This window comes from Sphaeramia orbicularis, chromosome 2 (genome assembly GCF_902148855.1).
Source record: "Sphaeramia orbicularis chromosome 2, fSphaOr1.1, whole genome shotgun sequence".
Classification (NCBI taxonomy): Eukaryota; Metazoa; Chordata; class Actinopteri; order Kurtiformes; family Apogonidae; genus Sphaeramia; species Sphaeramia orbicularis.
In genome coordinates, this window is record NC_043958.1 from 12,989,263 (window position 1) to 13,133,441 (window position 144,179).

General features: G+C 38.1%; 4 protein-coding genes across 6 annotated transcripts; 3 read left to right on the forward strand and 1 right to left on the reverse strand.

Moving 5' to 3' along the window:
- Positions 1 to 21,334: 21,334 nt before the first annotated feature.
- On the forward strand, positions 21,335 to 24,303 carry ccdc28a (coiled-coil domain containing 28A). 2 transcript variants are annotated; one of them, XM_030158415.1, is made up of 6 exons: positions 21,338 to 21,480; positions 21,682 to 21,874; positions 21,954 to 22,135; positions 22,300 to 22,454; positions 22,716 to 22,738; positions 22,885 to 24,303. In XM_030158415.1, the coding sequence occupies exons 2-6, from the start codon at positions 21,711 to 21,713 to the stop codon at positions 22,937 to 22,939; spliced, it is 579 nt and encodes a 192-aa protein (XP_030014275.1). In that variant the 5' UTR covers positions 21,338 to 21,480; positions 21,682 to 21,710; the 3' UTR covers positions 22,940 to 24,303. The 2 variants fall into 2 exon arrangements, with proteins under 2 accessions (XP_030014268.1, XP_030014275.1); XM_030158408.1 differs by having other exon boundaries at positions 21,335 to 21,874.
- A 324-nt stretch (positions 24,304 to 24,627) lies between these two features.
- ect2l (epithelial cell transforming 2 like) lies at positions 24,628 to 37,856 on the forward strand. The gene is given in 24 exon segments (XM_030159276.1): positions 24,628 to 24,826; positions 26,110 to 26,222; positions 27,468 to 27,630; positions 27,753 to 28,008; positions 28,681 to 28,915; positions 29,273 to 29,288; positions 29,385 to 29,550; positions 30,071 to 30,129; positions 30,131 to 30,176; positions 30,178 to 30,198; positions 30,299 to 30,358; positions 30,361 to 30,390; positions 30,499 to 30,717; positions 30,818 to 30,921; positions 31,016 to 31,183; positions 31,269 to 31,355; positions 32,250 to 32,359; positions 32,526 to 32,673; positions 33,169 to 33,242; positions 34,233 to 34,389; positions 35,642 to 35,707; positions 35,792 to 35,880; positions 36,006 to 36,178; positions 37,480 to 37,856. Coding segments are annotated over 24 exon segments (2,844 nt in total). The 5' UTR covers positions 24,628 to 24,676; the 3' UTR covers positions 37,614 to 37,856.
- Positions 37,857 to 39,185: 1,329 nt separating this feature from the next.
- Positions 39,186 to 117,079, reverse strand: filip1l (filamin A interacting protein 1-like). Of its 2 annotated transcripts, none has more exons than XM_030158427.1 (7): positions 116,709 to 117,079; positions 84,724 to 85,071; positions 84,183 to 84,356; positions 83,843 to 84,021; positions 45,498 to 48,333; positions 39,989 to 40,258; positions 39,186 to 39,440 (listed from the first exon to the last, which is right to left on the reverse strand). In XM_030158427.1, exons 2-6 carry the CDS (start codon positions 85,054 to 85,056, stop codon positions 40,040 to 40,042), a joined length of 3,741 nt encoding a protein of 1,246 aa, XP_030014287.1. In that variant the 5' UTR covers positions 85,057 to 85,071; positions 116,709 to 117,079; the 3' UTR covers positions 39,186 to 39,440; positions 39,989 to 40,039. The 2 variants fall into 2 exon arrangements, with proteins under 2 accessions (XP_030014287.1, XP_030014284.1); XM_030158424.1 differs by having other exon boundaries at positions 84,724 to 85,074.
- A 7,448-nt stretch (positions 117,080 to 124,527) lies between these two features.
- On the forward strand, positions 124,528 to 127,479 carry LOC115436416 (uncharacterized). The gene is made up of 8 exons (XM_030159288.1): positions 124,528 to 124,692; positions 124,777 to 124,837; positions 124,928 to 125,055; positions 125,137 to 125,235; positions 125,634 to 125,818; positions 126,582 to 126,639; positions 126,768 to 126,830; positions 126,967 to 127,479. The coding sequence occupies exons 1-8, from the start codon at positions 124,534 to 124,536 to the stop codon at positions 127,477 to 127,479; spliced, it is 1,266 nt and encodes a 421-aa protein (XP_030015148.1). The 5' UTR covers positions 124,528 to 124,533.
- The last annotated feature ends 16,700 nt before the right edge of the window (positions 127,480 to 144,179 follow it).

Genomic DNA, 144,179 nt, shown 5'->3' on the forward strand with positions numbered 1-144,179 from the left:
TTAGATGACATTTAGTCTATATAATGTATATTATTATGGACGGAGGCAGAAAAGCCAGGTGTAGATTACTGCACAAAGTGAGAATTTTATTTTCCTTGGTCAGGATATGTACAGTCAGTCCAGCTTGGCTTTACAAGGCTGACAATTAATACGAACAAACAAGAACTGAAACTATGAGTTATGAAAGAGCTGCAGCATCTGAAATCGACCACAATGAACATTTGAAAGATAAACAGGAACCACAGTGCTTCAGTTTCAGCTTCAGTTTGTCATGTCTTTTATGGATTGTGATGTCTCTGTCAACTCACCATATATTTTTATAAGTAAGTTGGGGTTTTTTTTATCAATTAGTAGAAATGTCAGGTCACCCCACGTGCGGTCCTGATCCCAAGGTTGAAAAACACTGCTGTATACAGTCTATGTGATGTCATTCATTCATCAGGTTCCACAGAAGCGGTTTACTTTTTTAGTGAGATGCAGTATATTATAGCCACAAGTTGAGTGATTATTTTAAATCACAGCTCTATGTTGTATTTTTGTTCACAATTTATAAAGCATTAGTGTGTAGGATGTTGGAGGATCTGTGCAAATGGAAGTTAGTGTTAACAATTATATTTCCATTTGTACATAATTACCTGAAAATAAGGGTCATTGTGCTTTTGTTGCCTGAGAATGAGCAGTTTTTATCTGCTGCTTCTCCATGGAGTCCGCCATGTTTCTGTAGTAGGCAGGGCAGAGTGAATGGATTAATGAGGGCCTTTTAAGTTCTGCACATTTTTCACATTTTTATTGGTCATCCTAGGTTTCCCCTCACACTTTCAAGGGGACAGTGAGGCCAGGGGGGTTGAGTTAGTGTGTGATTTTACCACTACATGCCACCGAATCCTTCAATGCACCTTCAATGAAACGGGCCCATTTTTCATTTTCCACTTTTTGTTTCAGGACAGGAAATCCAATGAAGTGGGGGAGCATGGTCTGCAAACCTTTTCCGACGTACATGCATGCCTACACTGTCACTTCTACGCATAGCAGTGTGTGTTTATGTTGAGTGTTATGCATGCTGATGGTGACCCAGACACCCACAGAGCCTCCCACCCCTCAGGCTCTCCCCTCCCAGGGAGAGGGCAGCAGGATGGGGTCAAACAGACAAATCTAGCCGCCTGATCCATGGAGGCCTGCCCAGGGCCATTAGTATCCATTACCAGGAGGCACACACACACCAGAGCCTGTGGTGCCTCATTTCTACACACACAAACACACACTGCTGTATGACCAGACCTGCAATTTTACATAAAGTGAACAAGCAATTAATCTTCAAAAAAAAAAAAAAAAAGACACACAGGCATAAATGAATGCATGTGGCTACATAAAATAGACTCTCAAGTATGGATAAGTACAGATAAACAGATACTGTACACACTTATTTGCATAAATATGAAAAAAGCCTCACAAAGACAAACACACCTGACAGTGAATCAGGCCTCCAGCAGCTCTTGACAGAGGTCCTCACTTCAAACAGACAATCTCAGAGGGGATGACCTTCTGGGAGCCTGTGGGGTGTGTATATCTGCGGGTGTGTGTGGGCTTGTGTGTGTTCACTGTCATACCACTCACCCTCCTTCGGACATGTCTCAGTCACACACAAAACAGTCCATGTCCACACTCCTTGTCACCGTGTCTGCCAAACAGGTGTGAGCTAAATGGTTATGAATGGGCTGCCGGACGATCCAGCGCACGTTTTTACGGTCGTTAATGTCGTTTTAATAGAAACATGAGCAGCAGAAGGCCGACCCATCTGTTTGTAAAAGTGAGAGGAATGACAGAAACTGGAAAAAGAGGAGGAACGTAAAAGGAAAAGAATGGAAGGAAGAATTTCAGGAAGGAAAATTGAGACATCAGCAGCGTCGGCTCAGTTCTTGGCTCACTCGGTGTGTGTGCTGCGTGTGTGTGTGTGTGTGTGTGTGTGTGTGTCTGGCATGTCAGCTGTGGCTGGCTAACAAGCTGCACCCTCAACAGCTATTATCTAGAGCATGGCAACTGGCCCATACCTGCAAGGTGTGTTTAAGTGTGTGTGTGATTTAGAGCGTGGCAGCTGTGTCGTACCTGCGAGCGTCTTCGGGGCTCTCTCCTCTTCTGTAATGGAGCAGGAGAGGGGGATTGTGGGAGAGATGAAGGACAAAACTGATATCTTGTGCCTCCCAACTTTCTTTTTCTCTCGGTGTCTCCTTCCCACATGTGTGGAGGAAAGAGAGGAGATGTGGAGCCAGAGGCCAGACACACAAACACAATACAGACCTGGATAAGTACTTCCAACATTACAACTATTCATGATCCTTTAATAGTCTTTATATGCCAGTCAAGGTTATAATAGTGTTGCATTTCTCATCAGTTTGTTTCCAGTTTCAGTTGTGAAAGTGGGTTTGCGGTGGCTCTTTAGTTTTTTGGGGTTTTTTAATCCTGTGTTTTCCTTTTTTGTTTTCATTACTTAATATGTATACATTATACCAGGAGATAATAGCAAGTCACACTACGTAAAGGTGGCTGCTAATGAAAAGAAACTTGCTAAATAAAAGCACATATATTATATTTTTAGTAGGTATTAAATTGGTGGTATTTGTGTAAAATAAATGAACACAGACGAAAACTGAATATGCCAGAAAATGTTGAAAGTGTTTCCATTAATAATATAACCTTGAAGTCAACAGTTTTGATATATATGTATTCAAAATTAATACTACAATTATGTTAAATATAATGAGAATAATATATATTTGGAAAAACTGTGAAATAAATGTTAAATGATTTTAAACATGGAGTGAGTTACAAAACCCACCCTTTCAGTCAAATACCACACACACTAGAGACAAAACATAAGTCAAGGTAAGTTATGTTTTAGCTGTGAACACCAAAACATTAGAGTGTGATTTATCCAGACATATTAAGTATACAGCATCAAATGTGTTGGAGCTGCAGTAGAGGAAAACACAAAATTGCAGTGCTGTGAATGATAAGAATGTGAATAATAATCAAGGAAAATGCTGCAATGCACAGAAAATGAGACAGGTAGAGTTTCCTCCTGTTCAGCTCTGGATTACCCAGCCTTTATCTTCTCATCTTCCATCAATCCTCTCTCCCTCCGTCTCTCTCCTTTCCCTACCTCCTCTCTCCCGTGACCAGAAGAAGTTCTTCTGCACTGGTGCCCCTCCATCCATCCTTCCAAGCAAGAAACACACACAGACACACAGGCGATGCTTCTCCACTTACCACTACACCTCCAACACACACGTATCTACTTGCCACCATCCACCACATGCATACACATTCAGTACCAACCACACAGCGGAGGCCTTAGGGCTCAACCATCTGCTGCCCACCCAACCCAGCACCCCCCCTCTGTAGTACCCACCTTCCCAACATATGCAGCCCTTGCCCTGGGTAAGGTGGCAGGGCCAGTGGCCTCGGCCCGGCCAAGAGATAGGGTGAAGGAGCACATATGTAGCCCAGACGGTGTGTGTGTGTGTTTGTGTGTGTGTGATTTGTGTCAGAGAGGAAAAGTAGAAAAGCAACCAGACAAATCAAGGATTAGATAGCCTCTCCCCTGAATCCCTCCATCTATTTCTCGCTCGGTCTCACCCATATGGCCCGTTTCTTCCATGTCACACCAGCTCAGTGAACCACCAAGGTCGCACCCCTCCAAAGGGCTACTGCGGCCTCAAGCAAGGCGACTGAGAACGCAGCAAAGAGCTGGAGACATGGTGGGAATAGGTGGGGGAGGTGGTGGTCATGTGGTTGGCATTGTCACTAAGACACCTCCTTTTTTTTTTTCTATCCTTCACTTTCTCTCTGCCTCTTCCCTTTGTTAAATCTTGCCTCGGGGCACACTCTGCAACAAAAGGCAGAAAAAAACGAGTGTGACACTTTCATCCTCCCATCATGCCTCCCATCATCCCTTCCATCCATCTACCCTCTGTCTCTTCCGGATAAGTGTGTGTGTGCGGAACAACTGATATGACAGCAGTGGTGAACGTTTTGTTTCAGCGCTAGCATTAATTACATTGACTATTCCAAAGTCTTCCATATTTCATGAGTGTTCTTTTGCATTGCAGGCGATGCACCACTCCCTATTCTCTTTAGTCTTCCTGTGCCTCTTTACACGTTCCAGGAAACCTGGCGCTCATGTCAGTATCAGGTTGGGTTAGAAAACCAACAGGGAATTGGGCCAGAAATACCTTGGAAAGTTCACAACATGCAGTTGTGGTAACAGTAGTAGATGCTGGCAGGTTCTGCAGTTGTCCAACTAAGTTTCTAATCAGCAAACTTGGTTAAAAAATATCTCAAACGACAAACAACACTGTAGTCCAATGTAATAAATCATATTTGGTGTCAGTTTTTCTGGGGAATGATGTCCTTCTCTTTGGACAGACATTGTAAAAATGTTTGTGATGAAAGTCCCCAAATGTCCTCAATATGTCTGTGGACAACAAAAGCAGTACAAACACACTGTTGGCTGCCAAGGGAGCAATAATAATGTACTCATTATGCATTGGCCAAAAGATGAGATTAGTCCAATATGAATTCTGACAATTCCCATCGTCCCCATTGCTCAAAGCAAATAATGCACATAACACTGATACAAACACTCAAGTGTGTGTTTAATGTGTGAAGTTATATCTGTCACCTGTGAACTGTTCTTCAGTTGTTGGTCTTTATTTCTGCCACAACACTGTGTCACTGAGATGTACCCAGAATGCAGCTAACGTAGATGTTAATCACTTAATCAACTATTGGTTTATTACCCCACCCCCTAAAGGGGAGACGAGGGGTATTGTTTTTGGTTCGGTTTGTTTCTTTGTTAACACTTTAGCAGCAAAACTATTGGTTCAGTCATACAAAACTGGGTTTATAGATTGCCAGTGACTCAGAATAGATGTCATTACATGTTGGGAAAGGTAGGTCAAAGTTAAAATTTTTATGAAAAACTGATTAACCACAACCTTTTATTGAGTTTCCCATAAAAATAATCACATAATTAACAATCAGAGATTAAAAGAATAAATTTAAAAGAATTCAAAGGCAATGATCAGTGTAGTGTTCATTACAGTATTTCAGATTTCAGCAGACTATGCTGAATGTGTTTTTGATATATTCTGTGTTGGGTACAGCTAACACTAAGTGTTGCTGGAAGTGTACTTGTTTTGTTTATACACAAACACCTGCTTACACCGATTTACAGTATAATGTTAATGGAAATCAGTGTCCCATAGTTTTTCAGATCTGTTTTGAAGGTCTATGCATTAAAATAACAGCATGCAATTTGCAAATGTGTTAGAAAGTGCTGCTGCCATATGCCAGCTGTTCACATCTGCTATATATTGGGTGTTTCAGCTTGACAAAGTGTGCAGAGAAACATTTGATTAGGTTTCTGTTTAAAGCTGCATATGACTTTTGTTACCAGTTTTTCATCAAATCTGTCAAACCCCAGTCATAGCCTAAGGATCATGAAATCTGTAAGTCTTTCCGTGATTACTCACCTGAATCTATTCCCTCATGGTGAACAATTTCAAAGTGTACTCCACCATAAACAATCCATTTTTTTACAAACAGAGCCAGTACGTCACTCAGGCATTTTGGAAATTTGTCGTGACATGCACTGTGGGAAGCGGAGCTCCACGCAGCCGTATTATGGGCCACAGTGGCAACAAACACGGAAATGGTTTCATTGTCTCTTGCTACTGCACCTGTGTGGAGCTCCGCTTCCCTCAAAGCATTTCGCAACAATTTCCAAAAATGCCCAAGTGACCTACCGGTTCTGTTTGTAAATAATGGACTGTTTATGGGTAAGACTTATGGATTCGTGATACTTAGGCCTACGACTCGGGTTTTACCGATTTGATGAAAAATTGGTGACGAAAGTCATATGCAGCTTTAAGGAATCCCTACACATCTGACAATCATTTTCAGGCGTTTTGGGTTAAATTCTTATTTTCAGCATGCTAGGGAGTTGGAGTCAGAACTAAAAGGGACAATTGTAAACATTGCAGCAAAAATTATACAGTTTTTGACAGTTTAGAGTAAGTTAAGTTGGTAGAATGAAATCATGCTTCTTTTGTTTTAATCGAACAAAAGACGTGACAAAAGGTGACGTGTGTAAAAGAAAACAAAAAAGTAAGCAGGAGATAATGTGTGTGTGTGTGTGTGAGCATGACTTTGTGTGTGTGCATGCTGTGTCTGATGGATCAGTGATTAAATAAATCATGGTAACCTTTCCTGTAACCTTTCCCCCATCCCAGCCCCTGCCTGACCTTACAAGACCCACGCACATTAAAGACTTCGCTCTTCTCCTTCATCTCTCTCATCTTCATCATCTTTTTTTCTTCATCTCTTTTACACTCTGCCATTCCTTGTTTTGTTTTGGTTTTTTTGCCTTTCTTCTTAGCTACAAGCACTTTCATACTTTGTGTTGTCACATTTTCCCCTAATTCCAACATGCTAAAATACTTTCCTCAGCTCATCAATTAGATTGGGGGTGAGAATTAACCACAGGGAGAAGGTGTGATCTACTCAAATCAATACAAACACCAACATGCAGGATCTTTTTTATTGTAGCTAATCATTGTTTAGATCACGCTGAAGTGTACAAGTCACTTTTAGCAGCTGTTGATTCCTGACACCTGACCGGTCACTTTATAGCATAAACTGTCTTGCAGACGAGTTATTATCACAGTTATCAGAAGCAAACACTAATGAAATAATAGATGCAAAGTGAAAAAACATTATCCTTATCTGGAAAAATAAAAACATCACAAATTAAAACTCTACTTTATTTTGGTTGAGTTTTTTCATGATTTTTCTCATGTTATGTCAGAAGGAAAATGACACCGTTTGGATATTTGTTGTATAGACCAGTGTTCACTAGTGATGGAAGTAAATCACACATGTGGAAGCAACAAACTCAAGTCCTAAACTCTAAGACTCAAACAGGTCCTTAGTTTTTGTGGTGAAAATCAGTCATGTCACTGTTAACGTCATGCAAACATCTGATCATCTGCCCTGCATGAAAAGTTGAACCATCAGTAATAAACGTAATAAAAGATTTAGACAGGAGTAAATTTCAGTCCACACTAATATGAACAGTGGTATCATTGGTATTATTCTTCACTTTTTTTTTATTCTGTCCACAAAACCTTAATTTTACAAATATGTCTGTCTACATGACAACAAATATTCTGACAAAATATTATTTCTGGTGAATGTTAAACTGCCTACATCATAGATAACATTGGATGGAGCAGACACAAAGGATTTAGTCTGACATAAAGTTGAGGAGCAACAGTAAAGTGTTGGTTTGAGTTGTCAAAGTGTGCTTTTATATTATGTAGACTTCATCACACTACTGGTGCACGTCTGTTCTGATGCATCTCACAAAGGTGTCCAGGCTGACCTCCAGCTACTGCAGGTCATACCCTGACTTACACACCGGTACAACTCAAATATGGTGTTTTCAGTGCATGTTCATTACACACAGTAATAACATTCATTCATTCATTATCTGAACCCACTTTATCCACATTAGGGTCATGGGGGTCACTGGAGCCTATCCCAGCGGATTACACCTTGGACATTTCACCAGTTTATTGCAGGGGTGACAAATAGAGACAAACAACCAATCACTCTCACATTCACACCCATGGGCAATTTAGATTAACATATCAGTGCATGTCTTTTTTTTCTTTTGATCAGTTTTTTTAATTTATTTTTATGGTGCATCTCCAAAAGTATAAATACAAAAAAAGAAAGAAATTCACATTTTATGATGCAAGATTTTGTGACACAAAGTATAACCCCCCCCCCCCCATATTTGTATCTCAAAATACAAAAACTACTAATAAAAACAAATACACGTATATAGATGAAAATGAATGTAATTTACAGATATAAACAGTCATAGACAATTATGTTGCACTCTTTCTTTAACCATGATGTAAACAGCATCCCACGTACTAAGGGTTTTTTGACTTTCGGCTGCATGCATCCGGGCCACTGACCTCTCCATCATAACTAAATCTAGAAAATAATTGATTCATTGTTGCTGTGATAAAGTATGAGGTGGTTGCCATCTCAATGCCCTATCAGTGTATGTCTTTAATAACAGATGTGCAATTGGGATGTGATGCTTTACATTTACAATTTCTTGAGATGGTTTTGAAAATCTCCATTTTGTGGCCTAAAAGTCCACCTTTGCAAAATTGTCTGCATTAGTGTGGCTGAGGAAAAAGAACCACTTTGTATTTTAGTTTGTTTTATATTTAAATGTCATAAACACTTTGACTGGACAGAAGTGTAGGTTTAAAAAACACCCTTTGTTTCTCTACTTCTTGTTCATACTTACTTTAGTATTTTTCCAGGGTTTTTTTTTCTTTCCTACTCTGGGCCTACAGGTCTCCGTTTATTCCTCCGTTTTCCACCCATCAGTCTCCTAAATCCCTTGTGGCTCAAAAAAGGTTCAACTGTTTTCTTCTTTTAGCATTAATCTGTGTGTGTGGTTGTGTGTGATCTTTAAGATCTGCAGGTTCAAACGACTACTCCCACCACGCCTTGCCACTGAACTCACCAAGAGGTCGCTGAGACACCGCAATGCGCGCACATGAGTGTGTTTGTGCATGTATGCATGTGTGTGAGTCGACTCCCTGATCTCCTGCTCTAATACCCTGAGGACCTTTGGTTCCTTAACTATAGGAGGTCCTAAGCAACCAACCCACACAGCCACATATAAACACACTGCATTTGCACATGCACGCACACATCTTCAGAGGATATCAAAGATTAGACATCAATCATTCTCACCTCTTGAAGTCTTGAAGAACGAGCACCTCATATGAAAGGTCAGCGCACGCCTGGAGGGCAACGACAAATCAATATGCAATGATGAAGGAGATGATGATTATAAATAACAGGAAGGTGGAGGTGAAGAAGATAATGAAAAAGGAAGATTATGATGGCAAATAGAAGCAGAAGAAGAAATGGAAGACTAATTATCTCCACAGTCACAAGTTAGTTAACGTCCACTACAAACTTATACATTTATATCAAGAATAAAGGACCTCTAGTGGCCAACATGGGGGGTTGCAACAATTATATTTCAATACATTACAGCTGCTTTCAACACTAGTGTTTCAGGTCACAGTCTTAGGCTTGTTCAGGACTCCACACCTATAAATAGAAAATGGGCAAAAGTGCACATATACATTACTATATAGATACTTGCTCAGAACATAAGACTCGGGTTGAAGTAGAAATACATGAAACATGAAACAGTACAGGCTCTCCAGGTAAAAAGTAGACATTTGACTGACTATCTCAGCAAACTTAACTTCATGTGTGTAAATATAATAAAATTATTAAATCATGCTAACAATGTACTGAAAATAATGTATGTTATGCACTGATAAATACCTGAAGGGAATGTGTTTTTTATATATCATCCCTTCTATTTTGTCTGAAATTGATCTAAATGTAAGTAAATGCAATGAGGTAAAAGAAAAATCAATAACACAGATAAAGTATGTAACACGTCTTTGAGAAACACTAGATAGACCTGTATTATTATAATAATAATAAACCTCTCAGTCATCACTTTTGATCGTTTGTGAGAGTATGGTGACACATTTAAAATGACCTCCACCTGTATTTTCTATTTTTCTCTTGTTTTACTGTGTTTGGGACATTTCACATAGTGCATATGGGCAGATAAAAGACAAAAATGAGCAGCTCCAGTTATATGGCTCTGTCCTCTTTCTGCTCTTCTCACTTACTGCACAGTTCTGTCTGAGTGTCAGAACTCTGGGTAAAACACACACAAGTGTATGACCTCGAACAGAGCTGACGAAGTTGGTTCTTCAGTTGTACTGTGCCTCTGACAGAAGGTTGCAAGTGTTTGCATTTTTTTTTTTTTAATAAAATGTAAAATTTTTTCTCTTTCACTGCTTCTTTATGGCTGTACTTATCATTCTGTCTGTTCTTGTGGAGAGGGCAAGTTACAACACTTCTGGTCTCCCTTAATACATTCAAAGTCATTTTAAATCATTGGGAAAAGGACAAATGTGGGTGTAGATGTTTTTCCAATTGATTGAATAGGGTTTGGCTTTGAGACACTTTTAAGGAACATTGTTGTTATACTTTCAGTACTTTTAAAATAATAGTGATGTTTTATATGTATATTCTTATCAGTTTTAAATTCATTTTTAGTACTGACTTTCATTGCGTTTATGTATATTAGTGTGGATGTATGGCTGTGATGTCCATTTTGTGTTACTTCTGCTTCTGTCTTGGCCAGGACACTTTTGGAAAAGATATTTTTCATCTTAATGAGCTTTTTATTTCCTTGTCAAATAAAGGTTCTAACAAACTTAACAAGAGGAAGAATGTCACATACTTCAGCTTTAAAACTAACAAACCTGTTCAGAAAGTGTAATGAGTCGAAGGTACAAACATTTGTGTAAAAAAGTAGGGAAACACAAAAAGTTGTCAGAAAAAAAAAAGTTTACTTACCTGCAAACTGGTAAAGTATTGCACATCCATATGATTGCACGGACTTTGTTACTTCCCACCTCTGCATGTAAGACATTGATCTTTAATTCTCAAAGCCACAGTTACTTGTGTGATTTGCAGATGCGAGAATGATTGCTTCACTCCTCTGGTGCCGGTTTGAACTTCAGTGCAGTTCTGTTTAACTTTCTCTGGCATGGAGTGCTGAGTAACTGATTGAGATAGGAGCAGGGACGCTTATCTCTGAACGCTTGGTGTTTGGATACGTATGATGTCAGACCAGTTCTCATAATGCTTTCTAGGCTGGGTGTACAGATAAGCTTTGGGATCTGGAGGAGGTAGAGACATATGCAGGTAGCAAACAAGACACAATTGAAATTGGAGCAAGAGAAAGGGCCCTTTTCTGTTTGTTTGTTCAAGGGTGTGTGTGCGTGTGTGTGTGTGTGTGTGTGTATGTGATGTTCTTCGAGGCTGAGCCTACTTTAGCTCACCGTACTCCCTGAGCAGTGACCGGAGCAGTGAGCCCCTGTCCAAGCACTTGGAAACTGGAACGAGGCGAGGAGAAAGAAAGGATGGATGGGAAAGAAAGAGAGCGATGCGATGGGGAGAAAAAGGATGGAGCGCAAAGAAAGGGAGGACAGGAGAAGAGCCGAGGTAGAGAGAGAGAGAGAGAGGCAGAGCGGCAGCACATGGAACGGCACAAAACGGAAAGAACTGACGGACGAATGGAACCAAACGAAAGGAGGAGAAGTGTTGGATTGTGGGATGAGAGGGAAGGCGAGGCCACCTCTTCTTCTCCCTCTCCTCCTCTTGTCCCTCCTCTTCCCCCCCTCGTGAGAATGCAGCGGGTGTGTGTATTTTCTTCCTCGTCAGATCTGCAGCGCTTTCATTCGCACACAAAGACGGGACGTAGACGTACCTGGCACAGAGGGACGTGAAGGAGCTGGCAGAGGTGTGTGTCAGAGAGAGACAGACAGAGAGAGAGAGACAGATAAAGAGACACTGGCTCACCTGCCTGGCAGACAAGAGGAGGGCCTGTCTGTCTGAGATGTCCCACTTAACACTGACACACACACACTTAACCTGCTCAACACCAGCAGGAGCTCACTTTCTCATGTCTCGCTGCAACTATTACACCTGCTTGCACAATCTATTATATTGTTAGAATTCAGATTTCTACAATGACTTTATTCATTGTATTTAAGCATAAAATCTTCACTTTCACACATAATGAACCGTTAACCACACCGTCTCCTGAGAAACCAGCACTATGGAGAGATTTCACTTCCCACACACAGTATGAACTTTAACTGATCAGCTAGTCAGGTTTAACTTCAGTCATTTCTTAATTACATGCAGCACTAACTTTAACTCATATTTCATCATATATATTTTTTGCTCTTGGCTCCTTTCACTGCAGATGTTTCATGTCACAGAAACCAAAATACTCATTTAGCATTTTTCACTTTCCTTAACCCTAAAACGCCAAACATATCAAATTTGATACATGAGTTTTGAAGCCCTCTACGTGATTAGTATGATGTTTTTTTCTTAAAAAAACCTGATGTATACAGTTAGATACATGCAATATAGGGGAAATCTACCAGGGGGGAAGAATTTGTTCACCAGAGGCCTTTCCAGTGACACTACAAGATTGTCATTAATGAGGAAGGAGGCAGAACTTTGCCAGTTTTGAAAAGGAATTACCAATTTGTTAAAAATGGTTGTGTTATGTTATGGGGGTTTTTTGGTTCAAAAATAATATCTGAGCATTGAGACCCTATGCAACAAATATGATACAAAACTGAAACTCATACATGGAAATTAATAGTTTAAAAATGTTTTCTTTTGGTTGTTCAGAAGGACCAATAAAGACTCCACTTTCAAAGAACTGGAATTTTCTGTCAATGTTTTAATGGTTCAGGCTTTACAGGGTTAATTCACATGCATTTCTGGGACACTTGAATTGGACAAAGTTAAGGCCCATTTTAGCAGAGACACAGTGGACCCACAACTACAAGTATGTGCTGCTCAAAGACTTAGTTTACTGTTTTTGTATCAAAAATGTGACTAAAAATATTGAAACACTGCAAAATTATGATACTTTTTTTTTTTTTTTTTTTACATCTTTTGCTGTACAAGGTGGGGAAAGAGGAGAGCAAGTATCATTTTCATGTTTCTCTTACGAATTATGATTTGTTTAACTTTTGTGAAAAACACAGAATGTGAATTTATCTTTGGTTACTTTAAATTATGCTAAAAATTAGACTGATTTCATAGCAGTCACATTTGTGATCAGTGAATTTTGTTGCAGACAATGATCTAAAAATGGTTTCTTTTTCCTACTTCACATTTACTCATCAATATGTTTTTTTCCATATGAATTTTTGTTCTCAGTTGTTTGTACGCCTCCATTAAAAAACATTAATTCAACTATTTATTTGACATGTATTCCAAAACATTACTGTACATACAGAAAACCTGTTGGATTTGTCAAACCAAATTTTGTTTTTATCTGAATTGAAGATAAAACACAAAAAAGTCAGTGCGTCATTTTCACAGTGTGAGATTCATTGTCTGTATTACAATTCATGTATTGATAATTCATTTTTTTAAGAGTAGAAGGATTAGTTCTCAAAAAAAAAAAAAAAAAAAGATATTGGCAAAAAAGTGAAATAGCAGCCCAGCAGGTGCAGGAGGACGAATTTTGACGCTGGTGTGAAAATGTGTCTATGCTAAAGACATTTGAGGGGTCTACAATGTGACACAAACAAACAATAAACAAGGAACCAAACAAATTGACGCAAACACACACACACACACACACACACACACCAACCCGCTATGCTGCAATTAGCTTGTTTTAAAGGAAACAAATAACAGTAATTTCAACAGAACAGCATCCATAACAATTCACCCCTGGAGGGGATCAGCTATTTGAACACACAAAAACGCAGCAGAGGAGAGTACATTCACACACACACACACACACACACACACACACACACAGAGTCACATACGCATACGCAGTTATATTCAAATACAACACACACACACACACACACACACAGATTGCATATACATGCTAACACACACACATACACACATCTCCATTAAGTGTACTTGAGAGCAACAGAGAGGGTCAGCTTAGTGTCTGAGTTATTACGCTACTTTGTTCTGCCTCAGTGGGAAGGCTGCACCCTGTACACACACAGACACACACACACAAAGAATTATTATCAGCCATCAACACTCAAGGTGCAAATATAAAAGGGCTAGTTTGATAATGGATTGAAAGAGATGAATAAAAGAATGGTTAAAAATATGGATGGATGAATGGCTGGAGAAAGGTTCTTTGCTTGTGTGGAGAAGTTTGCAGCTGGCTGCCACATCCGGCCTCTGTCTCCCCCTTTTTATTTTACTCCATCTCTCCGTCCATCTACCCCTCCTTTCCCCTCTGTCTGGGTCCACAACAATAGTGAGAAACATCTGTGGCTACCAGGTAATTACGGCCGAGCCAAAACAGCGGGCAGTGCCACGACGAGGAGCTCCGGCACCCCGCAATTAGCCCTGCATCTCCATCTCCAGTGCCCCTCCCACTCGCTCTGTGGCCCCCCCGATGACCAGAGCATTATCCCTCTGAAAAGACAGAGGACGGACGAGAGGGGTAGACAGACACATGACACGAGTGGTGGGAGACGAGGACAGTCAGTTTATAAAGTGTCCATCTGACCAAGGTGAAATATTCCAGTTCTTTACACTGTTTTCACCAATAATGAATCTTAAATTTCATACTCTTAACTTGTTTCCAGTTCAGGTAATGATGCTTCAGATCAGAGTTTATCTATTTGCTATATGCAGTTTGTGTTTTGAGGATATGATTAATCCTAAGAGCGATTGAATAATGGGTCAGTAATGTAAAGCGCTTTGGGTGTCTAGAAAAGCACTACAGAAATCCAATCCATTATTATTAAGAAACACACAAAAACAGGGTTCTCTTTAATTATACACATAATTAAAGATTATTGTCTCCCATTGGTACAGTGTGATATAGTGGTGTACATCATGTGACAAGAGAGAAGGTGTCTTTAGGTCCTTAACTGAATGTGAGGTGTTTCATCAATTTCATTTATTGTCTTTTGTTTTTAATGCATCTCTTTGCATGTCTACATTTTTGATACTATAAGCCACTCAATCTTAGAGTATTTTTCGTTTTTACTTATGCTTCCCTGTTGGCAAAACCTAGATGAGTCTGTGTAAGAGCCATATTTCTGCATAAAACCTAATTCCCCAGGATACTCCTTACCGTGTCTGTGTGTGTGTGTGTGTGTGTGTGTGTGTGTGTGTGTATATATATATATATATATATATATATATATATATATATATATATATATATATATATATATATATAAAACCTGAAATGTTTGTTGATTTGTGAAAAATTCAGTCTTAATAATCATCTGATAGTGTCTGATTCCTGACTGCTCATGTTTTCATATTGTGCTCTTTTGTTTGTTTCACTCTGTTGCAAATCACTGGGTACGGTTACATGATGTTTTTTAAATCCGATTTATTTTTCCAGAAGAAATTACTCCAGAACTAAAGTACTTTCTCTTCTGTTTACATGGAAATGTTAAACCCGAATAAAGGTTTACATGAAAAACATTTATTTGGTTCTCACAGCCCTTCTGTTAGCTTAGCTTAGCATAGTCACTGCATTCCCATAGTCACACGTAGCCAATTTTTTAAAGGTGATTTGTAGTCTTTTGTCAGGGATTTTGTGAAATCCGATTCTCCCTAATTATTTCTTTAGATCCGCGGCTTACTGCCCTCATACAATCTTGGGACTGTTGTGTTGATGGAAGTTGGAAAATCTTTTTGTTGGAAGGGATGCATGCGCTAAATTAGCTTTGCTTTACTGTTTTAGCTTGGCATTAGTTTTTATTTCCCAAGATTTTATTACTGCAGAAAGTCACATCGCCATAATTTGAGCCTCAATTTGTGATCATATTGACCCCATCGGACTAAAGTAATGATTAGGGAGAAGTGAATTTCACAAAATCACTCATAAAATACTACGAATCACCTATAAAAGCCTGAACACGTCTCACCATAGGAATGAAGTGATTATGCTAAGCTAGGCTAAGCTAAGCTAACGGAAGGGCTGCGAGAACAAGGCAATCAGTGCACTGCAGTACAAACTGATGTGCCCACTTATCTAACTCATTAGTGCATGACAAGTGAATTAATAAAAAACTAGTGTTGAACTATTCCTTCAGGGTTTTCCAGGCTGGTAGATCCCATCAGAGTAGCCCACTGGAACAGTTTGGGTTGACTAGACTGCAGTGCATATTCTTCTGCCAGTGCAGAATATGTGCGTCATCGTGACAGGACAAGACAACGAGCATGTGCAGAATGGCAGGAATAAAGTCCAAACGGAATAAAGGGTTTACATGTCCGAGGAATAATTTAGCCTGGATTCAAAAGTGGATTAAACCAGTGACTTTAATCAGGTTTAAATTTAATCCAAACTTTTCTTTTTCAACTGGAATAATGTGTTTACATGGGCATCTTAAATAGGATCTAACCTTTAATCAGTTTAAACCAGGAATAAAAGTTGTCATGTCAACGCACAGATTCACTTCATGGTAATATTTTTGGGATCTTTTATGCTTATATACTTATAAACTTTTGTGTTGATGTGCTCACTTTTACCCATGTTACACCAAACTGAAAAAAAGTGTGAAAAGTGTTTTGTACTGTATACGTTAGTGTTTTGGATTTCAGTTTGCATAAAAGTTCTAAATGGAATGACAAAAATAATCAAAGATGATGAGAGAGAAATGAATATTTGTGTAAAAAATTCTATAAGAAATTAGTTAAAAATAGAACATTAACAACATATTATTTGAATTTCCAGAAATGTGCTGTAAAATTGTTTTCTTCAGATTTAGGTTTTTTCCTTCATTTTATGTTTTAAAGCACTATACTACCCATAAATCAATAGACTCTTCATCAGAGTACCAGACATTTTAAACACAGTTCATAACATTATCTATGGGAAAAACAGACGTGCCTTTTAGAGGCACCTGAAATATTTCCCTCCATGCAGCTCAATTATATTAGAGTTTAGAGATTTACAGCAGTGATGGTGAAGTCTGTCCACGCTGCTTCACCTGCAGTGCTGGAAGTGGAATTCAGATGCATTTCTGGATCGACTGCTTAGCAACAAGTAGTCATGCATCACAAATATAACTATTTTTTTGTATTTTTACCTGAGCACATTTTACCTTTTCATCTGCTGCTTTTGTGCTTTCAAACCCTTAAGAAAAGAGCATAATGATTCTGCAATAAAGGCTCCAAGAGACTGTTGAAAATAGGGTTTGTTTTCCTGCTATCCGCCTAAAGACATCATGAGCAAATGAATATCTTGAGTATAAAAGTACAGAAAGATATACAAGATAGTTCCGCTTCTGCTTCTTTGTTCAACTAGTAAAATAAAGGCTTATGTTTTAATGCATATAGAAAGTGTACATAGAAATAATTGAATTTTTCAGTGTTTTATATCATATGGTTTCAAATTCCAGAGTGGTTTGTGTGTTCCAAACTTTTCCGTAGGGGCAGCTTCCCTTGCCTTCTCACATTTACCGTCCACTGTCTTCATTACGTGTGTTTGATTGGTAGGTGCGTGGATGCTTGTGTGCATTTACACATGTTGGTGTGTGTCTATGTTGGTGCTTCTCTGTTTGTGCTATTGTTTGCTTATGCATGTACACCCGAGAGCATGTGGGTGTTTCTGACTGCGGGTGCATTTTATGATGTGTACTTTTTTTCTCTTCCTGGTCCAGGAGTCCCCGTCAGGACCCCTAGGCGTCCCTGTGCCTGCCTGCCAAAAACGTCTGCATCTCCTGGACCCCCTCGAGGCAGGGGACAGCCAAATGTCACTTGGACCCTCTACAGAGTGGTGAGAGGAGGACAGGAAGAGGCGAGTGGGAGGGGGTGGCGGGGGGAGGAAGGAGGAAAGGAATTGAATGAGAAGGAGAGGAAAGTTACAGAAAAGACAGCAGCAAAGGCGTAAAAGAGTTTGACACGACAGGTGAAGCAAGGTGTGAGGAAATGACACTGAATCCCAAACAAATGGGCAGAAAATTTGTAGAATGTAAAATTAATTTCACCCTTTTGCTCCGTACAAGGTTAACTGTATTTCACCACATTAACCCACGATGAAAATGAACCAAGGTGCAGTTTAATCCTTTAACTACTGGCTTTTAATGCTTGATCCATTTTCATAAGTTATTCTTCTTCTGAGGCGTCCAGATGTTTTATGTGTGATGAGTATCATATGAAAAACAGCTTGCACAGAGCACCTTAACATGGATTTACCATCAATGAGTTGCACTTACTATCAAGCCAAAATAATATTATTGGATGGCGGTAATGCAATTTCAAGCTGCAGATTCCTTCAAACCAAAGCAATGTCAGAGAGAGGATGCCAGACATTTTTTAATGCAAGACGCTACTAATACTTTGCAAAAGTCCTTTTCATTTATTGCTTTTGCTCTAAGAGTTATTTTTTTATTCTCAGATGTTAGCACTGACTTGAAACATCACTGAAACAGATGACACTTGGAACCAGAAACATGCTTTGTGGGTTGATATTTTCTTCATATACACTCACATTTGTTTTGCCCATTAATTTCCTGCACTGTTACGTTCTTTTAAAATCATGTCAAAACGATTACTGTAGAAAAATAGAAAAAAATGTACATTCACTGCTGAAAAGCCCTGACATATGTTTTATTTACATGTTAAAATTCTTTATTTAAACAGGGTAGGGGTTGATATAATACAGTTTATTGACAGCATATAGAAGTGTGACTACAATTACATAAATACTATTAAAGTAAGATCATCTAATGTTATATTTGTAGAGCTCTGGCCACTTCTAGGTAGCATGGTAATTGAATTCACTTTTTCAAGTTCAGCATGAATGTGTAGTACAGCTAATATTAAAATGTCCTGTGGTGTGGCATTGTGAGTCGTGTGTTTAATTGAAACTAAAGAGACGAGGTAATGGGCAGTTTTGTAGAACAGCCTTATAAACAACATACAATGCTGATCCAAGGACCCTGACGAGATCGTTCTAAATACAATATATTTATAAAGACCAATAATATTATATTTTCAATAACCTTTTTATTTCGTTTTATTTCTACATCCCCATTCATTTTTTCCAAATACGTTTTATACATACGTGGAGTATCAGACTATGTCTCTCCCTCCTTGTCCTTGGAACAGGACAAACAGAAGACGAAAACAAGAACATTTATTCATCCGGGACACTGAGAAGATGAACATGTAGTTAATAGGAAACACTCAGGTCAAGTAACCTGAGTGGGAATGTATGTGATTTTTGTAGATGTATGAACATGAAGGGATAAAAATATATATAATTATGTTCCATTCTGGGTCACAGCTGCAGACAAAAACAAACACACACCCTTTAACCTTCTGCTCCACCTTCCATTTCCCAGTGGACGAACACACAAACCCAGTGTCTACGTCTCACATCCCCTGAGTGTCCTGTCACACAGGGGGATATACAGTATCGAACAGGGCTGTACTGTAAATGGAGCATGCACATGAATAGTTAGAAAAGAATGGCCTTCGTGGTTTTGTACACTGAATAATACAATGCAAATAAAGCAAAAAAGTCCACAGAGAGAAAAAGGCACTTGAAAATGACCAGAGGATTTTATTTTATAACTTATTTAATAAAAATGTGTGGCTAGCATTCTGATTACATGCAGATAACCAACATATTTTATTTATTTCAATCACTTTCGCACCCAGATTACAACATCTTTGACAGATAAGTCTGTTAAAATGCTGGAATAATGCTACATTATAAAGGCAGGTAACTTAGAATTAGCAGTAAGACGAAATGTGTAATTAAACGAGTTGTCATTCATTTACTCTCCATGCGTAATTCAAGCGACCATGCACATGATAAAAAAAGAATGTACTGGCTTTAACTAGTAGCTAGTTCTCCAAACAGCACCTACACTGCAATTAAGGATGAGAGATAAGTGCGTGTGCGTGTGTGTGTGTGTGTGTGTGTGTGTGTGTGTGTGTATTCATACATCCACTAAGTTAATGGCTATGTGGATGTAATGGTTGAAATGTGTTCATCTGTAACATTTTATCCTGGTTCACCTCACTCAGCCACTGTCACGCAGTAAAAACACACACGAAGCAGGAAGAGGGGAAAGACGAAAACCAGAGTGGGAGAGAGAATTTTATCTGCCGTTTTACCGCAGGTTGTTTCCCTAAAATCTGAAACTTTCTGCTGAAATTCAAGGGTATTTTTTCATCTTTAAATACAGTTTTTGTTTTCTTTGCCTCAGTAATCCCCATAGAAGTTACTATGAAAGCCTGTTCTTGCGTCTATGATTTACCAACTCTTACTGCTATAGTGACTGGATGATAACTAAATGCATAAAATCAAGTCTCGATTTTTTTTATTTTTTTTTTTTTTAAACCACAAAAATTACTTCAGACACATTGGATCCAGTTTTCCTCTTCATTCGGTTTTTGTATGAAATGTAAATATCTATATTCCTCTATTTTCACAATTATTTATTGAACAAGATTATGAATAAGTTATGCACCCTTCCAATTTGGAGCATCTATAGTCAGCATTAAAGTATTTAGGTTCATAGTCTAAATTCACTGTGGATTCAACCTTTTTTTTTCTTTTTTGCATTGGTTAAAATGCAGGGAGATGAACTAATTTATCTGTGATGGAAAATGAAAGCGCTAAAGAAACATTATTAGAACACGTCAGAAATGTAAAGTCATACCGATTTAGCCAGTGAAAGGGGTTGCACATGATTAACATAACATTTAAGTATTTAATAATGTGATACTTTACAGATCCTCATTGGGGAAACCTTTTTTCTTGACTCTTTAACAGACATTCAGGGCTTTTAGCTGCAAATAAATGTATCTGCAATTACAACTCTGCATTTAGATTCCGCAAAGCCAACCCATGCACGAAAAATGACAAGTATGTTTCCCTTTGGTGATGGTGAATAAAACCAGCAATTAGGGCTACTATTCAAGACTGTCACTGGAATAGCATCACCTACAGACCCACAAACACAAATATCTAATCCTTATTCAGGGCAAAATATTCATTCCCAGTAATAAAAAAAAAAAGTGAGGTGTACAGGAATTTAATTAATGAGCAATCCGAATACAGTTTTTGTTGATAAAAAAAAGACACTCTGCTTATTAAAGATTACAAAGTGGCTCTTTTCAACATGTTTCCCAGCTGTTAATTCTTCATTAATTATCAAGAATAGACCAGCATTGGATGTTCACTTACTTCCCCCTTGTGGTCACTTTGTGGAACTACATCTCAGTCACAGCAATATCCAAGTAAAAGGAAAATGACCACTGAGTAGGAATTAAAATCTGCTGCACTCTGAACAGATTGTACAGAAAATAATAGTCCCACACCTAAAATAAAAGCTGCACTGGTTATTTAATCCTCCATCATCTTTTTGTATGACTGTCCATACCATACTGAATAATTTAAAACTACAAAATACTGTCATTCTCTAGAATCAGTTATTGTCAGTATCTCTAAATTATTCTTTTCAAGTCCTCTTGTGCAACAATAAGTATAAAAAACATGCCAATGCACACATTAAGACTTAAACGTGTTATTAAGTATAGTGTAGTGATGCGTTCGTTGGTGTTGTAGTGATGCGTTCAGGGGCGCGTCTCACCTTAACAGGAAGTTTTTATAGCTAGCAAAGTAGTCGGTGGATCAGGCACGTCCATTAGAATGATTTAACAAATGTTCTCCGTCTGTGGACAGCCCGACAGTGCCACAGATGAAATAGGGTTCGTGCAGCAGCAACTGTAAGTAATCGTGTTAATCGGCTTGTGTTTGTGGCGTGTAACTAAAACCAGCTTTCTGAACTTTGTGTTTGGCATTAGCATGTAGCTAGCTAGTGAGCTAACATTAGCTCGGTCACGAACCAGCAGTTTGTGACAGCGGTGGCTCACACGGCTGTTTTTATCCGAGCCCGGGCTGTTTATTTACTCTCTGACACTTGCCAGCTAACCGGAAAGCTCCGTAACATGAAGTTATGGAGGAGCGAAAGCTAAAACGAAAAAGTCCCAGGACGTCCACTAATGCGGCGGCACCGAGCGGCGGGTCCGGCCGGAAAAACAGTGCTTCGTCCGGGGGAAGGCACGTCGGCTACAGCCACAACATGGGCACTCACTCCAGCCAGAAGAGCAAGAGCAGGAGGTAAAACAAGTGGAATATCCCTCATCAGACAGGCTGTCATTACAAGGGGCTTATTGTGTAATGTTTGTCTTTTTAACAGGGGAGTGAGAGATAAGCCCAAGTCTCAGCTGGGTCAGGGGGGCAAGGCCACCCAGAACCAAGGCCAGGCGGCCCCCACCATCCAACACTCCTTCCTGACTGATGTGTCTGATGTACAGGAGATGGAGAACGGCCTCCTCAGCCTCCTTAACGACTTCCACTCAGGGAAACTCCAAGCATTTGGTAAATGATGAACTGAAGACTAAGCATGTCTGTTATTTGTGTAATGGATGTTGTAGAAAAATCCCAGGTTACAACCTTTTTCTGGAATAGAAGATAAATAATGCCAACAATAACAAACACAAGTAGAAGTCACTTAAACGTATCATCTTGGATTTGTGTTCTAGGAAATGAGTGCTCTATTGACCAGATGGAGCATGTGAGGGAGATGCAGGAGAAGCTGGCCCGTTTGCACTTTGACCTCTATGGTGAGGTGGATGAAATGCCTGAAGATCAGAGGAAAATGGCCTGTGATACCAACATGGACAAACTGCTCCTAAATGTAAGGCTGACATTTACTGAACATTGTGTAGTTCTGTTGTACAGTATCATAGTATTTCTGGTTATACTGTTCATTGGTGCGGTCTAAGTGCTTGACATCTAAGTAAGAATGTAGTTGCTTATCCCCTTATTAACATTAAAGTCTTAGCTGCCGTGTTAACACTAGGCAGCTTGTTATGCTTCAAGAAGGATTAAGATTAAACAGACGGTCCTTTCAGTGACTGTGCTGACATGTTAACTCATTTCACATTATTCTTCACAGCTTGAGGAGCTGAGTTCTTCTATGTATCCATTTAATGTTGACTTTGACCGGGCCTGGTCAAAGGTATCAGGTATCGTATAAATCTAAAATGAGTGTTTCTGACTATCTTTTAGTAGTAGAAGTCATTGCAACCTGTTTGCCAGTTTCTTCCTTGACTCAGCTCCTCCAGTCAGAAACTAAATCTAGCAGACACCCAAGAGATCCCACGGACTGCCAGTGTGTGATGTTCTCGACTTGACTGGAGGTAACCTCAGCTATGTGGTTGAACCCTACCAGAGATGCACCAGAGGACAAGGAGAAGTTGGACTTCTTTCAAGTATTTTGAAATGGCAACAAAGCTGTTCACCAGCGTTTCCTTTCCACACAGGGGGAGGGTCTAATGTCAGAAGCTGTAATAGTGACGCACTGACAGTTTCCGTTCTTCGTCTATACCAGCTGTGAGTGGACATGCAGAGGCTGATATTCAGTAGGAAGTTATTAACCTTATTTTTCTACACCTCAGAACTAAAATAGTTACTACACTGAGATTCAACTGAATATTTTCCACCCTTTCTGACAAGTTCCATACAGAATAATCTTTCCCTTGCAATGTCCTTAGGAGTAAGTTGAAGAATGTGTTGTCTGCAGTCAGATTTACAGTATATGTTGGGTATTTGTGTTGAAACTACTGTTATGGCCAGTTAGTTGACTTACTTCTCAAATATTCAGATTTGCAATATACATGCTAACCAAAGTGATATTTACTTACCTTGTTTTATCCAGAATTTATAAATTCTACTTAATTTTTAAATACTTGTATGGATATTTTAAGTGTTTGGTAATCAGTGTAGTTGAAATACTGCCTCTTTTAGCTTTCTTCAGATACAGTATACATTATAATCACTCTGTTGCACTTTGTCTTCTCTGCTGCTAAAGGTCAGTCAGTGTCTAGAATCACTTACGGAAGACCTCGATCTTATCAGTATGCAGATATATTTGTATGTGTTAATTTTTTTTCACTATAGAGCTTTAAATTTTCATTAGGTCTTTGCTGTGCAACATTAAAAACCTTAACAGTTGTGATTTAGATGAGCTGATTTAGTGAGAAATGCCAAAAATAAAACATAATAAATATTGAATACACTAGTGTGGCAGCAGATGCTGCGCTGAATGTTGAAAAAAAAATAAGCTGTGACACAGTTTGTGATCGTTTTAATGATTAACTGCTATATCACCTCTAACACAGCGTGGAATATATTTGCACATATTCATGCAACAAGTGAAACATATGGCACATGAGCACTGGTGTGTTAGTGTGACGCTGAGAAAATCAAAATAATCCAAATGTGGACTCCACAATCATGCCTTAACTTTTAGTTTAGTTATTTTTTGCCTTATTGGTTTTCACCTTTTAAGTGACTTACATAATAAATACATGCTTGATTATCCTTTGGATTCCTCAAATGCAAGTCGAACATAATTGTGTTTTGATTGTAACTTGTTTACTACCTTCTTATTTTAACCACTGATGTTGGGGAATGTGGGATTGTTTTAAAGTATTTTACTTGACCTTGTTTGACTTATTAATAAATGTGTTGTGTGATCTAGTGCCTTGACTTTTTTTTTATTCTAGCCAAAAATGTACCCTTTACTTAAATGTTCTGTTGAAATTATTCAGACTTGTATCAAATATTTCTGCAAATCTGGTATTTTTGATTCAAATTTACATGAAAAAATCTGGCATTTACACTCCAAAATTTTGTCTGCCTGTAGGTGTCTAACCCTAAGTGTGCTGTTAATTATAAATGTGCAGGAGGGATGGGGCGGGTTGTGTGCAGGAATGTGCTCATCCTTTTGTTGATGCGTTGCTATGGTAACTTAGCGGCGCCGCGCGACAGCAGCCGGATACTGAGCTTCGGATACTGAGCTGAATTGCATTTCACTGATTTCGGCTGTAGCTGAAGTCTGGGAGCGACTTCTCCATGGACACGAGTCTGAGATCAGCCCCTCACTCGGTGAAGCGTTGGCAGCTCCGTGGAACAGATTATGAAACACCGCGAACCCACAGCGCGCGCTCAGAAACCCTGTTCAGCGCCTGGACTCCCCTGCACGACAAGACCAGCAACCTGCAGGTCAGTCCGGAGCTGGACGGGTGGGTGAAGAACCACTACTCAACAACAACCACTAGATGGCAGGCTGGCCAAATGAATGGACCGCTTTTGCATTGCACGAACCATTTCTGTTCTGGTGATAATGAGTTTTACCTGCAGTGGAGGAGGATTAATACTTAGATCTAAACCTAGATCCGATTTAAAGATGGATTCTACTGTTTTTTTCAGTAGTGTTCACTTTATTAACCCATAAGGACCCAGTGTGACAACTGTGGCATTTACCATATGATTTTTTTTTTTTTTTTTTCTATTTTTAACCATCCTTAAGTAGTTTATCACCATGTATTGTAATATCTTCTGTATTTTATGGGGATTTTTTTTCAACTAAAAATCAGGTATTTTCCAACATTTAACCCATAGAGACCCAGGGCTACTTTTTTGCCCGTTCCCAAATTATTTTTTCTGTCAATTTAACCTTTCTTGAATGATTTATCACCATTTACACTGCAACACTTAATTCAAGATTTTTTATGCTTAATTCAAGTGAAAAAAAATCTACCAATGGAACATGTGAAAATTATCTTGGTAAGATTTCTTGAAATAAGATTCTCCAGATCTATTGTCTAAAAATAAGTTCTTATATCTCACTGAAAAGTTACTCTTTAGGTCATTGTGTCTTATTTCAAGTATGAGGAGATATTTTGACTAGAAATGAGAAAAATACACTTGGTATGATTTAGATTTTTTTTCCCAGTGTATTATAATATTATTCTCTGTATTTTGCATTTTTCACTGTAAGTCATGTATTGTTCTATATTTAATTTCCTATATTTAATTTAGATGTTTATGAAAACACAGAATAAATTCAACCCTGAAAACCCTAACCCTGAAAAATACTGCAATCATTATTATCACAATAGAAATAGGTGATCAAAGTCAGTTACATAATATTAAACAACATGAATGTTGATATGAACTAAAGTACAGGTCACAGTAGGCTTTCTGTAATATCACATTTAGCTTTTGGAAAATTGTGACCCTTCTAAAAAGTTAGTGGTTTGTTAATTATGAGGTATCCAAGCATAGTATTAAAGTCTTAAGTTGTTTTCTAAATGTCCATATGCAACCATGCTCTCCACCACCCAAATCTTGCTCCATAAATTCAATACAACCATATTTTTCCACACTTTCTAATCTTCATCCCATTGTTTATTGTTCCTAATTTGTCCATAGTGTGTATTTTTAGAAGCAGACAGAATGTAATGCATTGAGTCACTTTCAAGTATTTATTTTTTCTTATCCAGTTATTTGAGGAGAGGGTCCGTCTTGTGCTCCACTGGTTTGATTTGTGGACTGATGGGCAGAGGAAACATCTGCTTCACTGTCTGCTCACACACTGCACCAGGTCACAGCTCAAGTAAGAAAATCTGTGTAAACCTTTCAATGCTAAACATCTTTAATTAGGGATATGTTGCCATTATCATTATCTCAGCTTGAAATGACAGTTGCTGATTTGCCATCTTACTACGTGTTTTCTTGTTTTTTATGATTTAAACTTTAACTTTTTTTTAAAGAAAAAAAAATAGGCCATACAAAACAGGGCTGCACAATATTGGAAAAAAAACTGATATTGCAATTTTTTTTTGACCCTGCAATATATATTGCGATATGAGAAAATACTCAGGAGGATATGATAGCTGTGTGGTGCTGACGTAAATGGTCAAACAAATGAGTTGTGTTTCGTCTCGTTGTGTCAGCAGGTGTAAGGCACTATCGACACAGAACATGTTTCAATATCATCCTTCTTGTAGCCAAAATAATTCCAGAAAACTGATGTTGCTTTTCTTTTTGGCACCAAGACTTCATTTTCAGTGATTTTCTCTTGTCCATTGTTCATTTTTCAATGTTGTTACCAGTGAGTCACTCCATGTGCAGAGGCATGGTCTGCTTCGGCAAACTGATTAAGAATGACTGTGATTGGTGGATTGCTCCGTGCAGTGTGTGTTACGTACCCATGAAATTAGATGAGAAAATGTTGAGTTCATTTACCTCTTACATTGCAGGACCTGCAATGTGACTATTGCGCGCACGTACATCACAATGACGATGCTCAAATGATATATTGTGCAGCTCTATTACAAAATATACAGTTCCACACTTTAAGCCAGTTATCTGCAAGTACACTAAAGACATGTGGACAATCTGAAACAAAACAAAACATAAAACAATAAAGACAATGCCAACAATATACACATATACACGGTTACAGCAGTCATTACTGATCATGGAGTCAATTCTTGAACTGGATATGTCATGGACCTGTGTAGGAAAAGTAGCAGGCTCCTTTGTCATTGTAATCATCCACTCCAGGGGTGTCCAATCCTGGTCCTCGAGGGCCGGTATCCTGCAGGTTTTAGATGTTTCCCTCTTCCAGTCCACCTGACGGTCGTTATCAGGCTTCTGCAGAGCTTGATCATAGGCTTATCATTTGAATCAGGTGTGTTGGAAGAAGGATACATCTAAAACATGCAGGATATCGGCCCTCGAGGAACAGGATAGAACAGCCCTGATCTACTCTATTTAACAGTCTGTACGATAATCTATCAAATGCTGCCAGATTAAACCTTATTAAGTGTTTTCTAAAATACTGTTATCTATACAGATACTGCAGAGATGTGCTCATTGAGACGGTTCCTGTCACTCAAGTGGACTTCACTGTGGTGCTTCCAAGGTTCCTTTCCCTATATGTGTTGTCATTCCTTTCCCCTATCGACCTCTGTTCTGCTGCCCAAGTCTGCTGGAACTGGAGGGTCCTGGCAGAACAGGTGAGAATATAACAAGAATATTTGGGCCATTAATGGGTGTTTTAACACATTGAGAGAAGGATGGTTCATGCCCTTTCATACAAGTGCATAAGTGCAAACCCTCTTCTTTTTCCCTCTCTTAGGACTGTCTGTGGGCAGACCGGTGCATCCGCAGAGGTTGGTTTCTTCCCTACACCCCCAGGGAGAAAGAGTTCGGAGCGTGGAAGAGCCACTATGTGTCCTGCGTCTCCACACTGGACCGGTTCACTCCACGAGAGGCAGCCGAGCGTTATGGGACCCTCAACCAGCGAACCAGTGGAATCACAGAAGAAGAGGAAGAGAGACAAAAGGAGAGGAGGATAAGGCAGATGATTAGGGACAAACTTCAACAGGAGAAGAGTGAGTAGGTTCAAATAAATCACTAATCAAAGGATGCACAGTGTGGATGATGTCTTATGTTTCCCCTACTTCTCTAATTTAAGGTGAAACATCACATTACATTTAGCAGACACTTTTATCCAAGCAGACATACAAACATACAAAAGAGAGGTTCAAATCAAGCATCAGTAGTAAAGGACAATAAGCAAAACATTCTCAAGTGCAAGAAAAACTGGGTGAAGTGCAATTGTAGCAAACAGGAAAAAAACTGACAATGTATTTGGAGAATATTTTTGGAGAACTTACAGTCGCAGAATAAATTATTAGACCACCCCTTGTTTTCTTCAATTTCTTGTTCATTTTAATGCCTGGTACAACTAAAGGTACATGTGTTTGGACAAATATGATGATAACAGCAAAAAATAGCTCATAAGGGTTTAATTTCAGAGCTGATATCTATCCATTTTCCATGGTTTTCTTGATAATAGCCAAAGTCACTTCAGTTCTTACATCAATAACTATGGCGTTGTACTGCCAAAAACAGTGCTTTTCGGCATTCCATGGTTTCTTTTCTGTCTTTTCTAGTCACATGATACACACAGGAGTTAGTACTTGATTGCATAAACATTGTTTTTGATGACTTTTGATGGTCTAATAATTTTTTCCGCAACTGTCTTAACTTTGTTCCTGCAGGACAGTCTTTGAGAACCAGAAGAGCCTGGGGCTGCTACTCAAAGCCAGAGGGAGCTAAAGGTGGGTCCAACAGGTCAGGGATGTTCAGCTCTGGGATAACGTTCAGCTCAAGTCCATCTCTCTCGTGGCCCCCAAGAACTGTTGCGTCTCAGAGCCTGGACCAGAACTTGGAACAGAGCCTGTCCACAAGTACAAGCCAAACTTTGGAGAGAACTCAGGCCTCCAGTCCAGTCAGGTGAGTGATGTTTATGTCATGGACGTGTGTTCCATAGTACATCAAATACCCAGTAATTACAGAGTACTTGAATATTAAACTACTGAAATAAATCAGTCTTTTCCTCAGACAGATAGGAGGTGCTGATAGACTAATACTGATAGATGAGTTCATACTGTTTCGTAGTCTCAGTGAATGTGTTGGAGAGGCTCTGAAAATATTCCTTATTGTTTATTTACATTTATTCTCTTCAACTGGTGAAAAACTGAGTAGAGCCAGCAGGGCACTGTCACCCTTCACCTGTCGACCTGCACCACTACAAACATCCTCTGTCATCCATCACACCCATCCTACTCTGGTATTGCTGATCTCCAACAGAATTCCTGCCTATGAGGTAAGAGGAAAATCATATTCATGCCAGTCAGCTCAAAGCATTTTGTTTAATCTTGAAAAAGTGTTGAATTTTCTGCTACATCTTGTCTTTCTGCAGGTAGGTACTGAGTGCATGAAGGGGGGAGTGATTGGGTTCTGTATGATCAACAGACAGACTGTCTCAGGTCTCCTGACCCAGGTGGAGAGGGCCATATCTGGGCAGAGAGCTCAGAGACTGGGTGTGCTCGCTCCAGGTGGAACAGAAGAAATCCATCTTCTTCACAGTGAGTCCTGTATATCTTAATGTGTGCAAACACTGCCAGGGTTTGATTGAGTTCAGCTTGGGTTAAAATTTTGTCTCATGGGATACTGTGAATGTGCTAAAGGCATGCATTGGGTTTATTTAATACATTTTAAGAGCTTATCACTTGTTGTTGTTTTTTTTTTAGTTTTTTGGACATACTGTCCTCATCGTGCTATTGTAAAAAGTATAATATCTAACAATTGACACTAAAATGTCTAACACACTTTTCTTTACCTCATAATGCTTTCATATCTTCTCTACCAACATAAACATTTAATGTTACAAGTATTTTATAATATACAATCATAATGTGAAAATGTCATATCAATAAAATTTTCACTTTTTTATTATGTCTATAAATATGATTTACTCTTGAGATTTTCATCAATAGTGGTTTTGACTCCCACTTCATCTGTTATTACATCTTTTATTCTTGTTTTGACTGAGACCCTTAGTGATGGAATGACATATTGTGGGTGGTTTAACCGTTGATCCTCCAGGCAGTAACCTATCAGAGAGGACTCTGCTGGCCCCTGACCACAGAGAATTCTGGAAAAAGTCTGTGTCCAGTTGGCACGACTGAAGAAGGAGGAGGGATTGACATCTTTCTCCCCACTAGCTGCATCTGGTGTGTAGACAGAGATGTCAGGACACACACACACACACACACACACACACCGTACTCTGTATTCCTCTCACTGTTTGAGTGTCTGTGTTTTCTCCCACAGCTTCAGGACTGGCTCTCATCAAGACTCTGTCTGCTCTTACTGGTTTAGAGGTTCGGGCTCCAATGGTCTTGCCACCGGAAGTTTTCAGAACAGTGAGTCATCCATAATCCAACCCGAACCCCAAGACATAAAAATGTTTGTCTGGAGCCCCACTAAAGCCACAAAACATCTCTGTTTTTTTATTCCCTCCTCATCTCCAGTCCTGGGTGAGTGGTCTGACATGAGTGTGTGTACCAACCTCTCAAACCAGCATTTTAGCGGGCTGCACTCGTCTCCAGCATTGCAGTATTTGCATGAGTGTGTCCTTCAGGGCTGGTGCACACAGGCTCAGTGGATGGAGGAGGCTCTGAAGGAGCTGAGGGGCTCCCTGGGCCCACAAGTACAGCGGGTCAGCCTTGAGGCCAGGGGCCGGTTTCTGGGTACGTTTCACACACACATACCTAGACTAACGGCAGGTTCAAACACATACCTGCGCCCTCCGTCCTATAACTTCCTGAAGAATCTGTTTATGTTTTATAGGTAATTTTCTGTGGGAGAAACTGCGCCTTGAGGCTCTTTGTGTGTCCAAAGACTTAGCTGAAGCTCTGACTGAAGGACTCACTGTTCTCTCCAGACAGGAAGAGGTTAGGATGACTAATATCCAGTCAACAAAAACAACTGATTATTTATCATATCATATGTTTACTTGTATTTTTATTTTTGCTCTCACATCTTCAGACCAGGCCTTTGGAGTTCCTCACTGTCTTCCTGACAAGATGGAGTGAAATAAAGGAGGGAGGAGAGAGTAAAGGGGAGGGGATAGAGAGGAACAAAGGAGCAGATGATTTCCCTCTGACACACCAGAGCTCTCAGAGTTGCTTCAACCTGACGTTTGAGCTACCGCAGGTGTGTGTGCTTTGAATGTGAGAAAAGGTTTACAGAGCACACTTCACATTTCAGTGCCTCTCCATGTTTTTCATTCTCTTTTTAGACTGTGTTGGACTGGAGAGGTGCAGTGGTCAGAGAGCTGCACCACAGCGAGTGTCTTTATCTGGGCAGGCTGAGTGCTGTGCAAAAGGTATCGCTGCATTTTTGACTCTTTCAACACTGAAAATTGTCCTGTGTCAGAAACCCCTGCATGTAAATCACAATTTCCAATATTTTACTCTAAAATGTTTTTTTTTTGTTTTGTTTTGATTGAAGCATAAGAGACACAACACCATCCAGTCACATTAATCTGTTCCTCACAGTGTACATGTTTAAAAACACATTCTCCATCAAACAAGGTACAGTGAGGCGAATACGTTTCTAGTTGTCTCAGTCCCACTTTCTTGGGGATTAAAGTTAATTCTTTTTTTTTTTTTTCAAATATTCAGAGAGAACAGCATGGACATATCTAGCTTCGTAAAACATTCAATAGAAAAGAAAGGTCGATCACAATTTCATAGTGAAACTTGTCTAATTCACGAAATGTTGTGAGCCCTTCAAATATTGGGAAGGATGGTTTAGCTCCCATTTTTATTTTTTATTTTTTTGGATCAATTTTTTAATTTATTTTCATTGTGCATGTCCAAAAGTACAATACAAAAAAAGGAAAGAAATTCACATTTTATGATACAAGATTTTGTGACACACAAAGTATAACACCCCCCCCCCCAACCCAACCTGGATCCATCATAACTGTATCTAGAAAATAACTGATCCATTGTTGTCCTGATAAAGTGTGAGACAGCTGCCATCTCAATGCCAGCATTTTCTTGGCTGCAGCATTTCGCTCCCATTTGTCTTAAAATCAGCCGGTTAGCAAACTCCAACCTCAAAAAATAAGTGCATTATACCCTGCGTTCATTTTTGGGTGGATATATAGTTTGTGATTAGGATAATGGCCAGTTCAGAAAGTAGTGAGTCTATCCATTTACATTAAACAAGAAGAGAAGTCTAACTATCTGCTTGTGCCCTCTCTGTGCTTAAGGTGTACCAGGAGCCTCTGACAGAAGCTTTAAACTCCAACAGAGCCATTCTGAGCCTTGCGGACATCCTCATTATCCTCAGTCCTGTGTCACAAATACTGGCGCTCAACAGGTACACAGATGTATATACTATGAAGAAATCCAAATATGTGCATACAAAGTGATGTTAAGAAGGGCTGATTCATGAACATTTAAGCACTTTGATATGTTATGTTGTTGTGTTTTCAGTCTCAGTTGTATTGTGTTGTATGAAACAGAGCGTGTGTTTTGTGTTGCAGGTTGTTTCAGGTGGATTTACATGCTAGGCTGCAGCAGTGGGGTGCAGAGCAGTGTGTGGGAGATGTGTTTGTAAAATTCAGCTCAAAATTTAGAGTTTACACCAACTACTTCAACAACTACTCCACTGCCGTCCACACCATTGACAAGGTAACGCAAGTCAGTTTGTTTCTGTAGATCCTGCAGTTATGATTGAAATACAAAGTGTCATTGCTACTCAGTCTCATATTGTTGCACTGAGGTGAAATGTGAGGTTTTCAGAACACTGCAGACCTGCACTTTAACAGTTTTTAAGTTATTTCACCTTGAATCTTTGTTCTGAACTAGACTTTAAATGAATTCTAATGTTGTCATTTTTCTGTCTATGTGTATCTGTATCTGTATTTTCCATAGCCATTACAGAGTCTGGCCCCAGTGCAACAGCTTGTGGAAAAACCCTTTAAAAAGTGTTAAATTTAACATGTTGAAACTTGCCGAAACCCCGTCAAACATTTTTCTCTCTCTGCACTGATTTTGTGTAAAGGTGGTAAATTGGGATTTCTACGTGTATAATATAGCCACATTATATCAATACAAGCAGCCTTGTTTTATGGTACATGACACAAATACTTTCATTTATGTTCATTTTTTGTGTGTGTGTTTCAGTGCAGAGAGAATAAGCCTTCATTCCGAGCTTTCCTCAAGAGAACAGACAGAACTCTCGCAACACACATGCTGAGGTATGTCCACACAAAAACACAGACACTTTTCTGACAAACTACCCACATTAGAAGATTGGATAGAGCTTGTTAAAGAAATTTCCCTGATGGAGAAACTCACATTTGCTTTGAGACGAGAACATGACAGATTTGAGGAATGCTGGAAACCATGAATGGACTTTATGAACACTCAAAAGGAACAAATTGTGACACCCACGGTTGGTTAGCTACTATATTATTGTTGTTTGTTTGATTCATTTTTATTAACTCTTTATAGGGCACTCGTAGAAATACTCTGAAATTCAAAATGTCAATCTTAGTGTGTTATTATTGGAGGACATTAGACTTTATCACTTTCTTGTAAAATAAAAAAAAATATGTTATTGTTATGTAGAAAATCAAGGCTAATGAAGCTACCATATTTGGTTCCTTACCCATAGGTGGCAAAAAATAAAATAAAGTACAAGAAGTATGTATAAAAAATACAAGAAAAACACGTGCAAGGTGCTGGGAACATGTATTTTAGAACATTAGAACAACATAAGTGCTGATCCAGACACCTGTCAACATCCATATTATCCCTTTGAACATCATTCCTTACATTAGTACCATTACTTCATGGTACGTAACAAAGCAGTTACACTCACTGTTCATGCAGAGGTGGACCTTACAGACCCTGTAGACCACATTGGATCCTCACTGTCACTGTCTTGTAATACATGCAGAAATTACCAAAAATAGTCACTTGCCCGATAAAGGGTTAATGTTTTGTTTAAAAAAAAAATGGGGAGGGGGTCAAGAAGTGAAGACACTGGACATATACATAGAAAAACAATTGCACAGATAGATTGTAAAATGTTATATGTGCATGTAAATCTAAAACACATAAATTCTCCATTGCAAAATCAAATAAAAAGTTGAATTGTAAAAACACAGGCACTTTTCAGAGTAAAACCTTGTCCATCCGTGAGGGAATGGAACTGTTTACATGGGGGTGTATGTGTTGTGAAGCCTACAGGAGCTGCTCCTGTGTCCAGTGTGGCGGATGGAGGAGTACGTCGCTCTGCTCCAAGTGCTGTCTGTACACACACATCCGAGTCATCCCGATCACACAGAGGTCTCATCAGCTCTCAACACGCTGCTACGGTACAGAGACTTCATACAAAAGGTACCAGAGACTTTAGCCAGGAGTGTGTTTCTGTTTTGAAAATCACATTATCGCGTCTTGAAAAGTCAGACAAGTCTGTGTTAATATCTTCAGCCTCACCTGGTAGAGTATGAACCATATAGACCTAAGTTCAATTCCAGCACACTCTCCCACCCCCTGTGTTTTTCCACTTTATCTGTAACACTAGTCTACAAGTAAAATGCCTCCAGAATAGAAATTTTACCGAGTGTAATTCACTAATCAAGAGAATTCTGCCAAAAAATGTTGGTTGGCTCTTGTTTCTGATACACAGCTGTGACAAATAATGTGAGAATGGGTTTTATCCAAAAGGAATCTTTGTCTCAGAGCTACCAGATCTACTTCAAAACACTGTCTGCACATTACAGTACATTAACATTACAGGTTCTTTCTAGTGAGATATTTATAAATCTATTGTATAAATGTACATAAGCCAACATATATGTGTAATAACACTTTATCATGTACATTGAAAACATCAGCTAAACTGTACTTTTGGGCGAGGTCAAGGGTGTCACAGATGGACAGCCCACTACTTTCTGATTCATAACTTTTGAACCAGACAAGTTTAAGACAAATATTACACATAATTGGAAAGGTCTAAATGCCATCTTAAACATACTCAAAGGGCAAAATTTTGTCTCAAATATTTTAAAATGAAAAATATCAAAAACTACTGCGATGGACAAAAAAATTAATTACTATTTTTTGCAAGAATTTCAAAGTTCCTATGACATTTTCATCCTAAAATGTATTCAGTGTATACCTTAAACCCTCTATTTTACAGCCTCATAAATGGTTAGAGGAAAAAATATTTGATCATACCTAAATAGCAAGAGTTTTGACAAATGGCAGTGTCACAGATGGACAACAAAAGTAAATATAAAATTTTTCTCATTTCAAAATAAATTTTTCTGAAAATATAAGTAATTACCTTAATTATTTTTTTTTTGATCAGATGTTTAATGATTCACCTTTCCTTGTCTTCGCCCTTTTGTCATTTGTTTTCCAATTCATCTCATTACAGTATGTAAGATTTTAGCACATTTAATCTCTGAGGCAGATCATTCCTAAAAGAATGTAGACCAGTGGAATAGAATGTTCACAAAAGAGCGTAGCCTGCAAGAAACGTGTAGATTTTAATCACACAGTTAATTTCAGTCTTTTTAGCTCTGCGTGGCTTTGTATTGCCGATGGAAAAAAAAACATAAACATAAACGCTGTTCTGTTTTAGTTAAAGCGTAACTCTGAGAGGGACAGACTGATGGAGGAAACCCAGCAGATGATACAAGGCTGTCCGGTAAATAAACACAGGTTTTGCCTCCCTTGTAGAGCATGTTAAATATGGTGTTTGATATTCAGTCTGTGCTCTGTGTGTGAGCAGCGCCTCCATGAAGCAAACCGGCAGCTGATAATGATTCAGGATGCGGTGTTGCTGAGAAGTCCTGATGAAGACATCCCAGACTGTCTCAGGTAACAACACACCATCTTGGATGGATGATAATTTACTGAAGTGTATTATATGCACTACTTTGAATAAAGTGTCTTGAATTCTAAGCATCAGATCAAATATCATTAGTGTGTGTGTGTGTTTTCAGGACCTTTGAGCAGGTGTCTGACGTCAGCCTGTTCCTGTTCAGTGATGCTTTGGTGCTGACGAGGCGAAATGTGCGTCACACACCCTTCAGCTTGTCTCGCCACACTTCACACACCTTCATGGCTTCTGTTGCCCTCAGCAGCCTGAACGTCAGAGAGATCACGCACACACGCTGTGAGTTTGTACAAACAATATCCCACAACATCTTTAGTTATTTTTATTCACAGTACCGGGAAAACGAAGGAGATCGTTCAGGTCACCCTCACAACTGTTCATGTTTTCTTTTCTTATATAACTCATTTAGTAGGTCTTATTTATTTTATTTTTCTTTCTTTATTTTTTCTTTATTTATCTGTTAGTTTGTTTTTTTCTGTCTTTCTACCCAGTTTACTCAGTTCTGGTTCTAGTTATTGTTACCATGATAATTATCACCATGGTTGTTATTGTTTGTTTTGTTGATATTTTCTTGTGAGGGTCTTCGCCACCTTCTTCTTCCTTGTTCTCCCCCCTTCGCTCTTTCCTTCTTTTCTCACCCTTTTTTCTCCCTCCCCCTGTTCCTCCATGTCAGGTCAGGCATTGAAATGTGGTTCAATGAAACTCAGAATAAAGACAGTAGAATATCAAGGGGAGTCTCATACACTTTATGAAGTTTCCATTGGCGAAGCAAACTTGTGCGCACCAAAAGGCAGCCAGACTACTATTCTGCTGTTATGATGCTGGACAAGACAAGTGAAAAAAAAAAAAAAAAAAGAGAGAGCAGAGAGAGAAGGTGGCGAATAGAAGGATGTTGGCAAAGCTGATATCCATCATGGAAAACCCCTCCTACCCCCTGCACCACACTGTAGAGGCCCTGAGCAGCTCCTTCAGCACCAGACTTACATCCCCTGTGCAAGAAGGAGCGATTCCACAGGTCATTCCTCCCCACAGCCATCAGAATATACAACAGTTCACAGTAACCCCAACCCCGCCCCAATATCACACCATGTACATGTACAACTGCAATGTAAATAATGTAAATAATGTAAATACCTTTCAACTTTTAAGAATGTTTAATTCAAGTTCTCTATTTATATACATAAATATTTGTATAAATACTAAATTTCTCCTTTTCCTTTATATTTCACTCTCACTTGTGTTTTTTTTCTACCTGTCTTTCTTTTGCACTGGTGTGTTGGATGTTGCTGCTGTCAACTGTGAAATTTCCCCATGGTGGGATCAATAAAGTCTTCTCTTCTCTTCTCTTCTCTTCTCTTCTCTTCTCTTCTCTTCTCTTCTCTTCTCTTCTCTTCTCTTCTCTTCTCTTCTCTTCTCTTCTCTTCTCTTCTCTTCTCTTCTCTTCTCTTCTCTTCTCTTGTTTTCTCCTCGTTTTCTCTTCTCTTCTCTTCTCTTCACTTGTTTTGTCTTCTGTTCTCTTCTCTTGTCTTCTCTTATTTTCTTCAGTTTTTTGTATTGAATTCATTGTCATGTCCTTCCAGATGTGTCTCATGCCTTTGTCCTGGATGGTCCCTGTCGTACCTGGGTTTGTGCCACAGAAAGAGCCGAAGAGAGAGAGCATTTCCTGTCTGTGCTACGTTCAGCCATAAACACTGCTCCGAGGGGACATCAGTAATGGTGCCATGGTGATTTACCACAAGACAAGAGGAGGTTAGGACACCACTGTTTTATGTTACAAAAGCTTCAGAGATCAGGAAACCTAGAACCCTATTTTAAGTATTTTTAGCATTATTATTTCCTTTTACTTTGCTCTGCTGCATTGACTGTCAGAAGTCAGACTTTGATAATGAACCAGTGACAGAAGTTGAAAAAAAAAAAAAAAAAGAAAGTGTTTTTACTCTAACCAACAGGTCTTAAATATCAGCTCAACATCATATAATTTCTTATCATATACAGTCACGGAAAAAAATTATTAGACCACCCCTTGTTTTCTTCAGTTCCTTGTTCATTTTAATGCCTGGTACAACTAAAGGTACATTTGTTTGGACAAATATAATAATAACAACAAAAATAGCTCATAAGAGTTTAATTTCAGAGCTGATATCCAGCCATTGTCCATGGTTTTCTTGATAATAACCAAAATCACTCTTTATGACCTCAAAATAGCTTATTAGTAGTTCCGTGGCTAGAGTATTAGTATTGTGAAATAGAAATAGAAATGAAGAGGATGACCAACTTGTGGACTTATGATGCACTGGATATATGTGTCTGTATGGATATTAATGTTCACTGAAAAATGTGTATGCTCAATATGTAATGCACATACTGATATTATCAATATTTTATTTTATTTACCGTAGCTCTTATTGAGGGTGGGAGGAGAGGGGTTTGAAGGGTTTTTTTGTTTAGAGTGTTATATTGTTGTGTTTATGATCGTATGTTCATTAAAATGGAAAATCAATAAAATACATTTTTAAGAATAACCCAAATCACTTCAGTTCTTACATCAATATCTATGACATTGTACTGCCAAAAACAGTCCTTTTAGGCATTCCATGTTTTCTTTTCTGTCTGTTTTAGTCACATGACACACACAGGAGTTAGTACTTGATTGCATAACCATTGTTTTTATGACTTTTGATGGTCTTATAATTTTTTCCGCGGCTGTATACTGTAATTTTGTCAGAATTTGTGTTTTAAATTTGCTTGTATTCAGGTTTTTATTATCAGTTACAGTATGTATATTCCCTTAGCTCTATGGGTATTTCCGATTTTCCCCTCAGCTCCACTGTGTAATAAAGTGTTGTTTTCAGATCAGATACAATACCCAAGGGCAATGTATAAAAAAAGTCTTTATTGATAACCAAAAATAACACAAATGTCACAGTTTAGAGATTATTACTATCAAGGAGTTGCATTACATCACATCAGTAATACACTTTTATGTACATTATTGCCACTTATTTAAAAAATATCCATGTTTTCCTGTCTTAAAAATGGACAAAATGGCTGTATCAATATCTGTATCTCTGAACAGGTAAAGTAATCAATACAATCACTGACAATACCACAGTCTTCTAACAGTAACATGTAGAACATATTTCATATTTTAGTTACTTTTTAACATCTTGTAATCACAGTGACATCTTCACACAAATCTGTGACATTCAATATTTACTTTCATGTATTAAATGCATCTATGTTGGACCTACTCTCTAAAATATTTGACTCATGGACTGAATGTTTTTTTAATACGGTGTGTACAGTTTGCGTGTAATAGTATTTTGCAGTCTTAGAGCACCACAGGAGAGGAAAATGGAAATAGAACAGGACTGTGTCAGAGCTTTGAAGAACCAGTATAACAGTAGGCAGTTACACAAACAGTATAGTTTTCTTTTGTAGCCATTGGCTAATCTTAATGCAAATTGCTAAAACCAATATGATCAATTACATTTAAGTCAGTTTAGATTTTAAGTTTATTGTCTGATTGAACTACTGTTAACCCATAAAGACCCAAATATCCACCACTGCTCAAAATCATTTACTGATTTAAAAAGATAAATCACTGTTAATCCATTAATCCTATCAATTCACATAAATAATTGGTGTAAAATACAGTTTTTCATCTTTTCATGGTCATCAGATATGACCCATTTGGACATTCAGAGGCTCCGTAGTTACCATGGAAACACTGTCATCTTCTACGACACAGATTGACCAGTAAAACCCATGGAGTTGGATCAATGACAGTGGATGGAAGCACTGGATTTGTGTTCAGTTTATGAGAGATTTCACTGAAAAAGTCACTTTCTCTTAAATGTTCTCTGTTTTTGGTATAATAACCCTCAAATGTAATCTCAGTATGATGTTTAAAGTACACGGTCAGTAAATTAAATATGAGAAAATAGCTGATATTCACCGAAAAAATGCAAAATGAAGAGAGTAATATTATGATAAATGCGGATAAATCACTTTAGAATGGTTAAATCTAGAGAAAAAAAAATGATTTGGGAACTGACACAAAAGTAGCACTGGGTCTTTATGGATTAATGATGACAGGTTACCAGTGACTACACACGTCTAAAAATGTGAAGGATAACGTCACAGTCTGCGGTTCATCAGGTTGGGGTTGTTGTTGTTGTGTCCTGCAGGTGTTTGTGTGGGCTGCTCTTTCCCAATGCTTAGACTATTCTGTGGAAGCTGAGTCTTGCTCTGCAGTCCTGTATGGGCTGCTGTGCTGGTCGCCCCCTTCTGGGAGCCGTAGCCCTTCGGTTTGGGTATTCTCGTAGGTCCTGGTCGTCGGAATGCTTCTAGAGGTACCTGTGGAATATAGATAAAAGAAACTATGAAGTTAAGCTTGGCATAAACTGATGAAATTGCAGTTATTTAAGTTGTGTTTGATAAATACAGTTCAGAAAAATGGAGACATTTAGAGCAGAGGGATACACACATATTTAAAATGGGTTTTAATAGTTTGTAGTAGCTGAGTCAAGTTGTTGCAGTGCTAATAATGACCACTAGATGATACCAAATCTTTCTTATTTTGCTGTACATGACACTGGTCCCGTATATTACTGTACTACAGGAGAATAACTTATAACACATTTTTTTTTAAAAATAACTGTCATTAAAATGCTCCTAAAACACAAGGATGTGGCTTTTAAATGAATCTACCATGGGTATTCAGATGTAAAACACTGACCAAAGTAGAAATAGGTGTTAAAAGTTTCAATCTGAAGCATGTTGTGAGTATGGCGTTACACAATGCTTAAGGTGGACATTATTTCTGTTGGCTTTTGTCACACCTTGTAGTCTCACTTAATCACAATTTTAACAACCATATAAACCATTGTTTGGCACCAGACTCTGCAAACAAAACAAAAAAAAGCAAATAGCAAGGGAAACAATCACATTTCTCAAATTCTTAAACAACTTACTGCTTCACTTACTGTGCAATCACTTTTTAATCAGTGTGTATATGCACAGTAACATGCCTGTATGCTGAGGTATATCAGTTTTACATCAGCGCTTGTACAGTGGAAATCACATCCTGTTTACAGTATCCAGATCAGGCCTTTCCACTGCTTCTGAGTAACCTCAGCAACTGGTTGAATTCGAGAGCACATGTACTTCTCATTAATTTTGATTTACTTTATGTAAATACAGATATTTCTGCAGATGAGCTAATGTTTTGCATAAACAGCTCAAATTTGATCTGTACCCACAGTACTTTGCATGAAACCACACTTGTCATCATGTTTTTAAGAGTGAGTTTTGAAAACAGTCGTTAAATTTATTGTTTTTGTGTCCTACTGCAGGTTTTGTATTTCAGCTCTTCTTTGTAGCTTGACCTATAAATCATAGACTTAAGACTCCGAAACAGTCTAATGTTTGATTCTCTCTCTCTATAAAGTGGATAAATTATTCTGTGACAGTAGTCAGCAGGTTATCAAGGGTTGTAACCTGCACATCATTCCATTTTCAAACACATTACTTCAGTACATTATTCACTCTCCAGATGTCTCTGAACGCGATCAAATTACCTTTAATTTAGTGTTGTTGCAGTCAATAAATACAGAGTGTATTTGTGCCAAATATGAAACAAGAAAGCATTAAACTCTATTGACTGTATTAATAGATAGTGATAGGTAGAAAACACATGTTGTCTTTTAATTCTACTTTCTTTTTAATCTAACTTATTCTTAGCTATTACACGCTACATTTATTTATTTATTTTTGATGTGGTATGACTGTTTCTGTGGAGCGGTGACCGTATTTTGAATTTTGAATTTCCCCTTGGGGATTAATAAAGTAAATCTATCTATCAGTCGATCGATCATCTATATCTGTCTATCCATCTGTCTGTCTGTCTGTCTGTCTCTCTCTCTCTCTCTCTCTCTCTCTCTCTCTCTCTCTCTCTCTCTCTCTCTCAATTTATGTGACCTGGTTTCTGAAACTTAAGAGAAACTGAAACTTTTTTAGATTTCCAGTTTCGTCACACAACTAAACCAGTGTCTTTGTGAGTTGGATATGTTCAACTCTTGAGGTTTTGAAAATTAACAAAAATCTCCAGTGAACGGTATCCTTACATATTCATACAGGGTATAAATTTCAGAATGATTAGGGCCTACGCTTTAGCAAAACTAATGGGCCAGAAAATCTGTACAGGCTCCACGTCATGCTAGCACTCTTGATTTTACATGGAAAGAACCTTAATGTGCGGCTTTGTTCTCTCATATATCAGCAGTGCAGCAGGAGTTCAGCTAAGTACTTCCTCTGCCCTATGCTCTGCAGTGTCGGCGCGGCTGTTTCCCAAGCAACCAAACACAAGGTTTGTTTTGGTGCTTGTGTTGCAGTGGGAGAGAGGCTAGTTTTACAGCGTCTACTGTCTCACACTCACACAGCATAAAACCTTTTGTTTAGAAAAAAGCCTGGCCCTGCCCTCCCTGTACCATTATTGTCCTTTCCCTGTTTTATTGTGCCTCTCGGTAAAGGTGAGCAAATTCCTCTGTGATTATTATCACTAAAGCAAGGAAATCCGCTCTCGCCTGCAGTGTGATACCTGATTCACATCTTGTCTTTCTGGCATGCAGCGTGGTAATTAGAATTTCTTGGCTGTACTTTCCTCACGTCAGTAGCCGATTGTTTAAAATTACAACAGGATTTTTTATGCTTTTGTTTTAATGTTACTTTCACCCCCAAATGCTGCTTTTAATTAGCAATTCCTCTGTGTGTTTAGTATGATTACAAGCTCATTGTCAGCCAACACAAGCAAGTATAACTGCTGGCTTTTTGGTGATATACACTTTGGCCTCCAGCGTGTTATTTAATAGACGTTTTATCAGTCTGGCAGAGATACCGTGCACAGATCTGTCTTCGTTGGCTCAACTAAATGTGTAGTTTATGAATCAAGTAAGTCTGAAATGAGTCAGGGGGTAATTGAGGTCACAGACAGCGATCCCAGCTGCTCAGTGGTTTCTCAACTAGTGGTCTAATGAATAGCATCTTGTTTAGTCCCTGCATCATCTCATCACGCCCAGACTGCTTTGGATCTGGTTTCTCCAGCTGTGCTCCCTCCTTCTCATTCGATTTAATGCTTGATTTAATCATTTCCTCTTAGTGACACTGTGTGCATGTATTGGCTGTGTCCAGTGTAGGAAGCATCACTTTACTGCACCAGTTGTTTTGAGTTATTACTTCTTTAGGAGAGTTGACCAGCTCCTCTGCCTTTTCAGGGATTTTTTTTAACACCCATCCATCGCCTTCCTGTTGGTTTTAGAAATTTTTGCCTTAAATATGATTGATTTCATTGTGACCAGAGTGATTTAATGAGAAGTTTGGACACATGCCGGCTGGAAGATAGCTGACTTTTCTTATCAGCTCTTCTTGATATAGAGGATGAATAGATTCTGTAAAACCCACACTATTGGTGTAGTGTTGTTGGTACTGATATATATCATTATGTTATTCTGGAATTGTTAGTTGTAACAAATATCCTAAGTACCACAATGCACCATAACCATAAAGTTCGCTGTATATTCACAAGTAACATGCTCTTCAGATATTCACATATATATATTTACTTGACTTTTATTCTAAAGTAGACTTTTACTTTTTTATTCCAAATGAAGGGAAGGAAAACTCTTCTACTCTACTTTGCAAATAAACTTCTGTATATTAGCTTGCATTGAGACAAGGCATTTCCAAACATACCACAACTGATACAATCATGCCACATCCTCTCTATTTTATCCTCTCTCTTCCTCTCCCATCCTTCATCATCTTGTCTTGACCGTCCGTCCAGATTGAGTTTAAACAAGTCTCACGTATGTGGTAACATTTCCACTGTGGGCATGTTAAACCACATTTAGAAGAATGCATATACATGGACAAACTTTAGTAAGTTGTGCTGGTGACTCATTTCGAAGGACATGATTCATGGCGGAAAACAAAATAAAACAGAAGTTTTAGGTTACTAACCAGTGAATAGCAAGAAAAGTGAGACTTCTGCTAAAAGAGCACTGAGGTTAAGCTATCAACAATTGCATTAGTGTTGCTAAGACCTAAACATTGTATCAGGTTTTCTGCAGGGGCCGTTTGGTGTTCATTGTGCGTTTCCTGAAGTGCAAATATCTGTGGAAGTCCTCTCAGCAGTGGGCTATAAAAAACAGCTTTTCCCTTGTTTCTCAGCATTGAAATGGATGAATTGATTCAAGATTTTTCCATCATAGGCTTAACCGGGTTAGTTTATATACCAGTGTTTGTCACTTGAGAGTGTTTGCAGGCTGATGTCCATTTGTGTTATACAATAATATTGTTATGAATCATTGTTTTTTGAATCCAGATATTGCAGTCACTCCTTATGAGTCTGATTTTTCTTGCATGGCGAGTATTCTGTACTTTGTGTTGTTCAAGCAAAGGTAACTACAAGTACAAAAGTCTTAAAGTTTTTGCCCACCATCTTTTAGTATCCACACACTTTTCTAATGATGTATGACAGTTCAAAGGAAAAGAGCAGCAATAATTTCACACCTACAATAAATTGTACAGTTATTTTAAAGATTCACCTTCAGCAGCGGCTTTATGGAGCACTTTGGTACTCCGAGATTGAAAGAACATCACAGAGTTTCCATTGAATCATTTAAGAGAACTCCAAGTTTAAAATCACAGTGTTTCATTCTCGGTCACTGGGTTTCTGTGCGCTGCACTGAAAGAAGAAACTATGACATCAGCCTGTGATTTGAACTCAAGAAAACATGTCCCAATCCCAAAGGGGATTTTTTTTCATCTTGTAAACTAGATGAATATGAGCACAAAAGTTTTTCAGACTTTTCTTTCAGTTGGTTATTTAATTTGATCCAGCATAGTGTTAACAGTCTTCTTTATCAAATGAGAACGTGAAATACTTTTTTTAATATACACACTGTGTAACATACACACACTATGTTTAAATCTTAGTTGTTAAGAAATTACTTTGCATGCACCAACAATCAAATCAAACATCTGATTTCAATCTAACCATTTTCCACTGTTTTGTTTTTTCATTAAACACATTCAAAGCATGCTGTATTTAGAGAATAAATGAAATTTGCAGGCATGGATGACAAACTAAAAACATAACACTTCTTTCTGCACACTTTAATTCTCAGAAAATCAAACAACTTAATGCAGTATGTGGAATATGAAGTAGAAAAAAATGGTATGATACATCAGTGTGAAAAGTCTGACTACATGGCAAATTAGCCACTGAGTACAATACAGTAAGTGCACATAAGTTAAAACTCGGTGTTATGTCAAATGAAGTCAAATAATATTGTTCTTTCATGCAGGCAAACAGGTGTTTGAATTTACTCACACAGAATCAAGCAAATCAACCAAAACAATGATAAAAAATATTCAAACTCAGGTTCAACTCTATGCATAAATCAAGTAAAACAGAGAAGATGTGTCAGGGTATACTGTTGGGATATAGGGGTCAAAGGTCATTCTGGATCTCAGGGGCGGGATTGAGTAACAAAGGATGGGATGGAGGGTTTTGTCAGTCATAGGCATTACTTACTGTAATTTGCGATGGCCTTTGGATTGGGGTGGAGGTGGGCTTAATCATGATGCTACTTGTGATTTTGCTGTTGCCTTTGGCAGCAGGAGTACAGTTTGCCAGGACCTGAGTCCTCTGCTCTTGGAGTCCAGGGGTGTGGCATGGGCTCATGGTTTGTGATGGACTACTGATGCTTTGAATGAAAGGGCTCCCTAAGTGAATGTGGATTTTGTTGTCTTCTGTGGTGATGACGTTGGGCCCTGAACTGTTAGATCTTTGGACCTGCCAGCTGCTCTGCCTCTCAGGGGTCACACGGAAGACGGCATGTCCTCCAACAACCTCCACTGGCTCCGTGGAGTGGGAGCGGTCAGGGGTGCCTGTTGTGACGGAAACTATCTGTATTGGTGACATAGCTCTGTCTGGTGTTACAGAGCCACAAGAGTCTGGGGTCATGGCTCTGGAGTATGTAGCCATAGTGAAAGGTGATAGGGCCCTATCTGGTGAACAGGGGTCATCAGGCATAGGGGAACCTTTAGATTTTGTTGTAGGGGAAATGGATTTAGCAGTAGGGGATATGGAGGCATTCTGAATGATGGTAATTCTCTGTTTGGGTGGACCTCCACTTGTGGGTATGACGGCAGTGCTGGTGAATGACTGGGTGTTTTCTGTGGTTGGGCTGGTGATTTCTAGTGTAGCTGTGTTATGTCCATGGTCAGGAGTCACTTTAATGTGCAGAGGCTGTCCTGGACTGTGGGTCAACACAACATCTCCAGGCTGGACGTGGTTTCCATTCTGCCGAGGTTGCACTTTCCCATTTACCTGATGGGGGGTATCTTTATTTTTAAGGAATGGGACTCGAGCTCTTCTCATATTGTTGTTGAGGTTATTTACATTGTTGATGAGTGACGGACTGCATTTGGTGAGCTGAAGCTCATTGTTGTAATTTGCGTTATCCTCAACTTCACTTTCATCGTACAGTTTCCCATTCACCACAGCACGTTCCAGTGGTGGTGCCATTGTCTTGCAGTTGGGAGACATGAGGTCCAGTGGCTCTGTTTGGACTTCCTTGGTGGAAACATGTAGGTCTGAGAATCGTCTTCCATTCATGCCAGGACGGAGACTCTTGCTAAAGCGTCTATATCTCTCAAGCTCCCGTGTGAGTGTCTCCATTTCTCTGGCGAGTTCTTTATTTCTGACTTCCTGCTGAGTCAGTTTTCTTTGCAGGGTAGAATGATCACTTTTCATACGGCAGATGGAATCCTCTGTTCCCATGTACTCATGGATCTTCTCCTTCAGAGCTGCTACCTCTCTGGTCAAATGGCTTGACTTTGCCTCCTCTTCTTTCAGGCGTTTATACAGGACAGTTTCTTGGTTACATTCTTTCTTTTCAGCCAGCTGGTACTTGGAAAGTTCCTTTTTGGATATTTCCAGCTCTTCCATCAGTGCCTTTGCTTTCTCTTGTTCATTGGTAAATCTTTTCTCCAGTGACTCAAACTCCTCAGATTTTAATAAATCACCTTCTACCACCTTCATGTCTTTCAGTTTACGCCTAAGGCGTTCAACCTCCTGTGTCAAATCCTTGACCTTGTTATCTTCTTGCTGGAAGCGGTTGGCAATGGGTGTTTTGATGTGTTCCTCTTTTGCTTTATTCCTCAGATATTCTCTTTCTAAGGTCTCCAGTGACTGCAGCCTTTTCTTCATCATACTGATCTTGGACTCCAAATCACTACTCTTTTCCTCTTCAGTCCTCAGCTTGGCCTTCAGATCATCCCTTTCCTTTGTGGCACTGCACATTTTATCCTCCAGCTCAGCCTTTGATTTCAGTGCTTTCTTGCTTTCTTCTATTAGCTTTTCTGTGACAGATGTAACTTTGTCCTGCTCAGCCTGAAGTTTGCCAGTGCTGTTCTGTACTTTGTTCTCCATTTGCTTTAGCTTTTCTGCCATTGCTTTCCTTTCATCCACCAACATTACAGTCAGCGTCTTCAGCTTTGTAAGATCTTCTTTTAGTGTTAACTCTGTCTTTGCTAACTGACTTTCAGCACCTTCCAACTCTTTGACACGGAGTTTCAAGGCTTCCAGCTCACTGGTCAGAACCTTTGACACCGTCCTCTCTTTTTCCAGATTACTTTTAAGTGAGCCACATTCTTGTTTACACTTGCTGAATGCATCCTCCAGCTTTTCTAAATCCATAATTCTGTGGTTCAGTTTATCAACCTCTAACTTCAGGCTCCGGCTTTGGCTGGCCTCTTTCTCCAGTTTTTTGTTCAGATCTCTGCAGTGGTCTTCCATTCTGATCAGCTCCTCATCCTTTCCCTCCATTTCAAGGACCCTCTTCCGTAACTCTTCAAGCTCAGACATGAGGCTGGAGTTTCCACATTCACCACGGCTTATTTTGTCCCTCAGCTCCAGCAGCTCTTCCTCAGCCCTGCGCAGGGTTTTGTTGGTCTCCTCTAGCTCATCCAGCTGCCTGCTGAGGGTTGACAGTTTCTGGCGCAGCTGTCTGTTTTGAGCATCCTCACTAGTAAACTTGGCAGTCATGGCCTCTTGATCCTGATGATATCTAGTGGCTTGGTCACGCAGCTCAGCCTCCAACCGAAAAACCTTTTGCTCCTCTTCCTGCAGACGGGCATTAGCTGAGCTCAGCTCCTCCTGGGCTTGTGAAGCGCTGGCACTCAGTTCTTGGACTTTAGCTGTTTGTTGATTCAGCTGCTCAGTGAGACGCTGTTGTTCATCCACAACCATCAATGCAAACGACTTAAGTTTTGTCAGTTCCTCCTTCAGACTTGTGACTTTTTTGTTGTTCTCTTCGTCTTTTCTTTCTTGGTAGGCCTTTTCCTGATCAATTAACAGCTTCAACCTGAAAAAGACAAGGGAACAGGAAAATTGAGGATGAGTTTCATTTTTGTGAAACTGTTTTGTTTGTTTTTTTCTATAATTGCTGGTTGTGCTTATCTGATCAATTGTTCAGTGAATTCTAGTGCAGTATTCATGTTTTCCCTGTACTCATGTTGTATCTGAAAGGTGCTTAACAAACCCCCACTGTCATTACCCACTGGGCCCACTTCTCCATTCTCTGGCACATCATAAACACTGTTATTTTCCCTGCATTTTTGAGGAGGACTAAAGGTTTTATGTCATGGAAAATTTAACACATCATAAAAAACATAACGTTAACTCTCTCAGGTTGGTAGTCAGAAATACCTGTGGTTACATTTTTTTATTCCCGTGTTGCCAACTAATTCTCATATGGTTTGGAAAGCTGAGTTACTGCAGTAAAAATTAGGCCTTGACTTTAACAATCAGTGAATTTCAAAAAGTTTCCATAGCATTTGAGGGCGCACCATGAGACTTCTAATGTCCTCTGGGAAATAAGGGGAAAAGACTAACACAGCAGGATGGCTTCCAAAATGCTGATGTTGACCTTTCAAAGTTACACCCTCATCAGAGGAGGTGAGAAATTGCAAATGTAAATAAGCAAACTAGAAATTGGAGGAGCACATGCAAATATGTACTGTTCTTTAAAATGAAGCTATCCATGTTTCAAAATTCAGGTGGAAAGAAAAATAAATGAGGGCCATCTATATTTCCACATGTTTTTTGTTGGTATATATTGGGTACAGACTATGCAGAAGATTCTAAGGCATGGTGTAGCTTTGCCAATGAACACATCTACAGTGCTTTAAGTACAGTGTGTAGCAGGGGTCAGTAAGTCTGACGCATGCATATATCACCATGCCAAAGTGCCTACTGCCCCACGGGAAGGGATGTTATGACTGCTGTGTATGCAGCTGCCAGGCATTTCCACACAGATGGCCCACTGGCATAGAACAATCCGTTAATTAAGGGGTTCCTCTACTACCAACACTCCTCCCCTTACCAAAGCCACCACCACCACCACCACCTCTCCTCCTCCCCATTTTTTTTCTTATACATTTAAAGGAATTCCCCCTGCTTCTAAAGGCAATTACAATCCCACAGAGTTTACATAGAAATCCCCCCCTACACACACAAGCACACTCTCAAGGAGCACTAATTCCACATGTACACTATGGTTATGGGCCATGATGTAAGTGTAGTAGGGTGGGTCACTTCTCAGCAGTGGTGTGTGTGTGTGTGTGTGTGTGTGTGTGTGTGTGTGTGTGTGTGTGTGTGTGTGTGTGTGTGTGTGCGCGCGCACACCATGTCTTTCCTCAGTAGCTGTTGAAGGGTGGGAGCAGGTAGGAGGACATGAGTAACTGGATCCATGTGTGTCAGTAACATCCAGTAAGACACTTAAAAAAACTCTCTCTATATATAACATGGAAATATTTAATAATTATGAATGCAGTAGTCTGATTGGATTCAGGGATGTTAATTTTTTATGATTTTGTTTAAGTAAATAAGCTAGCGCAAAGTTTTGTTTTCTTTTTAAAGTGTTAATTCTATTTCTATATAACATGTTGTTAGCTCTGTGAATATTCATGGTGTGGAGATTTTCCTATCCAAGAGTTGTTGACTTAGTTTGCCCTTGTTATGTACTGGCTGCTAGAAGTGTTGATAAAGCTTCTCTCACTCACTCTTTTACTTCTACAAGGACTGGACTGGATGATACTGTCTACAGACTGCAGCTTCTGTATCCAAAACTATGCTTTTGTTGAAAAGTCATCTAAAAGTAGATTGTATAGGTAAAAACACTAAGTTGCTAAGTGAAACTCTTACAAACTAGTCTGTTGCTTATAATCAGTGTTTATTCAATCTCTTATCTCAGTCCCCACTATTTTTCTACTGATGTCACCAGCCAGAATAGAATGATAAATGTACTTTGTTCCCTGCTAGGACTTGAAAGTCTCCATTTTACTCCCTTTTAAAATATATCTCTGTCACAGAACGGACATTAATCATGTATATTGGGTGCAAAGACCACTTAACATCAATAAAGGAAAGTTTATTTAAGTAAAAACTGAAAGGCCTGGATGACCAAAACACACTTGCCTTAAACATGAGTTAAATTACCTCTAAGCATTTTAATACACCTTATTCACCATGAACCTCATGGTAAATACAGTAAATGTTGTTCCAGATCAGTTGTTCTGTATCTTTCTCATCAAGGACACACACATAGATGAGTGTATTTGGCCAACAGAGCCACATCTGAGACCATTTTTGTCGTTAGATTTAATTAAATGCAGATGTGGAAGTCTGTAATACATATGGAGGGACACTGGACTGTGTGACCTTTGGTAAAATACTATTGTACTGTATTTGACCCTGAACAATGTTGGAGACCAACCAGTTTTTAATGATTTTTTTTTACTGTTACCACAAGTGACCAACTGTCAGTAAAATCAGTGGCCATTTCTGTTCAGGGAACACAAAATTGTGTTTGTTCTGTATAGGATTTGTGCACAACCCTCTCCATGTGGAGCTCAGTGCAACTTGACAGAACATTATTTTCGAGGAATAAATTGTAATGTACTGCACATGAAGCTGATGACATAACAGTTTCATGGCTATCCACATTACAAGGCACCTTACCACCCACACAGCAGCCTGCACATATTTTGTTGCAGGCCCCATTTTCTGTTCAGTCACTCCAAAATGAAAATGAATGCATGACCACCACCACTCGGGTCATTAATGTGTCGTGGAAAAATGGGTTCCACAGAGTGATTTGATGGGTTAAGGTACTACATCTTAAAGTTACGGGATTGTTTCTGGCTTAGCTGCAAATATAATGTTGCATCTCTCTTAACTGTAAGCTGACACATTAGAAAGGTCATTAAAAAAGGAAGTGACATCCCAAAGAGAACAGTCAGCGAAGCCAACAGTGTGTCCCAACATACAGCACCAGCACGGCTTCACAGAGGGCTTCCCTCTATTTATGTGGCTCCTAAAGCTGGAAACTGTGGCTCACCCGCTGCTTAAAGCAGTGTTACACGTTCCATATGTCAGTGCTGCTGTGCTGCTTCCTAACCACAAGTGATTAGGTCATGCATGTACAGACCGATATATCCTGTGTATGCACACATGGCCACCTCTGCTGCAAAAGAAGCTTGTGGATAGTGGGCTGACTGCCCTCATATGTGGCAGAGGTTGAAGGAGAGCGCTGAGTGATGCAGTCCATGGACTGTATTTAAAGTCCACACAGGCTAAGTGATATGTCCCCAGAGCGCAATCGGCATGTGTAAAATATGTAGGACTGATATTTATTAACTTCCTGGTAGTGGTAATATGGGAAATGGATTGTGTTACCAAAAAAAGAAAGAAATGTGACTGTAGTAAGCAACTTTTTAATTATATTGATGGATGTTCTTGTCATTAAATATGAACATTTAATTGTAATTCAGATATTTGAATTTATTATAAAAATACAAGTCATTACTTTGATGTAAGAAAATTAATAATTATTATTCCACAACCATTTCTATCAAACACATATGCACACAATATGTCCTCACCATCATCGTCATATTTCTGCTCTCTCTCTTTTAACTGGACTATTTGACATACCATTATGTTATGCAAACAACTTTTACAATATTGTGTGAAAGTTATGTTTCTGACATAATGTACCCCTGACAATAGTGTGCCTATGGTTATTAAAGTTATTAAAGTTACATAGTTAACACATCATTACTAAAAGGTTCTTTGGTCTAGTCTAAAGTGGATCACCTCTGACTCCTTGGTGGATTCATTGCATGTTAAAGCTAAAGAATGTGTTAAACTGCTTAAAAAAGGCATTTCTTTTAAGTTTTTATATGTGTTAATTTAACTAATATGATTCCATTCATTGATTAGATTTTTAAGATCCCACAAAATATTTAGGCATATAGTCTGATATGTTTTCAAATATATCCTTAACTTTAATAGAATTGTTCAAATAATTAAAGAAGACTTTGAAACATTTGCTAACATACAGTATAAAAAAAATATTCAGGTGACTTTTGTTGAACAGGTAATTTTCGAGATGTGATACTCAAACTTTTAAGTTGTAACATCCAGTAACTACACAAGAAAGTTCGACTCCAGTGGGTTTTACTTCAAACACCACAATGAAACTTAAGCTTTACTAATAGTTCAGGCACCGGCATAAAATGATGCTGTCCTGAACATCTCTGTCTTCAAGCCTAGTTCGGCAACTCCAATGAAAGTTTCTTTTCCAGAGTTTAGTAGTAATGTTCAGTGTGCCTACCTGTGCCAAAGGCTTTCCCAGCTTCACTGCCATAAGCTCATTATCTTGCCGTACAACAGCCGACCCTCACTCTTCCTCTGTGTGTGTCTCACTCTCTTAGTAGCAGTAATGTGGGCATTCCTGCAGTCAGACCAAACAATAAGGGATGTGCTCCCTGCCTATGGACCATTACATCATCAACATGTCCTTATATGGAGCTTTGCATTGCAGAACCTCGCAAGAAGGGGGTGTGCTTGCCCGTATGTGTTAGTGCGCAGTGTGTGTGTGTGTGTGTGTGTGTGCGCTTGTCGGAGCATTTCCCAAAGTATCTGTTTAACTATAGGATGTGGCAGAGAAGAGGGAAGTTTTTTTTTTCTTGACATATGTAACGTGTGAAATATCTTCTGGGTCTGACACTGCTCCGGAGGCAGTGCAGTAGGTGAAGAGAGATACGGAGTTCGAGTTACAGTATTTCCTTCTGGGTCTTGTCAACTTAACTCATTTATTCAGCTGAAGGGGGAGAAAAGAGAATCAGCTTGCGTTTACGTAAGCTTAATAGAAAATTCTTGGATGAAGATTTGTAATTTAGAACGAGACAAGTCTTGTAACATATATCTTTGACATGGGAATTCTATAGTACACTTGAGGACCCCTGACATTTTGACAGTTTCACTGAAAAGGTTTGTCAGCAGTTCACTTCTTATTTAGTCACATAAGTACAAGTTAGCCGATATATATGAAGTCTAATGACAGATGCTTTTTAGCCAAGGTATAGCTAAAGCCACAGTCCACTATTTATGAGTCCTAAAAATCTGATTGTGTGATTCCTCCTGATATTTAATGAGTAAATAACAGTTTTAAGTTCCCTTAAAATTGCGCTTGCATACTTAAATGAATGCATTTGGTTACTATTTTCCCCATTAATTCACTGCATCTTGCAGCCATCATTATAGGACTGTTTGAGTAGTTAAACATGTTACCTCTGGTGTACAAGTGGCGTAAGCTAATGGCTCCCCAAACAAAATAATGGCTTTTCATACAGCCGTGTAATCACTACCTAAGCCAACACACATTGCTCTTTATCAGTAGCACATTGCTCAGTCTACAATGGTTCACTCTTTACCTGCATTATCTGATTGCTTTCACGTCACACATACATTTTTCATACTATACCTTGTGACTTAATCCATCTTTGAGAGGCGTTAACATTGTGTGTCATCTTTTGTTATAGGATAGCAGCAAATTTTAGAGAGATTTTTCAGGGAGGCTGTTGCTTAGTCGTCAGTATCTCTATTGTTCTTTGAGAAATGTGTCCTGTTTATTGAAACAAAGGGACGGGTGATACTGCACAATGGTGGCACATATGTATAAATCAGGTTGTGCCTCAAAAACAACAAAAGCACACAGTGTTTGATGTTAAGGGGTTATGTGGGACACACTGTCTTATAAGAGAGTTCATTAGACGCATATGAATATCGGCCTCTTAAAATACAAAACTGTATTCTGTCACTGCATGCTTTGAGGCATTACGTACATAAATGATTCCAGCAGTGCAAGCGAATAACAAGGGCAAGACTTTTCCTGTCTCCTGCCTACTAATTTAAATATGTCATGGATTCACAATGGCTGAGGTCACTGTTACTAAATGTTATGAGCACTGCCAGCCAAACTGAGAAACAAGAGATTTAGATTAATTTAAAGCTGCACCAGGCGTGATTATTTGAACATACAAACTGGTCACTGGCGTAAGTGAAATCAAAGAATGCATGTCACCCAACCTCATGTCATGGAAGATGTCAAACACTTATATGTTACAATAAAGAAAGAAAACAAAGCTCAATCAACCTCTGGACAATTGTGAAAAACAAACCTTACATCGTTGTCCAGCAGCGTAGCAACATTTCATTTGGCATCCCCTCAATCTGCTGACAAATACAATGCTGCAAGTACATGCCAGTGTACACACGGTGATTTATAGTCTGTTTTTTAAATGGCAGATCGAGCAGTTTTTGTTAGTCACAGCAGGAGCCAGACACGACTTGCAAATTCCTTTAAAAAAACATAAACTGAAAACATGTGGTGGGACAAGTTGGTAAAAAAAAAAATGCAATTAATCAGAGCATGTTTGACCAATTGGAGGTGACCGTTATTGGAGGACAATGAATGAGGCTGTGTTTCAAAAAATTACCTTTGGCTAACCAGCCCCGGCACACAATGACAATCAAAGCCAAAGATAGCATTACCATTTGGTCAGGAACTTTCTGTTTTGCCATTACATACACAACAAATTTGATTTTGTTTGGAAGACGTAAGTAAGTCTTAAACTTGTTACTCAATGCCCCAAAGGGGATGATGCTGTGGATTTGTCTGCAAGAGTTGAAATGTGTTGTTGAGAGCTACAGTAAAGGCCAGGGGAGTCGAAGCTGTAAGCAAAGGGAGCTTAGAATGACAGAATGAGTTGAGCTCTCTGACGACACTGAAGTCTTAGCTCTGTGTGTCCTCCTACTCCTTTCCTGAAGCAGTTTCTAGCAACACTGTAGTCTATGGGAATCATGGACGTGTATCGCACACTTGGGTATAACAGGATTGATTTCTGGTAATCTAAAATCCAGCGTTTCACAATCTGCAGGTTCAGTGTCCAACTGCCCACTGAGTGTCCGCTCTGAACTATGATGTATTTTAGGTTCTCGCTCTCTCACATTTCCCTGCAACAAACTGTTTGTTCTTGGAATAAACAATTCGGTCATCCAAAATTAGATTCTATTTCTGGATCTGGACATATTCATTGCTCTGAGTACTGTACACTTGAAACAGATGTCGAGGATCAAACATGACCAGGCCACACAAACATGTTTGCTGTGACAAGCCTGTGCCAAATGACAAATAGTGAAGTGATGAAGCTGCATTATGTAACCTCTCTGGGATGGTTATTGCACTGACAATACGCAGAAGAATGTCGAGGTTTGGGATTCGGTTTGGATGAGCAACGTGCGGTTCTGCTAGGCAGTCGTTAAAACCCAAGGCATGGTCCACCAGCATTTTAACATGCCACCATGTTCCTCACAACTGGAAGTTCCTGGAAATCCCAAGAGGGTTAATAATATTTGAATAACAAAACATAAACTACAGGGATGAGTCCAAGTCACACCGCTGCTGTAGTATGTACAGACTGTCATTTACACAACCTTATCATTGCTTTGACACATCTTTGAATGTTGACCCATAACAACAACTCAACACCAGTGAAAGGGCCCATGTTGACTCTGAATGTCTTGAACTTCAGAAACACTTGAAACACTTGGCTATTACTGTGAATGTCATATGAATGCATGGTCTAGGGTATTCTTTTCTGTGCCTCAGTCTCCAAGTAAATGTGATGAAAAGTACAGAGGGATGTTTGAGTGCATATGTTGTGAATGCCTGCAGGCAAAGACCCCCGTGTTAGAGGTTTGTATGTGTTTGCAGGGGCAGCTGATACCTGATACATTGCATGGAGCAGATAAACCATTACTCTCCAGACCAGATGGGAATTAGAGATACTGCAGAGCCAATACGTTTACATACCTGCTCAAGACCTTCAGGAATGTGTATGTGTGTGTGTGTGTGTGTGTGTGTGTGTGTTTGTCTGTTTTTCTAGCCCTGTAGCAGTCTCTGGGTGTTAAGGATCTAATCACCCGTCTGCATGCAGCAGCACCAGGCAAAGTCAGAGACCAAAGCACTCCCCAAAGTCACCCTGTCCCATGAGTGTGATTTTGGATTTGATGTGATTTGTGTTGCACATCAGACAAACCGCCTCTGTAGCGTCACAGACGGTGCCTGGTCTTGCCCGTGTACTCAGCGCTGTCTGACACACACATGCTTGTGTGATACACACAGCTCAGGGGCTGATTACCTGACATACATACATGACATCATCCACTTGAAATCAAGTCCATATGTCTCCTTCCCTCCTCCTCCTCTCTCGGTCTATCTCTGTATCTCACTGGAATTCTTTCACTCTTTTCATCCACCCATAACTATTTCTCTTTGAGTTTATTTTTCTTCTGGTCATTCTTCCTCTTTTGCTTTCTCTCTGCCTCTTTCAGTTTGTAGTATTTTCCTAAATCCATCTCTTGTTTCTGATCTCAGCCTGGGCCTCAGCATGGGCTCTGCTCTTAAACTGGAGCATGAGTTTGATTACTGGGCTAACAACTCTCAGGTGGACGTTTGCTGGCCTTTTATGGCCAAAATTGTATTTTATGACTACTCTGTTGGTTGTTGTGATGAAATGTTGTAGAGTCCAAATACTTCTTAACTTTCGATTTGATTATATTGAAATTGCAAAGTGAGGGCTGGGGGGAATCTGGGGAGTATGTCCTTTACCTTTGACATGTGTGCTAGCAGGTGACCTAAGTAAAGAGCAAAAAAAAAAAAAGCTTTTATGAAGGTAGTTTACTTCACCAGACACTTGTCATTCAAAAAGTATAATGGCCTCTTAAATCCATCTGTGTTGCCATGGTAATGCTACACGACACTTGTGGCAATATGCACATTCTATACATCCACGTAACCAGAAGAACGTCAGCTAAAAGCTCAACAAATAAATTTTCAGAAAATAGAACACAATCCAAACAAGCTCTTGAAAAAGTAAATATCTAAAACAAACAGTCTGAGACCAGCTTATATCACAGCTATACTTATATATCACTCATACAACACTAAGCAGATCCAACAGTACAAGTATTATTTTTTCTCTACTGCTTTTAAACTTACTAAACAAGCATAAGAACAAAAATAATGGCCAAATTGTAAAGCAATGATTATGAATTCTTACCTTTGTTTTCTGATCATAACTTGGTTTTACATGAATGAAGCTTCTGCGATGGGCAAACACACTGTTTTGTGTTACATTGAAATGATGCTAACTAGAAACAAATGGCCCAGGGTTTAACAGGTTCAGTATTTCCTTCAGTATTCATACTAAGTATTCATTTCATAACCAGTAATCCACTGTCACACAACCTCACTAACTAAATCACCTTTATGTTTCCAAAAAAAACACCTTCAACAAATCCCTTTAAACTATTGACTTAATATAAATTGTGCATGTGTAGCAGCTTTATATAGAAGAGTCTTTGGTCATATCCTCAACAGAAAACTCCAAATGTCTGAAAGAATGTGAGTAGAGCCATTTGTGATGACATGACTTAGATAATTGAGACAGACCGTTTTGGGGAGGTAAGTGCATAAGAAAGCTCATTTTTCTTAGAATAATCCTGTGTTGTTCTTTCCTGTCTGTAGAGATCAGCATAAATAGTTCCCTGTGCCCGACTGCGTAACAAACGCAACACGTCATCACACTGTGCCGAGATACGAGATTATAGGTGAGAATCAATCACGTAGCTTCAGACTGAAGGGCTGGACTAGACATGCTGTAATTTTCAGACTAACAGCAGCCATTGACTAACAAAGGTTAACACTTGTAGAAGGGCTGCATGGTTCATCGATTTTAAAGGAGTCATATTTTGCTAAACCCACTTTTATTAGCCCTTGGTACATTTATTTGTGTATTTGGACCTTAATAGTTCAAAAAGTTTGAATTTGAACCCTCCAGGTGCTGCAAAGCTATCTTTATATTCATTTAGGCTAAAATCGAGTGGATTTCTACAATCTGCTTTAATTCCTGCTTAATTTGTTATGTTTATTAGCAGTTACATCACAGCATTCGCACATATAAGGTCAAGATCTCCAATGATAATTTCTCCAAATACGCTGTAATTGTTTGTCAGCAGCAGCAGTTGTAGTCCATACTGAAAACACGTCCAGACTTCGAGCCGATAACCTAAAATGTTGGTTGAACTGGACAGAGCAGCACAGTCAACAACCTGGAGGGGGTGGGCCAGTGCTCAAATGATCTTCCTGGTGTCATTTGTCAGAAATATTGTTGAAGATGAACCTGTGGAGTTGAATTAATGAAGAATCCAGGCCCAAGCATAGCATTTACAGTTTATGTAGACCACAGGGAAATGTCTTAAAATACATAATTCCATTTAAAAAAGCAAAATATCACTCCTTTAAATCGAAATTGGATTATTTATCTAGGACGATGTTTAAAAAAGGGTAATCGTCAAAACGAATTTCCTCTCTCTTGGCTCCTCCTCCTAACTGTGAGAGCGCAGCCTTTTGGTCTCCACACACCAGTACAAAAATTGCTAAGGAGAGTGAGAAGTTCGTGGCTAAAAATAACAAGAGCAAGTTGGTTGTGTGGAATTGGTATGGCTTTGAAGCTTCCGATGAAGACCAAACCATTCCTCGCTGCAAACTCTTCATGAAGGCGGTACATGTCAAAGACAGCAGCACAACTTACTTATTTCAGCACTTCAAACATTATTACACACCAGAGTGGGAGCAGTGCATTGCATTGCGGGCTGCACATGAAAACGACGTTCCGACCTCTGTTGTCTTTTGGAATTTTACCCCAAAATGGAGTTTTTAGAGGAAAAAATCTGGATTTCATTTTTGGCCAAAATTTTGCAGCCCTAACTTGTCGTAAGAAATAAAGCGAGGGGTGTGCATTTGTTTGCGTGTGTATACAGTCGGTAGGGCAGGCGTGTGTCTACTGCTCTCAATTGGTACAGCTGATAATGATTACCTCTGGAGTGCTCTGGACTTTGATGTCAATCGCAAACACTTCAGGAGGATGTTGCGACGGCTGTTTGCACAGATGTAGTAGATTTCAGAGCCTCGGGTCACACACCGACCAGCAGCCATTACATTTGGAGTACGGCGAGTACTTCACACCGGCTGCCTTTACATAACGGCTCATAGAGTGCAAACACTGAGGTCATCATGTGTGGTAAAATTACATTTCAGAGCTTAGTGTCAGGTATTTGCAAACTGCATTTATTCCTTTTATTTCTTCTGAAAACAACAACCACTGACCGAAACATTTTAAAGCTAGGCAGTATGTCATGTAAACAGGCATCCTGCATTGATGGATTAGTAGTCATCTCTGACAGCCTCCAATCAGATTCCATTGAATTAATCGGGACCATTTTTCCACCTCTCGACTCACAGATGTACCTGTTAATTTTCTCTGCGGAGTAACAACAGATATATTTTCCCGTCTGTCTCATGAATTCTAGCTTTCGTGCAGATGACTGTTTTTGCTGTGCAATTAATAAGCAGGAAGAAGCTACCATTTTGACTACAACTGTGAGCACTACCCGGCTAATCTCTTAATGTTTGCCTTCCCACGGCTGACATTCACATCCCACACTCAACCACCTGTGTTCTAATCAGCCTGTATACCGCAGCAGAGGTATATTTACCTCATAAAAGATAACTGCATCCCAAAGCTCTCAGCGCTCTAACCATACATATATAAATGCAGGTTGAGCCTTGAAAAGTAGAGGTGTCACCATCAGTTATTAGTTTCAGGCAAATGCATGTTGTGTACTGCTCGCTGTGTGTTCTCCTTGAATATGTGTAGATCAGCTTTTTCTGTATAAATATCCAGTTTATTAAAGGTGGGGTATGAGATCTTAGAAAAACGGTTCGAGCAAGCTACATTTTGGAAATACTCAATCCAAAAGTCCAAACCCCTTTCTTCACACATCCTCCTGAAGCCACACCTCCAGACTACAGGGTGGGGAAGCAAAATTTACAATATTTTGATTGAAAGGGATTGAAAGACAGTGTATGACCAATTAGTTTATTGAAAGTCATGAGAATTTATTTGCCACAAGAAAATTTACATAATAGAAAATGTTTTTATTCTATGTGTCCTCCTTCTTTCTCAATAACTGCCTTCACACGCTTCCTGAAACTTGCACAAGTGTTCCTCAAATATTCAGGTGACAACTTCTCCCATTCTTCTTTAATAGTATCTTCCAGACTTTCTCGTAATAGTTTTGCTCATAGTCATTCTCTTCTTTCCATTATAAACAGTCTTTATGGACACTCCAACTATTTTTGAAATCTCCTTTGGTGTGACGAGTGCATTCAGCAAATCACACACTCTTTGACGTTTGCTTTCCTGATTACTCACATGGGCAAAAGTTTCTGAAAAGGTATGGATAATAGTGTTAGGTATGATTATGACATCAACATATGTTTGGTTTCAAAACAATTGACGTAGTGCCTGCTGAGAAAAAACAACTAAATGTTCATTGTAAATTTTGCTTCCCCACCCTGTACATGGCACTTACAAATTCGTACCTATCTGGCTAACGTTATATTTCCTAGTGATTTATGTAAGTGACAAAACAGTTTAGCAGTGAACTTTCCATCCTAATATAGCTAATATAGCCAAGCTCTGGCTTTGGCTTTGTTTCCTGAACAAGCGCTCCAAGCCTCTGAGAACGCACAATTCATGCACAAAGAGGGGCACGCGCAGAGCGGGGAGGGACAAATGGCAGTTGAGTTTGATAGACATATCACCGTCCAATCATTTCGAGTGGGTGCTTAAAATGATTGGATGGTGTTTTTTCAGTCCTGTCCGTTCCACAGGTGACTACATTTTTTTTTTTTTTTTTTTTTTTGTGTTAGAGCATTTAATTAATTGGTTGTAATCGGGGTGTGAAGGGGATTTTAAGCAATATAGTAAAAAATGCTCCAGGAAAACATCTCTCGCCCCACCTTTAATTTCCCGAAGCAGATGTCTCACCAAGAAATTGCCTCGGAAAATTAAGACAGAGGAAGCAGAAAGAGAAAACTGTCAGGTCTGAGTGTGTATGTATCCAACGCCTACAGAGATCTCAGTTACTCATTCCCTGACTTATCTACAAACACTGTCCGGCATCTTTAAACACAGGAAATCTGTTTCCTAATCTGGCCATTCTTTCACAACTGCATTAATGGAGAAAATCCAAAAGCCGACTGTTCTGTGGAATACACTCAGTGCTGATTGGAGGCTCATCACTTTGCTATTTCGGCACCGGCCAGATTAAAAGGACCTTTAGTCACAGGAGACTGATGGTCATAGCATGAACTATTACTCACACTCTTTCTTCACTTATCGAATGTGATTCTTCTGCATATCCAATTACAATATTTGTCATATTATTTCCTCTTTTTAATTTTCTTCCCACTGTCTCAGTGTCTGTCCTTCTGTCCATGTCCTCCTAATTGTCCATTTGTCTCTGTCTTTCCTTCTATAGATGACACACCCCTGACAAAACTCAGCAGATGTCGTTTGTTCATCCTTTATCTGAACCGTCGCATTACATTTTTCCTCCTCCTCCTTTTGGACCTCAGATGACATACAGCATTTTTCAGAACTAACAGCTCACATGTGAGGGGATTAGAGTGATTAGAAACAATTGATGTATTTATTGTGGGTCACATTTTATCAGATTACAGCTGATTAACCCTTTCATGCATGAATTTCGAGAACATTAATGAAGTTTTTTGTTTTTTTTCCTGAGTGTTTTTATTCCTCTTTAGGCATGAAACGAAAGAAACAATTTTTTCAACCTATTTTTCATGGAGTTACAGAAATATCCACTCAGTTGGACACAACGTGTTTAATTTTAGCAGCAAAGAAACATGTATTTACTGAAATACTATGTGAAAACTATGACATAAAAACATGTTTAATGCTGCTAATCTGATGTTTTCTCACATTTTAACATACCTGCATGGAGACAGTATGCAAAAAAAACCTTTATGTTTAAAAAATATAAAACAGTTAGTTACAGTCTAAAAACAATCAGCATTTTTTTTTTAAAAACTCAAACATGTTAGTGCAGATCAAGTTTATCTAGAACAGCAGATTTACAGTAATGGTCTGTATTACAGTGTATGGGATGATGCATAAGTGTCCACTGTGTTGGCTGATATGGAATTAAAACAACAAAAACCATAAATATACAAGACACCAGCTTTGAACAGCTGTCCACTGGAGTAACCATTATGCATGAAAGGGTTAAAAATGCTATTTGTCACAAATGTGTTCTTACAACAGAGGTTTTTTTTTCCATTACAGCCTTAGAGATACTATCAATAAACTGTAAATTAGTTCTTTCTTTTGCCCTTTTTGTTCTTTAAATCACCCGTTTCTGCTTCTTTCGCATCATTTCAAGGTGTGACAAGGTCTTTTATTTCTTTTTATTGTTGTTGTTTTTTATCAGAAGCTCTAAGATTGAGAATTGGACTTTGCTGGCCTGCATCATTCCTCCGTGTCTTACTGGCTGTTAAAATATCTCTTTGGACCAGAGGCAAGATTCTCAGCCATTGTTCCGGTCAAGTTTATCCGAAGATAACTGGAAGCGAAAGCCATATGAGCCAGACAAATGAAGTGGACATTTTCCAGCCTTTCTAGTACAAAATTCCCCCATTGTTTACTTCCAGCATCACACCCCATATCTCAACACGGAAACACTCTCCAAGAAAACAAAAGGAAGTTTGTTTTGTACTAACCAGACATCAGATAAACGTTAATAATTTTTGCACAGAATGAGGGCTTTAGATCACTTATACTGACAGCGTGTTAAGAAGAGATTTTTAACAGCCGGTATGAACAGAAGGAACAATTACAGAAAGAGCAATTGTTTTCTGTCTTCATAGAGACACATGGAAACTTTTCAGATTAACATCCATGACAAATAAAACATAGAAAACGCAGTACTCATTGGTTTATCTAGTGTTTTGTCTTACATCAATTGTAAAAAATCAATATATTAACTCTTTAAAACCTGACGTATCATCGCTGACACACCCTGCACACTTATGCAGTTTGGATGGCTGTAACTCTTTCACTGTTTGTGCAATTGGAAAAATTCCAACAGTTTCTTAATCCTGAGATGCTGCACTTTTTAGACGTTATTGGATCATTACGGTAATTTCACTCACATCTGTACAAGAAGCTGGAGAAAAAGTCGTTTTAGCAGAATTATAACATGCAGTAAATTGTAAATGACTGCTGGATTTTGAAAGTTCTAAGTGCTCTGGAAAAATGGGCAAACGGACTCACTCACAGCATATTTCCTAACCTTTTTATTGTCAAAATAAGAAAAAAAAAAGTCCAGACGGAACATTTTAGGCTTAGGGTTTAAAGGGTTTTAAAAAAAATGCTCAGATGATGCCGCACTTAATGGCAACAACAAGATCCGTTAACGTCGTATTTGATGTTTTGAGTGATGCAGAACCTGACTCAAAGTCTAATATTAACTTCCTTTATCAAAGGTGTTTCTCCTTGTGTCTTTTTTGTCCATTTTCTTCCTCTTTCTTTTGCGTTTTTTCATTTTCCTCTATCTTATCTTGCTGCCTTCCCCTTAGCGTTTCCAGCTGCTCGCTCCACCCACTCGCTGCTCACTCCTTTGTGTTCACCAGGAATGTAAATGATAGTGATTCTAGATGTGGGGTGTGACACTGGAATTTACTTTAGCGAGACAGAGATGCGATGTACTGTGAGTTGGTTAGTGTTGGTGTGACATCACTCCCCTCCCAGAGTGCTCAGAGGGGATGAGACCTCGACTCGAAGGCACTTTGGGATCCTGGACACAAGGTCTTTCTATTGTCTGCTCACTTCCTGTTGAGGCGTACAGCTTTCATGATCCAAATGACTTGGCAACTGGCCTCAAATGGTCTCTGACTCTGAATTACAGTGAAGAGAGGCAGAATGAGGCTCATGTTCAGCTGCCACATCATCTCCTCAGTTTCTCATGGGTTGTGGTGTCATTTCCACATCTGTAAAAGGTGTGATTTTCGTGGTGATTTGTGTATTTTGTCGACTGTATTTTATTTTATGGTATTATTGACAGCTACATTTAATAATTATACAGTAAATGTTGACTTATAGTAACTTTATATCACATAAATACACATAAATACAAAAAAATCTGCACCTGATTGTCAAATAAAATGCTTCGTAACAGTTTGATTATTTTCTTAAGCATTGTGGGATTAAGGGAGTTCATTTCATTCTAATGACATAGCCGCAAGTAATGGGAGTATGATATCATTCACAGGCAACCAAATAAAACTGGCTGTTACTGTGAATATTGCACTTTTCACTGACTTTTAACATTGTTGGAAGTATTTGATGTCATATTGATGCGTAAGTAAATGTTACAAATTATCATTTTCACTATGAAGCACCTAAGTAGGTTTTTTTCTGTCACACTGTTATAGAAGGTAATATTTTTAGTAATAGAATCTTAAGTCCCGCCCCTTCTGGTAGTGCACTATGGGACCTTTTTTTGGGGGGAAACAAACAATATACTGTAGTTAATGGTGATGTGAGAAAGTTTTAGATCCTATTTAAATTATGCATCATTTACACATAGGATGACTGTCAGGATGACAGGTAATTTTAGTCAATAAAGCTAGAGTTTGGTGTAAAATTGAAGAACTATTAGAATATGAAAGAGTCTGGTTTTGACTGGCTCTATATGTAAAGTGTCGTGAGATAACTTTTGTTATGATTTGGCGCTAGATAAATAAAATTTGATTGATTGATTGATAAATAGAAAGACAACATTCCAACACCCCAATATTACAGAGGTGACCCCACCATAACTTTCTCTGTCCTGAAGATGTCTCTGCAACTTCAACTGCAAACCTTTTTAATACAATTTTCACCTCTTTTAATACTTTTCAATCTCGCTCTCATAGAACGAGGTGAAATATGTTGAAGTCACATCCGTTTTGGTGTTTGTGACACGTATCACATAGGAGCCCATTGAACTATTTCACACAAAGCTACATGTTACTTGACTGTCTTCATCTTCAAGTGTGGCTTTCTTGACTTATATTTTATTATGTATCATATGTGGCACAATTCAAACAGTATAAGAATATAGATTTCTTTTGCCACTGACTGCTAATAATGTTTTAATTCTAAAGAAATACAACAGTGTCTTCATTGTTCTGTAGAAGACACAGTCATCAAACAGCTCCACTGTAATTAAAGACAGTACATGGCTTCATTGGCCCAGCATATAGTTGTACAATTCTTGTTGTGTGGCTGTGATTAATTATAAACTATTGTGGAAATACAAAAAGTCTGTGCTGCAGGTTTTCGTAACATGAAACACTGATTGTTCAAAGCCATGAAGTCCTGATTCATCTGAGTAAGAGTGCACTGAGTCTTGTAAGTGGATATATTTTTTAATGTTGCCCAGGTCAGCTTTTATCTTGTACTCTGGGTGAAACAGGTCACATTTGCACACTTTCTGAGGTGTTTCCAAACTGATTTTATGCCGTGCCGGTCCATAAAATTTGAAACCTTGCAGAGAAGTGGAGAAGAAAGGGGTACATTGGCGATCCTATGGTACAGTTCAGCCTTGGTGTTTTTGGGTCTCTTGGCTGCATTAGGCTCCCCGTGGCAGAAAACACTTATAATGTTGATGAAGTGCACCGCTGGGATACCTTAGTGCATGTCGAGGGGCTGCCTGAAAGGTTTGGATCAGCAGCGTTATTAATGAAAGGACTCAATGTTGGACCGTAGCCCGTCTCTATTCTGGGTGATGTCACTGTCTGGATAGACACGACTAGTCTCACCTCAGTGACTGAACACAACAGATGGCTCACATCTGGAGAGATTCCAGAGACGCATTTTAGCACTGAGGGTTAGGAGGTTTAGCTTTGTCCACCGACTTACTGTGATGATGAGGATTGATGGTGATTTTATTTTTCTTTTAGTGCAATTAGCTCTGGCAGCGCGCCTAGTCTTGAGAGGTTTACAAGATATTTAAAAAATGTAAAAACATCTGTTGTTGCATTTGCTGGGATCTAGCAGCATTCCATACCGCTTGTTCTTTTCTGTATATTGTAATGATAATAACTGTAAGATTTACTGAATTGTTTCCTTCCTAATAATGTTCACAAAAGGAGACATTTTGTTTATGGGACACTTTTGATACAAGTATTAGGGTTAGTGAGTCTGGGTCTACAACATCACTACTAGACCCCAGTAAATAACACACGCAGAAGCTTAGAAAAATTAAAAATAGTAAATAATACTACATTCAAAGGGGTCATCATTTGCTAAACCCACTTTTATTAGTCTTTGATACATTTATTTGTGTATTTGGACCCTAATAGTTCATAAAGTTTGAATTTGAACTCTCCAGGTGCTGCAAAGTTATCTTTATATTCATTTTGGTAAAAATTGAGTGGATTTCTACAACCTGTTTTAATTCCTGCTTAATTTGTTACATCTATAACTAGTTACGTCATGACATTTGCACATATAAAGTCAAGACTTCCGACAAACATTTCTCCAAATATGCCATAATTGTTTGTCAACAGCAGCGGTTGTAGTCCAAACTGAAAATATGTCCAAACTTTGAGCCGATTACCTAAAATGTTCAGTTGTTGCTTGAACGGGACAGAGCAGCACAACCAACAACCTGGAGGGGGTGGGGCCTGAAGTGGCTTATTTGCATTTAAAGGGCCAGTGTTCAAAACAACCTTTCTGGTGTCATTGCTCAGAAATATTGTTGAAGATGGACCTGTGGAGTTGAATTAATGAAGAATTCACACCCCTTGTTAATCATATACTACCTGTTCAGGTATGGAGAAACATATCAAGTTTGCCATGTACCAAGCCTTTGAAAAGTTCAATAAAAACTTGAATTCCATTAAAAAAAAAAAAGAATTCAGACCCAAGCATAGCATTTACAGTTTATGGAGACCACAGGGAAAAAATGCACAATTCCATTAAAAAAAAGCAAAATATCACTCCTTTAATGCATCATGTTTCCTGTTTCTATGGACATTCATTCATCAGTTCTGTTCATATACACTTGGGAGACACACTAATGCACCAGCAGTTTCACACTCTTGGCCACTCAGCAGCTCCACTTAAGTAGTTCAGGCTTAACCAGGGCTTAAACTCCCAAAAGTTGTCCATTGGAACTTTAGCAGCAGTTTCTGAGCCAACAGCATTCTCATCAACTCTGTTCTTGTGGCGTCTGTTTTTTCAGCAACATATTTTTTTAGCACTAAAAACAAATTCCAAATCAGTTTTCAGTTTGATCCTGAGAAGCTTTTAATTTTATCCATCCTGAGAACAGAGAGTCTCTCATTTAAAATGTAATATTAAAATTTGGATGCAGCGCAGCACAACTGACATCTGGCCAAGGTCTAACAGAGCAAAAGAATAGCTGCTAAATCAGATTTTATGTTATTTTGAGTTGAGCATAAAACTGGCTGTAATATACGGCTTCTTGAAATGTGAGCTCATAATTTTCTTTGTTTAAAAAAAAAAAAAAAAAAAAAAGAGTGTGCCTCAGAAGTGAGCTCATGCTATACTTACATTAAATTAGAGAGATCTAGGCATAGCATTTGTTCTCTCTTGTGTTTGCTCCTTGTCCAAACCACAGATAATGTACCTCCTCTGCCGCATGCTTCAACTTTACAAGAACCCTTCTTAAATCATCAGATGCTTTTAAACAGATTATACTGTAGGTGATATGAGGAGAAAACGTCCACTGATATGCTCTGCTTTGGCTCTGAGACACTTAAATACTCGTGGGCTGATAATAAAAGAAAACATTGGTGTCTTCTTTTTTTTTTTTTTGAAGGAATTAGATAAGAAATACATACATTCTAAAGAAACCAGAGCAAATAAAGCATAAAACATTTAATGTCACAGTCGACCCTTTGCCGGAGCCTCATACAGGTTCACTATCCAACCTTACATGTCTCCTTGTTGACATAGATACTTCCTCTTTCTTCCACTTCACTAAGCCATGAGAGGCTCCTGAAACTGGATAGACCCTTTAAACCCTTTTTTCCACCCTTTAGTCATACTCCCTCCACCCACCCTTCCCTACCTCCGTCTCTGCCAGGAGGATTTGCTCAGTTTCAAGCCCAGAAACATTTGTCCTGAGATATCAGGCCCCAGATTTTGACAGAAGTCTGATTTCATCACCCTAATCTTTTATGGTGAAGTGCGCAGACAATCCTAAATCCCGCTGCAGCCCCATCAAAATATTCTCTACTGTATGTCTTCATCCGTCACTGTTACAAGGGTAGGGTGCTGATTGCCAGCCACTGAGGCTGCAGCTGACACTCCTCACCAGGTCAGCGCAAGATCATACGATCAGGATAGCAGATATTTGAGTAAAACACTAAACTAAATTGACTGCATAATTTAATCTTGGAAAAATACAGTGTAATTGAGGTTTTGGGCTTGGATCAAAAAGGCCCTTTTACTCTGGGAATGACTTCTAGGAAGAGTGTGGCTCAGAGGTTTGGGTGGAGGAAGGTGGATGTTATTTGTTTTGTTGTTAAGACGTTTCAGCTCAAAATCTTTGCGGTTCATGAATCTAAATTATTAACCATTGAAGCCATTGGTTGTACTGGTGTATTAATCATCTCAGTGCTAGTCTAGTCTCCTGAATTCCAGCTATAAAAAGTACGAATTTGGTTTTATTTTAACTCATGCATATTATTGAGATTTAAATTACATTTCTACAGTGTTTTTACAGAGACTTGGTGGGCTTGTAAAACATTAAACTGCTACACATTTCCTGTACATTCTTTTAAAAATAATTTTCAGCACATTACTCACCGACACACAATAATTATGTTTTATGAATTTCCTTCAAGTATTTATAAAAAGAAGAATTACCATGAATGGAAAAGGTGTGTCTGTAAAGATAATGTTTACTCTCGTATGTCATCCCAGATACAGACCAATGCCAACTATTCTCCAGTGTTATAATCTTACAGGAAAACGTTCTCATCCATCATCTCCAGCACCTTGCAGTGGAATTGGCCAGAAAATGAAGAGGAAGAAATTTAAAACCCAACCGTGGCTCTTATTTCTCAGTTTTCTGAGAGTCTCGTCAAAGCCCAGGATGCACCGGGACAGGGTGGTCCCTCTGACAGCTCTCTATTGTTTCCTGCCAAAGAGTCTATCCCTCAAGTAAAAAATTTTGGTTTCGATATCACAGCTTGACCACCTTCTTTAACTCACGCATCAACCTTGAGATTTCTTCTCTCCCACAAAATCCACAAACTCACATTTTACTTTCTCCGTCTCTTTGTTTCTCTCTTTTTGGCGTTACACAGCCACTTAGTGTAAGAAACCTGACACCTTTACCTACCTTTGATGAGATGATGACTGTTTCCAAGACAACATCAACTCGCATAGCCACAAAAAAGAGCTGCATTCACAAGTAACAAATGACCAAAAACAGCAGATCTTGTTTTGTTGGTTTCTGTCAGACAAACTTCGTCAAGGAAAAGTAAATTGAACCCTGGCCCCCATAAACATCCTTAATTAACAGTTACCACCTCTGAATCAGATGCTTCCTAACACCCTGAGAAAGTTACAAGAGCTATTTTCAATTTTACACAGTTCCTATAAATCCTTACCGTGGTTGTGCACATAGACACAGTGACTTAAAAAAAGAAGGTGTAGATGCCTTAAGAACAACAAATTAGCTGTGAAAGTACATGTAGTTGCAGGACTTGTAATGCTTCCAGTGTGCAAAAGTAGTATTTTTACTTGTGGTTCATTAAAGGAGCTGTACGTAGTATTGATATTCCAAAGTGTCAACAGTAGCTCAAAGTTTTGCAGTAGAATTAACTAAATACACTAACAAATTAATGGTACATTCTGCATCTTCAGACTGTATCACTCACCAAATAAGGTCTGTAGCTCTTTTTTACAGTGTTAGTGTCATATAATTTTACCTGTTGAGTCAGCTGATAGTTTACATTATAGGTCTGTTAGCTTAGCTCTGTTTTCAGACAGAAAACAGCCACAGTAAAACCACAAATCACCTTAGTTTTCTGTTTGTTTATGTTGTCAAAAGCTGCACTTAATATCTATTTGGAATCGTCCAAACCAGGTCAGAACTGTCACAGTTTAGTCTGAACCATGGATCACTAAACAGCAAATTAGCAAAGATAAGAACATCATATTATACCTTCATCATGCCTTCATAAATCTCATAATCAAACTCCATTCTTATCATTTACAGCTGTGTCCAGTGGTGAAAACAACAGCAATGCTTCAATTTTATATAATTTCTGGACTGTTATTGACTTATTGACGTTTTTTCGTACTGGTTCAGCATGGCAAACTAACAGTGACTCATTACTCCCTCTAGTGGTCACATATATTAACAGTAACTCGTCGGTCCATGGCTGTTGATATCTCAGTTCGTATCTCTGTAATACAATACATGTCTATCTGTGACGTAACATTACAACTCTGTAAAATTAACACTCTAATGATACTTTTAAGTCATCTGTGAACCTTCCTATTGCACTTATAAGTGAATTGTAGGAACTTGTACTTTAAAATTAAGGTTCTTTTAAATGGAAGAATGTGCAACTTCCTTCGCTGATCCGTAGATGAAACTTTTCACTGAATTTGTTGTGTTTAAAACTTGTGATCCTGTTGTTGAATACTGGAGGGTGATTTGCAGCAGGTGAACGGCAGCAGCAGAGAAAAGAAACAATAGTAACATAAATCAGTCAGGTGTTCACCCGTGGACAGGATGCTATTATTTGTTTGCACAGCGAGGGGTTCTTCTCCATTTCCGAACTGACAGGGAGGACTTGTGCGGTTAGAGAAAACGATAACCAAAAGGGATTATTTTTCTCATCGTAAGAGCCTGATGTAGTCCCATAGGTGGAGTTTTGTTGCTTAAGGTTTGGTTAAACTGAGTCTTCTTCCCCAATGGCTCGAAAAGGATATGAAGTCATGAAGCTGTGTTGACCTGAACATCCTCAGTAGACTCATCTGCGAGGGTTTTGCATGACTTTTTAAGTATTTTAACTTTATTTTTTTTCTAAAAACATCTCTATCCAAAGTAACAATGAAGCTGCGGTTGTGGGTTTTTCAAGTTTTATGCACTTGGTGTTTGCTGAGACCAGATTTACAGGAGTGATATTTAGCTTTTTTTAAATGGAATTATGCATTTGAAAACATTTCCCTGTGGTCTACATAAACTGTAAATGCTATGCTTGGGTCTGAATTCTTCATTAATTAAACTTCTTCTTCAACCCTATTTCTGAGTAATGACACCAAAAAGGTCGTTTTGAGCGCTGGCCCTTTAAATGCAAACGACCCCACCCCCTCCAGGTTGCTGACCGTGCTTTCTGTCCCGTTCATTAATACAACCAACAACTTAATATTTTAGGTAATCGGCTCGAAGTTTGGACATATTTTCAGTTTTTACTAAAGCCGCTGCTGCTGCTAAACAGTTATGTCGTACTCGGAGAAATGTTTGTCCGAAGTCTGGACCTTATATGTGCAAAAGTCGTGACGTAACTAGTTATAGATGCAACAAATTGAGCAGGAATTGTAGGGGTTGTAGAAATCCACTGGATTATGGGTGCATGATTTACTTTTCTTTTTAAAGTTGGAAAAGATTAAGTTTTCTGTACGTGGACAAATTAATTTGTTTTATCAACAATGGAGTCCTTTTTTCTCTACTGTCAACAAGAGTGTCCTGTTGTCTCCTATGTCCTTTTGACAGAGAAATTTGTTGTTAGTATACATTATATTAACTCTTAATCTGCCCTTAGCATTGTAAAGAGGAGTTGATAGTATTATTTATTTTGTTGTTGATGTTTTTTGTTGTTGTGCTTTGCTTTGTTTTTTTTCTCTTTTTTTGTGTTTAAAAGGTCTGTGGGTTTGTTGTATAATTTTTTTTTGTTTGTTTGTTTTGTATTGTGTCTGTGTGGTTCCTTATGTCTAAGTACATATTTATGTAAATGTATAATTCTAATTTTTTTTAAAAATTAAAAAATAAAAAAGGAATCCAATCGATTTTTGCCAGAATGAATATAAAGATAGTTTTACAGCACCTGGAGGATTCAAATGCAAACTTTTTGAATTATTAATGTCCCCAAATACACAAATAAATGTACCAAAGACTAATAGCAGTGGGTTTAGCAAAATATGACCCCTTTAAGTTCAGCTCCAGTGTGCCTGTTGGTGTTTAGTGTTGATATCTGGGAAATGCTTAAATAAAACCACCTTTATTAACTGACTGTAATCCAGCAGTAACCCTGTCTTTGTCAAAACAAAATAGTAAGAATGTCACCACATTGACTTGCCTTCGCTGTTTACATAATCCATCGTGGCCACTTCGAAATATCCCATTCACCACAGTGAGACATTAGAATTGGCACATCCATGCAGGCTCTTTCCTCCCTCCATATTTCACTCACTATCTCGACACTGTCTTGGCAGAGAGCTGAGGCACGGACTCATTGTTCAGACACTGTCGCTGCCAACTACAAGGACGTAATGTGTGAGTTCTAGCTGTCGCTTCCTTCCAGGCCGACTGGACGGGAGGGAAAAATGCTCCTTCACTTTCCTATGCCATGTTTTGCCAAGCCGTAACTCAAGAAGGTGTCTGCTGGAACAAATGTGAAAGGAAGGTATATCAGAGATTAGTCCTTACTGGCGGGTAAATATATCCTCCACAAAGTTTACATGTCAATCTTTGGATTTTCTCTGTTGCCTGCTGCAATTTGAGTCTCGCCATCATTCGCTGTCTCCAGCTCTGGCAGAGGCCGTTCACGGTTCACAGCAAGCGTAGAAATGTCATGCTAACTCTACATTAGCCGCATTTTTCCTCCTTGACCCTGGCCCTCCACCCTTAGTGCTATTTCCTTTCACAAATAGAAGATTAGCTCATACATCACTCTTGTAGATTACCAGTCACCATAATAATTTGTCAAGGCCTATTGAGTTGACCATTCTGCTCTTTTTTAATCCTGACAGATGTTTAAAGTTATAAATAAGCTGTCAAACTGCTTTAGCAACACAGCCTAAGCTTTTTCCTAAAAAACAAAAAAAAAAAAAAATTCTATATTTAATTTGCTGTCAGATCTATAGGTACGCTCTTGCATGAAACTCGACGAACCATTGCTCTCTGCTCCACGTAAGAGGCAATTTTCCAATTAAAAGGCAAATGTTTGTGCTCTTGTAATCATTATCTGAATTGCAACAGGAACTGTGAATAGCATGTAATTGCTATTTTAAGCTCTTTCAGTAAAAAAAAAAAAAAAAAAAAAAAAAAAAATCCTAAAAGGTTGGAAAAGTACAAGCAGTGAGCATTGAGTCCTTGTGGTCGGTGAGGTCTAATCACTGCATTCTGTCTGAGAGATGTAATCACATTACACCATGCGTTGACGACTCCCTGGCCTTCATTACCTCACAGTTACACATGTAGAAGAATACAGTTTTGACAGCCTCACACTCAGTCTAGTAAGTGTGTGAATATAAGTAATATACTGTCACGTAAAGGATATCTGCTTTTTGTTACTGTCATGTGCCGACTGGAACAGGCCTGTGTATCTGCAGTAAAAGGTTGATCAAAGCTTTTGCAGAACAATGTGCATCTGTGAGTGTTAGTGCGTCTGGTTGCCATTTTTGGTAATTTGTTTTGTTCATGAGATAATAAAACCAAAGCAAATACAGCAAACTCAACCATTAGGAGATTTAACATGACCTGCAGTGGGTTATTTCACAAATGGGGCACAATATGGGGAAAATACTTCCTTTGCAGCTCCTAAATAATAATAATAATGAATAAGGACATAATGAAAGATATAGAGGGTAAATTTAGAGATAACTCTCTTCTAGGATGACAATACCCCCACCAATATGTTACAAAGAGTCACTGAATAGTTTTAGGAACATCAAAGTTCTGTCAAATACCACAGTCACTAGATTCTATACTGACTGAAGGCTCATGGGAGATTTTGGACCACTGTGTTAAGTGACACTCGGTCATCATCGTCAAAACACCAAAAGAGAGATCCTTTGGAAAAACCCTGCTCCCTCCCTTTTGACTTGCAGAGTCAATGCTGAGGTGCATTGAAGCTGTTCAGGTGAGCTGTGACTTTAAATGAGCTTTTCCTTTAATTTGTCAGTAATAGTTATGTCAATGGGTGCTTCTTTGCCAGCTTTTTAGACCCAGTTATAAAAGAGAAATTTAGACGTATTTCGCCCCAGGATGTACCTAATGATGACCTTAGATAAATGGAAAAAAAAATTATACCCTTGCTCTGAGCCATCCCAAAATTAATGGATTTTTAATAAAATACTGGGGCCAGAAATAGGTCCAAACTTGGGACATGAAAAACTACGTCGGTGTCAGAGCATTTGATCTGGAAAACATGTCTGTAAATGGTCTTATATAGCGCTATAAATAAAGACACTGTGTTAAATTTGACAATCCTAGTAGTTTTTCTGATCCACACATGTGGGTTTTTCATGAATCTCAGTATCATTCCAGGTTTCGCGTGTAACCCATCCTGTCCACTTGCGTTACATGCAGAATCTGCCCATTTAAACACAAATAAATTGTGATTTTTTAATAACAGTCATTTTTGTGAAACACTCTGCCTTGCATAATTAGTTCAATTCCCAAAATGTACCTGTGAGAGAATAAAAAGATATTCTAAAAAGTAGTAGTGTGTAATTTTTGTGTCCTTTTTACCGCGTTACATGCAGATTTTTGTATTAAATATAATGTAACATAATGTAAAAATGTGTTTTATCTGAAAAGTAGTTTCTCTTTTATCTCAGTAAATATTTATTTTTAAAATAGACCCAAAGTGCTTCCAAACTTGCTTCATAACATTAGTCTACATCTGGTTTGAAATTTTCCCCCCCATGTCTTATTTTTAGGGACCAGTTTCATAGAAGCACCCAGATCCATAATGTATGAAATGATAAAAACCAGGAATGTTTTTCTCACCAGCAAAGTGTATATCTTAAATGGGATCTTAGTCATAATTCAATAAATTACTCATTAGATAAAGCCATTGTACTACAGTGTAAAAATAATATTGAGTAATTCAATGGCTTTTAAGGTTAAGTGAAAGAACGGGGGGTAAAATGCCTTGTGTTAATGCCATCAACCTTGATTCAGTAGATACAAATAAATGAGAGTGAGGTCAAGGAGACTGTGGCGCAATCTGCCCGTTATCTGGACGAAGCAGAAAAAGGGAGTGTTGGCTGACCAGCCTGATTAGGTCAGTAGCCACTCAGTTTTTCCTACATCGTGGGAGTGATGTGGTGTCGAGCATCTAAAACAAACGAAGGTGGTGTGAAACAGGAAATCAAATGCAGCAGAGTACAGACTAATTCCTCTTCTACTGTATATTTTATCTGCATTTCTTATAACATACAGACTGTCCGTTTGCTTTTCGAAAACAGGAAGCCTCGCAATGTGCTGACGCATTTGGAGACGATATAGTGTGTGTTTTCAAAGAGTAAAAAGAAGTCGCTGAGTATCATATGTGTATTTAAAGGGTGTCGCTGAATGTGTCATATTTGTGTGATTCCTGACCTCGGCACGGGGCCGCACTTGTGGGGCTTCAAAGGGTACAACTGCAAATATCTGAACAACGTCACATACAGTAATAGTCAGCTTGAGGAATAGTTTTCCTTCCCATAAATGGAAAAGCTGGTAATGTTTGACACGGAGCTTCAAAAACACATTAAGGAGACGTGTGCATTCTCGTATTGGCATTTATTAAACAAGAGATCACAGCTCCCCCCCCCCCAAAAAAAAACCTATGCTATCTCATGGTTTAAAAATGACCAGACAGTTTCTTTTCGTACTTTTTTTTAAACATCTCTTATCACGTATCTCCTCTTTGTCATTCATCAAATCCAAACTCTAACCTGGCTTTGAGTTGGAATGTATAGAATGCACCAGGCTGACGCATTTTTGGGAGGAATACAGGTGTGCGTGTGTTCAAGACGTAAAAGGCTTGGCTATCACATGTCAGTAACAGTAGATGAATGTGGCAGATTTGTGTCTCCTCACCAACGGCTCTGGGAGTACTGATGATATCTTAACGGCTCATAGGTGAAGACGGATCCTGCTCATGCATGCAGTCCAATATGTGTACGTACAGAGCAACAGCCTGACAACTTCCTAAAACATGCTGTCATTTGTGCTAAACACCGTACACCTTTTTTTTCCACAAAGTTCACAGGCTACCTCTGAGGTGAACCTGCAGAGGCAAGAACCGTAATGATTAATAAGGAGAAATCCAAGATCGTAAAACACATCACAACACTATGTTCTCTCTCAAAAACAGGGCAGGTCTTGATAATAAGCATCTCAGCGATGATGAGGGCATCGCTCAAGAATGTTCTAGATCTGATCCACATGAGTGATGTCACCACCGCTGTGCTTAAGTCAACCAGATGGCATGAGGATATGTTGCGTGTCATTACGACGAAGATGACAGTCATGTTTGCAGCTACTGTGGCTTTTATTAGTGACTATCACGTACAGTGCCAACAAAAACTGTATCAACACATTTTATTTCAGATCAACTGCCTTTTTATGGCACAGCTTTGTTTCTATGGCAAGTTCATGACTATTGACTTCATTACAGCATCAGGGGGTTCAACCTCATAAAGAAAAGTGCATTGTGCAACATCATGACTAATAAAATACAGAAAGTTACAGTTTCAAAATACATGGGAAATTACACACATCTTGTTGAAGTGAATCATGAAATGTTGCTCATACACAAATGATCAGTGGCCAGTTTGAATGATTTCCATCGTCTGCATCTGATTTAATGACGCACATTGGCCTTAGTGGTCAACTAGCTCAGAAAAAAACACATTGTCTATGTATACATTTCCTCAACAGGTTATGTTTGTATGTGCAGACCTGTGAGCAGTTTATTTCCTTTTTAAGTTAAACCATTTGATGGACTTTGAAGATCAAAGTGTTGATGTTCTAGTTTGTGCCGTTGTCTGATCAGTCGCTTGCTGTCTTTCCCTCACTTTAGTTTTAGGCATATTTTTATGTATCACATTAGAAAGTGCTGTTGAAATAACAAAAGCCCACAGAATTCAAAACTTTTTTTTACGTTTCTATATGTTCTGATGTAGCAAACATTCAACCCTTAAACACCTAGAAGTTCTAGAATTTCTTAGCATCTAACTTTTTCTATATTCTTGATCTGTGGTTATTATATTATCTTCTGCATTTTGCATTTTTTATGTGAAAAAAGTAAATATTTTCCTATATTTAACTTACTAATCATATAGGTGTTCACAAAGGCTCAGAGTAAATTCAAAGCTTATATCAAAACAGAGAAAACTGAATAAAAAGTGCATTTTTCAGCAAAAAATATCATTAACTGAATCTAAAACAAGCATCTACAACCACTCCATGGGTTTTACTGGTGAATTAATGTCACAAAAGATGATGGTGTTTCCATGTTCACTACAGTGCCTCTAAATGTCCAAATGAGTCATATCTGATGAGAATGAAAAGCTGAGAAACTGTGTTTTACCATAATTATTTACATGTTCTGGTAGGATTAGTAGTTTAAAGGTTATTAAACATTTTAAATCAGTACATGTTTTGGTTGCCAGCAGCTTTTTAGATGTTTGAGGGTTAACAATTGATTCAAATGACTTGTCAACTGTATCATTACAGATATGTCAATAGAGATTAATACACAGCTGGGAGTAACAACAACAACCATTTAAGATGGAAAATATTGATGGAACTCTGTACTTCAGGTCATCTGTTTTTAACAGCGATATGAATGGAACTTATACAACTACCTTGTGATGATACCACACAGCCTTCACTCACATTTTTTCTTTTTTCCTCTTAACTATATTTCTAAACTTTAAATGTTCAAATTTGTATCACAGTCATACAGAAACACTGTTTTCCAGGTGTGTTTTTGTCACTTTTCCCCTCATACTATAAGAGCATTCCACAGTGTTGCCAAATTAAACTCTTGTGTTAATTGTGTTTGCTTTATCACCCACAAAAAACAAATTAAAATCCAACCAAACAGCAGCAAGTGAGCATTCTGTCCAAAAACCAGGGCTCAGTAACTCTAAACCTTTTGCCTCTCCTCTGCCTTTGGTATGAAATGATCCCAGACCAGCTGGCTTGGTAAACATGAGGGTGCTGTGTGCATTTTCCTGGCATTACATCACAAGTATTCCAGTTCATGTTTCATGCCTCTCGCTGTCATCCAGAGCCATCAACAAGTGAAGCTGGCTGGTGTAGTTTTAAACGGTAAAGATAGTGGGTTTGACTTCTACGGCCCTTTGGTTCTCTGCAGAAGAACAAAGACGAGCCGGACGCCTGTATACAGTGTGTGAGAACTGAAGTCATGTTTAAAGTAACATCTGCTGATGGTTAGAGTGCCGCTCTGGCTCTCACACCCCTGCTGCTCCCGCAGTACCCGCCGCGCAATGAGGTCATCACTCACAGACGGCTTCTCGATTGACAATTAATCAGAGGGGAGAAGGGTTCATCCCTAACCCCCTGCCCAGATTTACATGCTTTTTAGGGCTTCCAGGGAGAAGGTCAGTCAGCAGTCAGAGGCCTCCTGCTATGAAGAAAGGGCCAAATAAAAAGCACGGGGAGATGAGAAGTTTATAAATGTGTGTGTATTTTAGAGGAAAAAAAGGGTGGAAAGGTTTTGTCCATTTCCTTACCCTGTTGTACATTAACCTAGGATGTAATCACAATTTACTGCTGTGCACAGCCCAGAAAAAGGAAATGATTACATCCAGCTAAAATGCATCATACAGCAACAGATTAACAAGAGTGAAATGAAAGCCCAGTGCGATACCATGCCTTGTACTGTACATGCCAGACTGTGACCGACTGCGTTAAAACACAGAGAACTGCTTTAAATCTGCAGAAAAGGTTGATATGTGGGGTTTCCTTGAATAAGTCAAAGCTTTTGGGGGTTTACAGTGTTTCTAGCTCTGTGTAATAATGTTTTGGAAAGAGTGCAGAGCAGAACAGAAGCCGCTGAACAAACTCTGGGTTTTGTGTTCGGGCGAAAGGACTAAAATGTCGTTTACTCATGCTCCTCTGGGATCGTCTGGTTCTGCCTGCCTGAAGCACTTTTGATGACATGCCACTTCTACACCTTTAAAGGGTCAGCACACTTTTAAGGCTGGAACATTTCCGCTTTAAAATATCTGAACATTAGGCCTGTGTTTTATATTCTGTTCACTCGTACACTTAAATTGTATCAGATTTTTCCAACAGTGCTCAAATTTAGAAGAATCTGTCATTTTATTTAGACTAACGGCCTCTTTCATTTTCTATTTGTAGTCAGTTCATTAGAATGAATGGTGCTGATACAATTCCCATGATCCCACGCTACTTCACAATGTCATCTGCTACTACATCTTGTTTAACTGTTTTCACTCAGAAACCTTTTTTAAAGAGTCTGTGTCCTCTTTTTGTACTTTGGCCGTCATTAATGTCAGTTATGATAACAGTGAGCTTAACAAGTTAACTGCTGTGATCTGGGAACAGAGACATCACTGCAGATTAGGGCTGGAATGTGTGTGACGTGACCAACATAAGCAAGTTTCCGAGTCATTCGCATGGTTGTATCCTTCAGAGCTGGGTGGATCTGGTTTACAATCTTCTCATGTTTTTCTTTTTAGTTGGGTTTTTTAGAATAGAATCAGAAAATTTGGTAATTAGGATTAGTTTGGACCAGGTTAGACTAAATCTCACCATGAAATCACACAAATACAGGTGGTCAAAGGTCTATTAGTGTGTACTGCTGGACCATGAAAATAGAATTATGTTGATATAACTATTAGAATATAATTGATATGGTCTGGTCTATAGAAAATTAAACATTTTTCGCCAAGCATTTTTAATATTAGCTTGTTACTTGAGCTAATAATAGCCTTTTGCATATGAAAAAAGACTGCACCCCACAGAGCAGAAAGCAGAAAACCCCAGATGTATGCATGTAGGGCAATACAGTGTAGTATAAGTCATCATTATCCACTTAATAAAGTGACATCACTGATGAATTTATATAATATATGTGTCACGCAAGGATTGTCTGGACAAACAGCTCAGGGCAGGAATGAGGTAAGAGTACTCTAACCTCCAAACACACACTTTTGCTTAATAACCTCACACACCAACTTGCATCTACTGTACAACTGTAACAGCTACGTAAACAAGTCCATGTCCAGCTATTAAACACAGATGACAATTGCAGATGTGAACAGCCTCCCCGACTCACACACTTTTACGTCTCCTGTCGACTTGCACTTAAGTCTGTTGGCGAACCCAACACCGAAAAAATACACCATCATCAACTATTTCCATGGTAATCTGGCATCTTGTTGAACATGCAGTATGATTGATTCTCCTCTGAGCCATTAGGTTAGTTTTTCTTTTTTGTTTTCCTTCTCGTCTCAGTCATATAAATCTTTGGCCTTTTCTCACGCGGTAATTAGCTCGACCCTGGAACAGAGGCCCGTATTTCATGGCAGCCTGTCCTTCTTGACATACTCGGTGACAAAGCGCAGACCGTCGTCACACTGTCCTCTGGTCCAACTCAAACATTCAGCTGCAGCTAATGTGTACTGGTGTGGCTGCCCAAATAGGTCACAGGCCGACGTCCAGCTATGTTTCCTTTGTAAAATTAATTGCTGAGAGTGCATGTGTGTGTGTTTTTATGGACACGCCTCCGTCTGCTTGTGTCCTAGGTGAAATACTGCACATGTCGTCTGCTTATGTGTGTGTGTGTGTGTGTGTATGTGTGATATGTGACATGTGATATTGCTGAGGAAGCAGTAAACAGCACTGCCCAGTATAACTGCACTGCATGTGACGTTTGCAGCAGAACCCAAAAATCAAACATGTTTCCATCTGTCAGTGGTAAAAAGCACCTCTAAAATAATTCATGCCAGACTCATCTCACATTACAACATTTTGTGGATTGCAATTTTGGATCAGAGGTGCTAAGATTTTTGCAACATGCCTCCGTAGTTATTTAAAATAGTCTCCTAATCCAGTGCCAGGGTGACTATCTCTCACTATCTAACACTTCTACTTAATATATCATTAAATTTAATAAGGTTATATACAGTTTGGTTCAGATTAGACCAAAATTAAGACCTGTTTTGCTGTTTGATGTCATGGATATAATGTGGCCTTGTAAAAAATCTCATAGCAAACAAAGTCAAATGTGCTTTATTCTCACCTTAATGGAGGCTATGGGAGACTTTTCAGGGTATATTATTTCTCTAGATATCCACAGTGCTGCTATAAATGTAACATTTTAAGCCCAAACTTATATTGTTTATCGACAAAGAATCACCTCCCACTCTTGGATCATCTCCAGACAAAACGGTTGCTTTGCTCCAGCTTTGTTCAATAAAAGGTGATAATAAAAGGAAAAGGAGCTACTCCAGGTCATGGGAAAACAATGATGGAATTCTTAAGGGTGGATTTTCCGCTCTAATCCTAAAGAACCCTTTTGATTTAATACTAACATTACGTAGGATCATTAAGACATTTATATTTTGGCAGTGCTGAGTGGCTGAGGTTGGGTGGAGGTTGGAACCGCAGTATTACAATTCCCTGTTTTACCACCTGACCAAATGCCCATGAGCAAGACACCCGAAGACACTCACAATCTCTAGTAACATTATTTAATAACAGTATTGAAAATCAACTCGGAAAATAGTTGATTTGTGTGAACTATACTGACCCTTTGAGTGCCACCCAGCATGTAAACCTTTTGTCAATGTGCCTGAAGCGAAAAAATAAGTATGAAAACGTCTTTATTCTTCTACTCCTTGACTACTTGCACCCTGCTTCATCTCAAATTCCCAAAAACACAATGACATTGACTTTTGAAGATACTCCTACCTGTGGGACAGTGAGGCAAATTAGATGACAGATATTGCTAAAATAAGACAGCGGGATCAGCTGTGAGTTTGGCTTCAGTTTGCACTCGGTGGCTGAAGTGTGCAGTGTCATTTGAATATCACTTCACATAATTAAATACTTGTCTGTTCTGCCAGTTGGATCTTGATGTAATATGCAGGATGTGGTTTTGTTACCTTTCATTTATAGTGTCACACAGCAGCACCTCTAGGACTAATTCTGTGGTATTGCTTTATATTAAGGTCAATGTAGTGATCAGTAATAAAGTCTTTTATTCCTATTCGATGCTCATTGACATGATTGTGTTAATAAGCCTGGATAAGAACTAGTGATAGCATCATAAACATTTTCATGCTAGATCATAAAACATTTATAAGTACTTTTAAGGAACAAAACACTTTACATAGTGCTTGGTTTTTGTTTTGTTATTAAGATTAATACTCACTGTGATATGCATTCGTTAACAGTTAACCAGATCTAAAGCAAGAACAATTCCCTTTTAAGGTAATTATATATAAGTAATTTATTACATAGGCTACTTGTATAGTGCTGAATATTGCAGTTCTAATGTTACTGTTATGTAAATATCAAATAATTAAATAACTCTAAATGTGCAGTACATATGTACACAGTACTAACTCACAAAAGTCACTGAATCAGTTAAATTCATTAAATTCATGGAATTTCAATGTCATTATATGTTCTCAAGCAGATTATAAATGGTTAAGTTTTTCAACTGCTTATAACTGCCTTATAATCTATCAGTAAGTGGGTTTATGCTGCAGTTATTATCACTTAAATAGTCTTATTCACATACAATACTGTGCAGAAGTCCCAGACCACCACTTTGGTTGAAATGAACATAAATTTTTCATTCTCTTTCACTTTTCTTTAGATACAAGAAAATAGAGGAAATATATGCACAGTCTTAAAAGACACAAAAAATTGACCTAAAAGGGTTCTAAAGGTTGAAGTCACTATTTATTGTGACCCTTGACCCCATGACAAAAAGCAGACCAAACAATTAGAAACATCTGACATGTGTTGAATGAAAGCAGGTATAAAACATCAGATAATTAATGCCATAAATCTAATTTTGTCTGAACAAATGGGTTAAAGACATGTTAATTGCAAAGGGAGGTCACATGAAATCATACCACTTTGGTTTATAGAAGCTGTTTTTTCACTGAAACCTTTGTTTATACTGCTGTACATACTTCACATATATCCAGATTAGATGTTAATACAGATTGAGAAATGCATATGTGTGGTCATTAGAACTTTACTGCAAGTCTAATGTTGGCTTTTGCACAGAACTGAATATTAGTGTTTGGACTGAATAAGACCTCATAAGCTGATGACAAATCCTTATTTATAGGACTTTAAAGAATTTAACTAGTAATAGTTTAATACGTCTAATACTTTATTCACATTAAATATAGTGTGATGAGTCAAAAATGATGAATAAATGTGATGGATTAGTCAGCAGGGTTCTATATTTAAGGGTCAGATCATGAACATCTTTTATGAAACCAGTGTAAATACTTGTAGGTGCTCAGATGTTGGTCCACACTGACCTCTCACGCTCCTGCTCCAGCAGGTTGGTGAACTCATCACTCTTCTTCATAAACTCCCCGTGGTTCCTTTTCTCGTCCTCCAGCTTATACAGAGCCTGTTTATGCGACTGCTCCACCATCAGCAGCTGCTCCAGCATCCGCCGGTGTGTCTCCCTCTGTTTCTCCACCAGCTTGTCTAGCTGTGGACGAAGACAAAGACAACATGTCACATCTGTGCTGCTTTACGTTAATCAGGCATTGGGTGTCTGCTTTTAACCCGTTTTATTTTTAGAGTAGGCTTAAGTAGGAGGTCAGCAGTGGAAATGAGGATCTACTTCAGTTCTGACAGAGCTGGTATTACCTCCATCATGGGGCTCTCATAGATGTCCTCCTGGAAGGCATCGGTCTTGCCCTGGATGGCGTCTCTCTGCAGGGCCTGCAAGACCTTCTGTGGTGTGACAAACCCGTATTTGGCCTCTAACAGCGCCAAGTCAATTTTCTCGGCCTTCAGCACTGTGATCACCTCATCTCTGGCCTGTGAGGAAGGGGGGGATTTTGTTAGATTAAACTTTGTGACAGATAAATAATGAAGACTCTGTTTCTGCTGTGTGGTCTTATCCAACATTTTACTTGTATTTCGCTCTGTTCGCAGCAGGAGTAACACTACTCAGGGATTTCTGGATTCATGTTGCATTGACAGGAAACAGCCTCAGCTGTTAGTTGTCCATTAGTATGGGTTATTAGTTCATTTTAGTGCCCCCCTGCCCACAGACCCACTATGACTGACTCTACATCCAGCTGGGGCTAAAGTCATGTCTGCGCGCCTGTTGCAGCTGTAATGTGCCCATGACTAAATCCAAGTTTGCCCAGTCATGACTACCCTTCACATCAGCGGGGATTACCTGAAGTTCTCCCTCCAGCAAGCTGAGAAGGAAGACAAGGTCATCTCGGGAAAGGTCCCTGCCCTTTTCCCTCCGGCCTGTCTTTGCAGCGCCACTGGCACTTCCACTGCTGCTCCCACTGCCACTCCCACTGACACAGGTGTTATTCTTCACTGTCTTGTGATTCCGCTGAATAGTCCCGGTGTCATCCGGCGGCTCCCGGTGTCGACTCCGGCGCTCCACCCTTCCGGAGGGCTCCTCTCGCTCTGCTGTGCGTTTGCGTGTATCTGCCTGTTGCTGCTGCATGAGCTTGGCCTTGGTGACATCTTCCAGACTATTGCTTCTGGACCGCATGTTCTGTTCCCCTACCTGCTGGTTGAGAAGTGGAAAGACATGTATTAACATTTCCTGGACCAGATTTTCTGTGTCACTGTGTATCTTTTGCACTAATGTTTGCATTAAGTCAGGAAAGAGGCAAAATAGAATACACTGTGTCAAATTTCCATGTCTGACCTTGACTTTGACTTTGTCTAAAAGAATAAAGCACTTTAAGATGTTCTCAAACTGTCACAAATACTCTTGTGTGAATGATAAAATGTTGTGGCTTTAGGCAGTGTTGGTCCAACTTTGAGGACATCCTTTAACCCAGTGTTTTTCAACTTTGGGGTGGGGACCCCACGTGGAGTCGTCTGGAATTCAAATGGGGTCGCCTGAAATTTCTAGTAATTGATAAAAATTAAAAGTTACAAATGAAAAATATATAGTGAGTTGACAGAGACAATCACAATCCATAAAAGACATGACAAACTGTGAAACTGAAACTGAAGCACTGTGGTTCTGTTTATCAGTCAAATGTTCACTGTGGTCGGTTTCAGATGCTGCAGCTCTTTCATAATTCATAGTTTGAGTTCTTGTTTGTTCAGTATTAATTGTCAGCCTTGTAAATCCAAGCTGGACTGACTGTACATATCCTGACCAAGGAAAATAAAATTCTCACTTTGTGCAGTAATCTACACCTGGCTTTTCTGCCTCCGTCCATAATAATATACATTATATAGACTAAATGTTGTCTAAAATATTTTTTTATTTGCAACATAGTATAGCAAACTATTACATGATAAAAAAAAATTAAATTTTAGTAAAAAAAAATAAGTCTCTGTTTTGAATGTGTGGGGTCGCCAGAAATTTGTGATGTTAAAATGGGTTAATGAGCCAAAAAAGGTTGGGAACCTCTGCTTTAACCCTTTATAGTTTACTCATAGAAATACTTTGAAATTCAAAATTTCAACCTTAGTGTGTTATCGGAGGACATAACAAGACTTTACTTTTGTGGAATTTTTTTTTGGAAATTTTTTAGCGTTATGTAGAATATCAAGATCAGGGAAGTTACCTGAAAGTGGCAAAATAAATAAATAAATCCAAGAAGTAAATATAAAAAAATACAGGAAAAACATATGTAAGGAACATGTATTTCAGAATATTAGAAGATCACTTTTAGAACATTAGACCAACGTAGGTGCTGATCCAGACCCCTGTCCACATCCACATTATCCCTTTGAACATCATTCCTGACATTAGTACCATTACTTCATGGTACCTAACAAAGCAGGTACACTCAGTGTTCATGCAGAGGTGGACCTTACAGACCCTGCAGACCACATTGGACCTGAGATTGTTGACTCACTGCCCTCACTGGAACCGTAGCTGTCACTGTCTTGTATGTGGAAATTACCAAAAATAGTCACTGCCATCATGTAACACTCATAAATAAAAAATCCCAAAAAACATGAAAAATATCCGGTAAGCTGTATAAACTTATTTTGTGCTTGCCTTTTATATTCCTTGTATATTTGCAGTATATTTTATTTTTGGTTTATTACATGTTACACTGTGCAGATGTAACCTGTTCTGTCATCATTGTGTAACCGTAGCCCATAAACCAAACCTGCATCGTCTAGTTCCACATTTGTCATTTGTACGATCGCAGGAGCATGTCGTCATTCCTTGCCATGTTATTATTAGTTACTCAGCGGAATAAAGTCATCATCACCACGTCGTACCACCAACCGCAATGCACGATTATACCACAAATTTTCTGACACTGCCAGTAAAATTTTGGAAGCTGGACCTCAGTTCTGTCAAACCGAATTACTGAGAACTGTAGACCGTCATTCATGCTTGATGATTTTCCCCACAATGTGAGTTTTGTGTCTAGAAAAAGGCATCCAAATTCAGTCCGCTAGGGTTTTTATTCATAGGAGCACTGTGGTCCACTTGTTTACTTACTTTGTCTGATAGGTGGTCTGATGTGTTGAAGCCGCCTCAGTGAGCTATGAATTAAAAGTATCGGGGTTATGTACCAGCGTCTGTTTGGAGTATATAGAGTGTCTTTGTGACATCTGGTGTATGAATGGACCATTCAGTGACTCATTGTCGATGATAAATCAGACTATGATAAATACACCAATGCTGTAGGCTACACTCGCAGGCAGAGAAACTGTGAGCTCCTTTGCCAAGTAATTTACTACTTTTTCAGTATTGTGCTCAGCTAAAGTGAATAGATGTAAAAGACAAAGCAGAGCTGACACAAAAACATGTTGAGACTGATCTGAGCGTTTGATGTGAGAGAATAATCTGCCCAAAGGCATTACATCATCATCTACATATCCAGCTCCACTCAGCTAACTACCTGGACTTGGCATTATTTCAGAACAATGTACTTGAGTCTTTTCATTTTGTAATTATCTGACAGGTTGACACAAAGTAATGATGCAGTATAATAAAACTGTACTCCTGATAATAAATATTGACTTTCTTTAGAACTTTATGTTCTTTCGCTGAGAACATCCTCTTCTTTTAGAGTATGTGTAGCTCAGAGAAAGCCTTAAAAACTGACCTGGTACAGTAACTGACATCATTACAAAGACATTATATAATTACTGAAAAGTTTTATCTGAAATCCCACCAAATGAAGATCATTTCATTTTATTTTGCTTTTTCATGTTCCAACCCTATTAGCATCCACAGGGCATTTCTTCTTTTACTACATTCTTATTATATACTGTTATAAACTTTACAAAAGTGTGCTGTAAGAACTCCCAACTACTTTGAAAAGAATGCAGTTACAGTTTATTAATCCTAATGCTACTGCGTTTACTAACAGAAATATATAAAGAAATGACAAATAGACATCAGATGCATGTGATTACAAAGGTACAATGTAAAATGTGTAGAAGGATGAAAGATGAATAATATAACAGCCAACTATGACGAGGTAAGACCTTGTGTTGAAAATTCAGTCTTTTTCATTTTTCATATTTTCAGTCTTGGTTTAGATGAGTGTCTTTAGGGCAGTGTTTTTGTCAACCTTGGGGTCGGGACCCCATGTGGGGTCGCCTGGAATTCAAATGGGGTCGCATGAAAAAAAAAAAAAAAAAAAAAATTATGATAAGTTGAGAGAGACAATCACAATACATAAGACATGACAAACTCTGAAGTTGAAACTGAAGCACTGTGGTACTGTTTATCTTTCAAATGTTCATTGTGGTCAGTTTCAGATGCTGCAGCTCTTTCATAATTCATAGTTTGAGTTATTGTTTGTTCGGCATAAATTGTCAGCCTTGTAAATCCAAGCTGGACTGACTGTACATATCCTGACCAAGGAAAATAAAATTCTCACTTTGTGCAGTAATCTACACCTGGCTTTTCTGCTTCCGTACATAATAATATACATTATATAGACTAAATGTTGTCTAAAATTAATGTTTATTTGCAACATAGTATAGCAAACTATTACATGATCAAAAACAAATTAACTTTAGCAAAAAAAAAGTCTCTGTTTTGAATCTCTGGGGTCGCCAGAAATTTGTGATGTTGAAATGGGGTCACGAGCCAAAAAAGGTTGGGAACCACTGCTTCAGGGTTTTTCAGGTTTTTAGGTTTATCCTCTTTTTTTTTTTCTTTTTTTTTCTTTTTTTTTTTTTTCTTTTTTATTGGCTCAGCTGGCTGACAGGCAGCTGTCTGTTCCGATAAGGCAGCAGCCGACACCAACTGTATGTACAGTAGGTTTTTAGGTTTATCAGCCAACATTTGTTACCAAAGTAATCAAAAGTTACATGAGTTTGGCACATAACTAGTAAGACATTTCAGAAATTACCTTCACAACATCAATTTCCACACTCATTATCTGTCTATCTGTACCACATCTGTATGTCTGTCATCCAATTCCAAAATTAGTTCGTTTTTTTTTTTTTTTTTACTTCCAAGCTCCTGTTCATCTTTGGGATGTAGCTACAGACAGCTAAAGTTTGCCAGCTGTGCTTCTGTGGACACCATTTTTGTAGTTATGTGTCTGATGACGAGAACACCAAAAAGTACATATTTTTTGACCACAAAGACAAAAATTAAAATGTCACTGCTCTGGCTAAGTTTGCCTGAGACGGCCTAATTGGAGCTTAGAAACAATGTGTTCAAGACTCCTGCAGTGTGTGTCCAGCCTCTGTGTGAGGCCCTCTGACAGTTTATGAGTAAGAAAGATGGCTGGGTGATTGCATTGTGCACACTCTAGGCAAGGCGCCACATGATTCAGAGCTGAGGTAATTCCCTGCAGTCTAAGACAGACTCCACATCTACTTACTCAAAGATCTGGGCTTCAGGCAGGACAGAACTGGTCAAAAAGTGCGTCTGCGAGTGTGTGCGATGCCTTTCGTAAACCGTATGTAAAGGACAGTTCATGATATTTGTAACTTTCACAGCAGCATTATGAGAACAGTGTGTAACCTTTCAAATAAGTAAAACCAGATACATAATCAGCCCTGATAAAGCTCAGCTATTAGTCACTGCAACACAACCAGATCCCGCTGACAAACCCATGATGCAACAAACAGCTCCAACACACAGATGTTCACACTATACGCACAACCCACACATGCATAAAGAGCTGAAGGATCAAGATTTTAGCTGAGATTGCACAACAAACGCAAAGGTTACAGACATGCTGCAGCCCCGCTGGGATTCCTACATGTGCAAGTATCACGTATCTGCAAAATCTCCAAGATGGATCAGAAATATATCACATAGTTCATAAAAAGGTTCACAGAGGGGACGGGAAAATAGCTTAGTATTGGATGTGTGGTATCTCCAAATCAGTCCCTGGTGAGAGTTGGAGAAATGAGTTTTGAGATCAGTGCAATACCTCTGGTGAGTGATGGTCCTGATTTTGGAGAATTGTGTTATTGGAAACTCAAAGCAGAGTGGCCAAAAACTGAAAACACTAAAATAGTTAGCAAAAGTCCAAGAACGCTGTCCAACTCTTGTGATCTGTGTTCATGGACTGATGTGAAAATAATTTGTGACACTGAGCTGAACAAGCGAGAAAAGCCTCTTTTGAGCATCCAGCCATGATACCATTTTTACAGTACTTATCAGATCAAACAAAAGCATCAATAAACTTAACAATCTAGTAAAATATTCAGTTAATATGCGACTTCTTCACGATTGAGCTTTTAAAAGATGAGGTAATTTAATTTCCTCCTCGTCATCAGGTGCTAATAACCAAAATCCCTTTACTAGCTATCAGTTTTACAGCAGCAACGTCTAATTTTAAATAAACACAGGGTGTAAACAGGGACTGGAACACACATGGCAAGTGAAAGCACGGCGTAAAAAAGATGTTGCTTGGAAATTTCCTTTAGGCCTTTAGGTTTGCTGGTGAAGACAAAAACACAGCAGCTCTTAAAATGTTTTGCGAACACTGTTTGCGCACATATTTTCTCCATGAGGGTGTTTGTACTGTCTCTGTCGTCAGCTCGGCGAAGGTGTGAAGACAAGAAATGCCAAAATGCAGAGTTAATTAGCCACTCTGAGACCTGGGGTGACCTTGTCAAAGAGAGAGAGGACATTTTGAGCAGATTAGCTTAGAAATATGTTACTCGTGGTGAATAGTAATTAATGCTGGAAAGAGTGTTTGTTGGACATTTGATTGAAACATAAACTGTTTCTCAGAGTGTCATATTGCTCAAGTGTCTACCCATAATAATCATGTTTGTACCTGTAGTTCTAATGCAATAATACACCTCATGATTCCATCTGTTCAAGACGATAACAGTGTGAATGAATGGGTGTGTGACATGTGTAAAACTGCCCAGGGATGACTTAACCGTTCTTTGTCCTCATGCTTATTCCAGCCAGCTAGTGACAGGCGTTTTTGTCAGAGCAGCAGCTTGTGTAAACACATTCTTCATTCTGTAAGCAGGGGATCGATGCCAAAAGGTGATGTTATGATTAACAGGTGCTCAGATCTTATGTAAGGGAGTTTGGACGATAAAACACTGAAAAGAATCATTCAAGCACAACAAGACTACACACAAAGCAGTGAAAAGTATGTATTTATATCAGTCCCTGTGGCTCTTTATTTAAGCCATAAAGACCCAAACAGCCAAAGGCAACCAGAATAATTTACTGATATAAAAAGTTAAATCACTGTTAATCCATTAATCCCACCAATCCATGTAAATATTTGGCGTAACATGCAGTTTGTCATCTTTTCATGGTCATCAGATATGACCCGTAGTGAATGTTGAAACACCGTCATCTTCTACAACTTTGACTCACCGCTAAAAATCATGGAGTTGGATCAATGACAGTGGATGGAGCCACTTGGTTTGTGTTCAGTTAAAGATAGATTTTGCTGAAAAAGTCATTTTTTCTTCAGTTTTCTCTATTTTTGATATAATAATCCCCAGCCTTAATCTGGTCTTTTATGAACATCTACATGATGTGTGAGTTAAATGTAGGAAAATACCATATTTTCACTGAAAAAAACACAACATACAGACAATAATATTACAATAAATGATGATAAATCAATTAAGGATGGTTAAATATAGAGAAAAAATAATTTAGGAACTACCACAGAAGTAACACTGGGTTCTTATGGGTTAAAGCAGTGGTTCCCAACGTTTTTTGGCTCATGACCCCATTTCAACATCACAAATTTCTGGCGACCCCAGACATTCAAGTCAGAGACATTTTTTTGCTAAAATTAATTTGTTTTTGATCATGTAATAGTTTGCTATACTATGTTGCAAATAAATGTTAATTTTGGATGACATTTAGTCTATATAATGTATATTATTATGGACGGAGGCAGAAAAGCCAGGTGTAGATTACTGCACAAAGTGAGAATTTTACTTTCCTTGGTCAGGATATGTACAGTGAGTCCACCTTGGATTTACAAGGCTGACAATTAATACTGAACAAACAAGAACTCAAACTATGAATTATGAAAGAACTGCAGCATCTGAAACCGACCACAATGAACATTTGAAAGATAAACAGTACCACAGTGCTTCAGTTTCAGCTTCACAGTTTGTCTTTTATGTATTCTGATTGTCTCTCTCAACTCACCATATATTTTTTATTAGTAAGTTTTTGTTTTTTTTTTACTTTTATCAATTACTAGAAATTTCAGGTGACCCCATTTGAATTCCAGGCGACCCCACGGTTGAAAAACACTGGGTTAAAGTGTGCATTCATGTATGGCTGTGTAATGCAGTGTCTTTTCTCTAGTATTAGACTTGTAGCATAAGGACCCACAGTTACTGAGCCTCAGTCATGATATTCGTGCTCACTTTCTCATTCATAAATAGCTTTTTGCTCCTTTCCAGAGGCCCTTCCATTACCTTGTGCTCTCATTAAGCACTGAGGACAATGTCCGAAGCCAAAAGTAAAGCTATTACTGGAAATAGCTGGCAGTTAGGACTTGTCTAGCCAGGACCACCAAGGTTTCTCCAACTAGCTACCAGGTCAAAAGGCTCATTCATTCAGAGAGTTTCAACACAGTGAACTCACCATGCCAGCCAGCCGGCCAGCCAGCCGCTAACTCATAAACCCCCATAAAGTCTGTCTATAATTGCCATCAAGTAATTTTATCACACATCTGAGCATTTTGGAAAGTGATTAAGCTTATTATTTAGAGGCTTTATGATTATGGATCTGCTCTGTGGCTGCTGGGACCCACAAACTGCACCAACACCACACCCCCGTGACACACAAAAAGTCTTTCCCTGATGTAACTTTGTCAATATACCTTTACTGTCAGGATACCAGCTCTTTTACAACGGGCGCTAAGTGCCTCAGAAAGCTTAAAAATGGGCCCTAACCGATGACTTCACTTTTCATGTGAGTTGGAAGTGAATCAGAGGGAGAGCCGTTAAAGTCAAGAGGGTGAAAGGTGAGGAAGCAGGTGTGCTACAAAAAAACATGCCTCCTTCTCTCTCCCACACGCATACACGGCGTATGGACGCTCAAACGGCAGCATGTGCGGACATTTGGTTGCAAGCGCAGAACATATGCATCACATGCACACACCCACGGCTGCACACACAAATTACAGAGTAAATTCTTGCAGTCTGACATCACGGTGCTGTCAATATGATTGAGGGGGAAGAGGAACACAGATCAAAAGAGAGCAGAGAAAGGGAAGAGAGGGGAGGGAAAAATGGAGGATCAGCAGTATATCCTATGGAGCAAGAAACAGGATCTGCTGCTACTCCTCTGCTCACTGTACACATGATCGGCACTTATACTCGGTGTAAAGCGGTGTGCGTAAATGCCTGCAGGTGAATTCTGTAACTGTTTTACTGTAGAACTGTAGAACTTTTATTGTGAAAACTAGATTTTAACATATACCAGCTGAGATCTCCACATTCTTCTGCATCAGTGCATATGATTCCATGTAAAATAAACTGCCTTACTTTTGGCATGTGTTTTACTGTATTAATACTTTACGAGGTTGGTTAGTACCAACGATTTTCCATAAATAATGAAGCACTGGAAATCTTAAGCAGCCAAAGCATTTTAAAATTGCTTAAATTATAAATTATTTTAATGCTCGATGCCCGGTGTTTTTGTGTCCAAAATATAAGTTTATGGCTCACAAAAAGTTGATAATGTGTAAGGGAAGCTTTTTATTCATAGAGAGGAAAGGTGAGTAAATGAACACTGGAACATATGCAGTATTAGAAGGTGAGTTACTGAGACTGTACTAAAGTGTGATCCATGTTGTTTAAAACAGAAATTAACTGCTCAGGTGTGATAGATATGTTACAGTATGACCACAGCGCTGGACTGTGTAATCAAATCTGTTTTTGATGGTATGGTTTACACAGGCCGTATTTCAGTCTTTAACATTACATATCAGTGTTGTGATAAGAAGTCAGGTTCATTATATGTGCATTATTGGCTTATACACGGTCAGCTTTCTGTTACATATGTTCTACTGTCTCATACTAAACATGCACGACTGCACCGCACATGCCTCTATGTTGTGTTAAGAACTGATGAGTTTAATGATTCCTCCCACATTCCTGCATTCCTGAATTAAGTCCTGTTCATTTTCATTCATGCACATCAATATTCACCACCTTAGTTATGTGTTTGCATGTATGCACGTCCATGCGCTGGACGAAAGCAAAGCAAGAAATAAAAGTGAGCGAAATTCAGTGTCAGTGATGATTAAACTACAGACTTCCACAACCAGAGGAGGTCAGAAAGCCCTGAGATTTTTTTGCATTGCTCTGTGGGAGGTTTGAGTTCTGAAATGATTTTGTTATGGTGAAAGGATACACTGTTTTGCATTTGGCTCTTAAAGCTACAAGTCAGAGAGGATTAATAATGAAAGAATACACTAGAGAAGTCAACTAATAAATATACAGTCCATCCATATGAATGCCCACACACAGCATGGAAACACTAATCTGTTTATTAACATCTATCTCACCAATACATGGTCATAAATGTTGCTCAGTTGACAGTTTGAGGTGATAGGACATAGAGTGTCCTTTTTACAGTAGTTTTTCTTCAGTCAAATATAATAGTATTATTGTTTCTACTCATATTTCTTCACTTAAACAGTGTTAAAGCATTAATGTTGCTAACAGAGCCAAAGAATAACTGGGTGTCTGTCAGTGAGTAGTGCAGTGTACCAGAGGGGTTTCCGTCATCAAGACAAAAAAAAAACCCTAGTGAAATGTTTACAAACAGTGGAGGGGTTGCTGTAGCAACAGGTAGCGATCAGCATTCAGGCCTCGAGGTTGAATGAGGTGCCATAAAACCATCTGTGATGTTTCCTGCTTGCATTAATGCAACAAGAGAAGTGGGTTTTTTTGGAATTCCTGTGCTCTGAAGGCACTCAGTGCTCAGGACACAAGGCTGTAATTCCTCCCAAATGGCAGAGGAGGAGGACATGTGTCAGACAGTCATGCAGACTGACGGAGATGTTGCAGGTCAGATGTGGGCATGCTGTCTTTTATATGACAGAGAGTCGCTGCTACAGGGCTTCATCATTGTTTAAACATGGAGCGTTTTTTATACCAAAGCCTCCTTTCACCATGATGCAATCTCAAGAAATCTTTGCACTGGTTACCGTAACAACTAACAACATTTCTTTTGCAAGGACAATTTAGAAACTGGGATGATATGTAGTCTGCTGACAGTGATTCACATTCTTCAAGCTGAAAATGAAACAGTGGCAAAGAGGCTCACTAGTGTTTCAGTGTTGGGTAGTAACAACATTATATATTTAGAATACAAAATATGAGGAACTGTATTTAGTTACCGGTTCTACCTAAATAGGTGGCGATCAGAATACAGTCATGTTGTTAAAATCAATTGCCTTGTTTTTTTAAAGTCCGCATAATGCACCCTGACATGAAAATGACATCTACTTTTCCATAAACAGCTGATATAAAACTAAGTTTAGAAACACATCTCCTGTGCAGACAGTGTAGAATATTACTTATCCATTCTGAGGATGAGAGGATGATGTTATAATGCGTAAGCTGCATTTTGTTTGAATAATACATTTTTGCTATTGTTTGTGTTGCAGCTTTTTCATCCATTTCAATCTAGTGGATATTGAGAGTAAACACCGTCTTTTCTGGGGACATTTTTTATTTGAAGATCAGTTGAAAGGTGACAAAATGCACTTCAGAAACTGGCAAAAGGTTTTACTGTGGGAGAATAAATTCACAGTGGTATTTTCAGTTTTATGTACTGGTTTGTGTCAAATGAAAGGTGAAGGAAAAATTGAGTCTTCATCCTTTTTGCCACACACATCACACAGCCTCCGTGGTTCAGTTCACTCTAGGTGGCAGTATTGAATGAATACACATTGATTTGTGGTGTTACATACGTAGAGAATATTGAACTAAAAATAATTGACCTAAAGTATTGAGGATGTAGTGCCCACTTTGAATAATGTAATAGAATACATTACATTTAGGGTCATCTGCAGTGAAAGATATGTTATCCAAAAATATTCAATACTATAGGAATCATGAGCTATTTGTCAGTCCTTGTAGCCTTGTTCTACTGATAAAAATACTGTGTTTTTCTAACAAGAGCAGGAAAAGAGCACTGTGGTTTCACCAGGGGGCGCCATGTTTCCAAGTCTGACCATTTAAAACTCACTAATGTCATTAAAGGAGTCTGTGCAAAGTAAAACTGCATATATTGTATGTGTTCCATCAAAAGTGGCAGAGATACAGAATAGATTTTTTTCTTTACTTTTTTATATTTCTTTCTGCGTGTCAAGGCTGTATAAATTCTAAAAGCCAAGCAATTAAAGGAATGGAGTTCTGTGTAGAAACAAAATATAAGACTCTCAGTGCAAAATCCCAAAGCACAGGGATGACACACTCTGAGCCAAAACACACTCATGAATCTGTTTACAATCTCTGAGCTCGTTCAGGTGAAGTAACATAAAACTGTTAGCTCCGAGCACAATGGAGATGATCTGTCCCCCTGTGGGTAATAGGAGAGAAGACGGAGCATGGATGGAGACTGCCGGCTTCACACTGAAGGACTGTTCAGTCTGGGAGAAAAGCCAAGTCTGATGTTAAACCAGGAAATCTGGCCAAGCATACATGCACTTAGTCTTCTGAAATGAATGTGTAAATGCACACACACGCATGCTTGTCTGGTTGTTTGTCGACAGTGTTGCCATGAGAATGTCTTTCTCATGATCTCATGGCTGGCTCCAAATGTTGCGTTTCACTGTATGCGCTTGAAAGCATGAGTAATATCTTTAATTGTGTATTGTGTATGGGCCCTTGCTGTATATTAAACGTTTTTGTCCTACTTTGTGCCAAGGTCTTCACATTTCACAAGATGGTGCAAAGAAAAATAGACAATAATACAGCAGGTCAGTGACTTTAAAACCACAACTCACACTAAATACTTCTTAATGGGGTCAGTCATGTTTGGATCAAAGTATCAGTTCAACACAACATTACTCACATGCATTTATTCTTCTGCTGTTGCATTTTGCACAAATCTGCACCATCTATGTTTAGCCTCATGGACTCCCGTGTCAGTCTCAATACATGTTCTAAACATGCCCCGTGTATTTAATATCGGTATCGGCTTGCGTCTGTTGGCAGGTGTACCATGCTCAGTGTCATCAGACTGTAACCTTGTCTGTTCTGCAGCAGGTGATTATGAGACACAGAAGCCTGGGCACTGCTGGGGTTTAAGTTGGCCCGAGTGCTGCTGTGTGGAAGCAAAGTCACCTCGCTGGATGTCACACTGAACAAACCTGAAGTAAAGGGTCATCCGGTTCAACAGCAGACTGGCTCATGTACTTTGGATTCTGCCATGACTTTGCACTGATACACTAAAATTATTTTTATACCCGTTTAACAAGCGGTAACAAATCTACTCTTCCAACCCAGGGTTAAGGGGCTAAAACTAGTTCTGAGAAAAATATTTTGTTAACTGAACATGGATAAATTTAAATAGTATCACAAGTAAACACATTTTCTCCAGATTTTAATGCATGATGTATAAATATAACAGGGCTTTGCACAGTTTAGGGCCCTTAATAAGGAAAGATATTGATGTCATGCCTTTTTTATTCAAAGGTTTTTTCAGTTTATATACAGTCCCGGAAAAAATTATTAGACCTTCAAAAGTCATCAAAAACAATGGTTATGCAATCAAGTACTAACTACTGTGTGTATCATTTGATTAAAACAGACAGAAAAGAAAACATGGAATGTCTAAAAGCACTGTTTTTGGCAGTACGATGCCATAGTGATGTAAGAACTGAAGTGATTTTAGTTATTATCAAGAAAACATGGAAAATGGATAGATATCAGCTCTGAAATTAAACTCTTATAAGCTGTTTTTGTTGTTGTCATTATATTTGTCCAAACAAATTTACCTTTAGTTGTACTGGGCATTAAAATGAACAAGAAATTGAAGAAAACAAGGGTGGTCTAATAATTTTTTCCTCAACTATATATGAAGAATTTCCTCACATTTCATAAATAAAAGATTAAATGGAAACTAACGAATTCCAAAACTAATAGCACTGTCCCCATCAGCTTTGTGCAGTTCATTAGCATCTGTATGTTTTTTTTTTTTTATTTGTGTATACCATGTATCAACCTTGTGTACAACAGCTGCACTAGCGCGTCGTTTCAGTAAGCAGCTAGCTGATCAATAAAGGGAATCGTTTTGATTTTTCTTCCTCAGGAATAAATGGAGACCTAATTAAAGTTAAAACAAGGGGGAATACTGGACCAAAATGCACTTGATAGACACAAACATGAAAGTATGTTCATGTTTTAACTCGGAAATACCTTAATTACCAGTTTTAAAAAAATAAGCAAAACCTAACTGCCAAGGAACACAAATTTATATTTGCTAGTGCACTTCATCAAATTGGGTTACATATTTAACCTCCAGCTAAGAAAAATATGCTTCCATTGTATGTTTGTACAAATAACATATATGTAATCTCAGCTTTTGTGAACCTAAAATCTGTTTTACATTAGTATTTTGAAGAAAACATGCTTTAACTGCTGAACTACTTTTTGTCTTCTTCCTCAATAATCATGAATTTATTGGAATGGGTGTAAAACACAAAAAATCTGTTACTTCAATGGCAGCTGTTTGCATCCCAAGTCTGTAAGTTTTTATGAATAGGCAAAAGTGCAGGGATTAGTACAGTAGTGAGTAATAAGAGTAAAGTCACAAAATGCTTCTCAAGAAAAATATTGTTAAATAGCAAAAAGAGATAGGCAATAGAAAGAACAAAACCTCACAAAGGTTTCCAAAGTGCTTCATGACATTAATGACAGAAATGGACAACACTGTAATACTAGACAGCATAATGAGGTCAAAGGTTACTGTAGATAAACGGGGCTTTAGCTGCTTTTTAATGCCATCAACAGAAACTGCAGAACATAATATCTAAGTCAAAGTAGAACTTCCTCTGTTCTCTGGTGAAGATCATAGTTTGGTTTAAATATTAATAAAAACACTAAGAGTCACATTTATCACATGACTGAGGTTTAATATCGATCTATTCCCTCAACATGAATGAACAATTAAATCACTATTATATATATATATATATATATATATATATATATATATATATATATATATATATATATATATATATCCAGAAATGTTGATATTTAATGTCTTTCTAGCTCAGACTCATACACATACATACAGTAGCTACATTCAGTTCTTGCTACCTCCCCTCAGAAGTGAAGAAATTCTCAGTAGTTTAACAGCAGATAGTTTGCTCACATTAGGCTGTGACTTAATCAGGAAGCGAGAACAGAAAATAAATTGTGCCTCCTTCACTGTTTACGGGAAAACCTCTGAAATTACTTTAAATTACTTAGATAGATTGAAGCAATGGATGAAACAAATTTGCATCCTCTTCCCATCAGCGCTGTGCCAACACAGCCACTGCAGACCACTGTTTGGCTGCTCACACTAATAGGAGGAGTTTTCATTTACATTTAGACCTCTGTGCTAATTATAATTTGGGTAATATCCAATGTAAAAATCTAACTGTGGGTCCCTGCTCCCCCTCAGCCCCCTGTGAGGGTCCTGTGAGCTCAGCGTGTCGGGACAGCTCCAGACAGATCCGATGGCTGGATGGTGTGAATAGCTCAAATTGCTTGTCACCACAAGGGCCACCAGGGGAGAAGACAAATCACCCACAGCCCAACATCCTGACATGCTGATGTTCTCCGCTTCATCTCAAACCCAATGCACAAACAAAACTGATCACACTGACCACCGCCGGATGTGACATGTGTTACCGGAGCACACCGTTATCTTATTTTTCCAACACAGATCATATGATATTTACCTAATACAGCATTTTTCCTTTCCACTAGTGGCTCTTATTGGACTTGATTCATATATGTAAACACATTTTCTAATGCACTACAGCTATTTACAGTCTTTAAACTACTTTTAAAGATACCAGAGAGGGTACACTTTTGGGCCAGCATTTTAGGTTTGGTCTTAATCTTAATAAACTTTATACATGAGCAGTAATAATGTCACCAAATAAACAATTTAATATTACTAAGTCGTTCAAGTATGACTAACTAGGTAATAACTGTTGTTTCATCTCCACCATATTTCTTTAATTTAATTTTATAAATAATGTATTTTAGGGCTCCCTCTTGGGGAACTATACCCTTACTGACCAGCAGAGGGCAGCAATTTTTCATTTTTGGGGAGTGGCCTTCAGATTTTGGATGCTGCATGCCCATATTGTCTTAAACTATGCATAGGGAGTGATAACAATGTTGTCACCAGGTTGAAACAGCCTTAACATGAATAAGCCACATCATGAGGGTCAACACAGAGGTTGTAGCTACAGGATTGAAGGATTAAGTAGCAAGATGCCAGGGCTTCCAGATAATGAAAAACATGCATGAATCCTCTAAATTAGGGGTCACCAATCCTGGTCCTCGAGAGCTGGTATCCTGCATGTTTTAGATGTTTCCCTCTTCCAGTTCACCTGATGGTCGTTGTCATTCTTCGCACAGCTTGATGATAGGCTTATCATTTGAATCAGATGTGTTGGAAGAGGGATACATCAAAACATGCAGGATACCGGCCCTCGAGGACCAGGATTGGTGACCCCTGCGCAAAATAAATTGTCAGAAAAGACTGTTATTACTAGTATGCTATTACTAGTATTTGACTGTGTGTTAACTGGATCTTTGTATTATTTTTTTTTATTTATTTTTTTTTATAAGACATAATTCTCAAATGCATCATGTTTAATGTCTTCATATAAAGTGTACAAGGGCTGTGCCTTGATTGCATACAGTGTCATGTCAAAAAATCTAATTTACACCAGATAATGTGTTATTTAGAGGTAAACTCATACATAAATAGATACAACTGCATCCCACATGAAAACGTCCAAACACCCATTGCTTTCGTTCACTATACATGAATATACAGGAGTAGGACGGTAAGGAAGTTAAAGGATAATTGTATTATTAAGTGGCAGACAGCTTGCATTGTCACATATACAGGAGTAAACGAGGTGATTCTCTGACAGATTAATCACCAGGAGGTTGTGTTTTAAGAGATTGTTACAAATGACAGAGCACAACTGAACCGCTACAGTACAGATCAATAAGTGGAAAAAAAAAAAGTATGTGCTATGGAACGCAGCCCTCTTTACTCTGAACTGATAAAGACTGAAGTTTATTTATTGTAGTCAGCTGACTGATGACTGACAGCTGATTGAAGAGTCAGAGGGTTCATCAGCTGGTCAGCAGACTTTACATACAGTAATAGTATACGATCCTAGAAGTCACATGAAACACACACGCTCTTTGATCCTATATCTAAATAATGGTACGTGCTTATATGGTTTATTTAGCGTTAGTTGAAAGCACATGGCTCAGAAATGACAGGCTGACAAAAGGTACGTCCAGTTGAAAGAACTTGAGGACAAATGTGGCAATCAGCAGCACTCATTCACTCGCAGTCTGTCCATCCATCTGTGTAGTGACAGAGGATTGACAGTGGAGGATTACAGGGTCACGGTATCCATCAGCCGGTCCACATGCTGTGACTTGGCCCACAGTACATACACACACTACAGAGCGCCCACATTAGGTCACTTTACAGATGAAGATCTTTTATAGTTAGTTAATATGTGAATTATAGTGTATAAGTCCCCATTTACAGTCATGGAAAAACTTATTAGACCATCGAAAGTCATCAAAAACAATAGTTATGCAATCCAGTACTAACTCCTGTGTGTATCATTTGGCTAAAACAGACAGAAAAGAAAACATGGAATGCCTAAAAGCACTGTTTTTGGCAGTACAATGCCATAGCTATTTATTTTTATTTATTTATTTGCACAACATAGACAGCAAGAGAAAAATTAAAAAAAACAAAACAATATTCATGCAAGTAACACCATTATGCAGGAGAGAATAGAACCAAAAAAAGGCTGTTGTAAATACCTCCCCGGAAATAAACAATACATAGAAAAAAAAAAAAGAATTAAAAATACGTAACAACTGAAATAATAATCTAAAGTAAAAACAGTAGAAATGCAAATCAAATGATATACAGCCTTACATTTTTTTTGTAAATTAGAGTCCTTTTCAGATGTTTTTTAAATAATGATGTTGATTGAAGTTCAGGGCGTAGATTATTCCAAAGATGTGGTCCACGATATTTTAGAGAATACTGACTGACAGAAGTTCGGCAGTACGGAAGATAAAATTTGCTTGAGTATCGTGTAGGATAATTATGAATAACAGAAGACAACATAAAAAAAAGTTCTGGGAAACTTTAGGAAGGACATGCGTAAAGTGAACATATTTGTACATGAAGACACAGCTATTGATGTAAGAACTGAAGTGATTTTGGTTATTATCAAGAAAACCATGGAAAATGGATAGATATCAGCTCTGAAATTAAACTCTTATGAGCTGTTTTTGTTGTTATCATTATATTTGTCCAAATAAACGTACCAGGCATTAAGATGAACAAGAAATGGAGGAAATCAAGGGTGGTCTAATAATTTTTTTCCATAACTGTTAAACCATCTCTATATTTTCAATCCAAAGCAGAATTATAATGACGTTACTCCTAATTTCATCTTTTAATGACTCTTAGATGTAGCTCTTCTTTTGCTTGTACTCTTAACAGTGCAACGGCCGACAAACCGGGGGCTAAAATTAGGGGTCATTCAATCCCCTTCACAGTAGGAGCCACGAGAAGTCGAGGACTCAGGCATTGCTTTATGGTCAGTTTAAAACATTTTCACCAACTAGGATGTGGGATAGAAATGCTTCACATTTCTACCGCAAAGGAAAAGTAGATATGTTCACCGGCAAATAGTTTCTAACCTCAGGAAGTAATGAAGTGCAACTTAGAAAATGTAAACCTGTCACTTTAACGGCAGTGTGTCAATAGTCTCCAGCGACTCAGCCACTTACAGAGCTAGTGAGAATTGTAGGCGTTCTGGGTAATGAAGTCCTTTAAAGTCAGATACAGGACATTAAATTGTGAAGGTGTGTGTTGTGGGTCAGTGCTGTGGTTGTACGCTCCACATGTCAGTCATTACAGGAGGCCTCAGCAGATTTTTGACACTGTTAGCTTCACTTGTAAAGTCTTAAATCTGTATGATCTGCACCTGCCTGCCAGAGAAACTGCCAAATTACTGACTGCTGGAAGGTTCTGACTGAAGGGAAGGAGGTGTATGAGTGGGCGCTGGTGCATCAGAGCACAGATGGTGGTGTATATACAGTATATGAACAGGATTTACATATGTGTGTGCACTCAAACTAAATGTATACTGTATTGCGGAGGTTGCACAGTAAATGGCTTTAATGTAATTCGTCACATCTTCCATTAGAACATGACTCACTTTCCCAATTCACTTCAACGCTGTCTTATATTATTATTATTACAGTTTAAATGTAATTGGATGCAGTGTTCTCTGTGATGTTTTGTCAGGAAAAAAGAATGAAGACACAGTTTTTCCTTGACCTTTCATTTTCCACAGCATCATGTTCCATCTCGCTAAACAAAGAGAAATAAAACTTTAAATTTGCAGCTCCACAGCACAACATTTAGTGTTCGCTAAAGAGCAGAGATAATCCTCTTAAAATTAAAATGTCTACAGGAAAAGCAGGTTCTCCTCCTTTGTTTTCACACTGCATGACAAGAATAACTTTCAAGAATACCCATAATGTTGGTTTAATCTACTGTTCAACTCCATTGTAGCTGTAGCCTCATAGAGTAGACTGTGCATTACCCACTGTCATGGTTCAGACATGCTTTTGCTCTTTGTTTTAAGGGAAATTGGTGATGCTTTTCGTGCTTCTCAGCAAATAATGCAATCTCTACTTCTGTTATAGTTATGACATAGTCACTTTAGCTCACTTGCTCACTTATTTGAGCAAATGCAATATTTTATCACTATTTTCTCCCATTTGTTATTTAATTTTTCATTTTTAGTAACATCTTGTGAGGTCCTCTTCCTTTGTCAGTTGTGTTTTCTACAGTAATAGACTTTATATATTTAAGTTATAGCTGTGAAATCTGTCCTGTGATTTTTTTTTCCCGATAAAACATAAAAGACAAATAGTAATGCAGTTTATCCTTATGTGCTCCAGTGTTCAGTCATAATACTTTTTTTTAACTTTATATGTACAGATAAACAATTATCAGGTTTATGTTGAGTACAACACACAGGAAAAAGTGTACAACACAAATTTCATTAGTGCGACAGCCCAATTAATGTCATAACTTTAACTGTATGCTGATCATTATAACTAAACACAGTTACTCCAGTGTTGTATTCTGTTTCTCTTCATCACTGACATTAAGTAAACAAAGATTTATTCATTGTTAAAGAATCATTAATACTGTTTGCTTTAAAAATAGAGCTTGCACCGTATTAATTATTGAATAATATTTAGTATGATGATTAAATGATAACTTTACTTTGCTTCCATCTTTTGGTCTCTTCGGGCCTGGCCTTATGTCCAGTTGCCCAGCAACGTGTTCAATGAGTCACATCGGGGGCTGTTATCGAGTCAGATATTGAAGCTGTGCTCAGAGTATTGACTTCATTATTGGACTAATGCAAATCAGAAAATCAATAAGAAACCCAATATCTGATTTACAATCACTACAGACTGGATTATAACAAGTCTTTATCGGAGCTTTTGTAAGCAGATGGCCCTGAAACTTGTTCATCTGTTGGAGAAATCTTATTCATCCCTCGTGAAGCTTTTCCTGTGTTTCATAGGATCACGTCTCTACTTGGTAGTTTTTATTTTCACTCATCATCTGTGACTTACACCAACAACTGACATATTTGTTTTGAATGCACAAATTATGAAGTCCTTATGTTTCGCATAAATAATACATAAAAACAAGAGATGAACATACTTATATTTAAAACTTTGAGGCAACAAAAACTAAAACAAACAAATGCTGAAAGAAATACTTTTGCATTTGTCCCAAAGTAACCCTGGCAACTCCAGATTATAATGCACTTCTTCAACTGTGTAGCTTTAATATTCAGTGGCTGTTCTGCTCTCAAGCAGCCAACTAACATTTCTCAGTGAGCTGAGTCATGTTCTTCTGAACAAAATCTGTTTTCAGTTGTTCAACCAATGCTCCAATTTGGTAGGTCGTCTTATATCTTGCAAAAGTATGAGGCATTCATAAAGTGTGTACAACAGATGAAAAATGAAAAATATTCTGACATATGTTGGCTTAGGAAGACAATGCAGTTATATTTATCTGATTGAGTCTCTGCTAACACCTGAATGAAGAAGAAAGGTACCAAGAAAATGCTTTTATTTATAAATCAAAGCTCAGGATGAGCTACCTAAATCCACAGATCATCCTGCACTGTGAAATGTAAAGCTCTGTTTTTACAGCCTGGCCTCCTGTGCTGTTTATGAGTCATCATGGCAGATGGGTTTAATCTACCTTCCTTCACCCCACATACTTGGTGCTATTGAGCCCTCATCCCTCACTGACACTTCAGCACTCCTGCCAAGCATCCTACCACTCTGAGCAAATTTCACCCATTAAAGTCATTTCCCAAATTTGCAGTTCTCCAGACTAAAGTGAGTAAAACTGCCAAAAAGTCCCAGCTTTAGCACTGACATTTCTCACTGCTGCCCTGTCCTCCTGTTTTCTCTGGACATGCTTCTCTTCTCTTAAATAAGACAGAGCAAGGAAAATGTTAGTAGGTCATCAGAAAATAGCCCGATAATTGACCCTGTCATTTAGCGCATGTGGAAGCCACGCAACGACGCAGAGCCACCCTAAGCCCTCTCATCTCAGCTGTACTGAGGGTCCATTTCTATAGCAACAGTAAACACAAAGGGGGGCAACAATGGAGGCTTGAGCTCAAAGAGGCGCATTTGCAGCAGGGTTCCTCTGTGCGTTTTATTTTTTTCTCATGTGCATATTTAGCATGAGGCTGCCACCTGTGTAGCTTTATCCAATCATGTAACATATGCCAAGAATTTCACAACCAAAGCCGTTCCCTGGTGGGAATACAATGCAGAAATAGCAGCAAGCTGTGAGCTAGTTCACGTTGAGGTTGGCACATGATACTCAGTTTTCGTTTACATAATGTATGGCTGGTAAGCAAGCTGTGCTCAGGACATAAAGCTTATGCTTTGCCTGGAGCAAATGTATTAACATTTCTAGGTTTTGAAACATATTCTAGTGTTATGGAGCCAATAGTTAAATATTCTTCCTGTTTTTTTTTTTTTTTGGGGGGGGGGGGGGTTTCCATTATTTTTACTGCAATTTTTTGCTTTTTGTTCAACAGAACAGTGTCTTCAAAACACTAGACACAAAACAAAACATACACGACAGCTCTTACATGACAAATAAAAAAAAATAATAAAAAGTATACAAAAACAACGCTTAATACAGAAGGTGGTAGGTCAGACTTATAATGCACAGGAGTCACATTTATGAGTGTCATTTAAGACCACAACAGTCCTTTTAATAGGGTAGAGAAGAGGTCCAGTCCAATGTAGTCCAAAAATGGGCACCATCCTCTGGAGAACTGATCTACACTGTTACGTATGATATTGGTAAGATATTCTAGGGCACAGGTGTCAAACATGCGGCCCGGGGGCCAAAACCAGCCCGCCTAAGGGTCCAATCTGGCCCTTGAGATGAATTTGTAAAAAGCAAAAATTACACTGAAGATATAAACAATCAACGGTGTTAAAATCCTTTTAGGTCAATTCAATCTAAAGTGAATCAGATCAGTGAAATACTATTATAATAACCTATAAATAATGAAAACTGCAAATATTCCTCTTGGTTTTAGTGTAAAAAAAAAAAAAAAAAGGAAAATTACACAAAAATGGTTACATTTACAGACTGGCCTTTTACAAAAATGTCTGAAATGTGGAATTTCAAAAATATTCTGTCTGTTACTAAATGTTTTGTGTATTTGTAGATCCACTGTGATCTGTAAGTTGTGATGCACATATCTAAATGATAAATTAAGGCGTAATATTTTTAACATTGCCCTTATGTTTTGTAAGAATTTTGAGGATGTTCATATTTGTTCATATTATGTTCAAGTACAGTTCGTAGATGTAAACATTTTCATTACAGAATTTTACTTTTTTCATTCAAAAACATAACAAAAACTTTTGAGTTGACATTATTTATAGGTTCTTATCCTATTATTTGTATTATTTTACCTGTCCAGCCCGCTTTATATCATATTAGGCTGTATGTGGCCCCTGAACTAAAATGAGTTTGACAGCCCTGTTCTAGGGGGATCAGTTCAAAAATATTTTACGCCAACCACAGCCACAGCCATATTCTGCCTGTTAAATGCAATGCTTTGTTTATGAAATAGATCAGATATTGTTGCATGGTACTTTTAATTTTGGACAACTGCAACATAGTTTTCAAAAGCAACGTTTAATTGGTTCTGATATGTAAAGTTAGATTTGACGTCTGATTTCACATATTGGCTTCACTCTTCTAATACATCTGCTGCATCATGGAAAGCACTGTCCATGTCAGAAAGTTCACAGGAATCTGAGTTCACTGGGTCCTGGTTGTATATTTAACAGAGAATGTATGCACTAAGTAAAGTGATGACGCACTTGCAAATCCACGCAGTAGATGACTAGCTTAAATAGCATACGGAAATGACAAGACACAGAGGGTTACAACTCTGTTATACTTATTTTTAGTGATGAGATGCCTCTTCATAATAAAAGTATAAATGACATGTCACAGTCAAAATACTATGTCCTCTAGGTCTAAATTTAAAGAATAAAGATAATTAAAAGAAAAGGTAGGTGGAATGGCATCGTTTCATGTCAAAAAGATGAAGCTAAATAATAGTCAATATTAGTGCTGACATGTTTCTTCTATAATGAGCTGTAGAGTAGATCTGTAGAGTCAGTATTTAAAGGTTTTAATTGGATATTTATGCAACTGTGAAAATCTACCCCATGAGCTGTCATGGAAATATAGAAGATCTTGAATTACAACATGTTGAAACCTAATTAATTGGGGAATTTCTGCTAATGGAGGTTAGAAATGTAAAGTTTTAACTCTGTAGACACATTTGCTTTAAAAAAAAAAAAAAAAAAAAGACAAACGCAAGAAAAAACATGCAAAGTCTTGCCTTTTTATGTTAACAGTAAATTAAAGTTGCCTGACTTTACTTCATTTCTGATTATTTCGGCTGAGCAAGATTGTGTATTTGTATTTTATCGTCTTATTTCTAGTTCAGCTCATACAGTAACTCAAAGAAAAAGATACACTCATACTGTTAAGCTCAAACATTGTGCCACTGAAACGCATTCAAATCAGTTTATAAATAAAGAGTACATTTTTATGCATAATGTATGAGTGTGAAGGTTTGAAAATGCACAAAAAATTATAATACATAAGAATCCTGTAATAATTCAACGCAAAAAAGTTTAATTTGAATGTAGTATATTGAACTTAATACATTTTTTGTTTTTTTTCTTCTGAAAATGGGGTAGTATCATGACATTTAAAGGGTTAAAATCTATAACAATTAATGAATATTTGATATCAATAATTAGGTTGGATGTAGGTAAAAAAAAAAAAACATCTCAATGAAAATAGAATATAATATTAACTTGTAATATTTTTAGAGCTTGCTTTAAGAAAACAAATTTGTGTTTGACTAATATTTGAAACAGCTTAAAGGGTTTAAGTATTGGTATTATTATTATTATTATTATTATTATGTTGCTGCTACTTTTCTCAAGTCTATGAACATTTTTAGTCGGTCTTCAGATTTAAAGTACGTCTACTGGTCAAAATCATCTTAGGTGTGAAAGAAACAATGTAAAATTTTTCATAATTTATTGTAATATATTGTTATATTAATATATTGTTTTATTTGGTATTGGTTTATTGTTCTTATGGTTGGTTGGTTTTGAATTGTACAGCTTTTTGTGTTTTTTAATCTATTGTATTTTATTCTTTTATTTAGTTTTTTTTTTTATTCTTCTGTATAGCGCTGTTTCCTTTTTTTTGTACTGTTCTGTCTTTTAATCTATTCTTGTTTTTGTTTTTTTATTTTATTTTGGTTTTATTTGTTCTTCTGTTTTCTTTTTTTGTACAGTTCTATGTCTTTTAATCTATTCTAGTTTTTTTTCATTTATTTTGGTTATTTATTCTTCTGTACAGCACTTTGGTCTATTGCGGTTGTTTTAAAGTGCTGTACAAATTAAACTGGGTTGGATAATTTAAAGGTTTACTATTCTATTGTTCTGTCTGGATTTGATGCCATATCAGAACAAACATGAATCCTCTTCACTGTTCCTGATATGTCCCTGCTGGTTCTCCTTTCTTTGTCGAAACCTCTGATCTGCTGCGTGGACACTAAAAATGTCGCATGCAAATCAAATGCGCAAATCCTCAGTGTTTTACATTTGATCTGAGAACAACAGATTCTTTAAATTTATCCCGGACATGGAAAAAAGTGACTCCGACTGAGCAAGATATTAGATTTAACCGAGTCTGTAAAAGAAAAATGTCAACTTCAAAGCAAGTGAAAGGAAAATATTGCATCATGTGGTTTTTTTGAAGCCGTTCTCCTTTTGGATTTTTACTGTTTTGCATTTTCATACTTAAAATTGGAGCCTGTAGCCATTATCCCCTGCTGATAGTTTGTAATGCAGCGCAGGCAGCCACCCCTCACTAATGCTCCATGGTGTACTGATGCAGCACAAGCATTACTCACTTTTACACTTCCACTGAGATGAGTAGTGACTGTCTGCTGCAGCAAATCACACGGTAACCTCTCAGTCCAGCAGCAGCTGCTTAAAGATATGTATGTGAATTATTTATGCAGCTGAAGTCAACCTGTTTCTGTTGTGATGCACCAGGGGAAAAGGCTGTGCCGAAGTGAGGTGTCAGCAATAAAATACAACATAAAGATAATGGAGTGGCCAGTGTATGTTATTTAATATGTTGATATTCTGACTGAACACTTTCCGCTGACTCTGAAGGGGTGATTTTTATGACCACTTTAGAGGTTTAAGCACTTACCTTAAAATGCTAAGTTTACCTTTCTGAATTTGACAAGTCTGCGCTTTGTAAAAACTTGGCTTTGATATGGATAAAAATTAAAATGACGCTGCAGAAAAACAATAAATGATCTGAACGAAGGGAATGAACTAAAATCACAGAGAAAATACCTTTAGTTTTCATCTTTGGCAGTTTATTCCAAAGTAACTGAAAGTGACAAACACATCATTTGATACTTGTCTATTTTTATTACACAGTGCTTTTTCATAATGTTTTTGAGTCTCATTCCTGATATATTCCAATAAAACTAAGGATTTTCAAACGACAAAAACTGCACTAGACTCCCAAACCAAATGCAAACCTAAAACTCAAAACAGCATAAAAATAAACACTTATGAATAATGCATGCTATTCTAACTACCGTGCACAGACTCCTGATGTACCCTGATTCAGTGTTTTACCTTTTTATAGTCGTCTACGCCTATGCCTCTTATGCTCATACATCCTCAGTTGGTCTTTTGAGAAGGGGTTCTGCAAAAGCACCTGCCAGCTGATCTTTCACCACCCTCCCTGTTGCACAAACTGATTTCAGCTGACTTATTTTGACTCCACTTGACAGCAGAAGGCTGCAAGTCAAGCTGTGAGAGGGAACTAGTGTAATGTTGGACAACACTAGCACTTCTCTCTCGGTATATATAGTGCTCTTTTCCCAGAGCTGTGAGCGGCTGGTATTCTGTGAGAGAAACAGGATCCCTGCGACTGAAACAAGTCAGTGTTACCATAGGGGAATGTCATGCGTCCCTCGGCCCTCACTCTGAAGACCCTCCTGTACTGGTCGACCCCATTCCAGTCTCTCACTGTCTGCAAGAGCCACTTTCTTCTCCCAACACACACCTAGTCGTCACAATAAAATGGTGCCATTGTATGTTTCTGCAGCCACGAACACATATAACTCCAATATTTATGAGCTAAAGTGTATTTCATGTCGACATTTGTAGATATGTGTATATCAACTTTATAGTGCTTTAACTGCTCGTGACGCTTTTGGTATTCGGAGAAAATAGAGGGAGGCTGTAACAACAACCTTGTCTTTCAGAAATTTCATTCATATACTAAATTACAACTGGAAATAGTCTTTGCTATAAACCTAGTGCAGCCTGTGTTGTGTTTTATTCCAGCAAAAGAATTAATTGTTCAGTGACATAATGTCTGTGTGTCAAAATTGTTTTCTTTCTGCCAAAATAACTGCAACTCAGTCAGATAGTTGTTAATGACGTAATTATTACTCTGTTTATATATAGGTTTAGATGAGGAAAGATAAGAATTTTTGGTTCATTGCAGAATAATTTGACCAAGATAGGATGATTCACTGCAAATATCAAAACCAAGTAAAGTCTTACCAAGTGTATTTTTCTCATTTCTAGTCAAAATATTTCATCACACTTAAAATAAGACATAATCACCTAAAGAGTAACTTTTCAGTGAGATATAAGAACTTATTTTTAGACAATAGATCGTGAAAATCTTATTTCAAGAAATCTTACCGTGATAATTTTCACATGTTTCATTGGCAGATTTTTTTACTTACTAATTGTAGATTTGTTTTGTTTAATTCAAGCAAAAAAATCTGCTAGTGAAACGAGTGAAAATTATCTTGGTAAGATTTCTTGAAATAAGATTTTCAAGATCTATTGTCTAAAAATAAGTTCTTATATCCCACTGAAAAGTAACTCTTTAGGTGATTATGTCTTATTTTAAGTGTGATGAAATAATTTGATTAAAAATGAGAAAAATACACATGGTAAGATTTTGATTTTTGCAGTGAATCATCCTATCTTAGTCAAATTATTGTATATTTAACCAAAAAATATTATCTTTCCTTGTCTAAACCTACATATAAACAGATTAATAATACCGTCTTTAACAACTACCTGACTGAGTTGCAGTTATTTTGACGTAAAGAAAACAATTTTGACTCGAAATGAGAAAAATGCACTTGGTAAGATTTAGATTTTTTTCTAGTGTTCACAAAACACAGTCTTTTCCAACCCCAACACAAGTGATTTCTTCTCTTCACTCTAGTCTCTGATGTCAAAGACCGGATGTAGCAGCTCCTCCAAAGGCAGTTTACATTGACGTTATCTGTGATTTGCACAAAAGTACAATGGCAACATTTTATTCTAGAAAAAGAGGATACCAACTCACGCTTTCTGTCTCTCTTTCTAACTGTTTCTGCCTCTCTTACAAATTAATTACACTCCAGCAACTTCTAAGCATAAAATAATAACCTCAGCTCCAAATAAGATGACGACAGCTGCATTTCAAACCAAATATTTAACTCTAGAGACAGCCCACTTCAGCATCACCATGTTATCATCTCAGCAAAGACACATCAGGAATTGTGATTACAGGCTTTCATTAAGTCTCATCCAAATGTCTAACACTGTATTGATTCCTTTTTTTCTCTTGGCATCCCACCAACACCGCCCTTATGTGCCTCTGATCAGACACTATGAGGGTCATGAGGATTCACTAATAGCTTCATAATCCATCCATTTCTCTCATTTCATGTGACTGTCACCTGTTTTGAAAGAAATGTCCTGATATGATGGGGATAAAACAAAAAAATTGAATTAAAGTAAATAACAGTCACTTGCTTTTCTCTCCATATGCAGCCCTGTTGTAGTTAGACGGTGAGATTTTTATTGTCATTAATGTGCATTTTAATCCACAAACCAGTTTACAGGAATGTTTGATCTCCTTTAACTTGCTAATCAAGACAATGGCTTTGATTCTTTCCCCACTCACTGTATCCTACTATCATCCTAGCAAGGCGTACGCCACAAAGCTCTCCCCATTGATGAATCAAACACCTTGAATAAAGCCTCCTTTCTGAGCCAGACCCTCTAATCCCACCTGCAGCTGGTGTAGATCAAGGTGCTAGCAGGTTTGCCTTAATGCGTGTCTTGTTTGATGATCTCTGCCCCACTACCCTCAAACTGTCAATCAATGCAGAAAGGAGACAGTCTGCAACAAGGTGTGCAGCTGCAGAAAAGACAAACACTATTAATCACCATCCTTTGCTCTAATGTTTGCTCTGATGCAGCCTTTAGCATCGTCTTAAGCTGATGTCTCATTAAAGGCTGCATACTGTGTGACTGTGGATTGTTATTTTTTTTTAATGAAGAGATTTAATTAATTTTTTACCCTCAGGGATGTGTCAGGGTCTACAGAAGTCACCTTCCAGTTTACTATTAGAAGGTAGCAAATAACTGCATTTTTTATTTTTTATTTTTTTTTGAGACAGCAGTTTATATTACAGAGCGTGACATGTATAACATCAAAAGCAGTTTTGAACCCACTGCCATGTGCATACTTTATAAATTTCAATAACTATATACATATTGGGAGAGGAAACATATGTACAAATTGAAAAAATTAGGGAGAAGGGATTAGATGAGATTAAAAACTATGATAAATGCAGAAACAATGAGAATAAGGTAAAGTCAAAGTTACAGTTCAGGCTTCCACAAAATCTGGTTGTAAAGGCTGAATATACTTGACCCATTTGGTCCAAAGTTAAAAAAAAAAAACAAAAACAGTTTTCTTAAGACAAAGAGAAAAAGTCATCCTTTCCATTAAATAAATGTCATTCACTATATCTCTCCACTCCTGTATGATGGGGGGGGGGGGGTGTTCAGGAAGCAACCATTGTCTTGTGAGTGCTTTTTTGCATTTGTTTCTTTTAATTACTGTCATTTACATTCCACGTATCACCTCCTAAATTATCATAACTCCATGTCTGGCTCCAGATGCAGCGTCTATTGAAAACAGCAGTCTACATGAACTATGCAACAAGGCCTGTATTATACATATATATTGACTTTTGTACTTATGTCACATCAGATGTTTCCTCCAGTGTTCACATTCACAGAAATCAGTAACTTTACTTCATGTAACAGCTTGTGTTACTGATCACCTGAAGGTCACCAGTGAAACAGGCTACTTGCTGTAGTAATACTGCTGTATAACTACGCATCACTAAATATAACATAAATACCACTCTAATATATTATCTCCTCTGTAATGAGGACTGTTTTCATCAGCAGGATGAGATAGGACAGAACACATTCAGAACAAAGCTCCAAAAGCTCTCAACTTTTGCAATTAATCTATTTAATTAGTAAAAAAATTCAGTAAAAACTGCACCCTGGTGGTGACCAACACCCAACAAGTATGTACCATCAGTACTAAAAGAAATGAAGTGGTGATGTGGCCAGTCCATTCTACATTTATAGCTTAATAAAAATTAGACGGTTTTCATTTGCAATGTGTTTTTTTAGTTGAATGATTATAATAGACTGACACTGTTTGTGTGAAACTTCATGTGATTGATTTTTACATATACTGTGTGATTTTATAAAACATTTGGCAGAAAATAATTGCAGTCTTGTCGGACAAGTGCATCCGTGCTTTTCCATGTCTTGTATACCAGCAAGTCTTTAAACGCATCTCATCTAAAAACATACTAAAAATAACTGTTGTCCCATGTTTCTGAGACATGTCCGAGTTTTGACAATAAAAGCAAGTTTATTAGACAATATTACAGACAAACTATATTAGAGAAATAGATTTAAAAACTGATAAATCTTTTGTTAAAAAACTGAAAGGGTGTTTTCCAGTGTGTTATCACACTACCAAATACATCAACAATACTTGTGTCCAGACATTCCACTTTGACTCCAGTGACCCCATGAAGACTTTACACCTAAAACTTGCTGATCAGTCTGTTGTGCAGCGACCTTACAGCGGATTACCAGCACCAGAAGGCTGCAGCGCTCCATCCTACTATCATACGCACTTAAACAGATTAACTTGTCACTGCTAGTCACACGCCAGATCCCAAGTTGTTTAAAGCTGCATCTGGAACGTGCTGGGGTGTCCGTCTGTCGGCTCGAATATTTACTCTCAGAGGGGAGGTTTGTGGGAGGAAAAGGAAGATTGCACATAATTTTGATCAATGAAATGATGAAATCAGATAACATAGAGCAGTTTTTTTTTGTCTATGCAATGAATATTATCACATTCTCATGTAAAACGTTCAAGGAAATCCAAGCAGTCCTTCTCGGAATTTGATCAAAATGTGTATTTTTCACTGCATTCTTACTACACAGAACCAATATTTGGTTCCAAGAATGTTAAAAATGGTGCAGGACTATGTCGTAAATCACTTGTTTCCTGGATGTCCAGTTCAACCCAGTGAAAAATAAACAACCTTTCAGGCTCAGGTTGCGCTTACAATTCTCATAATGACATAATGCAGCTTAAAAAAGAAATCCAAGAGATAAAAGTTGTAGGATTTTGGTGGATCTCATATATTTAATGCACAGTTGTCTGTTAGGTGAGTTGGTATGTAATGACCCCAACAGTATATTTCATAAAGACACTAAGTGACATTATGGACCAAAATAATATCAACACATTCCCCATCTAATCATGTGATAATGATGCTGGCATGTTTTTAATCCTAACTGGAAAATAAATGTACCCGTTCCTAATTCATAGCTCCAGTGAAAAGCTTTATTGGCATGACATTTGGCTGTTGTCTCTGTCCCGCTCCCCTTAGTAGACTTCCAAACTGAGACACGAGTGCAGGCCTGGTAACCTGACCCCCCCTCCCTCACCCGTCCTCCGGTACTGTATGACACTACTCTGGGTTCTCATGGACACGCTGCCCTTTGGAAATTCCCCGGCAGCGCACCAGTACAACCCATCATGTGACACCAGCGTCCACTCAGGACAGTATCACTGCACAGAAACTGATGAATTATCACCACAGCTTTGATGTGGTGAGCAAATTGACCACGGGGTGCATTACTGTATCATATTCACCTTCCTCAGCACGTTCAGTTGGAAGGCATGGGTGACTTATTTTGACTGAAAAAAAGATGACAATGTTTTATGTTCAAGTGCACCTTTTCCTCAAATGCACACATGGCCTGGTCCAAATGATCAATTTTCATCATTAAAATCAAACTGTTAAGGTTTTTTGTTTCATGACAAAATAAATTCAATCCAATTAGATTAAACTAAGATCAGCCGGCATTTCCTTTGACCCCATAGAGCCGTCTGTAGTCTCTCTCCTCAAGCCTCTAATCTTTCTATCTGACTAATTAGCAACCACCTTGCAGCAAAGCTGCCACAGCCCAGATTACGCTCCGCTCACTAACTACTCAGCAAATCCATTCAATTTATACAAATGCTTCACCTGTGCTTTAGGATGCTGTGTCGTTCACAATAAACTGAACAAAGGGATGTATCTTTTCCTAAATTCAGGAGTAAATAGAAAACATTGTAATGAAACACTTGAGTCAATTTTAACCTGGTTTGCATTGTAGTATAATTTAATTTCTACATTTCCCAGACAGACTGTGAAATGATCCCAGGGAGTCGGATCGACTCTCAACCTCTGCATGTGCATTTTTGCATCCAAAGTAAATTAGATAGAGCTTATACACACACACACACACACACACACACACACCTACATACACACACACACACATCCCCAGACACACACGACACATAGCCATTCAGTGCCAGCCCAGTCTTACCTCTTGTAGCGAAGCTGTAGCCCACTGTGCTGTTGTGCCTCTGCAGTGCCACTGGCTGTGCCTTCAGCCGGCTGGCTGAGATGAGGCGTTATCCTCAGTGTAAACGTTTGCTCTGCTCTCCTTCCTGACAGTGAGCGTCTCTTTTCTTTCACTGTGGCGTCCTCAGCTGGCCTCCTGTAAAATCCAGGTGGTCTGAGAGGTGGGAGAAATGAAGAGGAGGAGGAGGACTGTCTCCTGACAGTCTGAAGGAGCTGCTGTGAGTGTGTGTGATAGTGTCTTTAGCTGGGGACTGGGAAGACAGACTGTGCATGTGTGTGTGAGAGAGAGAATGAAAGAGCAGAGGGGGAGACAGGACCTGCCATGCAGATATCAGCCCTGTTGCAGTTAAATTTAAACCACCCTCCCTTTTGACACCTTGAGCCACGGCTGCCCTCCCTTTCCACACACACTCACGCTCGGACGCAGACACACACAGAGCTCTGACCATACCATATGGCCCTTGACAGAAGACTGAGCCCTTGGAAGTCTGTGATAGTCCCCGAGGAGAGAGAGACAGCGAGGGGTAGGAGGCAGAAATTTACAGAGTAATACATGTACTTCTCCCAATGCTTCCAAAGTGCTATTTTAAGAACTGCAGATAAAATGATCAGATGTTTAGCTCCGCACTCTTTGAAGAACCTCTGTATAAAATATGATCTGTGACTTCAACCACTGATGCCTTTTACATGACATTTATTTATTGGAATTTCTTTATCAAAGCCCCTTTAAGTGTTTGTTTCACCTTGGTGTAGGGTGCGGTTGCACCAAAAATAGGTCCCCGACACTTTAAGTGCCAACCCCTGTGCTGATTTAAAAACTGGGTTACTCTCTTCGACAGCAGGGTCGCAGACAGTTGAGTCACAGGCAGCTCTTTTCACTCTGCAGACATCAGAGCTGTAATAGAATTATGGGTATTATCCACATGTAGATGGCATGCAGAGCTAAAACAAACTGCTTTCAATTGTTTTAGCTCTTTATTCAAACACTGCTGAAAATTTGGCTTTTTGTCAAAACAACAGCAGCATCAGAACAAGGTAACCTACCCAAGAGACCTGTGGTTTAATGTGAATGTGTGTTTTTTATGTGAGCAATGGGAGGCATGTGTGTAATCTGAATTGCGTCAAGACTCACCCTGAGTCCTCCAGCTGTCAGTGGTTCTTCTCTTTGACATAATGCCATAAATCTCCTTGCCAAGTCGCCGTTGTCCACCTTTATTTACCCAGGTGTGTGGGTCTCATTGTGTTTTAGGGGTACTTTTACAAAGAAGAAACTCCTTCTACACCAATTGTCATCTGTTGAATGGGTTAGAAATGCAGTAGAAAGGAACATTGCATTTGTTATCATTCGTTTTCTTCATTCTTCAACAAAGTCCAGCTGTCCTAGGATTAGACCCTTCATACACTTAAATTTTTCCTTCTCATTATGTTTATCCACCTTCATAAACCCAGCTCATGTCTCTTTTTGTCACATGAAATGTTTAGACAGTGTAGTATTGCACAATAAATGTGAGGGTGACATGTTTTAGAACTTTTACTGTAGGTGATGATTCATTGAGGAGAAAAATATGGAGATTTTCATCCTCCAGTGGAATAAAGGAAATGACTCAGCTGTTCTCCACCGTTATAAAATGGAGCCCACATCTATGCAAAAATGTCATCTTATTGTAAAAACAAATGAAAGTATTTCATATCCCAGCTGACTACAGGGTCAGCAAATAACAGACTGTATGACAACATAAATCAAAACACCACTTCAGATACTAATACATGCAGGGTTGCAAAGCCCTAGTGCATATTTTGTGTGTGATAAGCCACATGAGGCCAAGTGTATGCACTGTTTTATTGTGACACCTTCACTCCTGGTGCTGAGCAGCCCATAGCTGTTGATCCCTGTTATATAATTGTCATTTTGTCACTTTACAGTCACTGCTGCTCAACCATGCAGCTCAAAAGACTAATAGAAACACCTATGATGCCTGCACATTACTGTACAAGATCAAATAAACTGTGTATTTTCTATTAAGTTTAACACTTTTCTTCTGCTGTGACTGTCACAGAGTTTAACAGCTCCCTGAGCAGGAGATGAAACAGCTGTAAAGACAAAATGCTACAACAACTGAATGACTAGGAGTCAGTAAATTCCTGTATTTTGTGTATTTTCAACGACTTTCCGCATTGACAGATTGCACGTCTAGTAAAATGATATCCTAAGGGATGGGGATGACTATAAAAATAATAACAGATGACAGTGTAATGACCACTCACATTTACATTAGCATGATAGTGAGAGTTAGGATGGTTTCTTCTAAAATGCAATATTCTATTTAACCTTTATTTAACCAGGTTGGTCTCCTTGCAATGGGGGAGACATGGCCAAGACAGCAGCAATACAGTCACATTAGAGTTTTACAATAATAAAAGCATTTGCCCAAAAAAAACAAAACAAAACAAATACATGGATGCTTCTGTGAAACTGGTCCCTGAAAACAGGATATGGGGGCTAAAAATTGAAACCAGTTGTAGGCTAATGTTATGAAGCAAGTTTGGAAGCACTTTGGGTCTATTTAAAAAAAAAAAAAAAATACTTACTGAGATGAAAGAGAAACTATTTTTCAGATAAAACACATTTTTATATTATTTTACATTATATTTAATACAAAAATCTGCATGTAACATGGTGAAAAAGGACACAAAAAGTATGCGCTACTATTTTTTTTTATATCTCTTTATTCCCTCACAGGTACATTTTGGGAATTGAACTAATTATGTAAGGCAGAGTGTTTCACAAAAATGAGCACGGTTGCAAAATAATTCACAATTTATATATCTTTAGATAGGCAGGTTCCGCATGTAACGTGGGTGGACACGATGGGTTACACACAAAACCTAGAATGAGACTGAGATTCATGAAAAACCCATATGTCTGGATTAGAAAAACCACTAGGCTCATCAAATTTAACACAGTGTCTTTATTTATAGCACTATATAAGACCATTTCAAGCCATTTTCCCAGATCAAATGCACTGACACCTCGGTAGCTTTTCATGTCCCAATTTTGGTCCTATTTTAGGCCCTAATATTTGATTAAAAATTAATTAATTTTGGGATGGCTCAGAGCAAGAGTATAAATTTTTTGCATTTATCTGTGGTCATCATTAGGCACATCCTGGGGGGAAACATGTCTAAATTTCTCCTTTATTATTGGGCCTAAAAATGTACCCAGTTTCATAGAAGTACCCATATACAATCAGTCGAAACATTTACTGACCAAAGATTCCAGAGTTTTAACGCTCGCTTTAAAATCAGACAAAGGAATCAGTGTTTGTAGATGGAGCTCATTGGTTAATATATTTTTGTTGTTCTTGAAAATGTGAGAAAGTAAGATGACTCTATTTCATTTTGTTTGATTACTCTGTTTGGTTATCTGACAAATTATTAAACTACACAGAACCTCTGAAATGTCCTGATAACAAACTGAAAACGCTGTACAGTAATGTTCAATCTTTCTCATTCCAGGAGGAAAACTGACCTGAACTTCAGTCACTGGAAGACATTGTTGTCCAACATGGCCACCCATGTTGACTTGAACAGATGTTGCATTAGACAAAATGAGAAACACATTCAGGTACAACACCCTTGTAATCAATCCATAGCATTTTGATCGGAAACAGTATTTAATTTAGCTTTTCTCTCATTAAGTGTAACTGAATACAACTACATTTAGTCATTTAATCGTGCAGCTCTCACTCCCCACACTGATAATATATTCTAAATGAGGTGAATAATTGGTCAATATAAACTCAAATTATCACATCTACAAATCTCCCTGGATTGAACATATGCTTTTCTCTGTATTTATTCCTCATCACTGTGATCTCAGCTGTGTTTTGTTTCTCTACACACAGCAGGACAGGCTAGTAACGGCTGTGTTTTATAGCTTGTGCTGATACATTTCATTTGCAGCTTCTCTTTCAGAGCTATGCAAAGTAATGAAAGCTAGTGTGTGTGTGTGTGTGTGTGTGTGTGTGTGTGTGTGTGTGTGTGTGTGTGTGTGTGTGTGTAAATAAAGTACACGCACATGTGTTGAAAGTGCATATGGAGCAGTTTGTGTGGGAATGTTTCCTTGAGAGACTATGGGAGGAAATTAAATTTGAAGGTTAGAGTGCAAGAATCCATGCTGATATACAGTAAATAACCAGGCTATAATAAATACGGAGATAGGACAAATGTCTGAGGGCACATTGTTGGGAATTTTTGCACATACACACACACACACTAAATACATATTCTTGTCAAGTCTTGACATTTGACAGTAGAAGTCCTAGGCTGGTAACGGTACACTACTGACTAATGTTGCAAAATGAACCTGACTGACAGCTCTGACAGAATGCACAGGCCTCGAAGGTTCCGCCTAGAAGTTTCCGCCTATTCAACTCTCATCACCCACACATGACCATGAGCCTGAGCCTGAGTGTGTGTTTATGATTTTCACATGTGCACATGTACAAAAACAAGACGATCATTAGTCACCACCATACTCAGTCAGGTGATTACACCATTTTAAATAGAAATGAACTTATGACAAATTAACGCAAGTTTGAGACTTAAAAATGTGGATCTTCTCAACTTCTTTTTAGTTTGGTGTATGTTTTTAGAGCAAGTTACATCATGATGATATCAGCTGTTGTTCTAATCTCAGGCAAGACAGATTTTTAAGTTTGCTAGAAGATGAAAGAAACATCCAACTCTCATAGGATAAAGAGATTTTACTATTTATCCATGAATTGTATGGACGAAAATATTTGACACTTCACAGCTACAGCTTTCAGGACTTCCCAATTAATATATTTTGAAATATTATCATGATAAACATGATTGTGTCTGTTGGTGTCAGCAATTATAAAATCAATGTTTTCTATAAGTAAGTAAGTAAATAAATGTTGATTTTTCTTCCTGGGTACTCACTGAAGATGGATCCTTCGGGTTTAAAGTAATTATTTATGGTCAGAAATTTACAAATATTTCAGAAATATATAGGTAGAAGAAGATTTACAACAACTATAATAATTTGGGTAAAATTAAGCAAAAACAAGCATTTTGACACTTTTACACTTATATTTACCAAAATATGTTTGAATAAGTTGTTTGTGTATGTTTTGTAGTCCTGGCACCTGCAATTTGTCCAAATAATGTATGTGTTTGAGTAAACTGAACATTTTTCTTTGTTTTCCTACACATTGCTGGCAACATTAAAAATCAGAGCATTTATTTGCAAAAAATGAAAGCTTGATGAAGTAACGGAGTAAGCCCTCTCCTCCTGCCTACTTTTCTATCTTTCTTTCTTTTCTTGTTTGTTCTATATTTGACCAAAAATCTTGGATCAGCATCTTCGTTCAAATTTGATGTGTGGATATTGAATTGTACCAGAAAGGGAAGTTTTGTATGACATGCTTTTCCAAATAAACAAAGAATGGAAAAAAAATAAACTAAAACTTGTCAAAATAATTTTCCGACTTCTACAAATGCAAAGTACATAAGGCTAATATTTTAACATAAGAAATGGGGCATAGATGACAAATCAGTATTCTCATGTTGTCATGCTCTCCACCAGTCTTTCCCATTGCCGTTGGTGCTTAATGTCAGTCTTAGAGCAAAAGTAGAAGCAGCTCAGCTTTGTTTGATGGCTCCTGACCATCCATCTTCCTCTTGATCATGTTCCAGTTTGCAGTGGAGCTCAGGTCTGGAAATTTAGTACGGTCTCTTAATTTTTTCCAGAGCTGTATTTATAAAACACAAAGCTATTTTGATATGTCCCTCCACCGCTCGCAGTTTTTTTCCTTTTGTTTTCTGGGGCTAGACGGTTAAAAACTGTCCATCTTCTTCACCGTGACGACACTAACCCGTTTTCCATTAGTCTCTCAGTAAGTCTCAGCACCTGTCCCTGCCCAGTCCCCACTCTGTCTCACATCCACAGTCACCAGAGTGCTATTTTATCAGTCCCTTTACGACTTGTCTGCTTGGCCCGGTCAATACGCTACATGTCCGAGCAACTGTAAATGGCCTTTTTGGGACAATTCTTTGTGCGCTGGAGAGCTTTTACAGGACACAAGTGTGGATTTGTTGTGTGTCTAAATGATGACTGTCTGAGAGGCTTTGGGTTGGAAAAGGAAGTGTGGTTTGTGTGTGCATTTATCTGTATAAGGAAAGCATTTTGAGGGCTTTTATTCCCAAAGCTTATAGAGTAATGTTTAAAAGGAGGTGAAATATATCTCTTTACCTCTGCACTGAAGCAATTTCAGTGTGCAATACTGCAGTGGAAAGATGCATCTGGGGTCTTGGGAGTAATTTTTAAGATTTACTTCAGGTCGTCTCTATCAAAGTAGCAGTGGACCTGCTGCCCCAAGTGATAAAAACAGATATAATGTATACAGAGATACTTACACCAGAGGGGAATTATCAGTATGAACAAAATGAGTAAAGTAATATTTCATTAGATTTTTATTTGACTGATTTGTTAGTTGCAATGTAAAACCATGCAAATGTTTTCCACTCCGCTTTGCCAAGTTAATGCCATAAAACACCGATTTATCACAGAGATCCTCTCACCGTCTTCCTCCTTCCTCTCTTCCCTCAGCATTATGGGAGCGGGCCGTTTAAAAGCAGAGGTATTTACGAGTCAGCGCTCTCATCTCGAGTTCCTGGAGCTCTACAAAACATGAGGGGGCTGGCAGTGTGACACCGGCAGCTCTGTTTAAAGATAGACAGGGGTTTGGTTGGCTATCTGGCTATTTTGTATCAGGGTCCATCTGTCTGTCTGTGCACCTGCCTGTCTATCTGTCTGTCTGTCTGTCTGTCTCTACTGAAAATTTATGGTGATTTGGCTTCTTTTAATGCTGCCACTTCAGTCAAATTCCCATTAAAATAACAAGTTTACATTTATATTATATCATTTATAGATAGATAGATAGATAGATAGATAGATAGATAGATAGATAGATAGACAGACAGACAGACAGACAGACAGACAGACAGACAGACAGACAGACAGACAGACAGACAGACAGACAGACAGACAGACAGATAGATAGATAGATAGATAGATAGATAGATAGATAGATAGATAGATAGATAGATAGATAGATAGATAGATAGATAGATAGATAGATAGATAGATAGATAGATAGATAGATAGATAGATAGATAGATAGATATAAACGTGTGCATGTGCAACTACAATATTAATATGTAAATAATATTCAATTTCAATTCTATATTCATATAAATATTTATATTAATACCAAATTCCTTATTTTTCTCTTATATTTCATTTTTCACTCCTTTCTGGTCTTTTTCTCTGCACTTGTGTATCTTATCTTTTATCTTATCTTATCTTGCATCTATGGATCAAACCCCACTAATTCTATTACATTGATTGTTATTAATTTATTAATTTCTGTGATCTACCACATATTAACTGTAGAACAAAATGGTATTTTTCTATTAAATTTAATCTCAGCTTCAGTTTAGACAAACTTGAATATTTCACCAGTCAAAAAGTGCCAAACTAACTGTGAGAATCTGTCGCCATCTACTGGTTAAAATGGAAGAATCAGTCAACTTTGAGCCACAGGTGACTGTAATCGTGCAGTGATTTGAGATATACAGCACCTGACCAAGGAACAAAACAGACTATTTAATGAGCTCAGTTTGTGCACAGGGGTGATGTTTTTTGTTTGTTTTGGGGTTTTTTTTGCTACTGTGACAGGGTAAGGCCAGGAGAATTAAATATGTCATACAGATATAGTCAAATACTGCATGACGGTGATTGGAAGAGGAATAGTATCCCATCGGGTCGACAGCTTCACAGGTCTCCTCTGGTTAAAGACAAAACAGACAACTTGGATTCTTGCAGCGGATATCTGAATGCAGATTGTGTGGAGCCACAGGTACATAAACAGACTCCTACTTAATCTGGATGTCTTTAGCGTGACGCACAGTCCTTTATTAATCATTTTCACACCTATAAACAGACACATAAAAGTGATGATGACAACAGGTCAAATAATTTCAACAGCCCTGAGACCAATCAGGGTAAGCCACCCAAGTATCATCAAGTATGTATGTATTCATTTATTTATTTATGTATTTATTTGAAGCCTAAAATGCCTTCTACTTTTTCAGCCTCCTTCGGAAATATATTAGAAGCTCCTAACTCCATGCTGAAAGGAATGAAAGGGTATCGGCTAACACCTGAGGATGAGGACTTTATTAAAAAATTGATGATAGAAAAAGAGGTTAAAAAACTACAGGTGACTGTTTTGCTCTCAATCACTGGTTGAATGTTTGTTTTCTTTGCAGTGTGGTGATATAATGGGTGGCTGTCTTTGTAGAGAGACCTGGAGGAGGTTCAGAAGTTGTTAAAAAGGGAAGTAATGGCCTTAGAGATGAGTCTGGCATCAAAGGATAAAGTACAAGCTGAACTGAACCAGGTGAGCTGCTCCGAAGGATTGAACCTGACACAACTCGTGCACATTTAGTCTGTTCATTTCTCTTTAGTGATCACATGATGCTGCCAGAGTTCTGCTCCACCATAATTTGAATCTGAAAGTGCAAGCCTCTGTGCACTTTCTGTATTTTATCTTTAACATAAAATACTTTTTTATTTTTTTCCATATAATGTTCCTTCCTTTTGTGGCACAACTGTGAAACTGGTTACTTTGAGATCATTCCTCTGGCATTTACTGTCTGTTAGATAACGTTTAGTGGAAACTCTCGCAAAAGACGAGGAGGGTGTTGACATCCATAAAGGTTAGAGGAGACAGATTGGAGAGGGAAACTGAAGGGATCCTGCTGATGCTAAACCCATATGTTTGTGTGTCTGCATCAGCTGCCATCCTGCGAAGCGCTCACCGAGTGGGCGAAGGTGATAGTCGAGATGACGTCACCACTGACGGAGGTAACAGACATGGATGCCAAGTCTCTGCTGGCCATGTTGACAAAAGAAAACATCCAGAGAGCCACAGAGGAGAAGAAACTCGAAATACGACGGCTTGAGAAGATGGTTAAAAACAAGTAAGATAATCACACAAACATTAAATGTAGGATTAGTTTTAACAATATTATACACTTAATGTGAATGTGGTTTATGGAGAAGTACTAATAAATGATAATCACGGCCGTATATATGACTCAATTATCTAAATCAGTGGTTCTCAATCTTTTTCTAAAGAGGAAGAAAAAATCTCCAGGCCCCCCCTCAACCCAACAACATTGTAACATTGGTGCAATTATAACTTTTATTGAAAGAAACATCAAGATTGTAATAATACGTTTTGCTTTTCCTTGAAGAATTTGTTGTGCAAATTAAATATACCTTAGATTTTTGCTTGAACAATACAAATAAACGCAACAATATTTTTCCAATTAAAAGTAGGAAATGTGCAATTATCTTAAAACTATGACAATAGTTACTCTTTTTAGAACAACAAACAAATTTTGGTAACAAACCATTTGTTCCACCTGCTACATATTGTAACCTGAAGAAAAAAAAAACATCCCAGAATGATCCCATGCCCCCCCTGGCTGATCTAAACTGTTTATATGCTGTGATTTGATTTATTTCTGGACATCATACTAAATTTCTTTCTATATTTGTGTTAAATCTGTGTAAATTTAATGTGCTATTACAGTAAGGATTGATTGCTTCCTTTGCTGATTACTTATTGATTGCGTACTGAGCTGATGTTTATAACAAGCAAATGTATGTTGAGCAGCATCTTAAAATATCCTGTACAGTAAAATGTACACGCATTTTCAACACTGACACGTGTGACAGGAGACGGAAAGAGGCTGAAGAGAGAGGGCAGCTTGAAAAACAAATTGCTAGTGAACGGGTGAGTGGCGCTGTGATTAAATTTGTCACGGTGGTTTATTATTATTATTATTATTATTATTATTATTATTATTATTATTATTATTATTATTGTTGTTGTTGTTCAGTCCACATGTTGTGTAATTTCAGGAGAAGATGCAGGGATTAATGATCGAGCTATCCAGCCTGAAATCTGAATTTGCACAACTCGAGGTGTGTTTTAAATCTAATACTATTCTTTTGTTTCTGGTGAGTAGTGTTAGCATATGATTAGTTGAAAATAAGAAAATGAGCACCTGCAGGCTTGAAAGGGTTTTCTGAATTTAAAAGAAAAAAACTCTTTTTATAGGAAGCCAATAAAGCTCTTGAAATGCAGATGAGCACTGAAGACTGGCCAAAACTCAAAGTGAAAGCAGAACGAGTAGATACCCCAGAGAAACCACAAGCTGATAATAGCCAAGTGAAGCAGAAAGGCAGAAAAAAAGCTGTTAAATCTGCTGAAAAGTTGCAGGATACAACAAACCAAAGTACACCAACAAAAGAGGAGACTAAACAGAAGTCTGGAGCTGCTGGGGACAAGTCGACAAAGATGGTAAAAGTAACCAGAGGGCGACAAAGGAAAAAAGAGCAAGAATCAGTTTCCCAAGAGTCAACGGAGGCTGGGAAAGGGAGAAAGAAGCCCACAGGAAGTGTACGGACCACAGCTTCCCAACCGAGAAATCAAAGAAAAGTGAAAACAGTGGAAAGGCAGCCCACATTACAGTCCAGAGCTCCTATTCATGACAAAATGGCCGCTGAATCTGCAGAGGATGAACACAACACTGGACTGAGGAGGTCAAAGAGGATAGCCAATAAAAAGTGAATGAGTCTGTGGCATCTGTTGGTTAAGATGAGGTTGTTGGTGAAGTGCATTTTAGAGAATTACTTTTTTTATTGTGTAGTTATCTGTTTAAATGTGCTTTGTTTATGCTTTTTTGTGCATACTCTTTTAAATCCATGTAACTTGTTCAATAAAGAATGTCGTACAAGAATAAGTTACTGCTGTTTTTATCAAGTTCTGTGTTTTTTTTGATAAGATATTTTCACACACAGTTTTGCGTGCCGGTTCTCTAATTTCGGTATAACAATGACACTACTTGCCCTTTTTCTAAAGATTAGCTCAAACCCTCATCTGTACCATATAATACTACAGTCGTGGAAAAAATTATTAGACCAACCCTTGTTTTCTTCAGTTTCTTGTTCTTTTTAATGCCTGGTACAAGTAAAGGTACATTTGTTTGGACAAATATAATAACAAAAATAGCTCATAAGTTTAAGAGCTAACAGACAGTTATTCTCCAGCTGTTCTCGTATATTCATGGGTTTTGTTGTTTTAATTCCATACCAGCCGACAGTGGACGCTCATGCATCATCCCATACACTGTAGTTCATACCGTTACTGTAACTTTGCTGTTCTTCATAAACCTGATCTGCACTAACATGTTTGAGTGGAAATCAGTTGTTTTTCATTATTATTCTTATTATTAGACTTTAACCCTTTCATGCATAGTTGTCACTACAATAGACAGCTATTCTACAGCTGTTGTCTTGTATATTCATGGATTTTGTTTTTTTGTTTTTTTACACATATCTTTATGAAAGTTTTAAGACACTACATATCTTTTTTGACATGAATTGGTAACATTGTGTAGATCTCCCCTGAGTGAGAATAGTTATAGTTTTTGCACAATTTATCAGTAAATACATGTTTCTTTGCTTCAAAAATTAAACGCATGGTGTCCAGCTGAGTGGACATTTTTGCAAGTTCATGAAAAATAGGTTCATGAGAATTTTTTTTTTATTATCATTATTACTATTTTTTTTAGATTTTTTTTTTTAGATTTTTTTTTTCATAAGAAAATTTTCAGTCTCATTGTTTTTTTCATGCCTAAAGAGAAATAATAACACTCAGGAAAAAAATCTTGATTAAGGTTCTCATAATTCGTGCATGAAAGGGTTAATAACCAAAATCACTTAAGTTCTTACATCAATATCTATGGCATTGTGCTGCCAAAAATCTGAAACAGAATCTCTTTGTCATTGTACAACAAAATTGAGGTAGAGCTCTCCAGTTTAGTGCAAGAATGACAAGGCACAACAAATAACAGTCAGAAGGCACACTTATTTACATTAGAAAAAAAGTATTGCAACTCGGAATGTTCGTAAAAAAAAAAAAAAAGTGCAAATAGCATAAACGGTGCTTTTAGGCATTCCATGTTTTGTCTGTTTTAGTCACATGATACACACAAGAGTTAGTACTTGATTGCATAACCATTGTTTTTGATGGTCAAATATATTTTTTCCGTGACTGTATTATGTGAAATAATTCTATATTTCCCGATGCTAAAGCTAGTTTGATTAAAAGCCAACAAATGCTGACTCTCGCCTCATGTCTCTTTCACTGTCAAAGTTGGAAATGAGTTACAAGTGCTGGTGAATTATTGTAATTTCCTTCGAGTAATTCTTGGATGGTAAAACAGTAATTTGGGTGTAACACTGTTAATCTTCCATTAACTCCCAATCAATTGGTCTGCGCTCAGAGGAAGAAAAACACCCCACGTTTACTGTCCGTGAGGCTGCAGTGGGAAAAAATTGTGCTGACAGATGGAATGTTTCGAAGCACCTTCTAAAGTTACAAATTAAGTTCAAGCTGATGCTCAGGTTTGTCTACCATTTGCCAGGGTTAGCTCAACATACGGCCACGGTCTTGACAACTGCAGTAACATCTATCTTAAGTTCAATTACATTTTTCCACCTTGGGTCTTGATCCTTGACTTTCCCTGTAGTCTCAAAAGGCCCTTTTCTAGTCTCGCTCTAATCCTTAAAACCTGACGAGGGATTTCCCTTTTTCTCTTCACAAACCTTCACACAGCACTGTAAGATTGGTGAAATATTTGTCTGATGGTCAAGCACAACTGCCCAGCCAAGACCAAAGTAATATTAGTGGAGGGTGGAGATCATGGAGCCATATCCTGTTATTAAATTTAATAGTCTAATATCTGTAAAGTCAGCTTACCTTTCCAGCAAACATATCGTGAGCAATGAGTTTATTCTGAAAATAGGTTTGGTTTCTGTAGAGTTCCTCCTTTTTTATTTTTCTGTTATCCCTGCATTATTTCTGTTTTCTTCTCTGTGGCTCTGCGTTCCTCTCACTCTTTCTGCTTGTGTTTGCCAAACCTGGAACTCTTTCAGCATCGAGGCATGGGAACGTTACCTCAAATACGTCAATTTCAGAAATCAGATCTTGTTTACGGATGGAGTCCAAGCAGACATTCAGGATCTTGGCCCAAGGAACTGTGGGTCATGGATTATATACAAATTGCTCATGTCTTTCGCCTTGTGGCTGGGTAAACTTCCCTCTGTATTTAGCCACTTATAAAATGACCTCTACAAAGTGGGCATACAAAGCAGCTATTGTGTCATTATTTTATTATGCCGCTTTAGTTTATTAAAGGGAATTGCAGAAGGAGTTATGTTTTGCCATAATGGTGCCATTACTTGCAAAAACAGACTGTAATTGAACTTTGCAGCATCTCCTGTTCAGAGTTGCAGCTGCATGAAGCCACCGCTAGAGGGCACTGCTCTGGGTGACACATCTGTTAAAACAATGGTGTGAAGATGAGAGAGAGAGGTGGAATGTCTTTGGTGTGACAGTTATTCAGTTTCAGACTCCGCCCCTCACGTTGGGTCATCTGTCATTCCCTGTAACCCCTTTCTCTGTCTACCTTGGACACTGAGACAAGGCGTTCCCCATGCGTCTGCCAAGGAAAACCCTGTAAAAGAAGAGTAGTGAGAGCAATGTCAAGAAAAGATGAGGCCTGTGACACATGAATGAGCAGCTGTGACATCTGTAGCAGGACAGGAAAACTGTGAATACTACTGCTCAGGCCTCAGAGAACTAAATCAGTGGTTTCCAACCTTTTTGGGCTTGTGATCCCATTTTAACACCACAAATTTCTGGCGACCCCAGACATTCAAAACGGAGACTTTCCTTTTTTGATGATAAAATTAATTTGTTTTTGATCATGTAATAGTTTGCTATACTATGTTGCAAATAAACGTTAATTTTAGACGACATTTAGTCAATATAATGTATATTATTATGGTCGGAGGCAGAAAAGCCAGGTGTAGATTACTGCACAAGGTGAGAATTTTATTTTCCTTGGTCAGGATATGTACAGTCAGTCCAGCTTGGATTTCCAAGGCTGACAATTAATACTGAACAAACAAGAACTGAAAGAGCTGCAGCACCTTAAACCGACCACAATGAACATTGACAGATAAACAGTACCACAGTGCTTCAGTTTCAGCTTCAGAGTTTGTCATGTCTTTTATGTATTGTGATTGTCTCTTTCAACTCACCATATATTTTTTATTAGTTTTCTTTCTATTTTTAGCAATTACCAGAAATTTCAGGTGACCCCATTTGAATTCCAGGTGACCCCATGGTTGAAAAACACTGTACTAAATGCTCTTTAATGATAAGTGTCTAACAATAGTCACAAGTGTGAGAGAACTGTCTCACTGAGGTGGGTCGTATCCCTACAAAACTGAATTCTCCTCAGCTTTGGTCAGAGGAAAAACATAAAACCAAACTTAAAGACTCAACCATCCACCGATGACTAAAACCATCTACTGATCTAAACTGTTTAGTAACTTTAGAGCCACTGATTCTATCAATACATGTAAATAATTGGTGTAAAATACAGTTTGTCATCTTGTCATAGTCATCAGATATGACCCATCTGGACGTTCAGAGGCTCCGTAGTTGCCGTGGAAACACTGTCATCTTCTACAACATTGTTTCACCAGTAAAACCTGTGGAGTTTCTCAATCTTTCTGCATTTATTATAGTTTTAAATCTCATCTAATCCCTTCTCCCTGATTTTTTTTTGTTGTTAATTTGTACATGTTTTCTCTCCCAATATGTATATAGTTATTGAAATTTATAAAATATGTGCATGGTAGTGGGTCCAAAACTGCTCTTGATATTATACATGTTATGCTCTGTAATATAAACTACTCTTCCAAAACTTAAAAAAAAAAAAAAACAAAACATATTGAGTTTGATCAATGACAGTGGATAGAGACACTTGTTTTATGCTCAGTTATTGATATACTTATTGGAAATGTCACTCTTTCTTCAGTTTTCTCTGTTTCTGATATAATAACCTTTGAATTTACTCTGAGCTTTAATGAACATCAACATGATCAGTGGATGAAATATAGGAAAATACCTGATTTACATTGAAAAAAAACTCTAAATACTGAGGATAATTTTATAATAAATGGTAATAAATCACTTGAAAGGTTAAACAGAGAGAAAAAAAATATTTGGAAACTGCCACCAAAGTTGCACTGGATCTTTATGGGGTAAAAGCATCAGTTTCACTAAAATACACTTTAACTGCAGCATAGATTTAACTAATAGTCAGATATGAGCAAGATGTTCAGTATCACATCCTAATGTCATCCTTCAGCCTTTTCTTTATTACTACTATTAGTCATATTGTAAGAACATGTTAAATTAAGTGTCATCATTTTCTAGGCTGCCTGTGGCACATATCCATCTATAACAGGCCAGAATATTTTGACTAGCTCTTGTGAAAAATGCTATAAATACCAGTAGTGCAGAAAAAGAATGCAAACTGCTTTCACACACACCTGTACTCAATTCCTGTGCTTGCTCTATCTCATGTAACATACTCAAGTTCACCACAATCAGTTGAGCGTGAATTTTCTCAAAAAAGCATGACTTGAATCCCCAGCAGAATGTATCCCCTGCTATGCATGATAGACTGTGTGCAAAGCCAAACTTGTCTGCTTCGATTTAGCAGCTGTAAACGCTGACAAACCTCCATCATGGGTTCTCAGGCAGTGACTCCTTGCTCAGTCAACAGTCTGTGTGTAATCTCCCTGCATGTGACTAGATCGAGCTGCTGCGCTCCAATAAAAACTTGTTCTCCTGGCAAAGGAAGAGAGAGCGATCTGAGTCCGTCAAAGCTGGACAAACACTGTCCAGAGCTGAGCCGCAGAGGAGGCAAAGACCCACTGCGAAGACCAACAGTAGCCTTGACTCCTTGGTTTTCCTTTTCTGGTCTGGCTACGTTCTTATTATTTTTCTGTCTCTGTTTTGACTTTCTCACACTTTCTCCAGTCTCATCTCTGCGGTCTGTGCAATGACAGGTGGAAATATTCTGACGTGTGTGTGTGTGTGTGTGTGTGTGTGTGTGTGTGTGTGTGTGTGTGTGTGTGTGGGGTTGTTGGGTCGAATACACTGAGCTGGAAGTTGTGAGGAGCTGATAAGAGAATCCCAGAGATGACCGATTTCAAAAGGATGAGAAATTTACAGTGTTGTAGGAGCAAGATTTGTTAAATTCTGTGAAAACTTCAGGCTTTAAAACTACAGGGTGGGTGAAAAATAACTAGGCATCAAAATTTGGTCATAAAATCCAAATTCCTATTTGCAAATTTGTTGAAACAAATCATTCTTGTTCTTTATTACATGGACAGAATGAAAGTAAATCTTCATATGTCAATGTAAGCACCGGTGACGTCACCCAGTTTCCTCAAACGGCCAGGGATGGAATGAACAACCTTCTGATGTCACTGAGAACCTCCTGAATCCATGAAATAAGAAAATAAGAAGTCCCCATTAGTGTTGTCTGGTTAAACTTCATGACTTCAGTGATACTAACAATTCTATAAGCAATTTGTAATGCCTAGTTACTTTTCACCCATCCTGTATATATAACCACAACTCTATGCATGTTGGCAGCAGACATGTTAGATTACATTACATTAGAATAGATAGAACAGAACCCTCAGGAAACTGAGGTTCCAATGTCAGCACAGCACTGAATATACACAAGAAATACCACAAGAAAATAGCAAAACAATAACTATAAAAAACAGTAGTGAAAAAATTTCAGTTGCACATTGGAAAGTACCAGTAGAAATAAGTGACAAAGTAGTAATAATAAGTAGCTTATTATGTTATAATATATTAAACCAGTGGTTCCCAACCTTTTTTTGACACATGACCCCATTTTAACATCACAAATTTTTGGCGACCCCAGACATTCAAAACAGAGACTTTTTTTTTGGCTAAAACTAATTTATTTTTGATCATGTAATAGTTTGCTATACTATGTTGCAAATAAACGTTAATTTTAGACGACATTTAGTCCATGTAATGTATATTATTATGGACGGAGACAGAAAAGCCAGGTGTAGCTTACTGCACAAAATGAGAATTTTATTTTCCTTGGTCAGGATATGTACAGTCAGTCCAGCTCGGATTTACAAAGCTGACAATTAATACTGAACAAACAAGAACTCAAACTATTAATTATGAAAGAGCTGCAGCATCTGAAACTGACCACAATGAACATTTGAAAGATAAACAGAACCACAGTGCTTCAGTTTCAGCCTCAGAGTTTGTCATGTCTTTTATGAATTGGGATTGCCTCTCTCAACTCACCATATATTTTTTATTAAGTTTGTTTTTTTGTTTTTTTTATCAATTACTAGAATCTTCAGGCAACCCCATTTGAATTCCAGGGGACCCCACGTAGGGTCCCGACCCCAAGGTTGAGACACTCTGTATTAAACTATTCACAATATGTTATGTGTGTGTATATAGTTTAATAATCACAGAATAAAAGTACTAGTAGAAACAAGTGGCAAAGCAGTAAATAATATTATTAATATGAAGCATCTTATTATGTTATAATATTGTTGGAGTTCATAACAACACTGCAAAATCAGTGTCTCATCCTGTGTGGCAGGGCTTGGGTCAGTTTACTCCGGCCCTCAGAGGAATGCTGGGAATTGTTTGCACTGTCTGCTCAGGCTCCTGCTGCTTCTGGCCCAGTTTTGTTTCTGAAAAGAGTCAAACACACATGCACGAACTCCATCGTTGCCTGTCATTAAATGCATGCGTCCCACCCTGTAAATAGAACAGTGCCTTTGGTGTTTGCATTAATAGTGTCTGAGGAACTCTGGAAGGTAGTGGAGTCGGTGTGTGTCTCTTAATCACGTCTGAGTGTGTGCTTTTAAACCCATAGGAGACAGAATCTGGGATCTGCACTCAGTTTCTGATTCTGGCGAAGGCGACGTCCCGGTCTGGTTGGCGAGGTGTAAAAGTGAGCCTGTTTTTGAAGATATTAATGCAAATATTTTGCCAAGTACAGAAATAAAACAGGGCTTTGTGGGTTCATCTGACACACAAGCAGGAAGGAATTCAGCTTTTTGCCTCAGTCACATTAAAGAAAATAGTATTTCTGTTCAACATCACAATCTACACTTGACAAATGTTCCTGAAAACACATGACAAGACTTTCAAATGGTACTTCACATCATGGGGCAAAAATACCTGTGGTTTGGTGCTCTTGGTAGTTCAAAGCATTTAATGTGTGCTCCAAATTACCCACGGAGAGGTGGCTGTAAATTCTCATCCACCCACTGCAGTATGGGATTCAGAATAGGTGGAAGAAATCCATCACTTATGTGAAAATGATCTTTTAATTTGTCTGGACAGCTCTTCCAGTCATATTTCAGAGACTCCTTGGTCGTCTTTCAGGCTATAATAATTTCATATATTCACCCTTTAGGGCTTGAATGCCAGACAGCTGCCATTCCTTATTCCTCAGAATTGACGTAAGGCTTTTGCAGCGTGAAAATATAAAAAACACACCCAAGTCTTTAGGTCCTTAGAAGACATATAAGCCGTGTAAGTGGAATAAAAAATGTTCATACTTGTCTTAATGTGCCTGTTTATACCTGTAGGAGTTGCACTGTCACATTTATTTTCATTTACTACATAGACAGTGCTGATGATGTATGATATTGTGACCAGTTAGACAACTTTATGAGCAAGATTATAGGAAATTTATATGATCTTTTTTTTTTCTTTTTGGATATTTTTTCTCTGCATTTTATTAGCTGTCAGCACAGTCAATTTGTGCAACAAAGTTAAATACACAATCGTTAAAATGTGATGACTATGCATAGCATTTATTTTAGTGATTAATTTTAACCTATAAAAATCTTTAGCTATTTTTGATGGTGAATTCCAAATTAACTCAACTCATTAACTCTACATCCAACCTGATTTATTCCATTTTATTATAATATAACCCTCTGCATATTGCATTATTCAGTAAAAAGCAGTAATTTTACTATATTTAGTTTACTGACCATGTAGATGTTCACAAAAACAAACATAAACTAGAAAAGCACTCGGAGAGCGTAGACCTCCGCCAAGGCAGACCACCCCCCCCTTCGATCACCAACAAAATTTAATCATTTGTTCCTTGTGCCAGTATCAACATTTCCTGAAATTTTCATCCAAATCCATCCGTAACTTTTTGCGTTATCTTGCACATGGACAGACAGACAAACCAACGCCGGCAAAAACATAACCTCCTTGGTGGAAGTAATTAAAAGATCATTTTATCAATACAGAGAGCACTCAAGAAAAAGTGACTTTTTAGCTAAATATATCCTTAACTGAACATAAAAACAAGCAATTACAGCTACTGTCAGTTGTCAATCTACATTGGTTTTATTGTTGAATTAATGTTGCAGAAGATGATTCTATATGGAGCTTCTGAACACCAAAATGAGTCACGTGATGCTGCTAAAAAGCGGAGAAACTGCATTTTACCTCAATTATTTTAATGCATTGATAGGATTCGTGGCTCTTAATTTGTTAACCATTGCCGATCAGAAGATGCTTTTGGTCACCAGTGGCTGGTCAGGTCTTTTAGGGTTAAAAAAAACAACATTTTGGCCTGAACTTTACATTTTAATTTACAGTTTAGTTTCATCACAGTAGAAAAGGTCAGTTGAGCTCATCCGTAGGACAGAGACATGCTGTTGTGACTGTCTTCAAATTAATTCATGTTATCCTTTATAAAAAAAAAAAATTTAAAAAAGCACTTCCTGACACCGTGCCTCTTGACAGATGTAAGGGGTTTGTCTGAATTTAAGGCTATAAAATAGAGCTGTTGTGTGAGCCTCTACTGGGAATGTGTATCTAGTTCAATGAGGCAAAGGGTCTGAAGCTACAAATCTCTCTGTAACATGTTGTTAACGTACCTTATTTTTAGCCATACACAGTTTATTTGAGTGTGAGAATGTGGAGTTTAGCATTTGCACAGAGTTCAAAGACAATATTTAGTTGCTCCCCTGGACATGAGTTCTTGTTGCAGCCTAATTCCTGAATCCACACTGTAACTCTTTGCTAGTACTCCCAAAGGAAAGGCTATCTAGCTGATGTTGATGTTCAATATAATGCTGTCTAGATCCTTTTTATTATGACAATATTATTGAAGTTGCAGCGATCATCCTTGTTTTCTTTAATCTGTTTAGTTCAGGTTCTGTCCTATACAGAACTCCATATAACTGCAGAGCTACAGTAAATGGTCATGAATGAATCTGCAAAACACTTATATTTTAACTTCTTTAGTATTTCTCCAGAGTATGGCTTTGGCAGTGTGTGCAGCTGTTTGGGTGTGGGGAAGTCATGAGTATGTACCAAGACACCTGTCTGGTGGTCAAACAGCATTGCCATGAGGAACTCAACATGGGCCCCCAACATCTCTATCTGAAAGTCTGTGAGCCAAAAATGAAGCTGAGTAAAAATAAATCATGAATACAAGACTTGCTGGATCAGCAGGCTGTGGTTTACTTATGTTTTCAAAAATCTTTGTATGTATGTGTTCAGTTTGACAGTTGTCTTTAGTGCGTTCGGATCAGCATGTGCCGTCTAAAACTGAAGTAAACGGCACTTATTTGATATTGAATAATACATATGACAAATGTGCATGAAGATAATTCTGTTCAAAGACAATCGGTGAACAATGTTTCTACAAGTGAGAGTTTTGACCTTTCAGTTTTGGTAAGTGGTGCCAGACTTTATCTTGACACAGACAGTGACTCAGCAGCTTTTAAGGCTATGAGCAAGCTCTTTTTGGATGCAAAGAGAATTGATTAATTTACTTCCCACCATCAAACCCGGGGGTTTCCAGTCCACACACATATCTGGCCCCTGTTCCAAGGGCAGCAGAGGAATGAAATGCAAACCAAAGCATTTGGCTCAAACCTGCAGCCAAATAAATAAAACATTTGAGAGGGAGTCTCTCCTAAGGCTGTGGTATTCTCTCATATACATGCTGTAATCTTGACGGACAGAGATTACCTTCATGTCCAAGGCCGATGAAGTGTGCTCAGAGTCAGATGACTACATAGTTGACATAATGTGGATGAAAGTGGGAAAGTAATTCTGTGCATATGTGTCGGAAAATACACTTCTCAGAAAGCATGTTATTATTAGAGGCCGTATAAGTTGTACTTTGGAAGTCAGACAGATTTGCAACCTCTGATAAGATGGGCTACTTAGTGTTTAATCTGATAGAATGTGTTTGTATTTTGGCAGAAAACAGCAACACACTGTTATGACTAAATGTCCTTAAATCCTGCAATTATATTGATTGCCTGCAGCTACAATAAACTTACATTAATTATCCTCCAGAATTTGTGGAATATGCAGTCAAGTTACCAGTTTTTTGATTGCAATGCCATAACCTGCATTTAAAAAAGCATACATAATAAAAACAGAAGAATTATGTAAATGTTTATATAATTGTGCATGTAGACCAAATGTCTAGAACTCTTTATTCTTACAAATGAATCTGAAAGTGACACATTTTTAATCTAATTAGTGTCCAGTCCAGTCAAACCTATTTCTAAAGGGTTTTCTGGCATGCATGCGTACATATTCATTTTTGTGAGTGTGCATAAGAGCATGAAGCAGCTGGGCAGAGTGAAGGAGCTGGTGACTGACAGACTGCAGAAAAGTAGAAAAGCTAAACAGTTATGGATCATGTTCGGCATTTTCATAATATAATTACTCCAGTCCTGTTGGAGGTAACCTTTACTCTCCTGGCCATGGGGAAATTAAGACGGGATACAAAGGCACTATTGATGTACTGGTGGTGCAGTGCTGGACACTCGAATGAATTGGTGCTTTCTCATTATCTTTTTTATATTTCAGGACATGATTGGCTGATTTTCGGTGACCTGATGCCAGAGTGTTATTCCAGTTTATTCAGATGGCAGAACACGCAGCACAGTTGTGTGATTTATCTTACACACAAGTCGCCCAAATCTTATGAGTTTCAAGACGTCAGAGCCATAATTTGACTCATCAAGCTTTTATTACATTTCATTAGAGCATTACATTAGGTCTGACCCAAACCAAATACTTTTTATCTTCTAAGACAGGTCGATAAACTCTGTAATCTAAACCATGGCATCTACCAAAAAGAATTTAACTTAAACAAAGCATGTTACTACAAATCTGTCTTTCACTTTCTCTTACCTCAGTGGTTCTTGTACTTTTTACAGTGGAGTACCCCCTGAAATATACTTTTTTTAGCCAAGTACCCCCAACTCTGGCTTCAGCATTTTTGATTGAAAAAAATTAGGCAAAATGTGCTCCTGTGCCAAAGGTGTCTGTCTGTATTTTCAAAACTTTGTAAACAAACATCCAAAGTTTTTTGTTTTTTTTTTTTTATTGAATTTTTATATCATAACAATCATAACTGTACAATTAAATGTGCATAAAATATTACAACATAATTATGTAACCCCACACTACCAACCCTGCTGCACCTCACACTCCAACAAAAATATATAAACACACACATCCAAAATAATACATAAAATAAAATTAATTAATCAAAATAAAATAAACATAAAACAAAGAAAAAAAAATCCTTCGTAAGTAGAATGAGCTGACGGGCTATTTTAAAAAAAAAAAAACATATTTAACTGTAATATATAAAAATTGACACATTTTTTAAAGTAAATTTGTGTGTGCAAAATATAACTTGGTAAAAATAAATAAATAAAATATAATAAATAAATTGGTCATTAATTAATAAATGAACCTTTCATAACCAAAAAACAATTACTTAGCTACTTAAATAAACTCATGTTGAATAATATAAAATAGAAATGTTCTTAAAATGTTACCAAAGCTTAAACAAGATGGTTGACAATAAAGCTATTATAAGAATGTATTAATTGTGTTTTATATTTCAACATTAATTCTCATTTTTTATTTTGTATTTGGTACATGATGACTTATTGTGTTTTTTTTTTTTTTTTAAATAAATAAATTAAGTATCCCCGAGCTTCTTTCAAGTTCCCCAGGGGGTATGCGTGCCCCACTTTGGGAACCCCTGTCTTAGTTAATTCAAAGTCTTTTACAGGAGCGTCAATAAATCTATGTATTTTCACTTAATTATTCTTCACATAGTATTATATTCTGTACTTACTCTTCACAGTGTAAATACGGTAATTCTTCTTCATCCCATATACTGTGTCAACAGAAACATTTTGCTGCTAATCTCCTGATTATCACGAAGTACACATTCTGAAAAGTGAATGACAAATTGTTCAAATAAGTCTCTTTAGCCTTGAGATAACCACAAGAAATGTCCAAATTGAATTTATTTTTAATGAGTTTCTGATTACAGTTGAAAGAGCATCTGAGTAAATTTAGAAATATATGACTATGGAATGGGGGTTGGAGTGAATGCGTTTTATGTTTTTCCACTGTTTTTCAGGCAAATACATGGAGTTCATATGATCGATTACATATATTTATATGTAGATAGAAGAGTAGATCTATATATGTAGGTATGGATATATGTATGCATTTTCCTCTCTGTTTTTAATTATTCATTCATTCATTCATTCATTATCTTCCGCTTTATCCGGGGCCGGGTCGCGGGGATCGCGGGGATCGCAGCCTGAGCATGATCTTTTTAATTATAAACATTGTAAATTCATTGTTCTTTTTGTGATTTTTCTTCTTTATCTGTCTTCTTGTCAATAACCAGTCATATTTGTTATTGATTTCTGATGGTTTTTGAGGTTCCTACCCCTTACCTCCCCTAACGGATAAAAGAAAGTTATATTTGTGCCAGGGTGGCAAAAGTCCACACACCCTGTATTATTTTTACACATGTACAGATAGCTGAGTAAAAAAAATAAGAATTGATTCAGCCTCTTTACTGTAGTGAAAGTGAATATGTATTGGTTCTGAAAGGCGTTTCTGTAGGAAGCTGAACCTCATATAGAAGAAAAAAGTATCAACCCTCTGTGTTTATATAAGGCATATAAGTTTATATAAGGCATTCATTTTCTGAACCCGCTTTATCCTCACTAGAGTTACGGGGGTCGCTTTGAGCCTATCCCAGCTACTTATGGGTGAAGGTGGGGTACACCCTGGACATGTCACCAGTTCATCGCAGGGCTGACGTACAGAGACAAACAATCACTCTCACATTCACACCTATGGGCAATTTAGATTAACCAATTAACCTATCAGTGCATGTCTTTGGATTGTGGGAGGAAGCCGGAGTACCCGGAGAGAACCCACGCAGACACGGGGAGAACATGCAAACTTGCAACACAGAAAGGTCCCACCCCCATCAACTGGTGTTGGAATCGAACCCAGGACCTTCTTGCTGTGAGGCACGAGTGCTAACCACTGCACCACCGTGTCGCCCTATGATAGCAGTATATTAAAATAATGTTGATTAAATTCAAATCCAGTAATTAAAAATATTTGTGTATTTACAGTGGGAAGGTTGAATGTGTTACACTAGAACAGAATAGATCTTTATTGTCACTGTCCCGGGAACAATGAAAATCAGTTTAGCAGCTCTGTTCTGTTTAGCAGCAAAAACACTTGATATAACAAATGTCACACAAAATACTAAAGAAAAATGTAGGCATGTGCAAAAAGCTCCAGAATAAAATATTCAATACACATATACTACTTAAGTACTGCTTGAACTACTGAAATATACAAAAGTTAACTCTATTAAAGATGAGAGACATGAATGCATATATGAATATTTTTATTTCAGTTATGGACAAAAGCACATACATATTAAGAACATACAATTAACACAATTGGTAACTAAAAAAGGAAGACACTGAAGCCAGAGGCATATTTATGCGTCTTCTACTCCCATCCTTCCTCCAACTCCAAACCTGAAGTTGCAGCAAATAAAACATGAACACAAATTAGTCTACATTCAATTTCCTAAGTCACTTAGAGATCATTGCACTTTCATAACCCATGAGGATTACACAAATTAAAGCTTTTTAAAAACTCAACGAGCTACACAATTTCACATCATTCTTCAGTTGGTTCCATAATTTGACACCAATAACAGAAACACAGCGATATTTAACATTAGTTCTTGCTTTACATGTTCCAAACACAAACATCCCTCTTAAATTATAATTCCCTTCTCTTAACTTAAAATTTTTTTGACTACAAACAGGAAGACTTTTGCTCTCAGCACGAAATTTAATTTCCATTGTTTTTAAATATACAATATCAGGGAATTTTAATATACCAGATCCTACAAAAAAAATGGTTTACTTGCAAAAAATGTAAATATACAATTTAGGATATATACAAGGTAAGATAAAGAAAAACAAGATGTGTCGTGACTACAATGACCCACAGTATAAATCTAATACAGTAATAGTTTTACTGTTGTGTGTGTATACTGAGGGTCATTGTAGGCCTGTCTCAATAAGAACACATGTAACAGTGTAGCTGTATTTTAGTGCATCGCATTTCTCCCATAACCAAAGCACAGCCAAACTTTTTCATTCGTTAATTATTCGTGGTCTGTTGAACCTAGACGATTGCATCATACTTAGGAAAACATAAGAGCAGGGAAGGATCTGCAGGATGGCAGCCATCCACACTGTTATCCACTCACATTCCACATTTTGACAGATTTCCAGTGCAGGGGGCTATAATATATACGTTTATATACATATATATGTATATATGTGTGTATATGGAGTGAGGTGGCGTGCCCATCTACATCCCTACTGTTTCTGTCTGTTCTGTCTTCTCTACGACCACAGGAAATGCTGGTGAAGGCGGTTAGCTGCTAATGATCCTTTTCCCGTGATATCACGTGGAACTGGCATGCGTTGGTTTGCTCAGTAATTGGTCTGACTTCACCAAAGGAAAATACATGGTGACAAAATGAATAAACAGTATTCTGCTGCTTCTCCAGCTCCTAAGTAGCATGACCAGTATTATGTTTTCTCAAGCGGCATTCACGCTGCAGTGAAAGACTTAGTCACTGAAATGTTAATGATAATATTTGACCTTCTGAGCAATTCACATTTTTAAAAGCACAGATGTGGCGCTTGTAAGGGCTCTTTGTTTTCTCAGAAACCTCACAATAGTGTGCATACAGAACTGGAAATCAAAGCTTCTGTGGCACATTTTGTTCACATTAGAGTTTGTGTGGAAATTTAGTCCAGGGTTTAGTTGAGCTGTGGTTACAAGGGTCTCTGAAACATATGGTGAAGTCCATCTTATCGAGCTAGAACAGAGTTTGGTTTGGAAAAAATCTGCGATTCTCAGGCACATCTTTCACTGCAGGTTCAGATTTCCAGACTTCTGGGTAGATTTTTTTATACAATCCTGTGCTGAACATCAGAATGTCAATAGCTACTGTTTGCCCCTGGTTAGCTTTTTAGACCACATGTGATTGTAGGTGTAGACAAAGATCAAAAAGATTCAAAAAATGGTATTTGCTATTTGTGCATACATATACATATAGGAACTTTTGTGTGGTTCAGGGAGTCAGAGAAAAGATACTAGAAAAAACACATAGTTCTGTAAAAAAAAAAAAAAAATCCATGTACATCTATAAAAAAATATATATATATATATATATATATATATATAAAGGTGCATAAAAACTAATAAAAGTGCACAGAAACTGACCCAGGAGACAATAAAATGAAATAAATAAATAAATACACCAGAAGGAGGTAGTCAGTCTACAATAAGCTCATATATACACATACACAGCTACACACATGCATATACATATACACACACATTATATTGCACTATGCCCAGTTTATTTTGCATTGGCCAGGAGCCTCACTGCGGCACTCACTGTGACAGAATGACACTGTTTTACCTTTATAGAGAGATGATTGATTTTTAGAAAATCTCAATCATATAATTGGAAAAAAAAAAAACGGAACAGGAGCAATACCCGAGAAACATATTTTTCTCTTCTTTTTTTCCTCTTTCCACCACCTAGAAGTGAATCTTACAATACACTGGCAACTCGGCCAACTAGAAAGTTAAAATCCCCAAATTAAGTTGGATATTACAAGCACATGTGTTGCATGGTTACTGTTTGTCAAAAACAGATTTCTTGTGGTTTAATTGGTCTCCTAGAGTTCCTGATACAGCCGCACAGCTGTGACACTGTCTCTGAACTGCTGTTTTCGGAGACACTGAAAGTACTAGTCTACTTTGATGCAGATTAGACTGTTGTATGAAAATAAGCAGGATGTTCACAGCAGACAGTTGGATATTTATTCTCATATTAGTACAAAAGCTTTACTATTTACACCTGCATTTTCTTTATATACCATGTC

Excerpts from the sequence above, each read along its gene's own strand:
- filip1l (XM_030158427.1), bottom strand. The coding sequence starts at position 85,056 with ATGCGGTCCAGAAGCAATAGTCTGGAAGATGTCACCAAGGCCAAGCTC. Across the intron at positions 84,357-84,723 it reads TGCTGGAGGGAGAACTTCAG|GCCAGAGATGAGGTGATCAC; the intron begins GTAATCCCCGCT and ends CCTTCCTCACAG. Across the intron at positions 48,334-83,842 it reads CTGGAGCAGGAGCGTGAGAG|GTTGAAGCTGTTAATTGATC; the intron begins GTCAGTGTGGAC and ends TGTCTTTTTCAG.
- LOC115436416 (XM_030159288.1), top strand. The coding sequence starts at position 124,534 with ATGTCATACAGATATAGTCAAATACTGCATGACGGTGATTGGAAGAGG. Across the intron at positions 124,693-124,776 it reads CAGATTGTGTGGAGCCACAG|ACACATAAAAGTGATGATGA; the intron begins GTACATAAACAG and ends ACCTATAAACAG. Across the intron at positions 125,236-125,633 it reads TACAAGCTGAACTGAACCAG|CTGCCATCCTGCGAAGCGCT; the intron begins GTGAGCTGCTCC and ends TGTCTGCATCAG.
- ccdc28a (XM_030158408.1), top strand. The coding sequence starts at position 21,711 with ATGGAGGAGCGAAAGCTAAAACGAAAAAGTCCCAGGACGTCCACTAAT. Across the intron at positions 22,136-22,299 it reads AGGGAAACTCCAAGCATTTG|GAAATGAGTGCTCTATTGAC; the intron begins GTAAATGATGAA and ends TTTGTGTTCTAG. Across the intron at positions 22,739-22,884 it reads GAGGAGCTGAGTTCTTCTAT|TCAGAAACTAAATCTAGCAG; the intron begins GTATCCATTTAA and ends CAGCTCCTCCAG.